The following is a 144,179-nucleotide window of genomic DNA, read 5'->3' on the forward strand; positions in this document are numbered from 1 at the left end:
TATACACCGCCAGCCAATATACCAAGCTTATTTTTGCACACAATTTTATTCCCCACTTGGGTAGTCCCACTTTGGTAGTTCCTGTGTAGAGCTTTGTTCATTAAAGAAAAAAGCATGCTGATTTAGATTCCTGCAGTGCAATGCATCAGCCTCAAATCTCTAAAGTTCCAGACCATCAACCCAGGCAGGGGAGTTATTATTATGAAGAAGAAAGTCTGCTCCAGTTGTTTTATTGAATTGGAAACATAAGAAGAGGATTCCCTTTCTGAATCTGATAACTCTGCTCTATTGCATAGTATTATTGGTGAACAATGACCATTGTGGGCTGGCAGAGAAACAAAAGCCTTCCTTCATGTCTGGCTTGCTGCAGGGAGCCAATTCTTCGTCTGCCTTTTATCAGGACAACATTTTGACTTGAAAGGAAGTTCTGTTTGTGAAGAATTGCATCTCTGCCCACCACAACCCCCCAAGAATATTCAAGCTATTAAAAGAGCAGGAATGATTGAGAGGCAGGGACATGGCTTTGTGCTCTGCCATCCCAGGGTGGCAAAAGTTTTTAAAATATGTTTTGACATGAGGACAACTTGACCTTGCTATAGTGGATTAAGAGCAGGTTTATCAGAAATACAGCCGTACTTTGGAAGTCAAACAGAATTCGTTCCGGAAGTCTGTTCGACTTCCGAAACATTCAGAAACTGAAGTAAGCTCCTGCAGCCAACTGGAAGCCAAGGAAGCCCCATCAGACGTTTGGCTTCCAAAAATAGTTTGCATACTGGAGCAGTCACTTCCAGGTTTGCAGCGTTCGGGAGCCAAAATGTTCAAGAACTACGCTGTTCAAAAACCAAGGTATGACTGTATCAGAAATGTCTCTTGCCTGTGTTTCTAACCAACCTGGTCCCTCCAGATGTTTTGAACTAGAACCCCCAGTTTCCTGGCTTTTCTTCGTTTTTTAAACCACAGTTTCCTGTGACATCCACACTGGGAGATTGTGGTTTAAGTGCTCCATATGAACCAGGGTTGCAGACCAGAATCTTGGCAGCTACTTCAAGCATTGCCCTCATCAGACTCAATCTTCTCTCTCCAGAAAAAAGAGGCATTAGGGGCTAATGTTAAAGAAAGACCACTTTCCTAGTGTGATGCTACCAGTGGTGTAGCCCACCTTTGCTTGGTGCAAAACCCAGATGTGAGTCACATACCAAAAATACTAACTTTGGGACAGGGAACCTGTGGCCCTCCATAAGTTGGTGGACTGCATCTCCCATCATCCCTCATCCTTGGCTATGCTGGCTGGGGCTGATGGGAGTTGGCATACTCCAGTACACTTCTAGAATGTGTGTGTTGGTTCTACTGTCATCTTTTCACTGTAGAGTCTTCTATAGAATGTTTTTGTTTTTCTCCCCAATTGCTTATGGTGCTGCTGCCATTCTGGGAACCAGAGATAAAAATGAGGCAAGGATAAGGCAGACAACATAGATAGGTTGCCTTAGAAACCCTTCTTTAAAACAATATCCCTTCATGGGAGCTAGACACCAAGGTTACAGGCTCCTTGCGAATATTCCTCTGCTCTGTGACCAATGGATTTTCACCCTATCTCATAGCTCTTTCATTTATCAAAAAACCACTGTAGGCTTCCCAAAGGACTTTTTTACTAGGGCTTGGAATTGTGATCTGATGAGCCTTCTTGTGTGCTTTGATCAGAAATCTCTGTGCCAAGAACTTGGGATGAGCTCTCATCAATGTGTATGTTGCAGTGCATATGTCCTATCTAAATATTTGTTAGCTTTGCAGATGTGAATGCTGAAGCCGTTTAAAATCTACGGATAAAGCATTGTCGTCACCCTGTCCAAGCAGAGGATACCAGTGCACAAGTTGGAAATCATGAGCCTAGAGGCAGTGGGGGAGAAATTTGGATTTTATACGGACCTCCCTCATGCACATTTCTGGTATCAATACATTGAAACGAAATGCAGATAAGCTTGACAATTTGCACTTCTCTGAATTTCAGGATGCAGTTCTCCTACCAAAGAAATACATTGGAAAATGTGTACATTAGAGGGCGAAATGTGTACAAGAAGGTAGGGTGAAAATAACATATAAAGTATATATTAGAGAAAATTGTGTGCAAAAATGCATGCATTAGGGAAAATGGCATATAAAAATGTGTATATTCAGAGAAATGTTCACACACACAAGAAGTGTACAATTTTTTTTTGCAGACCTTTTAGGATAAATCCGAAACTGAGGCAGAAATGGGGTGAACTTCACTTAAGGGGTGGCATCACCACTGAATGTGAAGGATCTGTGGTGGATTCGTTCATTTATTTTTCATTTGTTTATCTGTATCATTAATAGAGAAGCTTTTTGCCAAGGCTGACTGAAGTGCAGGAGGAACTTTTACTGTAAGAAGGTATGGTTATTATTACAATTCTTTATATTCCCCTTTCAAGATACAGATCCTTCCAAGGCAACATGCAGTTCGCATCATGTGTAGTTAGGCCCTAACCTGGGTGGTGTTGCTGTAACATGGAAGCACCTAAAGAAAATCTTTCAGAAGAGAAATAGGATTGTTTCATATGGTACTGGGATGCAAGGTGTTGTTGTCGTTTAGTCGTGTTTGACTCTTCGTGACCCCAAGGACCAGAGCACGCCAGGCACTCCTGTCTTCCACTGCCTCCCGCAGTTTGGTCAAACTCATGTTAGTAGCTTCGAGAACACTGTCCAACCATCTCATCCTCTGTCGTTCCCTTCTCCTTGTGTCCTCAAATCTTTCCCAACATCAGGGTCTTTTCCAGGGAGTCTTCTCTTCTCATGAGGTGGGATGCAAGGTAAATTTATATAATACAATATCTGTTTCCATCTAATATAGATGACATCCCCTTTTCTATTTTGCCTTCCTGTTCTGTTGACTTTCCTTTACATCCTAGTAATTTCTTAATTCATATTACATTACATTGTGCATTGACAAAATGTGACCTTTTGTTATTAAAAAATTAAAATAAAAAATATTTGGTGATATGGAGATATGATAACGGGATATGATGGGAGACAGGTTGTTTCAAGACCAGGGAATGTGACTCAAACCCTCTGATGGAAGCTGAAGGTTAAATTTTGCCTGTCAGAGTGTACAAAGAGTTGAATAACTGAGGTATGGATTTAGCCCCGAAGCATAAGAATAGTTGGAGGTAAGGCACAACTGCTTGAAATATCATTTTCTGTGAGTGTCTTCTGGGGGAAGCCATGACTGTTAAAGCAGTCAGTATTCTGCAGGAGGGACGCAGGTGGCGCTGTGGGTTAAAGCCTCAGCGCCTAGGACTTGCCGATCGAAAGGTTGGCGGTTCGAATCCCTGCGGCGGGGTGCGCTCCCGCTGCTCGGTCCCAGCGCCTGCCAACCTAGCAGTTCGAAAGCACCTCCGGGTGCAAGTAGATAAATAGGGACCGCTTACCAGCGGGAAGGTAAACGGCGTTTCCGTGTGCGGCTCTGGCTCGCCAGAGCAGCGATGTCACGCTGGCCACGTGACCTGGAAGTGTTTCTGGACAGCGCTGGCCCCTGGCCTCTTAAGTGAGATGGGCGCACAACCCCAGAGTCTGTCAAGACTGGCCCGTACGGGCAGGGGTACCTTTACCTTTAATTCTGCAGGAGGGATTAAAATACATACTGGAACTCTGGACTTGTGCAATCAAAGTGGATGAAAATGCTCCATTGTACTAAGTACAAGAAAACCACTTTAAGGGGGAAATGACACTTTTGCTGTTAGGAAAGTGACAGGGAAATGCATTGAAAAGTGTGGAACGCAGTATGTCGTATAACCACACCGTAAACAAATCAGAATGCTAAATAAAGACTAAACAATCCAAAACATCATGTAAGCTTTGGTCACATCCACACCATATATGTTAAAGCACTCCTACACTTTGGTCTAACATCCATGGCTTTCCCCTAAAGAATATTAGGAACTGTAGTTTGTTAAGGGTGCTGCCGTCACATGATGGTTAAAATGGCAGAAGTGCTTTAAATGGTCTGGATGTAACCTGAGTGCAAGCAAATCTGTGATGGCCTGGGAATCGGATTCAGAGGCTGAACCTGAGGAATCCCAGCCTGCACAGGAGTCCCCGCCTCCAGGCTGAGCCGGGGCTGGGGCCTGAGCCTGAAGAGCCCTCACCTGTGCCGGATCCTCAGGAGCTGAATCTGCTCTGGCTCCGGAGATGATCGAGGACCCATTGCCTGCAGGTCCTCCACTCTCAGCCCCGTCAGGGGAAGGTGAGGTTGCCTCTGGGTCCAGTAACCTCCAGCCTCTCCTGAGCTGCAGAGGCTCAGGACAGAGGCAGAGGGAACTAAGTTCTCACAGGAGTGCTCGCCTCCAGGCCAGGAGAGGCGAGTCACCTGTGGACCGGGGATACCCTATGCCTCAGAGGAGATAAAAGCCAGCCAGCCCAGTCTCAGGTTGCAGGAGCAACATTGTTGGTAACCTGTTCCTGCCGGCACCCTGTCCTGCTCTTCTGCCAGAGTTCCTGACCTCACCCAACTCCTTGCCTTGGACCCCGCTTCAGCCTTGATGGACAGCCCCCATACCACACCCTCAACCTCAGACTAGACTCGGACCACACCGCATGGTAACCCCCCAGGACCAACACAAAATCAGGGTGAATGATGAATCAGCAGACCATCTGGAGGAGCCACATAATGGCCTCTCATTTCCAGTAGGGGCTCCCGCAGCACAAATTATGAGGCTACTTAGGAATAGCAGCTGTCTTGGGCAAGATCTACCTTCTACCAAGGAGGCGTTATTTTATAGCTTCTCTATACTCTGTTGCAGCTGGTATTTCTGGCCTGGAATCTCTTCAAGGCATTAACCATGGAATCTTATCCTTGTCATATCATCTCACAGCAATCAGATGTGTCAGTGGGTTGGAGAGTCTCCCATGTTCCTTCACCAGCCACTGCGGTTCATATCTCTTCCTTGTTTTCCACCTGAAGTCTTCTCTCCAGTCATGGAAGGCTGCAAGTACATGAACCCGCTTTTTATGCTCTTGAATGAGGCGGTTGGGTGTCTCTGCCGCCCCTTCATTGCCTACACAGCACTTACTCAAAAGCCCTTGACTGAAATTGTTACTTTGCATTCCATTCAAGTCCTCCTCTTGCTTGAAGTTACCCTATAGCCAACCTTGAGCTGGCCTGACAAGATTTATTGATCATTCCTGTTGGTTTAAAATCTGCTCAAGTTACTCCAGCTACAAATTGGCGTACACAGAAATGCATTTACTTATTTCATCTATATTCCCTCCCCCCCCCCAAGTTCCTCCAAGATTTTGTGGTTGCTTGGACAGAGTTGTTCCACCTGGCCTTTGGCTTGGAGTCAATTTGATTCCCTCCGCCTCTTTCTTTTTCCTTTCTCCTCCTGTGATGAGGCTGCATTTTAATGTTTTAATGTTGTATTTTAATCTTGCTTTTTAAGTTGCATTTCAATCAACTTGTTTTTTTATTGGTTGTTAGCCGCCCTGAGCCTGGTCTCGGCTGGGGAGGGCTGGGTATAAATATATTATTATTATTATTATTATTATTATTATTATTATTATTATTATTATTATTAATCAGATAATCATTCCCTCTATTTCCTATGTTCAATTTGCAGGTTCTGTTGGTTATGTAGCCAAAACGGCCAAACACACTATAGGGAGGCCTGAGGAAAACCCCAAGCTAGAAGAAATACAAAATAACTTTAGCGATTCCAGCCCCCCACCAAAAAAACCCAATCCCCTGAGGACTGATCATGTTCACTTGCTGTTGAACCCCCCCCCCCGAAAACTGAAGAGGAGACTAGAATAGAGTGGTGGAATTCTGAACCAGGGAGCATACCACACTGCAACACTTTGTTGCAGGTCTCCCTTGTTGTGAGATTTGACGACCCGGATGGTTAAGCCCTCCTGCTGATGGAGGCTGGATTGACTTTGTACCACAGAGGGCCTCTGCAGAGAGTAAAGAATACGGCTGTGGCGTTTGCCCGTTCGTTTAAAAATGTCTGTACAGGGGGAGAGAAAGGGTTAATATGTAGACCAATAGGAAAGCCGGAGGCGGAGCCTACCTGTTTATAAAAGGGCTTAGCCCGAGGTTTGGGTTGTGGGTAGTTGGTTGGTTTTAGTGGGTTGCTTGGTTGGGAAAGGCAGTTGGAAAAGCAGTTGGCAGGCAGTTGGAAATAGAGAGACAGTTAGTGTAGTTGGTTCTTGTGTGAGGGGAGGTAGAAGAGATAGAGACAGGATAAAATAAGACTAATAAGGTAAAGAGTAACAATGTTTGGAATGCAGTTAAAGTTTGTTTGTGTCTGCAATAAACTACACTCTTTTTTGTTAACTTGAGAACCTGACTGAGACTAAGTGATTTAACGGGGAGGACCTGTTGGTGGCAGCGGATTAGTGGTGTACGGGTTAGTAGTCAATGAGATGACCGGGGGCTTAATATGAACGCCACAACAGCCAATTTGGATTTTGGCTCTGCGCCCTAGGAATCCCTAGATCTCAGCCTTCCTTCAATGAGCTGCTGGCATTCTACCTGCACAATTGTTTCTGTAGGTGCTTTATTGATCGTTTGAGTTTTCTTTAGGTGAAGGAAAGGAGGGGCAGGGTAGGATAACCTGACCCTCCTTGCCCTGCTGCCAAACTTGCCTTGATGCTTGGTCCGCTGGGGCTCCTTGTAGCGAATGGAGTGGGCTCCACTCTCTAGGATGCTCCACGTTTTTATGTCTGGCTAGTTACTGCAACGAGGACAGGAGGTTGGTTCAAATCCAGCCATCCCCTGGGAAGAGGAGTGGACAATGAGTGTTGATTAAATGGGGAGTGGAAAATAGCAGCTGACTCAAGTGGCGGTTGGTTCCTTAGGGCAGGGTTTCCCAAACTCAGGTCTCCAGCTGTTTTTAGGTTACAACTCCCACCATCCCTAGCTAGCAAGACCCAGTAGTCAGGGACGATGGGAATTGTGGTCCAAGAACAGCTGGAAGAGACCCAAGTTTGCAAAACCCTGTCTTAGCGGATAGACCTTCCAACCTTCCTTTTTTGTGGTCCTGTTCGCACACTATTAGTAATATTACTGAAATGGACTGACTAGATCTTACTTTATTTTTGTTTTATGTACTGGCAACTACACAATTTTTAGCGTTCCAGTTACCCTGCAGGTACTTTGCACTCTACCTTTCATACTAGGCTAGATTTTAGCTGGTTTTAATCTGTACTGGCAGCTGGAACATTTAGCTGAATCTTTTTTCCGGCAACGACAGCCTAACCTTTATAACTGAGGGGGAAAGAGCTTGTGGGGTGGGTGTGCTTTTAAAGAAGGCTAAACTTGCCCTCCCCTGCTAGGGTAGCACTGAACAGTAGCTTTCCTACAGACTTCCAACATCTAAAATATAGTTCCCGAGTTTTACGTTTTTACATAATTTTGCTTCAAGCACACAGTAACCTTACTATGCCCTTATTTGCCTGACCTTTTGAAATAAATAAATAAATAAATAAATAAATAAATGTGCCTTTCTTACCCTCTCCTCGCACATTTGTTTTAACTCACATTTACACTTTCTCAGCTGGGGCCAAGCACTTTGTCACCATGAAACAGATCTCACACATTCTGACTTAAGTTCTCACTAGTATGTTATTATTTTGCAGTTTATATAACAACCTGACACACAAATCAGTTGAACCCCAGATCTCTTGGGACGTGATTCCACCTTATTGATTTCAATGGGAGAGATTTTATTATGCATTCAAACGGTCCTATTCAAAGCTACGGTACTGAAAACGACTTAACTTTGACGGGGCTGCACCTAGATTTGTGGCTTGCTGTTTCTGTGGAACAAGACTAGTTAACATTTAACTTAAAATGCATAATATCAGAGATATACCATTTCTAACAGCCACCGATCTAAAAATTTACAGTGGGTAACGTGAGCAAAAGAAAACATTTTATTATTGCACATAATCCAGCAGAACAACTGATGAAAACTCCTGGACGATATTATACAAATTGCCATACACTTTTTTTATTTTTTTAAAAAACTTGTGATTAAGGTGTGTTGTTGGTGGTGACAACATTTTCCGTTTTTGTAAGACCTGAAAAATCAAACAACAGACACCTACTTTTGAAGGCATGCAAACTTGAGGTAAACCTGTTCTTGCTTGGACTGGGAAACAAAAAACCCAGCAGGCTTGTGCATACATTTGTTCTGATCCATCGGTGCTTTGAGGATGCCAGCACTACGCTGCACACATGCAGCTCCCCTACCAACAAGACCCTTCAACTCGCTTTAAAAGAGAGGGCAGATTACGAATGCATGTGCACAGAGCCCCTTCCATTGAAGCAAATGAAAAGTCTCCATCATTTGTGCACCTGGGCTCACACGGGGCTCTGGATTTGAGGATGATGTTTGTGCATTTTAAAAGTTTGTCACGTTCAAGCTCATCTTTGGAACAACGAGGACTAGGAAATTGCCATTTTAAAAACACAGAAGGCTGGGGTTCACAGAACTCTAGAAAGATATGGCAGGGAATATGAAACTGCTTGGGAGCTGCATTATCAAACGTAACCCGTTTGTGCTCTACTGAATTACTTATCATTACTTCTTGGAGGTAGACCTGTGGCTACCTGTATGTAAACACAGCAGTTACTACAGGTTGTAGGGACCAAGGGATAACCATGTTTGCACAAGCCCTCCGGATCTACATACAACACATATGGTTAGGATTCAAAGAACTGCCCAAACAGTTCTGTACACTAAACTGCAGTCATGACGTGCTGAATGGCAAACTGCACGTGAAAGTGATGAGTTTCAAACGCAGCTTGGGATTTGGCATGGAGTTTCAGGTGTTCAAATGAATTAACGAACAAACCCCACAGTGGATGCACACAAGCTTTTGGGCACGTCTAAAGAAGCCCTCTCGATCCCAGTTCATATATTTATATATGCCACATAAAGCAAATCTACCTACTTTCCCCATCACATTGTAAGGAACAAAGCACAAGAATGAGACAGCAGAACATCATATTTGTATGAAGCGGGGTTTATGAGGTGGGGGGTAGGGTTGGCAACAATCTCCGCCTTTTTCAAAAGGACCAGATTTTGTGCTTCATGATAAATAAAGGCCACTGAGGTCTCTCAAAGAAAATAACATACATAGTTATAAAGCAGTTTGCATACTGAAATTGGACATCTGGCGGCTAGGGAGCCAGGAAACAGGCTGTCACATTTCAAAAGCAAATAACAGCCTATTTGTTACAAACACCTTTAGAAGAGAAAAAGTAATCATAAAACCCAAGGCTGGCTAAATTGTTATCACCCCATGTTCTGCGGATGTTCCTCAAACATGGCTAAGCATTTTGCTGAAGCCTCTTCCAACACATGGGCTGCTGGGCAAAGATAATGTATCCCTCTTCCTCCAAATTACAATATAATTTGATTAAAGTAGAAAAAGCAAGTGGGAAAGGCACAAAATGTCATCACTCCTGCTTCCCAATTTCATTTTCAGCGACTTATGAATTCTAAGTAATCTGATCTGAAAAAAATACTACCCTGGTGTCTACCTGCTGCCTGTCTATGGCACCATATTTATAAGGCTTTCACTGCTTGGCAATTGCAACTGGAGCCTTCCTTTTTAAACCCAACATTTTTCAAGTTCCTTTTTTCCACTTTCTCATTTTAACCAGCTTCTGCTGCACCAAGGAGTGTCAGCAAACATACAAGTTCACAGTCAGTTTTAAATAAGGCACATTTTAAAGCTTTTGAAATTGAATCAAAGTCTATGCTTTGGGAGGGGAGGAAAAACATCCAAACACATTTAGGGCTGATTCATGCATTACATTTTTTAGGGTTCTGCCTATGCCAGGTCATATGTGCATCTGAATACCCAGAGAAAAACATAATGTACAAAGTGAATCTCATGGCTGGTCTAACTTCTGGGGAATAGGCAACTTCCAACGACAAGAATATGCTGACAAGGCACTGCTTAACTGAGCACTGACTTCATCTACCAGTACTTTGCGAACCACATTCAAAATGCAGCCCTTAGTGAGAAGGTTTCTTAAACTCTAAAAAAGATTCACTCTATCTAATTCCTACTTGGCAGAACTGCAGAGGATCCACTTCTAGGGACTGCTTATAAGACTACACTGAAGCATCCTTACACTGAAATCCATGGGTGTTTTCATTTTTTCCACTGTGGATTCACTTGGATCCTAATGTGGATCCACTACTCAAGGAAATGGCTTTTGCCTGCTCTAAAATCTGGACTTCTACGCAGAATTTTTTCAGAGTTATGCAGCAGCGGGGGGGCATAGCCTAACCTTTCCTAACACTGGATTCACAACAATCTTGGTTTGGGTGGGAGAAGTTAAATCAACAGCTATAACAATTATTCCTGGCTGCTACATAGCTTAGAAACATGGTGTTCTTCAGGAGATTTATAACGACGAGTCTTCCAGTGAAGCCTGGAATTTTCAAGGTGGAATTTGAAGGAGAGACTGCCTTGTTTGTGTTTCCACAATTACAGATGAATCCTTGTTTCTTCAAACTGCAGTACAACAGTATCAACAAGGTTATGAAACTTTAAGGCAATTCTCATTCACAACAAAAGGAAGAATGAGGGGGATGCAGCAGTCAAGGTTTCTTCCTGCTGGGCAGAAGAGATCGTCTATAGTTGGGGGCCTAGGCTAACAAGCTCTTCAGAAGCCTTCTATGGAAGTTCATGACCACAATGCCAACACTGGGTTCTAAGCTCCTCCCTCTTTAGATGGTTCTGAATGGATGGTGTTATACCTCTGGCAAGGCATAGATGTCAGCAGAAACTTCTGTAAGAATAGAAATCAGCGAGAAAGAAAACAGGGAGTAGCAATGGTAATAGAAAATATAATTATTGGTTTAAGTTAATGTTTAAGATGTCACACTCCAAAAAGCTTTCAACAAGAGGTGTCAGAATAAAGGAATTATTTAATGAGGAATTAGAGGCCTTAACCCAGCAAAAGTCATGGCTGAATTATTGCAACTCATTTTATGTAGGGTTGCACTTGAAAATGAAGCTACAGCTAGAATGCAGCCACTGGCTATTGAGCAGAACAGCAAAATGGGATCATGTAACACCAATCCTGAAAGTGCTTCACTGACTGCCTGTAATCTACCTGGCCCAATTCACAATCCTAATGCTAGTATTTAAAGTGCGAGATGGTTTGGGTCTCATGTATTTACAGGAGTTTGTGTATATGAGTGTGGTTCTGTAAGGAAGCTTTTGCAGCTTCTTGTTACAGTATTTTTTTATTCAAGATCTGAGACGTGTGTGTGTGTGTGTGTGACAGGGAGGGGGGGACATGGAGAGAGGGTAGATAGATATCCTGTTGTGACCCTGTATGCAAATTTTCTTGGGACCAACCCCTCACTGAACTGCTTCTAAATAAACATGCACAGAACTGGAAGCTCTCCTCTTCTTCACAAAACAGGGAACAATAGTTGTGCACTGATGTGTAGCCAGATAACCAAGTTGTCCTTTTACAAAAAGGTTCCAAAGCAAAGTCTTCATTTCCCAAAATGTCAAAACAATAGGGCCCTATTTCATTTGTCTCCCTTACCTTGTCTTAGCATCTCATCATGTCAGAAAATGGACAAATAAGATGGAGAGGCCAACGTTCAATAGGATGACCATGCAAATGATGATTGTGTTAGGTCCCTAAGGAAAAAACAACAACAAGAGTATAATGTTATCTACTGTGATTTAGAAGACACAGATGAAAAACTTCCTCACTTGTGAAAGCAAAAATAGTTCTGTCAATGGCTTTTATGCATTATAGCCACCACTGTCAGAAGCAATTCGTAGAGCGGTGGTGGGAACCTGTGTCTCACCAGATGTTGTTGGACTACAACTCCCATAATCCTTGTCCACTGACCATGATGGCTGAAGCTGATGGGAACTGCAGTCCAACAACATTCACAGGTTGGCCACCCTTGTCCTGCAGTATGTACTAATGAAATCAATAGGGTTAGGGTTATTTGCTTTCATTCCATCATCACCGCACCTAAACATTTGTGCAGGTCAGTCTCATGCCACCATATCTGGGGTAATGTTCATTTCGATGCCTGGAGCAAGCTGCGCTAAATCTTCATTTTGGGAGAAGCTACACATGTTGCATACCTGCCTTTCCTGCAGCTGTTAAAGGCACTGGAGCCCTGTGCACAGAAAAGATGGTAACCAAATTTGTCTTCTGCAAATATACCACCTGCGGCATTTTTCTAGATTGTAGAGTGACAGCAGGAATGTCAGCCCCTGTTTTGTTGGCTCTGCTCCTGTGAGTTCAGCATTAGCCTGTTTTTTAAAAAAGCTGGTGAATGCTACACTCATATGAACTTCGGGGGGAAATCACTTCTACGTATACAGGCAGAAACTCAGGCTGGAAGATGTTTTCCCCACCATGGATATAGCCATACCTGTTCAATTTCTGCATGTCAGACACAGAAGCACGGCTAAGAGAAAAAGAGGGGAGTTCTAACTCGGCACCCCAATACACCAGCTGCTCTCAACCTGATGCCTTCCAGATATTTTTGGACTCCAACTCTAAACAGCTGCAGCCAGCAAGCCCAATAGTTAGGGATGGTTGGAACTGTAACGTCTGAAGGGCACCAGGCTGGGAAGTTTGCAATATAACTTTATTGGGAGCACCCAGCAGGGCTTACTTCCAAGTAACCATGCATTGGATTGGGCTGTTTGGGATTAATAGCTCTGTTCTTGAAGGTAATATTTGCTGGCTTCTCTATCAGAATGATGTATTATCACTATATGAAATGAGTAATTATACTGATGAGGTATGATTATGAATAGAATCATGTGCATTTTTTATTCAGAAGCAAGATCCAAGATGCTCACTTACTCTTCTGTGGGGGTGAATAGGTTTGCTGCCTTGGAGCGCTCTGTCTACCATTCACTCTGCCTATGCTACCCCTGAGTTCACCAATCATCAGTTACCCTCTGTACTACCAGCCCCAATGAGCACCAGCTACCATTGATGCCAACCCTGTTCTACAATCCAGGAACACTCACCCTAGCAGTAAGTCAACAAGGTTAACATTTTCAACAAACCACGACATGTATTTTAACATGGCTGTGGTACTGGAAATATAGATAGCAGATAATATATTGTGTGATTTTCTCTCTCTCTCTCTCTCTCTCTCTCTCTCTCTCTCTCTCTCTCTGTGTGTGTGTGTGTGTGGAGAGAGAGAGAGAGAGAAATCTTCTGAACCACAGAGCAAACTTTACAGCTAGAAGATTGCTCTAGCTATTTTTTTTTTATTGTTTGGCAGGAGGTGGAAAAGGGATAGGTGATATACACACAGAAAAACATCCCAAACTGTTACACCTGAGTAAATCCTATCTGCATCTGGTTGTATTTATTGACCTGACTTAAAAATGTCAATTCACAGTACCTTACAGCCCCATCTGATGGAATGGAACACATAACAATTCACACAGTACTGTAGTTTTTAAAATAAGTTTTCACATGTAGACAGTAGTCCAGATCAGGTGCACGCATGTCGTGCATTTATGTACCCACCTCGGTTTTTGTACATGAAAGCAATGTGGCACAAATGACAGCAGTGAAGCAAACGAGAAATTGAAAAGGAGATTCAGATTATTATTTGCTTCTTTCCCTCCCCTATCCAGCCCCCAATGGAAAAAAAACCACTCCCCTCTCCTTTATAAAGACCATGTAGCAGCACCTCTTCATGCTCTTCCACTTCTTTCGTTGCTGCCTCTGGTGAAGCAACTTTCTTCACCACAGCCTTGGGGTCAGTTTTGGCCACCACCTTCGTTTCAGTTTTCCGTTCAGGCTTGCTTTCAGCTGCAGCTTCGGCTTTCTCTTCTGCTTTGGGTTCTGGTGGCGGATGTTGCTTGAGATCCTGCTTAGGTTCTGCTCTGAGTGCTTTTTTTTCTTCGTGAGCTGCTTCATGCTGAGAGACAGGTGTACCTCCCCTCTTTTGCGGCTCCAGTTTGTGCTCAATGGCCTTCACATCTGCTTTGGGCTCTGGGGAACTTGGCTTGGCAGGCAACTTGGAGTCAGGGAATGATTCCTCCTCAAAGTCCACTGGGGGAGTAACCGGGGAGGTCCTCACAGCATAACTGTGATAGCCCTGAAATAATGCAACGTCACCTTCCTGATGTATCCTCTGAAGGGGTTTGATCTCCATCTGGTCAGCAGCAACCCTCACATGGCTAGGGTGGCTGGGGCTCCGGGAAGCAGGCCTACTACCACCTGCTGCCTTCTCTGCAGGTGCTAGCAAAGCTTTAGAAGGTGTGTTGGGCCTACTTCCTGTGCCGCTGCCATCCTTGCCATGATCTCCATTCCAGCTCCCAGGGCTTTTCTGAGAACCTTGCTTAGCTCGTTTGGCCTCAGGTGGTGTTCCAGCTGGTGAAGGCGTTCGAGCGGGACTTTCTTTGGGCTTGGTGGAATCTTGCTCATCAACCTGAGGGCTCTCTGGAGGTGGTGGTGGAGGTGGCTGTTCCACAGGTGGTGGCTCTTCAGTATTCTCTATATTATCTTCGTTCTCCATGAGCTCCTGGAGCAGTCGCCTCTTCAAGTATTCAGGACCTAGAAAAGGCAAGAAGAGGTTTTTGAACATTGCCAGGAGACAGTCAACCAGCATGAAATTCCAGTGGAATTAGGAAGCATAAGGCAGAAACAAAACCACAGGGGAAGGACCAAGGTTGCTTCATCACAGTCTCATCACCTCATAGAGGGAAGAGAAGATAATCAGTTAAGGAAAAAGAAAGGGCCAGTTCATCAGTAACCCCATAGCTCTGCTGAATAGGGGGTGGGAAGGAGGCAGACCTTGCGAGCAGGAAGCTTTTAATTAAAAGTGAAGTAGTACTTAAAAGCCTTAGTAATGCTTTGTTACTGGGCAGGCAGGTACTACATTCACATTTTATCAAAAACTAGGTCTAATAAACAATGGAGAACAACACAGAAAGCACTAGAATGCAACAATTTGGCAATGACATTGACTGAAGGGGCAACTCCAGAACAAAGTATTAGCGTGGAAGCAACCTACAATACAAGATCACATTACGAACACCAAGGCAATCCTGGGCATAGATTTTGGAACTTGCACATAAAAGATATAAATTCAATCCTAACTCAGGACTAGTGGAGCTATCACAAGTGATGCTAAGAGCACTTTGTATGCCTTAGTATATACCTTCTGACTGTTATCTATCTGGTAATAAAAGCAGATCAACCCATTTTCAGAATGTAAGTGCATTGTGATTAATATGGATTTATCATTTGATTTGACGCCTTGATTTCAAGTTGCATTCTTTTTCTTCAGAGATGACCAAGGGTCTCTCTAAAACTTTAATTATTATTTGGTTTGAGGCCAAACTATTAATTACTGATGGGAGATCTGTGATCTCCCAATGTTATATTTTTGTTAATGAAATGTAGCTGAGGGAAGGCTGCCAGTTTCCCCACAGCCATGGCGGAGAAGGGTGTGAGTTAGCCCTTCCTCTCATAACAGTTCTCTGGTTTAAATAGCCCCCCTTTCATAGTCTGCTACTAGACTAGACTAGAAACTGTCACAGAGACAGGAATGGGTGAATCTGTCAATTTCTATTTTCCCCAGTTTCTCAACTTTTCTGATCTTCAGTTCTCCACAGTTCCACATTAGTTTGCACGTTTATTTTATTGAAAGTCTTCATGAAAATTCATCAGCAAATATCTCCTAATAAACACATCTTTGTACGCAATTCTGCAGCATGTACACATTTTCCAAAACAATATGAGAACAGAAACAGACATCCTTCTAAATTCAAATTTATCTGAATTTTTCAATGCAAGTAATATGTACAAAAATTGCATATACTAGGGTAAAGTATGCATATAAATGCATGTATTAATGAAGGTTAACACACACAAATGCATTGTATTATAAGAAACTGCTTGCTGAAATGTGTCCATTAGTCAAAACATGCATACAAACATGTTTATTGGGAAAAGTTTGCACTTAAATGCTTGAGAACTTTTATGACCATTTTTTTTAAAAAAAGTTGCTGCATAAAATTGCAGCTGGAAAAATGAACAACTGTGAGAACCAACACTGACAGATCCCTTTGCCTCTACTCCCAACAGCATACTAAGAAAAGCAACGGTCCTGAAGCCCATAAAACATTTTGATTGGCCAAATCTTTGTACATCTACCTGTACAATGATATATTTCACTGAAGAGGGCTGGTTGAGAGAAGGTGCAGCTGTTTGTCTTTGGTGTGAAGAGAGCTGTCAGATGTGTTCATTGCTCACTAATAAGGTCACTCACCCGTGACACTAAGATCCTACTGAACACACTTGAGCAGTTGACCCGCCTCCATTAAACAAGGTGACTTCTGGATTCACATTTCATTCTGTCCTCATCTGACTGGGTTGTGTCATCGTCTCCTAGCAGCACTGCCATCGGCTGCATTATTGTTTACATATTGGTAAGCCTTAGCTCAGTGCAGAAACTAAACAGCAAATCTCCCCCCACGCCCCCGTCTCTCAAACGAACGTGCTTATGAACCGAAACAGAGCAACCAGCCTTAATTAGGTCCCAAATATTTGTGGGCAAAACTGAGCCAGGAAGCTCCTAGTCTACATTAAGGTCAGAGCACTGTCACACACAACACTTAAATCAGTCGACAATGCCAATGTAAAATATGCAACGGCTGCAGTGCTAATTTGATTTCTTTCACACAATCTGGCCTGTGTTGACAGCATTTACACATGGCACATCACCTCAGAGAGGGTCAAAGGCACATTTTAGTATGTTGTGCAAAAGCTGAGGTCTATGGGATTGTAGTGGAACATAATCTCCAGCTATATAGTTTCCAGCTATATCCAGGACTGAGGAGTACCTCACATAGTATAGAATGGAATGGAACGGAACGGAATTCTGCATCCAGGCAATTTAAATTATGCTTCAAGAAAATAAGTATTCTGTATCCCTGAAGTGGGGAACCTTTATTTTTATTTTATTTTTTGAGAGCCACATTCCAGTAAGGGGAATAAGCAAAGAAAATGGGCCAGGCAGCCCTTTTTATCTCTCTCTTTATGCTCCCCCTATCCTCGTTTTTCTGTCCTTGCCACCTGCATGAAATTAGTTCATTGGCTACATAAATTTATGCTGACTGCTACATGAATGAATATGGGGAAGCATAATTAGCAGGAGGAATACTTTTCCCTCTAGAATTTCACTTCCATTGCAGTAGTGAAATTAACACAGGGAAAAGTTTCAAAATCAGTCAGGAAGAATTCATCACTAGTTACCTGCAAAACTTCAGTCCATATGGCAAGTTCTTCTTGACCCATCTTGAAAATGTCTTCCCCTATCTTATTTTGCTAGTTTGTTAAGAAGAGAGCTATACTCATGCAATGTATGAACGGATTGCTTTTAGACACAGACTGTGCATGGACAAATATAATGATACTTGGAATACATTTAGAGAAATTGTAATGACTTGTATACTCGTTGGAATAATAGTGGTACTTGTTTATCTATATATCGTATTGTATTACAGTCTCAAAGCACTTTTCCCTTTCTTCCACCCCCCACCCAATTCTTTCTCTTTATTTGTTCACTGAAAAAAAATCAATAAAAAAGGACAGCTATATGTACATATCTGAGAGAGAAACAGTGCCATTGTACATAAGGGACTGACATTTGATTTGCATAGATTAAACACTGGTAGTTTCTGTGCATATTAAGTCAGAAGTAAGCCGGCTGTGTTCAGAGGGTTTTCTGCCTCTCTAGTTAGTGGGTTTAACATTGGGGGTAACTTCCTGCATGGAGTTACCCCCAATGAATGCAGCAGGACTTACTTTCTAGCTAACATATATAAGACTGAATTGTAATTGTATTTGATATAGTACTCTGGTGGGAAAACTTATCAATTATTTGACTGGAAGCTGTGCACCCCACTGCTCCAGCACGGAAGATCATGTGCCACACCATTGACGGTTTTTTTACAGGAAGAACAGTGACCAAGGCAACTTCCAGACCAGTTGTTGGCTGAGGATTCATGTTGATATGTTTGCACAAAGGCCTAAGAGCCGCTCTTGGAGCACAGATGGCCACAATGTTGAGCAGGTCTCTTGTTTCAAATACCTGGGGGTAGTTTTTCACTCTACCAGCAGTAGGAAAGCCCATGGGGAACATGTTGCTGAAAACAAGAGGTGGCCACTATATACCTGCAGCACTCAAATTATTTGAGGCCAAAACAATAGCACAACTTCTCTATGGTGCCCAGGTGGGCCCCTTCTCTAATTTTGGCCCCCTAGAACTTGTACAATCGAAATTCCTAAGATCAGTTCTTCAAGTCCCAAAATGTGTCTCTAATGCCACCCTGAGGCTAGAGACAGGTTTCATAAAAGTGGAGGCTAGACTGTGGGTGACCATACTCAACTACTGGCTCAACTATCTTTATTTCCCCTTGGTCTTGCCCCACTAACTATCAACGATGATTTTCAATACACATGGAAACAGACTGTGGGCTCAACCTTGGGCTCCTCTCCAAGTTTTCTACTCAGCATGGGATACGAACAGGCCAAAGCTCTCATAAAACGGTGTGTTACAGATACTGAGCTCTAGTTGGATCTAGCTAGGACCCCAACTTTTATTGCCAATGAATCTTCCAGGTACTCTGCCTCTCCTATGTCATATCTAGAATCATAGAATCATAGAGTTGGAAGAGACCACAAGGGCCATCGAGTCCAACCCCCTGCCAAGCAGGAAACACCATCAGAGCACTCCTGACATATGGTTGTCAAGCCTCTGCTTAAAGACCTCCAAAGAAGGAGACTCCACCACACTCCCTGGCAGCAAATTCCACTGTCAAACAGCTCTTACTGTCAGGAAGTTCTTCCTAATGTTTAGGTGGAATCTTTTTTCTTGTAGTTTGGATCCATTGCTCCGTGTCCGCTTCTCTGGAGCAGCAGAAAACAACCTTTCTCCCTCCTCTATGTGACATCCTTTTATATATTTGAACATGGCTATCATATCATATCACCCCTTAACCTCCTCTTCTCCAGGCTAAACATGCCCAGTTCCCTTAGCCGTTCCTCATAAGGCATCGTTTCCAGGCCTTTGACCATTTTGGTTGCCCTCCTCTGGACACGTTCCAGTTTGTCAGTGACCTTCTTGAACTGTGGTGCCCAGAACTGGACACAGTACTCCAGGTGATGTCTGACCAGAGCAGAATACAGTGGCACTTTTACTTCCCTTGATCTAGATGCTATACTCCTATCGATGCAGCCCAGAATTGCATTGCCTTTTTTAGCTACCGCATCACACTGTTGGCTCATGTCAAGTTTGTGGTCAACCAAGACTCCTAGATCCTTTTCACATGTACTGCTCTCAAGCCAGGTCTCACCCATCTTGTGCCTCTCATTTTTTTTGCCCAAGTGCAATACTTTACATTTCTCCCTGTTAAAATTCATCTTGTTTGTTTTGGCCCAGTTCTCTAATCTGTCAAGGTCAGTTCTCTAATCTGTCAAACTTGAAGTCCCTAAGCACCAGAGGGCCTTTACCTTGGCTTGATGTCATGCCCTCCCCTTGGCTGTCCTTGAAGGCCAATTGATTATCTGGAGAGGCAATACTCCTGTGACTCTGGACAAGTAGAAACAACAGAGCATGTGCTTCTCCAGTGTCTTTACTATAGAGAGATTTGTACTAGCCTCATCTAACCATCACTGCATAAGTACCCAGGGTGCACAGGACAATTCTATACCTCCCTGCTGCTTTCAGATACCGATCCTGCTACAACATACAACACTGCCAGATTCTGTACAGCAGCATTCTCAAAATTTGACGGATTATGACCTGTGCCACAAACTAAATATAATGAACACTCATATTAGAGTGCCCTGTAGACCAATTGCTATAGTCTTATATATACAGTGGTACCTCCGGTTGTGCACAGGATCTGTTCTGGAGCTCTAGTCAGATCCCGAGGTATGTGTATCCCGAGGTGCCGCTTCTGCGCATGCGGCGAACCCCGGAAAAATACTTCTGGGTTTGCTGCGCATGTATCTCGAAGGATACGTAACAAGAGGTGAACATAAGTAGAGGTACAACTGTACTAACCTTTTACATTCTTTCATTCTTGTCTAATGTTCCTAATGCTTCTTTTGGACTTTCTTAGCTTCTTTTGGATTCTTATATACTTTTATGTATATATTCTGTTTTTACTCCTTTTAGTTCATTTGTTTTTTATAAAAAAAGTGGGTGTTGTTTTTCCCCCCTAGATTTTAAATGATTGTACCCCTCCCTCCTTATGCTGGTCTATGACCATAAAAAAGATTTGGGGGGAGGGGAAATGTTTGCCCAAAGTTTGCCAAAAGGTTATATGATGTCATCATGAACACTAAACCTGGCATGCTTGTGTGGAGGTTATACATTGCCAGCTAGTGGTTTTCATCCAACAGTTTTCTGTGCAATTTTCTGCTATTTTTCTTATCAGACTTTCTTAGGTTAGAAAATTGACAGGGCGATTGCGCTAGAAAGTGCAGGATAATGGTCAGTTTTTGTCTGGAATTCCCTGCGGACTGATGTCTGTGGCTACTACTTCTCAGGAAGGCTACATGTATCCCTATAGATTATATACAATATAATGCAGATAAATCATCCAAACAAACCATGAGCAGTAAGTAAGCAAAGAACAAACTTTGGCTGCAGCTCATGGCTTGTTTGGAGCAAGAGAAACCATGAGCTTAGAAATGTAACTCTAAGCCAAACCATGGCTCAGCTCCCAGTACAGTAGCTGCAATTTCCTCCCTGTGCATCAGCACACTTTCTCGTTCACAGTAAGCCGTAGATTGGCTTAGCGTTACATGTCGACCAAACCCAAGTACCATTTTATAATGAGGTGGTCAAGAAAATGGACCTATTTCACTAATTATTCAAACTGTTTACAAATCTGCGCGATTCTACTGTAGAGCAAGGTGGGGAAACCTTGCTATTTAAAACATAGCTGAATGCATACATTTAATCTCCTGTAATGATGTCAGCTGAATGATTAATGAGAATTCCGCCCAAACTCATGTCATATTTGCATTTGCTTTTTATGATGGCAGCAGGAAACAGAATGACTTTCCGCCTCCAGAAGTCAATTTTGAAACAGCGTCTGAGAATCTTGTTCCAGTAATGAGTTCAAATATCTGAAATTCAAGGGAGCAAATCCTGCCCAACATGTTCGGTCAGGGATTAGATAAAGGTACATCTCCTATGCCTGTGTGAGATTGGTTTGCGTTTCCAATAATGACTACGGCAAGCTGCTTTCACTGACTGATCAGCAAGGATAATTTTAACTGGTGAATGAATATGAGAAAACCCAAACTGTCCCCCAGATGTCCCAGGAATAAAAAAGAGCAGTGTCCATCAAGTACATTAGTGGCTGTGAATCTAGGCCATGTGACACCTACCCACTGCTTGTAATCCTGAAGGATTGTGCTGAAGCTGAAAGGAATATTTTCTGGCAGACAGATATATCTGGCACAGCCTGTGCTATGTGAGGAGAGGCCACTGAAGGCCAACTGGTGCAAGCAAAATCTATTAGTAAAACTTGCCCTGTGCTTTGCTGCTGTCTGTCCACAGGTAGGGATTGACACATCAGTCTGCATCCAGTCTATATCACTTTTGTATGTGCCCATTCATAAATCAGTTTTGTCCTGTTTCCACGTCAATCTTCCTTTTTAAAAAAATCAAAATTAATATTTATAGAAAACTTACGCTTGGGATCCCAGATATGGGATGAGGCATTTCTACCCTAGATGTGGGGGTGAAGGAATACTGTTTTAAAATCAAAATATAACTATCTCCCTGACACCTCTCCTCTAGTTCCACAACTTTCAGCTGGGCTCCTATAACAGAAGAGAACTCATATACCTGTGGGGTCAGACTGCAGGTAGAATAACTCAGCACCTCTCACTTCTTTGCCCCACTTCCTCTTCAAACAGACACCCACATAGCTCCTGCTTTATACAGGATTGGAGCAGACCGACATTTAGACAGATCTACTGCTGTCAAGTTTAGTTTATGGGGCTGGTCTAGACATTTCCTCTCCTCCTTTTGCACACCACCAGAATCTGTTCTGGAGGGTCCTTCAACCCCCCAGAAAATATTTTCTTCTCTTTTTTAAAAAAATATTTTTTTTCTCCTTAAACAATATTTTTGACAATACAATAACAAACATAAAAACTTTCTGCTCTGCCAAGCATATGACTTCTCTCCCTCTCTTCAGTAGGTTTTCCGCTTTCAAGTCCTATCACGCACTTTAGCTCTTTAACTACTATTGTACACATTGTAGGATTTATTTCAATCCTGCTAGGGTCTTCAAGTTTTTGCAATTATTATTCAAATATCCAATAAATTTACTCCAATCCCTTTGAAATTTTTGATCGCCCTGGTCCCGAATCCTGCAGATCAGTGTGGCCAATTCTGCAAAGTCCATCATCTTCCCCTGCCACTCCACAATCGTTGGTAACTCCTGTAACTTCCACTTTTGGGCCATTAAAAGTTCTCGCTGCCACTGTGGTATACATAAATAGCCTTTGGTCTAACTTCGCAATTTCCTCTCCCATCAAATCTAGCAAGAATGCTTCAGGTTTTTTGGGAAAGGTATATCTAAACATCTTTTTTAATTCATTGTAGATCAATTCCCAGAATGTTTATACTTTGTCACATGTCCACCAAATATGGTTAAAATCTCCATCTGATTTTTTACATTTCCAGCATGTTTTATCTCTCATCCTATACATTTTCGCTAACTTTACTGGTGTCAAATACCATCTATACATCATCTTCATTATATTTTCTTTTAATGCCATACAAGCTGTAAATTTCAAATTTTCATTCCACAGTTTTGTCCAAGAATCAAACTCAATATTATGCCCAAAATCTGTCGCTCATTTTATCATCACTTAGAATCATAGAATCATAGATGTGATGGGACGATGAGCTGCTTGTGCGTAAAATGCAAGTCCCTCAGAGTTTGATCAGGTTTTCAAACCTCTGCCTGTGACGGAGCCCCTCCAGCATGGCTGCGTCAATCACTAGTAGAATCCGAAAGTGGCTGCTTTCGGAAACGTTTTCAACATAAAAGCTCCTTAACGGAAACACGTCGTCTGGCCTCTCGGCGTGACAGTTTCCGTCGAGGTGTGGGTGTCCCTATAGGAGGTCCTGAGACCTCCCCACTGGTTTCGCTTGAAGCGTCTCTGAGCCATCCCTCCGACTCACTTTCCCTTGGAGTTCTTGCTCGCCCTCTACTGGTTCCCTCTTCCGCTGCTACTGCTCTCTCAACCTCAGGGAGCCTTTGCACCTGCGGCGCTTTAGATGTCAGTTCCCTGACATCCACCTCCCCTCCAGGGCCCCCTTTACCCCCTCCCGTCTCCTCTCCTACTGGCGGTGAGGAGGTAAAACCCCTGAAAGAACCTCCCTCATCTTCCGACGTCGCGAACACTTCCTTCCACTTGTTGCTGTTCCTACTCTCTAGGTACTCTTCGTCATCAGAGTCCACTCCATCTTCCAACTCCGACTCCGCGAACCCTTCCATTTCCTCTTCCTCATCGGTGGTGCCGAAATACTCCCTCCTAAACCTTGCTATAGGCTGAGGTTTCCTCGGGAACCTTTGGTGGAACGTTTCTGTTAAAACCTCGTCATTGACTTCCTCTGCACTTACCCAGGTGTTTTCTGACTCCGGTTCCCCTTCCCACGCCACCAAATACTCCACCTGATTACCCTTCCACCTGGAATCGAGGATTTCCGCTACATGGTTGCGGCGTTCCCTCTCTTCCAAGGCTGGTCCCCTGACGTGCTCCCCTTCACGTCCCCCCCTGTATGGTGACAGTAACGACCTGTGGAACACTGGGTGCAATTTCATGTGGTTGGGTAATCGGAGTTTGAAAGCTACCGGGTTGACCTGCTGAATCACCTCAAAGGGTCCCAATCTTCTGGGCCTCAGTTTCTTACAACCCCCTTTGAACGGCAACCCTTGGGTTGACAACCACACTTGATCCCCCACCCTTATGGTTTCACCTTCCCTTCTGTTCTTGTCTGCCTGCTTCTTATATTGTGCCTTGGCCCTTTCTAAGTTGAGCTGGAGCTGCTGATGGATGGCTTCCATCTCTTCTACAAAATGTTCAGCCGCTGGAACGCTCCATCTCTCCCCTCCTTCCCCTGGAAATGCCCTGGGGTGACACCCGTAATTAGCCAAAAAGGGACTCATCCCTGTGGACACATTCTCCGCATTATTGTAGGCAAATTCTGCCAACGCCAACTTTTCGACCCAATCGTTCTCTCTGTCATTGACATAACACCTAAGATATTGTTGAAGAATGCCATTTGCCCTTTCCGCCTGCCCGTTGGTTTCAGGGTGCCGGGCAGTTGAAAAATTAACTTCCACGTGTAGCAAGCTCATGAGCTTCCTCCAGAACCTGGAAGTAAATTGTTTGCCTCGATCTGAGATCACCCTCGAGGGAGCCCCGTGCAACCTAAAGATATGTTCCACAAACAACTTCGCCGTTTCTTCCGCTGTGACTGCATGTGAGCATGCTACAAAATGGCACATCTTAGTTAACAGGTCTACTACTACCATGATGGCTGTTTTCCCCTTGGACCTTGGCAGATCCGTCATAAAATCTATTGATATCGCTTCCCAAGGCCGTTCTGGTGTGGGTAAAGGTTCTAATAACCCTGCCGGCGCCCTTCTTTCCCCTTTGGCTCGCTGACATTGGTCACACCCTCTTACATACTCCCTTACATCTTCCCTCACCTTAGGCCACCAAAATTCCCTGGTAACCAACCACATGGTTTTGTGTTGCCCAAAATGTCCCGCCGTGGGGCTATCATGCAACTGCTTGAGTACTCTCCCCCTCAATTCACCTTCGGGTATATACAGTGCCCCTTTGTAATACAATGCCCCATTTCTTTCCTCAAAACCTCCGGGGCTCTCGCCCTCCCCCCTGAGACCTCTGAGCTTATCCTGGGCATATTCATCATTTTCCGTTTCCTCCACCAGTTCCCGTTGCCCCACCAGCGCCGCCCCACACACCCAGCGGTCCTCCGGGATGACATGTCTCTCTTCGATCACCTCCTCCCCTTCCCAATATTCTGGTTTGCGTGAGAGCGCATCCGCCCTGACGTTTTCTGGGCCTGGCACATAACAAATCTCAAAGTTAAATTTGGAGAATTCCTGTGCCCATCTCACTTGTCGTTGGTTGAGCACTCGAGCTGTTCTCCAATACTCTAAATTTTTGTGGTCGGTGCACACTTGCACCTTGTGTTGTGCCCCAATTAATAAATGTCTCCACCTCCGGAATGCTTCGTGAATGGCAAGTAGTTCCCTGTCATACACCGTGTAATTCCTCTCGGACTTATTCAGTTTCCGCGAGAAGAATGCACACGGTCTCCACTCCGACGCACTCCTCCCCGGTTGAAGAAGGACCGCCCCTATAGCCCGGTCGGATGCATCTGTTTCCACTCTCATGGGTTTTTGTAAATCCACATGCAGAAGTTGTTCTTCCGAGGCGAAAGCCCTTTTCAGTTCTTCAAAGGCTCGATCCGCCTCCACCGTCCAAACAAATTTCTTCTTGCTGCTGAGGCAGTCGGTGATGGGCGCCGTCAAGTGGGCAAAGTTCTTGATGAACTTCCGATAAAAGTTCCCAAACCCCAATAATCTTTGCACGTCCTTCTTGGTCTTCGGTGTCTTCCATTCCAGTACCGCTTGAACCTTGCCTGGATCCATGGCCAATCCCTTGTCTGACAAGCGGTACCCCAGGAATTCCACCTCCTTGGTATGAAACTGGCACTTCTCCAGTTTCACCCACAGCTGGTTGGCTTGCAGCCTGCCCAACACTTCTCGAACGTCCCTCACATGCTGTTCCTCATCTTCCGAATACACCAACACGTCGTCTAAAAAGGCCACACAGTTCTTGTAGAGCAAAGGTCCCAGAACGTGGTTTATAAAAGCTTGAAAACAGGCGGAGCCCCCTTGTAGACCGAAGGGCATAACGAGGTATTCAAAGGCTCCCAAAGGGGTAAACATGGTGGTCTTCCATTCATCTCCCTTCCTTATGCGTATCAGATTGTACGCCCCCCGCAGGTCCAGTTTTGTAAAAATCTTTCCCTTCCTTACTCTGGTCAAAATGTCGTCAATTCGGGGCATAGGGAAAGCCAGGGGCTCCGACACTGCATTGAGGGCCCTGAAGTCACACACCAGTCTCGGTTTGTCTGTGTTCTTTTTGTCCACAAAAAACACTGGGCTGCCCCCCACCGCTCGGGACTCTCTGATGAAACCTCGCTTCAAGTTTTTGTCAATGAACTCCCTCAGCTCCTGCATCTCCCTGTCTGACATGGCGTACAGCTTGCCTACTGGGAGTTGGGCCCCTGGGAGTAGGTTGATTTGACAGTCAAAGGGTCTATGCGGTGGCAGTTTGTCTGCTTCCCTTTCGCTGAATACGTTGCTCAGATCTGCGTATTGCGGGGGCACCTTCCCTTTGCCCATCACTTCCATCCCCGCTAGGGTGACTCTGTCTCCTCCCGAGACCTTCCCCTCCTTGCAGTGTTCTAGGCAATGCGCTGACCCAAAGGAGACCACCCTCTGATGCCAGCCCACTAGCGGATCGTGTAGCGCCAGCCAGCTCATCCCCAAAATGATGGGCGCTCCTCCCAGGATGGCCACATTAAACGCTATCTGTTCGGTGTGCCTTGCCACTCTCATTATCATCGGGACAGTCTGTTGGCTAACTTCTCCCCCCAACAGCTCTCTGCCGTCAATCGTAGTCACCTGCAAGGGGTTACTTAAAGGGATGGTCTGTATCTGGTGCTCAGCTGCAAACTCCTTACTCATGAAATTACAGGAGCTGCCTGAATCCAAAAGCGCCTTGACCTTTAGTGGGTGTCCGTTTGGCAGTTCTAGTAACACCTCTATCACTAAAGCAGGTCTGGGAGGTTCTGGCATGGGCACTTTCATTGCTCTTTGGCCTGGCTGCTGTGCCCCGACGGTGGCAGCCAGGCGTTGGCTTTTACTTGCTCCTTGCTTTCCTCTTCCTTTCCCCCAACAGTTCCTGCCATCCCTTGCCATTCCTTTCTTTGTGGGCAGACTCTGGCAAAGTGCCCTGGCTGTTGGCAGAGATAACATCTCTTGGCGCTCTTTCCCTCCTTCTTCCGCCCTTCACTGGGATTTGAAACTGCGCGCGCCCGCGCTGTTCCAACTTCCATCGGCTCTGCCGGCGGGAAAGATGGCTCTGGAATGTCTGGAATGCGGAACTCCCTCCAACGGTCTCCTTTCCCTTCCCGCCTTTCCAAAGCCCTCGCCTCCTGGCGCGCTCCTATGGCCAGCGCAGATTTGGTTAATTGGTCCATAGACTCCGCCCTGGGCCCCCGGGAAAGCTCATCTTTGACGGTTGAAGAAAGCCCCTCTTCGAAAAGCATTTGGATGGGCTCCGCCGATAGGTCCCACCCCAATTTATGAATCAGCATAGTAAATTCAGTCCAGTACTCACGGACAGATCTGCTTCCTTGCTGGCAAGCCATTAACTGCCTTCGCACCACCCCCTGCTCAATATCGCTGGAAAACATCAGGTCCATGGCACGAAAAAACTTCCTCGTGTCCTTTAAGATCTCATTATTCGCTGCCATCAGGGGTCTAACCCAATCTTTCGCCCCGGATTCGAGATGGCCAATCACATACGCCACTCGCGATTCCTCGTCGGGGAAGTCATCAAACTGCAAGTTTAGAGCGTATTGCATCTCTGTTCTAAAGGCATGATAGTTCCTGGGATCCCCCCCGAATTTCTGCACCAATCCTGGTACCTTTCTGGCGAGCGGGGTGGTTTTCTCCTTTCCCTTTTCTGCATCCTGAGCCCTCCTCTCCTCAAGCCTCGCCGTTTGCAGCGCCAACTGGATCTCCAACGCTCTGTACCTTTCTTCCAGGCTTGGACCCCCTCCAGCTGCTCCTGCACCCCCGGTTCCGGCTGGGTTGCTCATGATGCTTCTCTCTGCACAAGCTGGCTTTCGGTGACTTTCGGATTGCTGTGATGGGACGATGAGCTGCTTGTGCGTAAAATGCAAGTCCCTCAGAGTTTGATCAGGTTTTCAAACCTCTGCCTGTGACGGAGCCCCTCCAGCATGGCTGCGTCAATCACTAGTAGAATCCGAAAGTGGCTGCTTTCGGAAACGTTTCCAACATAAAAGCTCCTTAACGGAAACACGTCGTCTGGCCTCTCGGCGTGACAGTTTCCGTCGAGGTGTGGGTGTCCCTATAGGAGGTCCTGAGACCTCCCCACTGGTTTCGCTTGAAGCGTCTCTGAGCCATCCCTCCGACTCACTTTCCCTTGGAGTTCTTGCTCGCCCTCTACTGGTTCCCTCTTCCGCTGCTACTGCTCTCTCAACCTCAGGGAGCCTTTGCACCTGCGGCGCTTTAGATGTCAGTTCCCTGACAATAGAGTTGGAAGAGACCACAAGGGCCATCGAGTCCAACCCCCTGCCAAGCAGGAAACACCATCAGAGCACTCCTGACATATGGTTGTCAAACCTCTGCTTAAAGACCTCCAAAGAAGGAGACTCCACCACACTCCTTGGCAGCAAATTCCACTGTCGAACAGCTCTTACTGTCAGGAAGTTCTTCCTAATTTCCTAACGTTTGACTTCCTCATCTTTAGTATTCCATTCTAACAACAAACTGTACATCTTAGATAATAATTTATCTCTGCTTGCCAACAGATCGATTTGAAATATTGATTTTTTATTTTCAAAGCCACCCAGAAAATATTTTCAGGGTGCAAAGTGGGCTAGAGGGAAGAGGAGAAAAAAAAGGAAGTTCCATTGTGTGCACAGAAAGAGGTCACGCGAGTGGAGCAGAAGTGGATACAGCACTAGGGTTTAAAAGGGAATTGGACAAATTCATGGCAGAAAGGTCTATCAATTGCTATTAGCCATGACAGTTCAATAGAACCACTATAGAGGAAGTACACTTTGCATTAGGGCAAAGAATGAGGGATATTTTTTGTCTTAATCCCCTGCTTGTGAGCTTCCTAGGAGGATCTCTCTACTTGGGGAGCAGAATACTGAACTAATGGACCTCTGGACTAATCCATCAAACGTCTTCTTGTGTGCTTATGGTCTTAAACCTTTGATAAAGGGACAAAAGCAGACCAAATCTCACTGGGTTGTTGTTGTCTTTTTAAAAAAACAAACAAACTTAAGGTATACAGTACCATACACTAATGGAGAAATGGGGAACCTGTGACCTAACAGATGATGTAGGACTATAAATCCCATCACCCCAGATCATTACCCACACTGACTGGGGCTGATGGGAACTGGAGTCTAAGAATATCTGGAGGCCCATATGTTCTCCACTAATGCAAACCATGGGCACCTGTGCCTCACTATAGCGTGTACAAATACAGCATTCATGTGGTTAAAACAAAGGGTTACAGAAAATACGAGGGGTATTAGCATATAGTTGCTATTTCAGAAATGTGAGAATCATCTTTAAGGCTGGATTCCTACGCAACTGAATTCAGTGGAACTCACACCTGATAAATTATACATAGGACTGAGCTGCAAATCTGTTCGATTATTCTGGCAAAGCAATGGTATAAATTGGATGCTAATATCTGTTCTATACAATTCTATACCAAAGGGGCTTAAGAGGAGGAGAACTGTAAAACATTTATTTTAGCCATCCTGCCCTGCCTGCAGGCTCCCGTCAATCATAAAAAGACCCATTCAGGGCCATTTATTTCTGGCTGCAAGGAGGCTATTTGGAAGCTATTTCACCAGTTGCTCAAGCTCCTCAAAATAGCACTCAGCAGCAGACTGACCATTCGTAGTCTCTTGACTCTCTGTTTGTGACATCTTCGTCTAAATAAATCACACAAATACCACCACACTGATACAAATACAAACCAGTGGACTTTGGTATATTATTATACTACTAAGGCTACTTTTTATGGCCTCCACTGATTTCTATGAAATCCTCCTATTGCCTCAGAATACATATTTTTAATGAGTATTTTCCCTTAGATTAATCAACTGAAGTCTTGTTAGGTTGCAATCCTGTGCACACTTCCCTGTGAGAAAGGCCTATACATGCTTATCTGAAAGTAAGCCCCACTGATCTCAGTGGGACTTAGTTCTGAGTAGAGATGTATAGAACTGCATGCTAAATCAAGTAAAGATTGCAATTATATATATCTGTATGTGTGTCTGTATACACATACATGCGTACACATGCCAATGTGACATTCAGGACTAGGGGTTAACCCTAAAGTGCTAAGGGGTTAACCTTAAATTCATCTGCTAAAAATGTAAGTTGAAACTTACATGCGCTTAGCTTGCACACATTCAGCGCTATGCACTTGGTAAAAAAAAAAAATTACCGTATTTTTCACCCTATAGGACGCACATTTCCCCCTCCCAAAATGAAGGGGAAATCTGTGAGCGTCCTATGGGGCAAATACAGGCTTTCGCTGAAACTTGGAGAGCGAGAGGGGTCGGTGCGCACCAACCACTCTCGCTCTCCAGGCTTCAGGAAGCTATCAGCAAGCCTGGGGAGCCTGCGGGAGTTCCCGCAGGGCTCCCTAGGCTGCGGATAGCAGCCTGCTGCCCAGAGCGCAGGGCGCGCTGAAGCTGCGGCTGGGGGGGGGGGATAATTTTTTTTCTTTATCCCCCCCCAAAAAAACTAGGTGCATCCTATGGGCGTCCTATAGGGCAAAAAATACGGTAAACAAAAACGGAGGCAGACACCTGGGGAAAAAGTGTTTTGACTGTACAGTGATACCTTGGTTTACAACCATAATCCGTTCCAGAGGTCCGGCTGTAAACCAAAACAGGTTGTAACACAGGGTGCACTTTCGCCAATGGGGCCTGCCCCCCTCCAAAAAAAGGGGTTGTAATCCAAAAAAAGGGACACAGGTGGCGCTGTGGTCTAAACCACAGAGCCTAGGGCTTGCTGATCAGAAGGTTGGCGGTTCGAATCCCCACAACGGGGTGAGCTCCCAGCTCTTGGGGAGCTCCCAGCTCTTGGGTTGCTCGGTCCCAGCTCTTGCCAACCTAGCAGTTCGAAAGCACATCAAAGTGCGAGTAGATAAATAGGTACCGCTCTGGCGGGAAGGTAAACAGCGTTTCAGTGCGCTGCTCTGGCCACATGACCCAGAAGCTGTACGCTGGCTCCCTCGGCCAATAAAGCGAGATGAGCGTTGCAACCCCAGAGTCGTCCGTGACTGAACCTAATGGTCAGGGGTCCCTAATGGTCAGGGGTCCCTTTACCTGCTCAAAAAAAAAAAAAAAAGGGACATGCACTTCCAGGTTTGATGTGGTTGTAATCCAAAATGGTTACAAACCAAGGTACCACTGTACACAATTTTGGCTTTACACACTATCCCTGGAACGTAACCACCATGTAAGAGAAGAGTTGCTGGTATGTAGTTCTCTGATTAAATACTATTTTTGACTGTGAAATCATGAGAAGTATAGTATTATGACATACAACATGGGCCAATTGCATGGTTTTCCTCACTCAATGCCTATGCCTATGCCATGTTTCAAGTCATTTGACAGCAAAGCCACTTGGTTCAGCAACCCCACTTCAACTCATGCATGCTGCGTTTTAAATGCCCTCCACTCAAACACTTCATAGGACTTCAGCTTATGGGCTGTGCTATAGTAATGTCAACTTTGGCTTTACTCTGCTTAGTACCTCACCACTGCTGAAAGTCAGCAAATCAAAGCTGGGCTGATTTCATTTCCTACCTGGCTGATAGAAATCCGGAGATAGTTCCCTGGCCATCGACCTGGCTAAAGTGGATTCATTGTTAGCTGCCACTGCTGCTTGCTCAGCCCCTTCTGACTTGGCTTTGGCATGGGCAGTCCTGTGGAGAGAACATCCATCATGGCAATTAGTATTTCCATTTGTTGCCAAGGCTGTCTTAGGCTGAGTTCCTCAGCCATTTATTCCAAGGTGGCTCTTCTGATGCGAATAGGACTCTTCTTTAATAAATGGTTTCATAATGACAGCCTTGCATGATGCTCAGTTCCTTAATAGAGATGACCTTGCTTTGTAATTAATTGTTTTAAACATAAAATAAAAGGAGTAAGGAGGAATGAAAAATCCATATTATCATGATATACATTTTACTAGCTTGTTGATTAGTAGATCCAGCTTTTGTATTTATATTTATGTTGCAGTGTTCTTAGCAAAGTATAGAGTTCAACATTTTCTTCTGTTTTATTACACCAGTACATCATAAAATAAACTCCACTTCTCCATAAGCTAGTTATTAATTTGTCTCCTGTACTCTACGATATTGGGGAGCTTGACTTCCCATATCTTCATTATCCAGTCCTGCAATGTTGGAGCATTTACTTTTCTCCAACAGTGAATAATGACCACATGGGCAGCAGTCAATAAATGTGCAATCATTGATCTACCTTGTGGGAAAACAAAAACTTTTACATATCTCAAAAGCACAGATTTCCTGGTAAGTTATATACTGTTATACTCTCAATTTCCACTAATATAGTTACCTTGCTTATTGTCCATAAAGCAAAAATAAGCTCCAAGTTCCTACAATTTCTTATTTGTCTTATTTTGAAAATTTGATGCCTAAAAGATTTATGACACCTATATATAGCCTGCTTGCAGTAGCAGGTTGCTTGAAAAACCAACAAAGTCCAAAGAACATAAGAAGAACCCAGCTAGATCAGGCCCATGTAGTGCAACATCCTGTTCTCACAGTGGCCAACTAGATGCCTGCAGTTTCCAGTATTCAGAAGCTGTGGAGGCAAAACATAGCCATAATGCCTAGTAGTCACTGATAGCTAGTCTTATCCACGAATTTGCCTAATCCTCTTTTAAATCAAAAAGTTTAGGGATGCAGGTGGCGCTGTGGATTAAACCACAGAGTCTAGGACTTGCCGATCAGAAGGTCAGCGGTTCGAATCCCCGTGACGAGGTGAGCTCCTGTTGCTCAGTCCCTGCTCCTGCCAACCTAGCAGTTCGAAAGCACGCCATGCAAGTAGATAAATAGGTACCGTTCCGGCGGGAAGGTAAACGGCGTTTCCGTGCGCTGCTCTGGTTTGCCAGAAGCGGCTTAGTCATGCTGGCCACATGACCCGGAAGCTGTACGCCGGCTCCCTTGGCCAATAAAGCGAGATGAGCGCCACAACCTCAGAGTCGGTCACGACTGGACCTAATGGTCAGGGGTCCCTTTACCTTTATCTTTTAAATCAAAACTCCCAGACTCTTTTTATTATGAAGATTACAGATTTATTCTGTTCACATTAAGCAATCATCATTGAGATAACCAATTTTACCAGGACCAAGAAAATTGTTGTCACTGACAAAATTCAATTCAGTCCTGCCCCTGCCCCTGCCCCTGCCCCTGCCCCGTTACTTTGGTGATGTATGTTATCTGCTATTGCTATTGTGGATAAAGTGTGACGTTTTTGCAACAGTCATGGGCATCTACTGAAGATACCTTTCTGCACAACCAGATTTTTTTGCTCAGTAATTGCAGTGTTGCAGCTTTCCAGATCTAGCACATTTCCTCTGCTCTCAAAATACACCAGCTGGTGGAAGAAGCACCTATGATAACATATGGCAGTCAGAGTTGTGAGAAAACACAGTAGCTCCACAACAAAAGTGCTACCTTGAAAGGAGGCATTTGGGTGCAGCATACGAGTAACAACTGTGCGACTGTTGTGCTGTAAAGTGATAGTCTGAGAAGGCTTTTTAGCAAGGAAGCAGAGATGATCATGCACAGTTCTTCTCCATAAAATAAAAAAATCCTTCCAGTAGCACCTTAGAGACCAACTAAGTTTGTTATTAGTATGAGCTTTCGTGTGCAAGGAATTCTTTATTTTGTTTCAACTACAGCTCCCTGCCTACATCTAGTTCTTCTCCATGCAAGGTATGCCAAGGAAAACTAATAAAACATATTTCTTTATATTTTTTGATACTTTTTATTTTAGTTTTCACAACATAAACAATAACAAAGATGCAGCAAGAAACAAAGCACAAAGTCAAGAAATGCAGCACAGAGCATAAAGACTGTTTCAATCTGCAGAATGAAGAGTGTCCAGCTGTTGGACCAGCCAGAAGATCCTATATGCTGTAGGAAGGCTCTTGTTGTCCATCTTAGCCACGCAAGCAATAAAACAATACCATTCGGCTGTAAATGTGTCTGTGTTCTTTCCCCCCTCTTGCCATCCTCAGTTTATGGGTAAGTTTCTCATTCGAGGCAATCTGCCATATCAATTGATACAAAGTTCTGGAAGAAGCCCCCTCCATGTCCTTCCAATAACAGTATCCAACATCAAGTCCCACAGTGGCCAAGCAAATAAACCTGGGAAATTGAGAAACAGGGCATGACCCTTCTCTCTGCTGCTCCCTAGCATCTGGTGCTTAGAGGCATGCTGCCCCTGAACCTTGAAAGAGCATATATATGTTATACATACATATATATGTGTGTGTGTGTGTGTGTGTGTGTGTGTGTGTAAAGGGACCCCTGACCATTAGGTCCAGTCGTGGCCGACTCTGGGGTTGCGGCACTCATCTCACTTTACTGGCCAAGGGAGCCAGCGTACAGCTTCCAGGTCATGTGGCCAGCATGACTAAGCTGCTTCTGGCGAACCAGAGCAGCACACGGAAATGCCGTTTACCTTCCCGCCGGAACGGTACCTATTTATCTACTTGCACTTTTGATGTGCTTTCGAACTGCTAGGTTGGCAGGAGGAGGAACCGAGCAATGGGAGCTCACCCCGTCGCGAGGATTCAAACCGCCGACCTTCTGATCGGCAAATCCTAGGCTCTGTGGTTTAACCCACAGCACCACCCGTGTCTCCTTCACATATATATATATATATATACACACACACACACACACACACACACACACACACACACCATGGCTATTAGCAATTGATAACCTTCTCCTCAATTTGTCTAATCCCCTTCTAAAGCCATCTAACCAAGTGCCCTTCACCATATCTTGTGGCAACAAATAATCCTTAAGTCCGGGTAGCCAACAAGTTGCCTTTCAGACATTGTTGCCACTCCCATCATCCCTGACCACTAGTTATGCTGGCCAGGGCTGACCGAACTGGAGGCCAACAGTATCTGAACGGCACCACGTTGGCTACGTCTGCCATAGGTTAACTATGTGCTGTATGAAGAAGTGAATCTTTCAAAGGCACTTAAGTATCTACATCCCAATGAAACATTTCAAGAATCTCACATGAGTCACTTAGTGTGTACACAGCACTCTCTGCCCTCCCTCCAGTAATGCTGTTTAGATAACCCACAGGACATTCTGTTTCTTGATGCACAAATCCCACCACGCTTCAACCTCCTTTGTATTGAAAGTACGATTCTTCCTATTAACTCATCCAGAGAGATCCCTATCCTTTGAGGGCTGTTCTGTGGGGGAATGCTTTTGGCACCCTGCATCCTGTTAAGCAGATCTCCGGCTCCACGACCATTTGGAGACATTTGGCCGAGGAGGTAGAAAGCTGCAGTTTTAAGCCCTGACAGCTCACAGAAGGCCCCCAAGAAGCTGTAAACAGGCACAGCATCTCCTTTTTTGGTAGCATATAATCAGTGTGATTAATTCCACTGTAATCTGTGGGAGGCCCAATGGCATATTTATGTCTTATTGTGCCTAAAGAACTGATGTTGGAAGCAAAGTGTCCAGAATATGCAGCACACGGTAAAATCAATCTTTAACCAGATCTTTAACCACAAAAGCTTTAACTCTCCAGAAGAACTCACTGAGAAGAGGAACGCATGAAAAACCCAATCAAAGCAGCTAATGGGAAAGGAGTGACTGGGAAGAGATGTAGGATTCATGTTCCTCCACTAACGCACTTGATGTGTGCCTATTTATGGAGAATTAGGAACATAAGGAAGTTGCCTTATATCAAGTCCAAATATTGGTATGCCTAATTCAGTATTATCTAATCCAACTGCCGGAGGCTCTCTGGGATTTCAAGACAGGAGTTTTTCACTGGGCCAATCTAAAAATGTTGAGGATTGAACCTAGGACCTTTCGTACACAAGCATGCGCTCTACCTTTCGTACACAAGCATGAGCTATGACCTTTCCCTCATTTCAAAGGAACGGTGCTGAAATCTGTATCCTTCAACACGAAAATGTGAGCATAGAAAATTGTGGAAGTTGCCAGTATATAAGCTGCTGGCTCACCCATTAATTTGTGCCTGTATATAGCCCTGGGGACAATTATTTATGTTTGCAATACAAGACACTATCCTCAGTGTAATGTAGAAAATGACTTATTGTGATTAATGGTAGCAATATAGGGATATAGCAAACAATTCAATATTCTTTCTCCAGTAGTCTTCACAAGCAGCAACATTCCAGTAGCACCTACTATCATCAACTCTATTCTTTAACAAAAAGATGAGGCTGTGCTATGGTAGAAAAACTTATTTTCCTTTTATTCGAAACCTCTCCTGCCACAGCTATGTAACATGGCTACCTCAATGGAAGTTCAAATATCAGCTAACATCTTTCTCCACTGACAGCTATAAGCTCAGCCCTCCTCAGTCATTCGTGACTCCAGAAAAATGAGATCAAAGGAACAACTTGGCAATAACATCAGACAACCCCTCATCATGCTAATCTTCAGGCGTCTCCTTGCACAAGGGTCTTCCCTCAAAGGCTGCTGTCTAGAACTTTAGCATGATTGCATCAGCCCATCTTAAGAAGTACCTTCCTTTTAAGCACAAAAAACACCAACAAAGCCAGGGATGGATGAAGAAGTTAACCAGAGTTGGTCCTCCTAAGATAAACACACCTGAAACACTTGTTTGTGTTCATACAAGGAATGAGTAGTGATGGGAGCAAACAGCTTTGTAATAAATTGGGTGGGGTAAATTGAAACTTGAATTGGTATGAGATCAAAATGCTGTTTATCTCTTATGTGATGGAGCCACTTATGTGATGGACCCACACTTGTCCTGTGCTTTCGAAGGCAAGGGTCTGAGCAGTTTTCTGTTTGCCCCACTGCTTTCCCTGGGAAACTTGCCCCTTATCACTGAATCAGAACAAACGTCAGTCCACGGAAAACCTGATGGATGTTTGCTCCAATTCAGCTGTAAAGAATGGGTTTTCCCAAGTGAAAACAGTGGGACAAGAGAAGTGTGAATGAGACCTCTATGAATGGTTTGGGGGCAGCTAGTAGGATAGCCACATAGGCAAAATTTAGGAATAATCATTATACTTTCAACAGAAATATATTACATTTCACCGTAGTGACTACGGCACCTCCAAACTGTCACTATTTTGCAGGAGGGATTAAAGAGCATGGCAAACATTTAGGTTTGCACAGTTAAAAGTGGATTAAAGTGCTCTGCTGCCCCAGCACAACAAGTTGACATAAGAAACAACAGCAGACTTCTGTGGTTAGGAAAGTGACAGGGAAATCCACTGAAAAGTCTGAAAAATCCACTGTGGTTAGGAAAGTGACAGGGAAATCCACTGAACAAGTGATCAATGGGAAGATATATAGACACCTCGTGCAAGCAAGTCATGATAAACGCAAGATGAACAGTCATTGTTGTATAATTTCCCTGTAAACCAAATCATAACAAAAGCTCAACAAAGGCAGTACAATAGTCTAGCCACTATGAAAGCTTTCTGGAAGCAAATCAGGATAAATGCTGAATAACCATGTCGCCTGGAGAAACCCTAGGTAGACTGGCATGCCTGCTCAGTCTCCAGTCCCAATACTAACTGTTGATGGGCAAACTTCTAAGCGCCTGATCTCTATTCTTACGGCTCTTAAAAGAACTTGTTTGGACTTGACCTGGACAACCTTTCAAATATAGGACTGTCTTCTGTAAAATAAGACTCATGGCCACCCTTGCAGGAAGTGAAGGACACTACATTCAGTATGACTGCAATGGGAATTCAAGCCAACAAGGCATTGGCATCTTGCAGGAATGTGAGCCATGCATTTCAAACTCCATTGCTGGTGACCGCTTACACATTGCCAAAAAAGAAAAAGAAAATGCATCACCAAGGGAGAGACAAATGAGGATGGGCAACGTCATGGCCCCTCCTGCTCTCCCTTCTTAGGGATATTTATTTTTAAACCAGACTTGGATTGGGCAGCCTTTCAGTGTCGTGCCATGAAATTTACAACAGTAGGCACCATCACAGATCAAACCAGTAACAGAGAAAGGGGCAGGCAGCCTAGGAGGCAGGGGTGAGGTGAAGGGTCAGGGTCGCAACCATGTGCCAGATGCACTAAGAGGAGGGAGGTGTGGGGAAAGGCATGAGGCTATGATGAGTCTCTAGATATAGGAATGACAGCCTTCACATTCCCTCACAGTCCTGCCTATTCCAGATAACTGGGTCAGGCTTCACAGGCAGAGCTCACCTTTCCCTGAATGAAAATGGAGGGCCACACTTCACAGTAAGCCAGGGGATGAACTGCATTTCTATTAAGAGAGACTTGGACAAATGGGCCCCAGGCCAGTACTGAGAAAAAGTAACACTCAGTGTTCTGAGATCTGATACCTAAACACATACTTAACAAGAGCATCTATTTACCTGTTGAGTGATTCTGTCTATCCTTCCTTCATGGACCCTGGAAGTCTTTCACAGGTCACACAGATCATTTTAAATCCCCCCCCATGATTTTCTTATCATTTAATAAAGAGGCAGGTTCTGAACAGTGGATCTGTTTAAAGAATGACTGCCCAAGGATCAACACCTAGGATCGCTCAGATAATTAACACATGATCAAATGCTCCAGTTTAGCTGAGGCACTGCACTTTAACATAATTAAACTAAACATAAATCAAGCCCTACAAGGACCTCAATATCTTCTTGGCATGAAACCCCACAGCTACTTAGATCATTAATTGTGGAAGAGATTGAATGATTGATGTCCCTTTGGAGCGTCCTGATCTGAGATGCAGTAGGCAACATACTCCTGCACGCGGCTGAGTTGGCAAGGAAGATTACAAACTTAACTAGGTTTCCTAAGAGGCATCTGAACTCTAACCAGATGCTTAAAACAATAGTGAATTATCAAAAAGAAGACAAATGAGAATGGGGGAAAGTTGAATTATGGCTTTCTATGTGAATAGAAAGAAGAAAAAGAAAGTCACAGGCTACACATATACCTAATGAAAAAAACAATATTCTTTCACATATGGAGGTTATATCCACAGTGCAGCAGAACCCAAGTTGCAGGCTGCATTGGGAAAATGTTGCAGGATGCAGGGGGCGGGGAGTGAAGGAGGAAGAGGTGGTGAGGCCAATGAAGATAACCTTTTCCCCAAGCCACTATTTTGCCTTTGGTTCTGCCCTCAAGCCACTCTTTATACCTGGCTTCAGTTGGTGGGCCTTGTCTCCTACATCTCATTTCTGCCCACTGCTAGCTAGGGATAGGCAAATCCATCATTTTTGTTTTCTCTCTGTTTCTCATTTCCCCACTCTTAAATTAAGATCTCTACATCTCCATATTGTTTTGCTGAAAAAAATGTCTTCATGAAAATTCAGCAGCATTTAGTACAAATTTCTCCTAATGTCTGTATGTAACTTTGTCTAATATACAAAGCCATTTCCTCTTATATACCGGTAATTGGTTTCTGTATGCTATTTTTACTAATGGTAGGGCCAGATTCAACTAACAAGTCTTGCTAATAGAAGCACCACATAATGGAGCTTTCCCCTCCCCCACCTTCAAATTGGCTAGGGGTTGCGAGGAGAACATACAGAACAATGTGTGGGACCAGTTGAGGGAGATTCTTCCATCCAGCAAAATGAAATGCTTGTTCTGATAGAATGATTGCCATACCACAAACTGAATTCCTCCCCACCCCATCCATTTCGCGCATGCTTTCCACATTACTTTTCAGGAAAACTGCAGTGCAAAAAGTGTGAATTTCCAAGGATCACTGTGTTTTGGTTTGCACACATTGTTTCAGAAAGTGTGGATTAGGTAGATTCACCTATAAATGCAAATTGAATCAATTTTCTCCCACATTCCTACTGCTGGCCTAGAGATAATCATGAAAAAACTGACTGCTGGTGGCTGGCTAGTATCAGTGCTCTCTGCATCACTGTTGTGTGGAAAAGAGAGAGCCTGAATGAAAGGGGAAAAAATATTTTATCTCCATTTCCAATCTCTGCAACTGGTCCTATTACACATGGAAGTATCAGAGCAAACACCCTGCACAGGAACCATATCTAACATGGCAGGGGGTGGTGACTGTCTGACACCCTGCTCCATCTCCTACATAACAGATTGAACTTTAGTTACAAAACTCAGTTGTAGTATGTATAGCAGACATGTCCAAAGTCCGTTTCGGGGGCCTAATCCGGCCGCTGTGGCAGTTTATTTCCTGGGGTAAAATCCTAAAAAAAACCCTCAACAGCTTCAATCCTAAAAAAGAATCAACAACTTTGGTCGGCCCTTTGGTTGGCCCTCACGGCCCTTCACTTCATCAAATCTGGCCCTCTTTGAAAAAGGTTTGGACACCCCTGATGTCTATATGTATGGAGGAAGATGTGTATCAGAAGCATACCCCTCAAATGTCCTGATTTAATCAGGACATCCCAAATTGACAGAAGCTGCCCCAGCTTCTGATCCCAATCCGGGATGCCCTGGTTTTTCAGATGCAGCATGGAGGGGCAACCTTTCCAGAGGCCACGCCACATCTTGTGAGGCTGCAGAACAGGAGGCAGAAGACAGCAAAGATAAGAGAGGGGGGGAAAGGAGGAGACAAGCGAGAAGGTTACGGCAGTGGCCAGGCAGGCGAGGAAGGGGTCAACGACGGGGATGGTGGGGGGTGCCCTGAATTTTTGTCACAAAATGTTGGAGGATATGCAGAAGAACATTACTAATATGCATGTAGGCTTGTCAAGGGGTGAAGTTCTATCATTTGTGGCTTGAATTCAGATAATGGGTCACAATTTGTTTTAATTAGCTATCCAATGCCAGGATGTTTCTCTCATCACCTACACATCCTTTGTGAATAGGTGCTGTTAAATGTAATTGTCACTGTCTGTACTGTCTGCATTTCATTGCCCTCTGACCTTTCTATTTACAAATTCTCTCCACAACACCAGCAACTCAAAGAAACACATCTGATGAATCTTATACCATACAGCATTTGTTAGAATTTAAGGTAGCACAAGCATCATTATAGGTTTTCCTACAATAGATGAACAGGGCTTCCCTTCTGGGAAAGTCATGGATGGGGGCTCCCTATTTGCAATGGATACTGAGACAGGCTCTGTCTTCTCTTCCTCCCTTGACAAGAGTGGAAGCCAGTGTAGCTGTGACAACTGGCCAGCAAACGTGTCCCCCTTGGATTGTTTATGGGATTTTCTGCATCCAGGTTTCATTAGACTGTAAATGAGATTTGGATTAGCAGAGTCCTGCAAATGTTACTTGGAAAACATCTAAGAGCTCTGCACAGTGAACAGATGCCAGGCTGAATCTGCAGCCCAGCCCAGCAGAATACTGAAACTCTTATCAATGTAAGATTAAAAGCTGGAATCCACAAATGTTGGTCCTGTGCAATGTTCAATGTTCCTGTGCTTTCTGTATGGCAGAAGGGCAATGACTCAGCCCTGAGATAATGTTTGCCTTCAGAGGCACTTGGAAGCAGTATGACTACTTACGGCTAACAAAATCCAATACAAAGTTAGAACCTAGCTGTCTCTCACTTTGTGTGTGTGTGTTTGTGTGTGTGCATGTCACAAATGCAGTTTAAGATTGCCACGGGTAGTAGGCTGGTGAACACATTTGTAGACCTTTGATTAAAAGATCACGAATGACCCTTGAAAATTAGCATTCTGGGATCCCACACCTACCAGACCCATCTGTTATCTACCTTCCTTTGCTTAAAATCAGAAACACAAGTTCGGTTTAGGAGTTTGCCTTAACATGCAAAGAGTAAAACAGGTAAAGGGGCATACATGCAATCCCTGGTCCCAGTGTTCCTGGGCATGACAGTTGCTGTCTAAACCTCTGCATGAGTAGCACAAAGGTCTGAAGAAGTTTCTCAAAAGCATCTGGCTGCCACTGTGAGAAACAACCCTGGAGGTGATGTGAAAAACCTCTGCCTGAGACACCTCAAGGGTCCATCTTTTTGTAACCAAGGGCACATTTGCAAACCAAAGAAATGTCCATGGGGATGACAAGCACTCTGCAACCAAGCACATACCATAATGTACTCTCTGCTGGCTACAACAGAATGCCTCTTTCAAGCCTAATTTCAGTAGGGGACAAACAGGCATCTTTGCAGCCACCTGACAAGGCATGGAAAAAATTCAGCGAGCTGGACAAATAATCTGACCTGATGTTACATTTGTTCACAGAATCATGAGCGTGCATGTATGAAGCTGTCATGCAGCAGATTGGGATTGTTTTCTTGCAAGCATGCAGTTTTATGCGAAAAAACTCTAACAAGTTTAAGATTGACAATTAAAAGTACTTTTATCAAAACTAAAATGCTGACTTTGCTAATTGCTAATCCACCCTTCACTACATTTTGCATTAACATATGTAGATTTTATTAAGTCAATATTAGTTTCTGCTTCACTGCCTGCCGGGGAATGTTTTGAGCATGGGTAGGCAAACTAAGGCCAAGGGGCCAGATCCGACCCAATTGCCTTCTAAATCCGGCCCGCGGACGGTCCAGAAATCATGTTTTTACATGAGTAGAATGTGAGCTTTTATTTAAAATGCATCTGTGGGTTATTTGTGGGGCATAGGAATTACCGTATTTTTTGCTCTATAAGACTCACTTTTTCCCTCCTAAAAAGTAAGGAGAAATGTGTGTGCGTCTTATGGGGCGAATGCAGGCTGCGCAGCTATCACAGAAGCCAGAACAGCAAGAGGGATTGCTGTTTTCACTGCGCAGCAATCCCTCTTGCTGTTCTGGCTTCTGAGATTCAGATTTTTTTTTTCTTGTTTTCTTCCTCCAAAAACTAGGTTCGTTTTGTGGTCTGGTGCGTCTTATAGAGTGAAAAATACGGTAGTTCATTTCCCCCCAAAAAATATAGTCGCCCCCCCCCACAAGGTCTGAGGGACAGTGGACTGGCCCCCTGCTGAAAATGTTTGCTGACCCCTGGTTTTGAGCATTAAATTAATTTCCAGAATGCTGGAAGCGCATCAGCTGAGACATCATTTTTAATTCCAATTCTAACACAGTATAAACCAATCAACAATGACCATGCATGACTCTGTTTTGTCAGCATAGTTTGGGCCTCATCCAATCTAGACTGTAAATTCCTCACATCAGGGTCATTGTTTATGATGCCCTGGAACCAGACACACCTAACCAAGGATGTTATGACTGAGGGCACTTTCAGACCTCACTTTTACCCCAGTGATATGGCAAAGGAAAACAGCTCATAGTGTTCCTATGATGTCATCTGTTTATTCCTGGCACTTGTTTGGGCATTCTTTTGATCTGGTGCTAACATGGTCACAGCTTTAGTCCAAGGACATTTCTGCACACACTTAAATTCCTGAATGCTATCCCAGAATGCATCCAGGACAGCCACAATTTATGCATTTTCTCTTTGGGGCTATTTCATGTCATACTTGGGAGGGTACGGAGAGGAGAATTCGGGACAGTCAAAAGCGTCCTACATATATATCATCTAGTCTAAAAAACAGGGATCTGCAAAGTATCTTCCTGGGAATCCAGGAATTCCTACGAAGCTTATTGGAGGGTCCTCAGTAAGAAGATTAGCAATGGCAGGCAAGCTTTCGTGACAGGCAGCTTATCGCCTTCACTTATCTTCTGCTGCAACTACATGAGGGAACATTAGGCACATTCTAGGGCAAGCTCTAGGTTTGAGTGGGCAGCAAGGCCCAACTGACCTGGCTGGCACTGGGCATGACCTGAGAGAATATCATAGCATGGTCAGCAACATGCAGGGGCTCAATGGCAGGTCCAGAGGGGTTCCTCTGTGTATAGCGACTGATATGGGAAAATTCATTGGAAGGGAGGAAGTTTGAAATCCACAGAGCTGGGAGAAACTGTCTCCCACCCTACTGCCTCTTTCTGGCCAACCGTTTTCTCTCAGTTAGGAATGGTCGTCGGGGTTCACTGAGCTCCAACGAGGTCAGCACTGCCTTAGCCTTCATGATTACTTGGTGAATTTTTTAAATGCTGAAACATTATCCTCAGCCCTAAATAGCTCAAGGCCATTTGCATCCTTCCTTGAAGGATATCGCCCCATGGAACAATCATAGGACTGAGACAGTCTGCCACTGTCTCCATTATAATGTATCTTTACCTAAAAGTCCCACTCTAGCACACAGACAAAAATTATAATAAAAAAACACTTTAAGGCTGCAATCTTAAACATGCATACTACGGAATTAGCTCCATTGCACATCATGAAACTTATGTGACGACATTAGAACACTCCTCATTCCCATGACAGATGTTCACAGGTGGCGCGTTTTTGAGATGGCAAAGTACTGGTTTTCAACTTCATGGTCCTCTACCTGCATTCTGAAGCTGTACATTTTCAAGAGGACCATACCCCATGCTTCTCCCAATCATATATAGCTGCTCTTTGACTTGCAAACTGCATTTATAGTTCTGCAGTCTCCAAAAGTCATGCACAACAAAGATACAAGCAGGCTGCTACATACAACCTCTTGAGATATAAAGATATGTGAATTATTGAACATCAGTAATTTAAGAAATTTGGCTGATTCAGTTCCAAAAGCAGATCTGGACCTGACTGCAGTAGATCTAGATAATCAGCCCCAGCCAAGAACATCTGTAGTTGCTCCACTGTTGCTGTTATTTTCTTGTTTAAGAGACACAATAAAGGTTTATTGCAGGCATAGGCAAACTCTGGCCCTCCAGATTTTTGGGACTACAATTCCCATCATCCCTAGCTAACAGGACCAGTGGTCAGGGATGATGGAAATTGTAGTCCCAAACATCTGGAGGGCCAGAGATTGCCTATGCCTGCTTTATTGTCTAGCTTTTAAGTCTCTAATGACAGTCACAGCACTAGATCACCAGAGTGCATAGATACCAGTGACTAAGATATTTTAAAAGATCACAAATTGACACTATGTAATTTTAAAATTATCTATTACACGTGCATACTCAGAAGTATGTCCCTTTGAGTTCAATGGAATTTATAGAATCACAGAATTGTAGAGTGGGAAGGGACCTAGAGGGTTATCAAGTCCAACACCTTGCAATGCAGGAATCTCAGCTAAAGCATCCGTGACAGATGGCCACCCAACCTCTGCTTATGCACAGGTAAATTGCACAGATTTACAGCAGGTAGAGGTGTTTCAGCCCAGTATGTTGTATAATGATATACTAATTCTACCTCACCTTTCAATCCAAAAATATTCCCAATGCAGTAATAAAATAATGAAGTATTCAAATCATAAAACATGCAATTAAAATGACCCAACTTATGCAATTTAAAGCATAAATGAAGCACAAAACCTTTGCAGGAAGTTCCACCGAGAAGGCGCAACTACTGAAAAGGTCTTCCTGACTTTCAAAAATCTTCCAAGCATCATGGCACTTAAAGGGCCCCATCTAATTATATACAAACAGAGGGAGCATCATATAAGTGTTGCTCTGTTCCTAGTCAGTGGGTTCTTCCTATCTATTTCTTCCAATTATAAAGGAAAAGTCCTCCTGTTAGTAAGAAAAAGCAAGCATCAGTAGGCAAGATTAATTCACAAAGCCAATGTAATTCTATTGAAACTATCCTGTTTTTGTTTCAACACTGTCACATTTCTTAGCCTTTAAAAAGTCACACTTTAAAAAGTCAAATATATACCGTATTTTTCGCTCTATAACACGCACCCGACCATAACACGCACATAGTTTTTAGAGGAGGAAAATCCGTAGGCATGCCACCCGTAGGCATTTCCTCCATAACACGCACAGACATTTCCCCTTACTTTCTAGGAGGAAAAAAGTGAGTGTTATGGTGTAAAAAATACGGGACTTTTCTTCTTCTTTATTTTGTCCTTTTAAAAAAGTGCCCTTTTTTTCTTCGAGTTCCTATTTACTTCTACTAAAATAAGCTGCTGTTTAACTTCCAGGAAGACACAACTTTTCAGTAGTTCAGCCAGTGCATTTCTCATCCACAGGAGATTCTTTCTTTCCTGTCTTGCAGCTCTGAGCTTCTAAATGATCCCTACCATAAATAACCAGGTATGTATGTATCTGACAGGTGCTGAGGTTTGTGGAGCAAAAGAACTCACCGGCAGTGAACACACACCATAAAGGTAGATAGGAAGCTGGAGAGATTTCCTCTTTTAATGACATAGAATAAAAAGGCCCTGCTGAGTACAAGCAGAAGCATCACAAGATGCAAACCTTGCTATATCTTCTGTGCAAAACAAAAGATTTTGACATCCTCCTGCACCAGCATAATTTTCAACCAAGCCAACTTTTCAACCTTCATAGTGGCTGTGAAAAATGAAAATCTGGCTCAGTTGAGAATTGAACTGGTCAAGAAACATGTCAACATCTTTGCCTTAGCAAGTTTTGTCTTTTTAGATGATGACAGGTCTTGTTTAACTGACATGGGATTTTGAGGCAGGCAAATTGTTGTACCCTGCCATGGGACCTGCTGGTGAAGGGCAGGTAATAAATTTAAGGATAAGAATAAGAACGAGCCTTTTGCCTTTTAATGCTTTCAATCCAAAGGCATTAGTGAATAAAGCCTAGAGAAAATAGACGCAAGCCCTGCTGTTACCACTTGCTAGATAATATATTTTCAAATAAGTGGATATATTATTGACCTGCTCCTGTTATGTACAATGCACACTTAATGACTTTCTGCTTGCAGTGCCATCAGCAGCAAACCACTCGTTCCAGTTTTCATAGTGTCTGGGGAAGCACCTGGCAAAATAAAAAAAATCTATTGTAGGATGCATCCTGACTGTTATGGGTACATATTGGATAACACCTGTGACATCACTGATGAGCTATTGATATAAGCAGTAAAATGCTTAATTAAAAACTGAAATGGAGCTTCCTGTAAATAAACTGCAAATATGGGATGAGGAGATGAGGAGGAAAACAGCTGGTTTTTCCTTATGTGGGCTGCACCACCTATACTCAAGTTTGCAATTCCCCACCCCATCCCTTCTTTTATGGAAATAAAATGCACAGAGTTTCAGCACAGGTTAGCATTACACATGCCTTGAATTAGCAAATATCGATCCCTTTGTAGGTGGGCCTTCCAGCTCATATCAGATTGGTGAATTTTTCTTAAGGAAAGAAAACTATCCCTTGACATTTTCTCTTGCATACTCTGGACCAGGCAGGATCTCATACCATATAGTAGAAACAATAAAGGGCTATGTTACACTATAAAAACAAACAGGCTTATTGTGCCATAAAGTATTGTAGGCTACAACCTGATGTGGCCTGGAAATCTGGTGGGTGGTATGGTGAGTTTACTATCTAATTGCTGTGAATGAGTCTGTGGTTTGGACAAAGGAGAGTTAACAGTCAAACAATGAATTACTGTTCCTTAATTATTAATGGGTGTCCTTATATAAGAGCTAATGGGTAGAGTGCTCATGTATTCTACTTCTAGAGGGCAGTCCTCAATTTGAAGGTGGGCTATCCAGTTTGGTTTAAAAGTAAAGAACTATCAGAAGGGATAACTTTGAGGGAGGTGTAGCTGCTGGAATCCCCTTTTCTACCCAACTACTAAAGGTGAAAGAGGTCCTTGTCCTCTTTTTCAGCTGCTACAGAGAGTGTTCCCAACTCACAGCCAGAAGTGAAAATCTTACGTAGCTGCAGACAGTATTATTCCTGGTTGCATGGGCCAACAATTACACTATTTGTAATCCCCTCTTCAGCTCAAGGGAAACATTATCAGATTTGCTAATGAATTCTAACTCAGCCTGTTCATGCTCTAACCTCACTCTATGAACTCTTTTTGTTTAAGTTCAGTGACTCTAAGGTCAGCTGTAGAATCCATAATAAAATAAGTTATTTATTCCCTTCCACTTTCTTCCCTACTGCTGCCTTCATAGAAGCAGTTGGCTGCCAACCTGTGGCTCTCAGCAACACACAAACAAGCCACTATTCCCTGTCCTCAGACAGCCACACCCACCGCTAGACGGGAAAGGAAAGGGCTTGGATGATTTGGCAAACCATGGTGTTGTTGGCACAAGCCATCATAAGCGAGTTGCTGCTGCTTAACAGGTTGCCATAGCAAAGGAATAGACACAGTGGTCAAAGCTGAGATTCTGGCTGGGAGCCACCAATTAGTAGGTTCATGCTATGGGAAGTGAGAAAATGTCATGAATCCAAGAAGCACAACTGTCCAGACTCCCTAGCAGCACCATTCCGATCACACTTTAAGAACTGGGTAGGATAGCCATCTGTCCTTTACTTGAAGAAAGGCTCTTTTTGAAAGGTTATCCTACCCAAATCCAGATAAAGGACCCTAAGAAAGGTGAACAGGTGCTTTGAAGTTGCCCATCAGCAGTTAGCACCTGAATAGCGGACTGAGCAGGCGCAAAGGTCACCTGATCACAGGCTTCTCCACTCTGGTGGGATGGATGTACTGTGGCTGTGCACAGACATTTTATTCTAGAATCAATGGAGACTGAGTATTTGGGGGTTTTTTCTACATAGTCCACACAAAATCTAGATTCATTCATTCATTCATTCATTCATTCATTCATTCATTCATTCATTTTTGCCCCTGAAAAGCACTTCTGAGAAACTGGTTTCATCTTAAAGATCTTAAAGATTTGTTCTGCTTTACCACTCAGTGTGTCCCTTTCAAAACAGATGAAACAGATGTATGCAGAGGCAGCAATGGGAGGGGGCGTGTAGCCACACCTACTCAATGAGGTTGTGGGTGGGCATATAACAAGACTGCATTCACCACTTCCTTCTTCATTCACCTGGGGCATGTGCAGGGAGGAGAAGGCATGGGTAACCAGTTTTCAAAACTCCCATTGTTCTAGGCACATTTTGCAACAGGGAATTTCATTAGCGCAGTTTGTGAGTTCTAGACAGAGTACTGCGCCTAAGATTTCATATTAAGAAGAAGAGTAGAAGAGTTTGGATTTGATATCCCGCTTTATCACTACCCGAAGGAGTCTCAAAGCGGCTAACCATCTCCTTTCCCTGCCTCCCCCACAACAAGCACTCTGTGAGGTGAGTGGGGCTGAGAGACTTCAGAGAAGTGTGCCTGGCCCAAGGTCACCCAGCAGTTGCATGTGGAGGAGCGGGGACATGAACCCAGTTCACCAGATTACGGGTCTACCGCTCTTAACCACTACACCACACAGCAGTGGAAGGAAAGGAGGATATTTTTCTGCCTCCCCACTTCCAGCTACTCTCTGAAGACTGGAAAAGAGACTCTCTTAATAATAATTACGGGGGTGGGCAGGGGAAGGACTTGTATTCTTGTTATAAAAAATAGTGTGCCTAGACAGTCCATTGTTGCACCCATAAACCTAGGTTTAAGGTGCCATTTAGCTCCTAGCCTTCATATCTCAATTCCTAACACTGTAGGTAACCTAATCAAGGGGAGGGTTTTCAAATAACCACACCCATCCTTGTGAACACCAGGATCAAGAGTCAATCTAGGCTGAAAGCAGCATGTTGACTATGTGCAGGAATAATTGGAGATTGAAAAACACAAGCTTTTTGGCTATAAATAGGTTGGTGTGTGTACAGCCTGTATTTTTGTTTGAATTACTGTTTATTTATTTTTTTCAAATCACAACCCGAGATGGAAATATAATGAAGCAAACTTAAGGACTGAAAAAATGAGATACTGAGAGAAACCGAAATTGATAGGTCTGCCCACCCGATTTCCATATACAGTGGTACCTCGGGTTAAGTACTTAATTCGTTCTAGAGGTCTGTTCTTAACCTGAAACTGTTTTTAACCTGAAGCACCACTTTAGCTAATGGGGCCTCCTGCTGCCGCCGCGCCACTGGAGCATGATTTCTGTTCTCATCCTGAAGCAAAGTTCTTAACCTGAGGTACTATTTCTGGGTTAGCGGAGTCTGTAACCTGAAGCGTATGTAACCTGAAGCGTATGTAACCCGAGGTACTACTGTATGACTTACCCCTCTTCATATAAAATGAGAGATTGACATAGTAGGTTCTGCAGACCTGTATTTAGAGAAGCACAACAAGGACCATTTGTAATGCTTGCCTCAAACACTGCAAACATGATGTCTTCAGTGCCGTAACACTTTTCTGGTAGTTTGATGCATATTAAGGTCTGTAGTAGCAATTGTGAGCATTAGCACAACAAACTCCATGCTCTCTTGCAATGGTATAACTCTGCTGCACTTAAAAACCAGTTTCAAGCTCGTTTAACTGCCATATGTTCAAACTAAGAAACATTGGCACCCTCCCCAAAGCTTACTTCCCATGAACTTTGGGGGAGGAAGTCAACTGTTGTCAAGCCAGTTTGAAACTGGTTTACATGTGTATTGAGGATGCACCCATACAGTTGCCTAAAGCTGCAGGAGTCCGGAAGGAGCCAAGGGAATAAGTGGCTCAGAGACAGAGTTTTAGTTGCACAGGTGGTGAAACATCATCTAGCAGGCAGCTGGAAGGAAACAAAATCCGCTCCATCTAAATCCCTGCATATGATGTTCACCCACCATGGCCAAAAGGCAACTTCTCATCTTAACAGTCTGGTATAACAAGCTACAGAAACATCCCTGTAACACGTACACATCTAACTCAAAGAATACAAGTTCAGGGTTATTGCTGCTTTACCAGATGGGGTAACTTTATTAAATAACAAAGGAGCTTCCAAGGAGCTCAAAGCAGCATACATTATTCTTCCTGCACTCCATTTATCCTCAGGACAACCCTGTGAGGTACAGTCGGTTGCATATAAAGGTAAAAGGACCCCTGACCATTAGGTTCAGTCATGGCCGACTCTGGGGTTGCAGCACTCATCTTGCTTTATTGGCTGAGGGAGCCGGTGTACAGCTTCTGGGTCATGTGGCCAGCATGACTAAGGTGCTTCTGGCGAACCAAAGCAGCGCACGGAAACGCCGTTTACCTTCCCGTTGGAGCGGTACCTATTTATCTACTTACACTTTGACGTGCTTTCGAACTGCTAGGTTGGCAGGAGCAGGGACAGAGCAATGGGAGCTCACCCCGTCATGGGGATTCGAACCGTCGACCTTCTGATCGGCAAGTTCTAGGCTCTGTGGTTTAACCCACAGCGCCACCCATGTGAACATCTTAAGTGTGTATAGTATACTCACCAAAGAGTAAGTCCAGTGCTTTTTTTCTGGGGGTATGCAGGGGTATGCATACCCCTAAACATTTTGAGAATCTTGTACTTTTGTCCATTTACTGTATTTATTTTTCCTGATTTGAACTATAAAATGGTGATTTTCTTGAGTCAAAATGAGAGTACCCCTAAACGTTTTTTTTTAGGAAAAAAAGCCCTGAGAAAGTCCCATTGAACTTGCTTCTGATTGGACATAGGACTGCATCCTTACAGCACATTCAATGCCCCATGAATCACCACGTTCCAGGCAAGTTAACATGACCAAACAAGACCAATAAGCAAACCTCAGATGTCATGCTGTTTCATTTAAATTTGCAAATACAGCTTGATTTCTAGCGATGTGGCTTTGGAATTTTGCAATATCTAATGTCACATCTAGTCTGCTCTTAACTTCTCCTGAAACATGAGCATTGATCCCAAGGTGCAATGTAAGAACTATTTCCAGTTTTAATGATTAATTATTACTGTATATGCACATTTTTCTTTTTCCCTGTTTAAAGTAACAAGAGCTAAGGCGGGCAGGATAACTTGTATTTTTAAACAGTTGTCTAGAAAAAGGCTCTTGTTACTGAGAAAGGGGGTGAAAACCTACACACACAAAAATAGCTGTACGAAGAGTTCCTGATGCACTAAAATTCAACTTGTTCTTATTATTGCTTGTAAGCCGCTCTGAGCCCGGACTTGACTGGGGAGGGCGGGGTATAAATAAAAAATTATTATTATTATTATTATTATTATTATTATTATTAAAATCATGGGGAAATGGTTGTAAACTCCTTTGTAAAAATTGCTTGGGAAAACTTTCATTCTGCAGCTCATCAAAGCTGAGTGAAATGTAGTTAGCCCAACAGGATATGTATTTGATTATTTTAAGATTTCTTGGGTGCTTTGTGAAAAAGGCATATCTGCCATAATATCTTTTCCTACTCAACAATTAAAGATAAAAAGAACTCCCTCCCTGCATGTGTGTGTGTGTCTCCTTCCCACCCTTTCTGTTTAAAATGAAACTCCAAAAAGGAGACATTTGTGGAGCCATCTTAGATCTGGGTATGGCCATATTCGGTGGGTCCTGGGGCTCACCAAATTAAGAACAATGGCTTACAGCACACACACCCCTTCTTATTGATGGTCACAGTCCCTCAGAGGTAAACTGTCAGGAGCAACATGCCAGCAGTGGATTGGGTCAGCCAATAGGGGACAGAGTTTTCTGTTGGGTGACCCTTTCTCTGTGCCACCCCATCTCCCTCTCTGTCTCTTACTTACACACACACACACACACGACACAAAAGAGGAAGCCATTCCTAAGGCAGTGATCTGGAGAGCAAGAGTGGACTCACAGTGTCCAGACCTTGTCTACCACTGACTTACAGAGTGTCATCCAATAAATTACTGGTTCAAATCTCAGCTCAGCTATGAACTCTCTACGGCCCTCCAGATGTCGATGGACTACAACTTCCTGGCCATTAGCCCTACTGGCTGGGGCTGACGGGAGTTGGAGTCCAACAACATCTGGAAGGCCAACGGTTCCTCTCCCCTGCTCTATGGCCATAAGTAAGCCACCATCTCTCAACCTTAGTATCTTCCCCCATATGTAAAGATACCAAACTTTCCTCCCTTGCAAGGCTTATTGTGATAGTGTACGTGAGGCAATGGGAACAATGAAGAACTGTAAAAAAGAAAAAATATTAAGCATTATGTAAATGCTCAGATTTGTGTTGTGTTCTTATTTGACAAGAAACGATTGTTGTCAAGGATGGGTAAACAAGGGACAAACAAGAGACTCCGTAGGTTAATGACCAGGAGACAAAGAAGAGAAAAGCTGTCCCACAACCAGCAAGGCTGACCTTAACTGAGAAAGTGACATTTACATCCATTCAGAAATACAACAGGCTGGAAAAATGGGATCAAGAGGCGAGCATCTGCAAACTTCCTGCCAGGACATGTCACATGGGAAAAATAAAGGCTGTTCTTATCTCATTAAGAAATCCAGTGGTCCCTGGGGAAACTATTTTTCTTACTGAGCTACTGACCACTAGTATTTCCAGGCAGAGTTGGAAAAGACTCCTGTCCAAAACCCTCAAGTAGATAATACCGAGCTATGTGGACCAGTGGTCTTAAGGTACATAACTTTCTATGTTCACACACAGTCATATAATTTTGTCAACCCTTGACCTTTGTTCATTTCAGTGATTAAATTACATGGGGCTAGAAGTCCATACCAGTTCCATGAAGATGCTTTATCCCTGACTTTTCAGAAAAGGAAGGGCTTCCAAAACACACTCTTGTAGAGATCCACAGAAACTAGTGGATGTGTTTCAGGGTAGTGTGTATGTGAAAGAACTTATTTGTGTCCCCCATTCACTTTTGCTCACATGCACCCATTCACACTACTCACATGGGATACTCATACATACTCTAGTCACATACGCCATTCACACAAGCTGGGCTAGGACTTGAGCTGGGCACCATCTCAGAACCTGTCCCCTTTCACTGGCAGGGAGAAAGATTCAGACAGGAGCATATTCTGGCTGGCTATCAAGCCCAGCTATGATTTTTTGACCTTTGTCTATTGCACACCACTTTAGCAAGTACAGTGTGCCTCACAATCCTTCCTCACACCTCCTGCTCTAATGTGGGTAGTGACAACAGAGAGTTTGAGAGGCTGGCATTCATACAGAAGCTTCCATTAGAAAGAGACTTAAGGATATATGCAGAGTATGCCGCTAGCCTCAGGCACAGAAACTGAAGCACAAATGAATGAATGGCACAGGGTTGGCCCAGTTCTTGTACAGCTAGGGTATTTTTTTCCTGTCTGCTGGACTTGCAGAGAGGGAATGAGGTGAGCAACCAGCTGCTAGGAGTAAGGGAATCATCAATACGGAGGAAAGGCGAATAAAGGAACAGGGAAGGCAGCATATATCTATAGGTATAATCCTGCCACTCTATGGTTTGTTGCCCTGCTCTAGAAAGTTAGGAAGGAGCTAAGCAGGGGCTGCTCATGTCACATGCAGCAGCAGACAGCTCTCACACTGGCTAATTTGCCTTATTGTGCTTTGCGGACAGCATGATGTGTGAGAATGACCAGTGTACACCTTTAAAAACTGCAGAGTAAAAAAGGGGAGGGAGACCCCGCTATGTACAGACATATTGACAATGCTGAGAGGGAAATGTGTGCAGAATGAGCATAAAGCTACAGCAAAGTGTCCAATTCCAGAATTAATTTTGGAAATACTCCAAGTCAAACTGGAATTTAGGAGTGGAATGCTACATGGAATGGAATTCCAGCAGAATAAATGAATGGAATGATGGCGGTCTGCTTCTCCCTAGAACTCCATGGTGCACTGAGGAACAAGTCACGCAGACTCTTTCTGCTCAGACTTGTGCCGTGCAGATTGCACCTGTCCCTGCCAGCCACACGTACTAGTGGGGATCAGTGTAGGCTGAAGCATTCTGCACACGCCTGCCTACACAGAGAGCCCTATGGATGAGCCCCATGAAGACATCAAAAGTGGAGTGCACATTCCATGGGTCTCATATCACCACTGGCCCAGAATAAGAAAGCTGGTGCAGACAAAGCCTAAAAGGCATTCCTCTGGCTGCTGTATTTCTCCCCTTGCTAAAATAGTCCCTTTGAAAGCTCCATGACAAGGGTAGAACTGTTGGATATGGGCGTGGTTTGTAAGAACGTGAATTGTCAGAAACCCTGGCCCTGAATCAGTTCGAGTTGAGCCCAGCTGCTCATGGCCTATAGTGGCAACAGGCACCCTTGTCTACATGAAAATCCACTCAACTGGACCTGATTGAGCATCATGACATTGATGTCAATGGACACTTGGGTCAGTAGTATGTTTAGAAGAAAGCTTCCAAACACACATCTTCAAAAAGAGTTTGGAGTGGCTATTTAAAGCAGCAGTGGGAAAAGTTAGGCCCAGAAGCCAAATGTAGTCCCCCAGACTTTTCTACTTGTCCCTTGGGAGGAACTCCCTATGCCACACACCCTCATCAGGCCACACTGCCCCTCAACAGCCCTGCATCTACCTTGAGTGTTTTTGCCTTGCTAGAATTTGTCCTGGAATTCTGATAGTGCTTTTTGTTTGCTTGGGCAGAGGATAGAAAGGAGTTTGCAAGTCTATGTGGAAACTAACCTACTGTACAAAGATTTAAAAAATCACATCCATTGCTCTAGTCACTTTTGCCTAGTTACTTTTGCCTCTGGCTCCATCCCACTGGTACTTGGCACCCCAGAAGGGAATGTGGCACTCAGATGAAGGGGGGGGGGAGAGATTCCCCACGGCTGATTTAAGGGATGCTTTAATCTATACCAAAAAACAAACATATTTCTGCTTCAGGAAAATCCAAACTGTGCAATCACAAGAAGGCCTATAAATGTGTATAGATAACATGGATTTGCATAATTTATTCTGAGTGCAATATTCAGCTTTTCTTATGAATTAGCATTTATTGGAAAGGAACAGGAGGGGAAAGGGCAGGTAAGGAAAAGCAAGAGAAGGGAAAGACAGCAGAGGCAGAACCTTTATTAAGAACTTCCATTTTAAATTTCCCAACCATTAGCCCCCAGAATTAATAAAATTCCAAATTCCTGTTTGCAACAAGCAGTAGAAACGTCCTTTTCCAGGAGAAAAAGACAAAGCAAAGACAAGCACAAATTTCTTAGGAAGCTGAATGTTTTGTCATGCTATTCTATGAGTACAACACAGAATCTACACAAAGCCATTACTTTAGTGCTTTGGAAACATAGGGTTAAAATCCACCTGAACAGGTTTCTACTTAGTGGATAAAGCATGGAGGCTCTTGGTTGTTGCATTCTCCTGTCGGTTAGGTAAACTACTGCAATGCATACCCTTATTTAGTCAGGGCCTTCTCTGCTGACTCCAGCACTTTCAACACGTCATTTACACCATGCTCCACCAGTGTCCCCCAAGGAGACTCTCATTCCTGCCTATGTAATGTAGATTTGAAATGCTGAGCACACTGGAGATATAAGTTAACATTGCTTAAGAGCATGATTGGCCAGGAGAGTAAAGGAAAGTGATACGAGGGAGGGCTACAGTTCAAGTCTCAGCAGATGAGCGGCTCTGTTATTTTAAGGGCGGGTGCAACGTGTCCCATGGAGACAAGCAACACCAACGGACGGAAAAGCTGGCTAGGATTTAAAACTCAATCCTTTTAAACAACTTGCTTCAAACAGACAAAAAACAAGCATACAAACTGGGCAGCAGAGTTCTGGTGTCCGTAGACATGTTTTTATATTATACCTGATTTTTTCCCTGAAGGGCAGAAAATGGTAGAGAGAAAGGCTGCAAGATGATTGATAACGGGCAGTGAAAGAGAGTCCGCTTTGCAAGCAGAAGGTCATAGGTTCAATCCCCAGCATCTTCAAGTAAGGCTGAGAAAACCTTGGTTTGAAAACTTGGAGAGCTGCTGCCAGTCCCAGGTAGATGATAATAAGCTAGATGGCAGTAGAAGCTGGCCCAACAGGGCAAATTGCACACTGCGGGTGGCGCTGTGGGTTAAACCACAGAGCCTAGGGCTTGCCGATCAGAAGGTCGGCAGTTTGAATCCCCGCGACGGGGTGAGCTCCCGTTGCTCGGTCTCTGCTCCTGCCAACCTAGTAGTTCGAAAGCACATCAAAGCGCAAGTAGAGAAATAGGTACCGCTCTGGTGGGAAGGTAAATGGTGTTTCCATGCGCTGCTCTGGTTCGCCAGAAGTGGCTTAGTCATGCTGGCCACATGACCTGGAAACTGTCTGCGGACAAACGCCAGCTCCCTCGGCCTATATTGCAAGATGAGTGCCGCAACCCCAGACTTGTCCGCGACTGGACCTAATGGTCAGGGGTACCTTTACTTTTACCACCAACCAGATGTGCCCTCAGTCAGCCCCCACCTGCCTGCTTTCTTACTTACAACCAGTAAGTTGGAGTGGCGTTGACTGTCAGGTGGCACTGTGGTCTAAACCACTGAGGCTCTTGGTTTTGCCGATTGGAAGGTCAGCAATTAGAATCCCCACGACGGAGTGAGCTCCCGTTGCTCTGTCCCAGATCCTGCCAACCTAGCAGTTCAAAAGCACACCAGTACAAATAGATAAATAGGTACCACTGTGGTGGGAAGGTAAACAGCTTTTCTGTGCGCTCTGGTTTCCGTCACAGTATTCCGTCACGCCAGAAGAGGTTCAGTCATGCTGGCCACATGACCCAGAAAGCTGTTTGTGGACAAACGCTGGCTCCCTCGGCCTGGAAGCGAGTTGAACGCCGCAACCCCATAGTCACCTTTGACTGGACTTAACCATCCAGGGGTCCTTTACCTTTACCTATTAATAATAATATCCAGAGCAGACCATTTGGCTACATAACACACAAACACATGTTAAAACTGGTTAGGGAACCCTGGCTCTCCAGATGTTGCTGCACTATGAGTCCCATCATCCCCAGCCATTGACCATGCTTGATAGGGTTGATGGGAGTTGCAGTTCAGCAACATATGGAAGGCCAGATATTCCTCTCACCTGAGTTTAAATCATCAGGGAAAGCCTGGCTTTCTGTCCCATCCTTTCCTGATGCCAGGTTGTTGAGGATGCCAGTTAAAACCTTATCTATCCTGCAGAGCTTTTTTCCAAATGAGGCCTGTCTGAGCTGGTCTCTATTTTTTAGGAATGATGATGATTTTATTTAAATCTAGTTAGCTGCTAATAATTTATACCAGTCTTGTAAATAAGCCCACAAAATATACTAGCCTGCATAAATGTTGCTAGCCTGCTGGAGGCTGGCAGAGAGAATCAAACTGCTCTGACTGTCCTGCAGCAGCCTACTATCCTGCAGCAGTCCTACAGACTTTTCTATGCTGGACACAGAGGAAGAGAACTTCCATTCTCTAGCTGCTCACTTTGTTTCTGCTCTGGAAGCATTCACCTGATTCTGCATAGAATTCCACGCACTCACCTTGTCCCTATGGCTTGTCACCTGTAGCTACTATTGAATTCAAGGCTGATTTACACTGCTTTTCGTTTGCTCTTCTTGACTTTGTGGTATCTCTTTTTTTGATTGACTCCAACTAATTTATTGCACAATGCCTTGGGGCAAGTTGTTTTGTTTGTTGTGATAATCTAAAATAAAAGCAAATAAACAGAACATTTGGCTACATTTCTCAAGGGAAACATGCCTGGTCTCGAAACTCAAGGGCTAATTCACAAGAGAGTGAGATGAGCAGGATCTGCTAGCATGGGAATTGCAAGCCTCCTTTCCAAGTGTCTCAAGCAGCTGCATTTGTGCAACACACAAGGAGGAGGAAAATGGCTCTACGTGTCTATTTCCCCTTGCTCAAAAGTTTCCTTAATAGGAAATTATGTCCAAGCAGCGCTAAGGGAGGGATGGAGTGCCCCTGCTCCACCAGGAGTACATTCCAATCTCTGATGTAAACCACCAGAGTTCCCCCTTTGATTTGAAGTGTAAATAGTGTATAATAAAAAGATCCTTTTATAAACTGCCGAGCATTTGTGCAGCAGTTCAACAGCTCCAACACCATTATTAATAGCCTTGCAACACTTTATATGCATGACTTTTCCAGCATGCTGTGGAAGAGACCACAAGCTAAGAATCAGCAAAATCAGACAGCATCTCCTGTGCTAATATGGATGTAGATCATCATATTCCACGGCTACAGATTCCTCAAAAATTACCTAAACCATTCTTGCCCATGTTAATCAGAGCCCAGGCCTATTCCAAACATAGATGAAGCAGACGTGAGGGCTCAATTTTAAGAGTTAAAGGGTCAAAAGGATAAGGAAGCTGAATGCACACTTAGGGGTGAGGAGGGTACATCTGTGTGCCAACTCAACAGTGCTTAGTTAGGTTTTGGTTGCTAATGTCAATATTATTTTGTGGACTAGGAGTCCTGTAGTCCTTTGTGAATCTTATGACTTTTGTTGTGTTTTTGCTGTTTAGCTTATTTTTTAGTTATTTAGTTAATTGTGTTTTAAAGAATATGACTATTTTACTGATGATATGTAATTGTTTCACTGATGATTTGTTAATTAATTATTATATAGGATTTATGTTGTCATTGTGATGTTCCATTACATTATTGTTTATTTATTATTTGTGAGCTGCTTTGTGATTTGTGGAATCACGGCATAGAAAAATAATAAATAAAAACAGCAATTCTGTCAGTTTTGGTTTCTATCAGTTTCTTATTCTTCCAGTCTCCAGTTCTCCACATTTCCCTATCAGTTTGCAATTAGAAAAAAAAATACGGAAAACTTTCATGAGAATTCACCAGAGAATTTCTCCTACAATATACATTTTAATGCAATGTTCCTTAAGATACACATTTTGGCAAAGCAATTTCCCAAAAGTAATATATTTTAATGTTATTTTCACTAACCTATGCATTTCAGTACACAGTTTACCCGAGTATATGCTTTTTTGTACACAATACTTTGCCAGAGAATTGCCCTGCAAACTGAGATGTGCAAATTTTGAAAGATGGCTGTGTTTCCGTTTGCGTATTATTTTGGAAATTGTGAATTAGATAGATTTCCCTTGAAGAGAATGTGAATTCAGTTTCTCTACCACCCCTAAAAATAAATGTAAAGGGACCCCTGACCGTTAGATCCAGTCGCAGACGACTCTGGGTTTGCAGCGCTCATCTCGCTTTACTGGCTGAGGGAGCCGGTGTACAGCTTCTGGGTCATGGGGCCACCATGACTAAGCCGCTTCTGATGAACCAGAGCAGTGCACAGAAACACCGTTTACCTTCCCGCCAGAGCGATACCTATTTATCTACTTGCACTTTGATGTGCTTTCGAACTGCTAGGTGGGCAGGAGCTGGGACTGAACAACGGGAGCTCACCCCATCGTGGGGATTTGAACCGCCAACCTTCTGATTGGCAAGCCCTAGGCCCTGTGGTTTAGACCACAGCGCCACCCACGTCCCTTCAACCACCCCTACCCACATTTTAACTCTCCTGTAGACCAGATATAGGCAACTCCACTCTTACATGGGGTTTAAGTTCTGAGCCCCCATGCGCATAAGTGAAATTGCGTAAAGTGGGGAGCACCCTCTAAACATTCTTTAAACACCCTCTCTTTCACTTCTGTTCAGTCCAAATCAAAAATACCATATCCAAAAATATCCACAAATAGAATTGAACCTCTGAGGCTGAAGGACATGCAGGAAAGTGGCAACTGCAGCTGCGCTACCCTACACATCAGCTTCTAGATAGGGAGGCTGAGCAGGCTAAACAAAGCCCTGCTGTGCCTTCAGTCTCTTCGGGGCTTCCTTCACCCTCACTAAAGTCCTCTTCGGGCTCCACACAAGCCACAAGAACTTTCCAGCTCTGTTCCGCCACTTCTGAATATGAATTGAATTACAGTGGTACCTCGGGTTAAGTACTTAATTCGTTCTGGAGGTCCGTTCTTAACCTGAAACTGTTCTTAACCTGAAGCATCACTTTAGCTAATGGGACCTCCTCCTGCTGCTGCTGCCACGCCGCCAGAGCCCAATTTCTGTTCTCATCCTGAAGCAAAGTTCTTAACCCGAGGTAATATTTCTGGGTTAGTGGAGTCTGTAACCTGAAGTGTATGTAACCTGAAGTGTATGTAACCCGAGGTACCACTGTATTTACATATTTTCCAGCACCTCACGTATGCACAGTCGCGTACAAGTCAAATGCATTGGGGGGGGGGGGGAGACCTGTACATGTTTTCTTCCTCCTGGTTGGAAGGGAAAAGAGTTCAGCTTACAAAAGAGGCAAACCATAGAAAGTGTGAGGGTGTCCTGAAATTCCTGCATTGCGCAGGGTTTGACTAGGTCAGTGATACTCAAACCGGTGGACCAGAGACCATGGCTACTTAACACAGCCTAGGTTGGGTAGGATGCTTCAGAGTCCAAACATTGCACCAATCACTAGCACATGGAGGAGGGGGAGATTTTTTGGTCCACTACATCAGATAGTTTAGGAAGAACAGGACTAGATAACCTACAAGACCTTCTCCAACTCCATGTTTCTATGAGTAGTATTGGTTGTGAGTGGTGCACTCCTATTTTTTAGCACATAGAAAAAACAGTATTTTCTTTTCCATGTATTTTCCTAAGAAAAGTGCCATTTAATGCAAACATGTCATTCACAACCATGTAAGGCATGTTTGCTTTGTACTTGCATGGGTAAAGGTAAAGGGGCCCCTGACCATTAGGTCCAGTCGTGGCCGATTCTAGGGTTGCAGCGTCATCTCGCTTTATTGGCTGAGGGAGCTGGCGTACAGCTTCCGGGCCATGTGGCCAGCATGACTAAGCCGCTTCTGGTGAACCAGAGCAGCGCATGGAAATGCCGTTTACCTACCCACCAGAGCGGTACCTATTTATCTACTTGCACTTTGATGTGTTTTCGAACTGCTAGGTTGGCAGGAGCAGGGACTGAACAACGGGAGCTCACACCGTCGCGGGGATTCGAACCGCCGACCTTCTGATCGGCAAGTCCTAGGCTCTGTGGTTTAACCCACAGCGCCACCCGCGTCCACTTGCATGGGTAACTAGAGCCAAAAACAAACATCAAAGTAAGATAAATCTTACCCCAGACTATAATTCCTCCTTTATGCTTCATGGGAATATTAGTGCCTTTGGCAGAAAAGAACCTGCAATGACCTTTTCGTGGCAAGATCTATTACCTTGGAGATGTGCTACCCTTCATTTAACACCATGCCAAGACGCATAAATTTCTACTAGGCAAATCTGGTGGGTGGCCGTGATTTATTTCTATACCACCAGCAGTGTGCATAGTATTTTACATACCAAATAACACCATAAACCTATGTATCTCAGTGTTCACAGCACTTTATAGGTAACATTACCGTGTGATTCTATACATGTCTACACAAAATTAAGTGCTATTGAGTTCAGTGAGTTCTTACTCTAAAATAAGTGGGTAAAGGATTTCATCCTAAAGAGCACAATCAACCGGAAAATTATCTTGCCCAACCCCCACTGAAATCAAAGGGAGCATTGCAATAGTGTGGCAGTGCTCTCATGTAGCTCCTTAATTTTAATGGGGATTCTTTCTCATTGGCCAGAAATGAGCAGTGTGTCAATGCATGCTTCCACTTTGCTCTTTTCCCAGCTATGAGCTAGAGCAACAAACCATGAACCTTGGCTTACCATGTTGCCCGGATCCAGGATTGTGGGATGTTTCTCCCTAAACAAACCATCATCAGATGCCAAGAATAAACAGACTCTTGGGCTGGGGTGTTTGTGGTGTTTTGTTAGGGGGTTGCTATTGTTGTTTTTAGATCTTGTGGTTTATGTGGAAATTATCCAATTTGATTGAGCATTTTTAATGTTGTATTTATTGTTTACGACTACTTTTGTTATGGATGATGGATGGAAGCCCACCAATATAAAAGAAAAGTTAAATACCTTGATTTCATTACTGCACATTAAAACATCAATTGTGTGTATGTGGTGGGTGGGTGCTCTAAATCTAATACCAAGGGAATGAACATATATGAATCTGTTTTAGCCCACTGGTCCACTTAGGTTGTACGGCCTCATGACACCTTTAGATCCAGTGTCACGTTCCTCCTCAGTCACGTTGAATAGGAACTTTTTTCCTAAACCTAATTTGTTGTCTGTAAGTGTATTCCCACCACCCGCCCCTGGAGAGGTGGTGACACTTTCCCTGCCTTAAGACTGGAGATAAAGCAGGCATGATGTACCTTTTGCCCACAGGCCAAACTAAGCCCAGCAGGGGTCCTAATTAATCTTGCAAGGTTTTCCCAAGTCACAATAACTTGCCCCCTATGACATCAGATGTAGGGCAGGTTAAAGACACAGCTGCAAAGGAATGATCCAAGGTAGATAACCCGGCTAGATATAATGCTGGTGCTGCCTGTCCCAAGAGGATGGTGCTGACACAGGAACCAAGGTCTGCCTAAAATGCACAACTTCTATTACCACATTTTGGCAGATCTTACCAAATGCATCATTCCCAAAACGATTGCTCCTCGATGATACACAATTCTTGATCTATATGTAATCAGCCATATCAGTCATGAGACATATCTAAAATCAATCACACCAAACAGATGGTTCTTTGTTATCCTTCTTAAGTTCCTCACCCATCAATGTGTAGTGGACATGTCAGAATATAGTAGGTTTTATCTCATGGATGTAATTGACTATGTTGCTCCATTTATCAGAATTTTAAACCTGCCCAGAAATAGAATTTGCCAGAAATTGAGGTTTGTTTTAATATACATCTTATTTGTACACAAGTATATTTAATAGATACAAAATGGATTTATCTTTCCTCATCCATCATTGTGCAGCGGATATGTCAAAAGACAGTAACTTTCATGTCCTAGCAGTAATTAACTATGTTATTTAGTTTCTCGGAACTTTAGATTTCCTCATCTGCCCAAAACTAGAATTTGCCAGAAATGGAGATTTATTTTAATGTACAACTTATCTACAAATATTTCTTAAACAAAAGATGGGGAACCTGTGGCCTTCTAAATGTTCCCAGACTACATCTCCCACCACCCCTGATTATGATGCTAGGGGTGATGGGGAGTTGGAATCCAACAACATCTGGAGGGCCAAAGGTTGCCCATCCCTGTCTTAATCATCAATTGCGAACACTTATTCAATTAAAAATGAAACTCTGGATGATTCCTTCTACTTTCACATAGTAAATGTCAAGCCTCAGGCTCTTACCTAGAAGCTGCAATCTCAGATTTCTGTCTGGCGATGGCTGCTGCTCTCTGAGCCCCTTCCAGGCTCCTGTCCACCTTCTGCCTTATCTTGGCACTTTTCAGAGGGATCACCCTCTTCTTCATGCCTTTGATCAGGACGTTCATTCGGTATTTCCCTTCTTCCTTCTTACCATCAGGCAAAGTGGTGCAACCGTATCCATGCCGTACATTATCCAGCCATTCACCCTCATACTTCAGGCCACTTGATCTCTCACTCACGCCAAACCCAGAGCGCTTGTCATTCTTCCACTCACCCATATAGGACTCTGTCGTGGTGGCATCGATATCAGCGTCAAAAGGCGGGAAGTCCTCTCCCTCGGCTCCTTCTCCTAGGCTAGCTGTGGAGGTGGCATCGCTACCAGTGGAGCTCATCCCGCTCTCGCTCTTGAGAAAGCTGAGTCGGCTCCTTTGGCTGGCCAAGGAAGTCTTAGAGTCGGATTTCTTCAACTTCCCAAACAAGGAACTCCGCCTGAAGAGCCCTCCCTTCTTCAGCTTGCCTGCATCAGCATCCGCGTACAGGCTGAGAGCAAAGCCACCACGGGTGATCGTAGGTGTCATGGGAAAGTTCTCCAGGTTTGCTGACGGGGAGTCATGTTGCAACAGGGTGCCATTGCTGTGCTCACTACGGAGGGAAGTAAGGGAGGTCCTTAGAGGGTTGCGGACTACAGCTGCTATGCCATATGGGACGCTCTGCCGGACGCCATAACCATGGCGCATTCCATTGGTGAACTGGCCTTGGTATGTACCTACAATCAAGAGCAATAGTGAAGTTAGTTACACATTTCCTGAAGAACACGGATGAAATCATGGTTATTCAGGCAGCAATAGCCTTCCCAAAATCACCCACAAAATGGTCCCTTATGTTGGCTGAGCAGGAAATGAACTGTGTGCTCATTTCCCATTCAGCAAATACAATTTTCCCTCCACCATGAGTCCAAAGGTAGCATCTGTACACTGCCTCTGTGGCTGGAGATGTTCTCTGGTGGCATAAGGGAACTACCCAGAGATGTTACTCACCATGAGCAGTTTTGCAAGTTTCAGGAGAGGCTGGGTATGGATGCTGCAAACCCCTGCTATTTTTTTGCCAGAATAGGGCATCTGAATATTTGCTCTCCAATCCTGGGCTCCTCTCTTTTTAGACATCCAGAAGGATGTTGTCAGCATACGATGGAAATGAAGGCGCCAGGCGCGCTTATGTAAGGAGGGAATTTCACAACTTAGGAGCTGCCACAGAGAATGCCCTCTCCCAGACTGCCAACCCCCAAACTTCTGTGGGTGGTGGAACAACTAAGAGGGGCACCATTGCTAAGCTGAATACTCAAGAGCAGGGTTCGGCAAGGTTTACCTCACCTGGGCTCGTTCACCCCCACGGAGATTGCTCCGTGGGCCAGATTAGGTCTGCGCAGATGTGATTTTTGGCTTCTGCATCTCCACAGAAGCACTTTTTGGCACTGCGCAAGTGAGTTCCCGCTCTGTGCTGGTTTAGATCAGCGCGCGGGGACTCACCAAGCGGGCGGCTCAGTTCGGGGGCGGCTCGGGGGCCGTTTAAATGACCCCTGTGGGCCACTTGTTATCAACCCCTGCTCAAGAGTCTGAAGGGGAAGAGGCAGTCTTTCAGATATTTGGGGGCAAAGTCATTCAGATACTTTGGGGCTAACATTTCTCTGGAAGGAATCAATAGTGTTTTACCAGATAAATAGGGACAATCAGAGCATACATTATTGTACAAATGAAATTAGAACTAAACTGGAAAGCAATATGCAATTGCGAAGAATAAAGACTAACAGAAAGACGTGTGTCATTCATGAGTGCATTTGTTGTTCATGTCCAACACTTCAAGGAGGGATACCAACAAGCCAAAGGGAAAGAGGGGATGTGAATGGGGGGGAAAGGAACCCTGAACAACTTTTTGTTGCAAGTTTGTGTATTCCTAATACCAAACTAATTGAAATACAGCAACAGCTCCCTCGCTGGAGCCAAGTTGAACGCTTCCCCAGAAGGAAGCTAGTTCCTTCCCACCAATTGCCTCAGAACATTAATTTCCCTCACAGCAGAGTTTCTCTCTCCCTTGATTGTCGTCCTTTTGTTGATGTGGTTACCTCAGTAACTAGCAACCTACCCAAAGAAACCCACTTTGGCTCAATCCATCACTCGCTATTAGGAGCCTCACCCCCCAAATTTGTAAACCACCAGCTCTGCAACCAACCACCCAAATCCCCATTCAGCTAGAGTATCCTGGGACAAAACATGCTGGAGAAATACAAATATTTATTACCAGTATAAAAGAATTAGCTCCCCCAAGGATTTGCTTTCTCACAGGCAAATGGCCATGGGGTATTTTTATAGCCACAGACTGCCAGCAATTTCTGTCATGTTAGCAAAGCACAATAATCCTTGGGGAAGCTATGAAGCCAAAGGACAAGAAAGAGCCCAGAAAGAAAGGCACGAAAACATAAAATGGTCACCTAAGGTTAAATAGCTCTGGATGGGAAAAGACACTTGCTCAGTGCCAGAGCACACACTTTGAGAGTCCCGGCCTTAAACCTTGTTATCTGCATTTAAAAGCATCTCTGAGGAAATCCTTTCCTTGTGAAAGCCTTTTGGTAGACAAGGCCGAGCCAAGGGGAACACGGGCCTAAGTCAGCTTCTTCGAACCTTAATTCCTGCTGGCCATTGAATTGTGTTTCAGCTCTAAATCAATCCCTGCAAAGAATGGAGATGTGAAAGAAACCTTCCTTGTCTGTTTGTGTGCTGACAATTTTAATGGCAGTGTGGTGTAGTGGTTAAGGTGAAGGACCTAGGAGACCCAGTTTCTAATCCTCACTCCTCACTGCTCACTGGGGAGGTGACCTTGGGCCAGTCGCAGTCTCTCAGCCTGACCTACTTGGCAACACAGCCAGATGGGCAGGGTATAAATAATAAACTTATTGTTATCAGTACTATCAGAATCAGTGTTTAGGTGAAACTATTGACAAAGGAAAGGGTAGGACACTGATTCAAATGAGGAAAGTATATTCATTTTTAAATAACAATTTGTAATGATTTGTGAACAAATTCACAAGTCAACCCCTGAAGAAAGCCCAACAAGCAACTTCCAGAAGCTTCATTCCTCCAGCCTTAGGACTTAAGGAATATTGAAGAGGGTTGAATCGCAGAATGCCAAGAGCGTTTTCTTCTCTTAAAAAAGGAAAATCGAGGGGGACGTTTCAGTAGCTTCTCAAACACTCCAGTGTCCCACATATCGCTAAAAGGCTCAGATTATGAGCTAGCTATTGTGACTACACAAATTTACCTTGGATTAAGCACCACTGAATTCAATGCAGCTAACTTCTGCATAGGCATGTATAGGATGGTGCTGTTAATCTGAGCCCTATATGTCTGTGTTTTTTTAAAAAATGAAACCAGTGTGGTGTAGAGGTTTCAATGCCTGACAAGAACCTGGGAGACCAGGGTTCAAATCCCCATTCGGCCATGAAGCTGACTGGGCCAGTCACTCACTCTCAGCCTAGCCTACCCCACAGGGTTGTTGTGCGGATAAAATGGGGAGGAGGAGACCTATGTAGACTACCTTGAGGAGAAAAGCTGGGGTATAAATGTAACAAATAAATAAACAAATCATAAAGTTATGAAAACGTTCCCACAGGAATTCCTACACTCCCTCAGTTGTGATATGTTATAGTATCTCCTCCTGTCACAAATGTAAAATTTCTCCCCGATACAGGTGTCTTTGGGGAGACTAATTTCTTTAGTATAAGCACTAGAATTTCTTTCTTTTTCATTCCCATGAGAACCGCTTCAAAATAGCAGCAGCGATCTCCAAGGGTGAAATATTTAACTGTCAACTTAATGAATCACTTTACCATTAGAAAATTCCCAAGTGTCCTAGAGAAGCATCCCAGAGATCACTTGAAGAAAGCTTGTGGGGAGCGTGGGGACAAGAAAAGCGAGTAAACAAGGAGTTGGAAAAACTTCCTAATTAGAAGAACAACCAAACCCTCGCACCATTATAAACTTAAGCACTGTACATCTGATGTCAGGAAATATCCCATGGAAGAGAATGAAAGGGGAAAATTGGGAATCAGAAATGTAAGAAGCTCCCTTATATCATCAGATTATTGGTGTATCCAGGGTTGGATTTAGGTTTGATGAGGCCCTAAGCTACTGAAGGTAATGGGGCCCATTATGTGTCCAACTGTCCTTTGTCAACAACTAACTGTCGCTGTTCTTTGTGTTGAATATATGCGATATGGTCATTTATGGAACTAATAGGTATCTAAAGCCATTTGCACATGTGGCCATGCAACCAGGCCATGCAGACTGTAGGCACCCTATATATAGAAATGAGCAAACCAGTGATATTTTAGGGAGCAGACTAGCAGGCGGGGCCCATTACTTACATCATAGGAGCCTACACAACACAAAACACTGTTGCTGTATATAGGTTTTGTTTTATTTTTATCATATTCTGGAAATGTACATTATTGTTGTTTTTCCTTTAATTTTTTGGGGGCCCCCCAAGAGAGTGGGGCCCTAGGCTATAGCTTGATTAGCTTATACGTAAATCAGGCACTGGGTGTATCTGAGGTATGGAGAAGCTTTGGCTCTCCAGGCATTACTGAACTGCAACACCCATCATCCCTAGCCATTGGTCATGCTTGGTGAAGTGGATGGGAGTTGTAGTTTGGGAACATCCGGAGGGCAAAAGGCACCCCTACACTGGTAAATGCTGGTTGTGTTTGCATGTAGCACTAAGCTAGCCAGAAAGCACATGAGCTAAATGCTGGCAACTGAAGCCCTCCTACTTTGCAAGCAGGGAAACCACCAAGTGGCTAGCTTGGCATGACATGCAAACCTGGGGTTGTGGTTTCCTCTACCCTAACAAAACCACCATCACTAATGCAACCACAAATCATGGCTTCAAGGTAGCTTAACAATCATTGCTTGTTAGGGCAAAAGAAACCACGATTCCTGCTTGTGCAGAGTATAATTTAATAATTTTATGGTGTTATGTGCCAGCCAATACAGTCAGCGGGTGATAGCATCTCTCCTGGGTTTCAGACTGGGATCTCTGCCCCCCCCCCTCAACCTGGGCAACCTGGGCATGCCTGGATTGAACCTGGGGGAGAATAGGGGTATTCTAACAACTCAAGATGCGGGTGGAGCTGTGGTCTAAACCACGGAGCCTAGGACTTGCTGATCAGGTGGTCAGCGGTTCGAATCCCCGTGGTGGGGTGAGCTCCCATTGCTCAGTCCCTGCTCCTGCCAACCTAGCAGTTCAAAAGCATGTCAAAGTGCAAGTAGATAAATAGGCACCGCTCCTGTGGGAAGGTAAATGGCGTTTCCATGCGCTGCTCTGGTTCACCAAGTGACTTAGTCATGCTGGCCACATGACCTGGAAGCTGTACGCCAGCTCCCTCGGCCAATAAAGCGAGATGAGCGCTGCAACCCCAGAATCGGCCACGACTGGACCTAACTGTCGGGGTCCCTTAACCTTTTAACTCTCCTCACAATACAAGTTTAGAAGGAGCTGTGTCTAAGAGATTGGTTTATGGCAGCTCTGCAGGGTGATTCACACTGAACACTGAGTGGTTTTCAGAAGTATTAGCCCCTATCGCAGCTTGGTCTGAAACCGAGAGAATGTCTTACAACAAAGTTTTTATCCTCACTTTGCAGGTTGGGCTGAGTATAATATACAAGAACTCTAAGGTGTTGTTCACTGCCATAATCCTACTGCAGGTTTCAAAGCTGTGTTGAGAAAGAGCAGCTTATGATAGCCCTACTATGTAGTACATTGTTAATACTGAGCTCAGAGGAGGAGCTAATTCAGACTCAAAGTAAAACATTATTGGGACATCTCAGGCTGCAACTAAGATAAATCTACTTAAAACTGTCCCCTCAGACCTCCCCCAGACCAAACCAAGCACTCATTCTGCATGCAGAATCCTCACGCTCCATTGACTTGCATGCAGACATGACGACTAGTTGCCATTTTAAATGTTCAAAAACTGAAAATAAAACAAAACAAATTTTGCAGATGATGTAAGACTCCAAGTAGAAGCAGGGTCTTCTCTCTTAGGTGCCAACCACTCACACTTCCTGTTCAGGTAACACACACACACCAGGGATAAGCTACAACATTTTGTCGCAGCATTCTACTCGTTATTTTCAGGTTCTGCACAGGGATGCTGAGGCTGAGAGATAGTGGCTTCCTTAAGGCCATGTAGTGGGTTTGCAGCCGAGATGAGATGTGAAGCAAAGATGTCCTTGTTCAGTCCCTTAGCCACTATGCAATACTTATTAATAGCACTCATTGGACGGTATACCTCTCATAATACTGCTTGTTACCAAAGACACCCATTAAAGATCTTATTAGTATTTTGAGGGGGGAAATAGCCATGCAATTACATTCCACCGCTTCTTCTCTGGCTTCTCCTATTGAAGGAGCTGGCAGGAGCCATATGAGCACCTGCAAAATCTCAATGCCAAATCTACCCCCACTGGTTTTAGTGCTGGTTGAAGCCATCAATCACCATGGAAGCTAGTTTACAAAGCAGTTCAAAAGACATCTGGAAGAAATGGTCTCCTATAAAAGAAAGATAACTCACAGAACAAAATTACAAGTGTGTGAAGACAGAAAACATTCAAAAGCCTGTAACCCACAGAAAGTATGCAGAAAAAAATTATTACTATTATTCTGCAAGCTCAGTTTTATTTGATTATTTTATGCAAGTTAAGTAATTAAACAGAAAAAATAGCCACCTCCACCTACTGGACAAGAGCACAAAAATGAAGTACAGCAATCATTATGGTAGACTAGAAAAGGAAATATTCAACCACTGTAAGAAATATGCAGCCGCTGCAGTTTCACCATTCAATCTCCTTGGAGTTCTGCAGATTCCAAACAGCTTTGTGCATGGACTCGCTTTCTGAATTCCCAGTAATGCAGCACATTATTATCTCAAAAACAAACATATGCACATATTGACGGTGTTTGAGCAAAGAGAACTTGCCAGACCTCAACTCCAGAACTGATTTTGAATGGCTGGAACATGAGAGTAAGGCAGCACCTCTGGGCACGTACAAAGTGCATTTTCCCCTGCCACTAAGTAACCCTTGCTAACACACATCTCTAGGAAGGGGGACAAAAGTTATCATTCCGAAACCTACAGCTTCAGACCGATTTGTGCCGCTCCCAACAATTGACATGGTTTGCTTGACACCCTGATGAACTGCTTATATTGCCATATAAAACTCCTCACTCCTCACTAAATTAAAGCAAGTTCAGTTTTGGTTTGCATTTAAACTTTGAAACGGGTGGTGCTGGATATGCAAAGCATGTTTGCACCATGACAAAAGACCCAGGTAGCCTCTCTATATTTTGTTTTAATCTGTTGCATCTGCACATTTTTATTGTATTGCTCTTATTTTTGTAAACTACGCATTCTGGCAAAAGGGGGCATATAACAGATTTGTTAATAGATAACAGCCAGTTTATAACATAATTGTGTGTACAGAGTCAAACAATGTTTATCTGGGAATGGTACAAACATTATCCTCCTTCTCCCTCCAACAGAAGGCTTTGCCAAACAATCTTCAGTCCCTTTGTTGTAATTCCTTACGTTTCTGCCTGATGTAAAATATCTGTATTCATTGCATACAGCCCTAAGATGCAAGTACAGTGGTACCTCGGGTTAAGTACTTAATTCGTTCCGGATGTCTGTTCTTAACCTGAAACTGTTCTTAACCTGAAGCACCACTTTAGCTAATGGGACCTTCTGCTGCCGCCGCGCCGCCAGAGCACGATTTCTGTTCTTATCCTGAAGCAAAGTTCTTAACCTGAAGCACTATTTCTGGGTTTGCAGAGTCTGTAACTTGAAGCGTATGTAACCCAAGGTACCACTGTACTTCTATTCCAGGAGGGGGAAGGCTGGAAGAAAATGCATACCTGTTGCTCCACCCAATTTGCCTCTGGCCCCACCCACCACTGGAATGTGGCCCCTAGAAAGTTCACCAGGAGACAAAGTGGCCCTTGAGGGGGAAAAGTTTTGCCACCCCAGTCTAGAGACCAGGTGTTTGGGGGCCTGTAAATCCTAAACAACCGCACTAGCTCCAGCTGCCCCTGGATTTTTGATGTCTTGCCATTCAGATGCCGCACCCTGTTAGCTCCTCCTGCCTATCTATAGAGGATATGCCATCAGGAGCTAAGAAACTCTGGGACTTGTAGTTCTTCAGAGATCATATTGCATAGGGTAGGGCGGCCTACTTCTGTCGGTGAGTCCTAGAACTTTCTGTTCTGGAGGAGGGCATGGGCTTGCAGCACATTAATATTGCTTGCTATTCTAACATTGCTTCTGATCGGCTCCAGACAATCTCACAAGATATAGGCATCTTGTATAGGTACAGAGAAATAAAACTGCATCCTCAAACATGATTTGCAATTCAGTTGCCAGTTTTTGCTGCATGGTTATGGGCTTGGGGTCTGCAACCATAGACTGGTGAGCCCACATAAAATGTTCCTCCAGCCCCATCTGCTTGGGCCCTGCTAGCGTAACCAAGAAACAAAACCAAGAGCAGGATAGGAACACAGCTAGGCCTTGGCTTGATTCCCAGGACAGAAACATCAGCAACTGGGAACAGTCTTAGCCCTTCCCCCAATGGTACCCCTAAATGCATTCTTTCGGTAAAAGTGAATGTCTTCCATTCAGTCCCATAGGAAAGTTAAGCTCTCCGTTTGGGGAGAGCAAGGCAAGGAGAGCAAAACCCAACCTCCACTCCTGGCATGGCATGACCCAGTCTTTGCAAAGGACACTCATGCAGGAAGTGCAATGTTATCTCCAACCCACAGCAGCACATAAGCCGTCCATTCACATCACAATCCATCACTACGGCAGGCATTTTGCTTGTCCACAATATAGGAGAGCTACACAGGCCCACCACAGCATATGGAATATCTAATACAATGCATACCACATAGATTCACATACATGAAATCAAACAGGACCTAAGATTTCAGATGAACTTGCAGGGAGGGGGGGGACACATTAGCAATAACAGCATCTTATCACCTGCTGCTGAACATTTTCTCCCTTTTTGTCACCAATTGCTGAGCATTTGTTCAACAAGGGCTCTCCCCCCACAGCTGCTCCCTCCCTCCCTCCCTCCATGCTTGCCCTGAAAAAACAAGCTTGCTAAACAGAAAGGACAAATTGGGCTGAACGAAGATCTTGAGTCATTACAACAGTCGATAAATCCCCATTGGATTATGTATTAAAAGTACTCATAGTTGTCTAATTAGGCCACAGTCTGCTTTAGAATGGCCAAACATATCTCCATTAGTCTCAGATTTATCTATTTCTTTTCAGGAACCACCATGTTAAGGAAGGTATTTAAGCTCTTAAATTTGCACCAGCTTTTCCTAAAGGGAAAACTGAACTGCTGTTCTAAAAAGTGATTTCTGAGCCACCTATACAAGGTCTGAAAGAGGAATGTCCCTAGACCAGGGTAAACTCTGTGTCTGGTTATAAGTGCACACACATGAACTTTTGCTGCCGGTCTTTCCATAAGCATCTGGTTGGCTGCTATGAGAAAAGGTTACTGGACTAGGTGGGCCACTGGCCTGGTCCAGCAGAATTTTCTTACAAATACAGTAACATATAGTCAACAATCAGGTTTGGAATCCAGTAAGTTGCCTTTTTGCAAGCAGTACTATCTCAACAGCACCTTCTACCTCCTCTGCCATGTGCAGAAGCTGCTGGCCACTTCTGGATGCATTCGGTGTTGCACACTAGATGGTCAACCAAGCGGCAAGATCTGGCGCATGCTGTGGAATGACCACACATCCAGTGAACAACTGGCTGGCACACAACTCGCACTGCAGAAGAATCCAAGCAATGGTCCCATTGTGACGTCAACCTCTGAGCACTAAGGAGCGCCACTGGGAATGGGCTATTTTTGACCCTGAAGCCTTTTTTCTTTTAAGCACGTAGACAGTATGGTTCATTCAGCAGCTATATTAGCAGAATGGCAAGTGTGCCCACTAATGTCTATGCACCTAGGAGCCCTTGTGCAGAAACAGGCATGCTGGGCTGAGATTTTGTTTAAAGTGTGCATGGCTGCAAAGATGAGGACAGGGCCTTAATCTCACCTGTCCAGCATCAGCTGAGGGATCAGAACTGAATTCTTTGCCCGCTGAAGGAGCCACAGCCATTAGCTCACATATCACATTCCCTGGTTCCCAGGACCCTGCCCTGCCCTGCTTTCCACCCTGCAGCCCAGAGAGAAAACAGCCCACTGGCCAGCAACTTCCTTCCGCCCAGGCTTACCTCCATCAGCATAGGTCTCCGTGCCATAACCGTCCTGCAGTCCGTTATTCCAGGTGCCTTCGTATTTGGCCCCGCTGCTGACGTTCTGCCTGACCCCATACCTTCCTTTGAAGCCGTGTGTCCATTCGCCCTTGTAAAGCCACCGCCCTTTGGTCTCGATCCCTAAGCCATGCCTCTTGCCTTGAGACCAGTAGCCCTCGTAGGTGTTGCCGCTGGGCCAGGTGTAGACTCCCACCACTTCGAAGCCGTAGTTCCAGGAGCCCGAGTATTCGCCCTGGCCCTTGGGCCCGGTGCAGATGCCGTGCCCGTGGGCTTTGCCCCCTTCCCATCCCCCACAGTAGGCCCCTCCATCATCAAAGTCAAACCTGCCACCGCTCATGCTGTCTGTGCTCTTCTCTGGCTCGTTCCCTCCTTGCTACGTGGCCAGATCACTTCTCCATTAGTGGAAGCGGCAGGTGGGGGTGCATAGCCAAGCTATGCTGGAGGGCCACCTTTGGGGTCAGGCGTGGCGTCCTCGCCCAGGAAGGGGCAACTAGGGAAGAGGCTGCGAGGAGGTGGAAAGCAAGCTGTTCCTAGGCTCAGAAAACTCAGGGACCACCAACTCTCCGGCTTGGCAACGCTAGCCTGTCAGGTGTGGAGGCATGGAAGGAAAACTCTACCAACCGGCCTTGGAGGTAGCAGAGAAGGCTAAACTCCTGCTCAGCTGCAAGGCGCGGGCCTCCCCATCCCGTGCGCTCTCTCCAAGCGCCCTGATGGGCAAGAGGCAAGCCTTTGCAAGACCTTAGTTGCAAGGTAACCTTTCTCTGCTACACCATCCTCGCAGCCTCTTCTAAACGCCGGCAGCATCCGGCCCCTTTATGAGCCAAGAAGGGTAAAGATCCTTGCTGAACCTTCCCCGGCCGCCGCCGCCGCGACCCCCTCCCCTATGGCGCGCTTTGCGCCCTCGCCTCTTCCGCCCTCCCGGGGCTCCTGCGGCCCCCGCGGCTAGTTGCGCGGGCGGTGCCAGGCTCTTCTTCAAAGCCCCATTGGACAGGCGAGCCTCTCCGGCTCTCCTCCCGCAGCCTCCTTCCTTCTACCCTCCTCCGAGAAGAAAGGTCACAGCTGCCCTAACAAGGCCATCGGATCCCTGGAGCTGCTCCGAAAATAAACCCACGTAGCCCTGCCCACTTTGCAGGACCCTTTTATGGAGGACAGAGACACCCACCGCCGCCACCCCCTTTCGGGCTGGGATGAAAACGAGAGAGAGACGGAGCAAGTGTCCTATTTAAAAATAGCACCCTGGGAAAAGGAGGGAGGCGCGGGCGAGAGCTCTGCCAGGTCGTTTGCACCGAACTTTACAACGGGCACGGGAGGAACTTCTGCTAGTTACGGAGCAAGGAAAAGGAAAGGGAGTGAGCGGGCGAGAATGAATGGGAGAAACCATGAATGAAGGTGCTAAAGGCACGAGGCGAGGCGAATTGGGAGGGGACAGGATCGGAGTTCAGGTGGGATTCTGCCTACAGATGCAGTGCATGTTAGGCCCCACCCTTTTCTGCAGCTAATTAGGGGGCGCTATTAGTGTGGTATCTATATCAGCCACCCAATAACGCAGGTTTCTCAATTTAAATTGGTAAAATATAACATTTAGACTATAACACTTTTTTTTAAAAAACACACCCTCCTGTTTGGTAGGCTGCACAAATATTCGCGGCCCTTGCCAGCCACAAATTGGCTTGCTATATCAAGGAAGCCAGACCTTGTCACAGCTTGTGACAGCTTTCAAAATTCTCATAGTTTATTATTATTAATATTAATATTAACTTGCTTCTGAAGACTAATTAGTGGACTAGCATATTTACTTGCCGGACAGACATAGGTTTCTTTAGAATCCCAGTGTTTGAGATTATTATATACAGGGTTGAGGCTTGCATGTGAAATGTGTAAACCAATAGCCTTTGTCAGGTTTTGTCGCTGGAGGAAGTCCCTCCTCCCAGTGAGGCTGGCCTTCCTTCCTTGCTTGTTGACCTTCTTTGTATTATAGAGAGCATGGCAAGGTATAGTTTTAAAGTGTTTATTATTAAACAGATGGTCTTGGGGTGTGTGCATATGTTACACTTGTGACAACATGCCCTTGTAGTTTTCTACTCCAACGTTGTGGCAGTTTTTACATTGGAGACACAAGTTTGGGAAACACTGATCTACCACAATGTAAAGGGGTCCCCAATGTGTTCACGGGCAGCATAGCCACCGCATATATAGCCTTTGGCACCTGTCCCTCCCATTTTGTATTTTCATTGTTGTTGTGCAGGCTGCCTGCTTTTTGTCTGTTTTGGGGTGTGGGGTTTTGATCCATTTTGGGGGCTCTGATAGCATTTCCTGTTTTTTCTAGTGAAATGGTTATTTTGTGATGCCCACAGGTTTAATTTCCAGAAGTGCCTCTAGGGCTAAAAATGTTGGGGAGCTCTTCTCTGCTGTGTTTTAGGATGGGAGTCTTTGCCAGCCTTACCTGAAGATTCCCCATTTTGAAGACTGAGGTCTTTTGTGTGTAAAATAGGGGCTTACATCTGAGCTACAAATTTACCTTATTTCAATGAAAATGAAGTGCATAGTGAAATGCCAAACTCTTTTATTTTAACAGAACTAAACTACTGCAAACTATTTAGGCAAAGTCTTGAGTTTTATTATTCAGGAGCAAACATTAATTTGGTGCTCCCCAATTACTGGTACCTGCACATACACTGAGGCTACAATCCTAATCCCATTTACCCTGGAGCAAGTCTCACTGAATTCAATAGGACTTACCTTGGAGTATTTGTGGTTCGAGTTGCACAACTAACCAGCAAGTGCTTGTGATAAAAATCCAAGAACACAGCAGATGCTGAAAAGATCATTCCTCACTTTCCTGGAGAGGACAGGCAGTGATTTCTTGACAGCAGCCCATTCTTACATCACATGAAACCATGGTTTATTCAAAGAATGCTTCATTGAACAAACCATGCTCAAAGCCAAAGGGCATTCTACATGCAATGTAATTATGGTTTTGTCATACTCTGCCCTCCTTATTTCCTACCCTCTGCTCTTTTGTGGTGCCCAATTGCTATCATTGTTTCACCTGCAAGAGAGGATGTGAAAGATTCTCAGTGATCTTCATCAGCACCTGTCATGGAACAGCAGGTATCTTCATCCCTTCACCCGAGAAAGAAGCACCCATACCATTTTGCAGCTTGTAGGTGTTTAACCTTTTTATTCTATGCCCCTAGACTGCAACCACACCCACCCACCAACTGGCATTGGGCTGTTAATGTGAATGTTATGCTTTACATTTAGTGAACATTACCTATGCTGGTGTCACCTGTGTCTCTGCTGGCAGGGAGTTTGAAAGGCCGTTTCAGTAATGAATGTTTTAGTAGTTTAAGCATGTTAATTGTAATGACTGTCAGGAATGGAACTTAATTTTGGAACCCTCCCACCCATTACTCAACACCTGCTCAAATTTAAGGGAGGAATGCTCTTAAAAATCAATCATTTTTCCAGGATCCTGTTACCAGGCAGTTAGCAGCAACATCAGCTTTGGGGAAAAGATTAGAAAGAGGAGCTGAGTGCCGAGAGGCGCTTCATTTTTCATCATTCTTGTCTAATGTCACTGTTGCTTGGCTAGTAGTTTGAGAGCAAAAACTTTAACCACAGTAAATGAGGTACCCACACCAAGCCATTGTTCAGGTTAGTAAACCAATAACATGAATGAGCCATAGTTAAACAAACCATAGTTAAGGCACTGTACTGGCTCCATGCAATGCTAAGCCATGGCTTGTTAACTAAGTTTTATTTAAACCATGGTTAACAGGGATGTATGAACTTCCAATTTTCACGAATTACAAAGATCTGGATTAAGAAATTTAAGTTCTTTGCCTGTGTTTATATTGGTAGTAACTTCAGTATAATGTATGTAGCTTTGGGGGTTGTTTTTTGCTTTACAATCACAGGTTGAACTTCCTTAAGTTGCCAGTGAGTGAGCTAAAATGGCTGGAGAAATAAAATATTTTTTTAAAAAATATGGTCCATTTGCTACAGAAAGCCAACAAGTTATAACTCCACGTCTTTCTGGATGCATTCAGTATTTCATGGACCACATCACCATCAGGGCTTTTTTTCAGCTGGAACAAAGTTCTGGCACCTCTTTTGTGTGTTCCAGCACCTCTGTTGTGTTGCAGTGTCATTTCTTTGTGTTGGAGGTGGCGTGCAGCACAGCTTTGGCTAGTTGCTCCCCCCCCCCACACACAAAAAAAGCTCAGGTTTGAGGGGGGGCTCTCCTGGTCCCAATAAATACATCGGGTTGGGATCTGGGGAAACGCCTTTTTCGGTGGCTGCACCCACAGGCTCTGGAACAACCTCAAAAGGAAAACTTGTGTTGCCCCTCATTAATGGCTTTTCACTACACACAATAATACCTTTGCTTTTTAAGAGAACTTTTGAGTCTTAAATGATTTTAAAATTCTGCTGAAAATGTTATGGTTCTAAGGGGTGCTTCAGTGTTGTTTTTTTGCTTTGTATCCTTAACTTTTCTAGTTATTATATATTTTACTTATTACCCACTTTGAGGCTTTGAGGATAGATGCAATAGAAACAGTTTATTTAATTCTTTTAAAAGCCAGAAAATGGCACTCACCATCAACACGCCAACTATTCATGAATATGTGCTTTGCTAATAAGCGGGAAGCTCCAAGTCTCATTTCAATTATGTGCTATTCTATTCGACACAGGCAATTTAAGGCCGCTGCAGGAGAAAGGAAAGGACACTCTAGTGCTGCTGCCTGCCCCATCTCCAGAGTCTCTCATCAACTCCGTCTACATCCTACTCCCTTGTGCTTGTTTTCTTCCCATGTAAGAGATATTAGTACTGTGAAAACACTGCTTAATTATTACTGCTAAATAAATCCACTGGCTATAAGTAGCACTTCCATATGCACTTGAGACTAAAGAGGTAAGCACTGTGGTCCCTCTTTCAAAACAGTCTATATTCCAAGAAAGAACTGAAGTGAATGAGAAGGGGGGGGAGAGATAAAGGGCAAGCACAGCAAACTCAGTTAAGCTTTCAGCTCCTTCAGCCACACCTGTCTCTTATTATGCAGAAGATCAACACTGGAAGGCAAAATGTGTGCTATTTCCTGAGCACATTACAGGGAACAGGTGCTCATTATACAGAAACAAAGACAAATACAGAGCTAATCTGTGTAACTTCTGACACATTATGCAGCCATTACAATTGTTAAGTGTCAGAAATTTCCAAATTAACTCAGTGCCCAGGTTTTGTGCCTTAATATTCACACAAGCACACGCATCTTAATTAAAAAAAACTTTAGCACTGTGCAATAAAAATGCATACTAATTTACACACATACAAAATAGAGCATGCCCTAAACATTTTATAAATCGCCATGCTTGGAAATATAAGTTGCAATAATCCACAACTCTCACAGCCTCAGTAAGGTGAACAACATTCATCTGGCAGGGTTATTTTAAAGACATCTCTTTTTAAGCACAAAATCTCTGGATTTTGTGTCTAGTGAATGGTCTTGATTGGTATTTCTGCAAGTTCTCAGTACAAGCTGGAGAAGGACCAAACACCATTCACAAAGCAGGAAAAGCTACAAGCTTCCACTGACTGTAAAGGCAATGCAAAACTGGCTAAATTTAAGGTATACAAGCAGAAGCACATCTCAGAGCAGCTTATTTCCTGGAGGTTTTTCGGTCTCTGCTTCCCTGGCAGAGTAGGCTGCCTCCATAGAGCAGGGAGGTTAGTTGGCAAGGGACAAGATGTCTCAGAGCATATGCTATGAGAATATATCATGAAATCTTTGTTCATTGCCACCCAAGATGCAAGAAACTGGGTATATTGCCAACATGGCTTTTAGCTTTGCATACTTGTTTGGTTGAAAACTGCTTTCACACATTGCAAATGGCAAGAAAGCCAAACCAAGGGAACTTGCAAATAAAAATAAAATGGCAAAAGCCTTCAGTCCTAGTTCATACTGCCTGAAGGCAGTTTCCTTAGTCCAAGTCTGCCATTATTGCTTTTTAAGAGAATCCAACTTGCATCTTATTTACATAATTGCATCATTGGTCCCCTGCACCAACTCATAAGAACTCCACATTTTAAACAGAGTTCTGTGGGTTTTTATTTAAAAAAAATATGAACGCCCAGGGGCTGACCACCTTGATGCCAAGTGGGATGGTTTATGAAGTGGAGTTCCTCAACAGAACTTAGTTGATGTGCAAGTACAGCACAGGCTGCATCAAATCAAAGTTATGAAACAAGGCTGACATCTAGCGGCCAAATATAAATTACTTCATATTTTAATCTTTATCCACAGATTAATAGGTAAACTACATTTTGATTGTTCACCCTGCTGAATTCAGTTTCCTATAAAACAAGCTAGCTAAAAGCCTACATGCTGTAATTAAAGCAATGCTCAGTAAGAAAATGAAATGCAATTCGCTTCTCTCACTGAAACGGGAAATGTTTACCTCAAGACACCGCCAGAGTTAGCTGGTAAGTACTATGTTTCACAAATAGTAAGGTTTCTGGGGATGACCCAAATACTAGGAATATAGGCAGAAGAAAATAAGTTATGGTTTTCAAGTACTGTGCCCTCCCACAGCTTACAGTATCTGTGGGATGTACATAAATATTTCACCAGAAAGTACAGCAAGATGTTTTATTTCACCCCAAATGTAGATTATACAGTGGTGCCCCGCAAGACGAACGCCTTGCAAGACAGAAAACCCGCTAGACGAAAGGGTTTTCCGTTTTGGAGGCGCTTCGCAAAACGAATTTCCCTATGGGCTTCCTTCGCAAGACGAAAGCCCATAGGGAAATCTCCGAGACAGCGGGGAAGCACAGCGCATCTTCCCCACTGTCCTCGGACCTCCTCCAAAGGCTGGCGGTGGGGCGGAGAGACCTCCTCCCCCCGCCAGCCTTCGGAAGGCTGCTCCGAAGGCTGGCGGCGGGAGGAGGTCTCTCCGCCCCACCGGCAGCCTTCAGAAGGCTGCTCCGAAGGCTGGCGGCGGGAGGAGGTCTCTCCGCCCCACCGGCAGCCTTCGGAAGGCTGCTCCGAAGGCTGGCAGTGGGGCAGAGAGACCTTCTCCCCGCGCCAGCCTTCGGAAGGCTGTCCTGAAGACCTGCGGTGGGAGGAGGGTTTTCCTTCCCACCGCCAACATTCAGAATGCTGTTCTGAATGTTGGCGGTGGGGAGGAAAAACCCTCCTCCCACCGCAAGCCCCGGGAACAGAGGAGAAGCGCTGTGCGCCTTCCCCTCTGTTCCCGTACCTGTGCTGAAGGCTTGCGGTGGGGAGAAAAGCCCTTCTCCGCACCGCCAGCCTGGCAAGCGGTCTCCATAGGAACGCATTGATTTTTAATGCATTCCTATGGGAAACCGTGCTTCGCAAGACGAAAAACTCGCAAGAAAAAACTTGCGGAATGAATTAATTTCGTCTTGCGAGGCACCACTGTACTGGTTTCCCCATGGAGTGATTTTGCTACTCTTGATTCTGAATGTTCTTTGCCAGTTAATCCAAACTACCCCATTAACTGATCTTGCGCCCTGTACAAGACAGTATAATTTCCTGGTCTTACCATTCACCTTTGTAGTCTTGATTTGGAATTATGGTTACCATTAAATTAGCTGAGGTCAGCACCTCCCCCTTCCCCAGTGCTTAGTGAAGACCTTTTTATTTCAGCTGACATTTTAAGTTTTCTTATTTTATTTTATTAGTTTTAACTTATCTTTATTGTATCTTTTTATTCTTACTATACAGTGCTGAGATATGAAGGTGTTTAGCAGTATATCAATTGCTGAAATAAATAAACAGTAGTAATAAATTAATGAGTATGAAAAATAAAAGATTGGCTGTGATGCAAAGTGTCTTTATTACAAGCACAGAGAGCAACTGCTTCTGAGATGGAGTGTGACCAAGGGCAGATACCAAAAACCCTTTGTTCATTTGAGCCCACTGTTGTCAGGTGTACATCATTTCTGCCATGTGGGACATTTTCTTAGGGATATACAGGAAATACTCCATGTACCCTGAAAGATCTTCAATTGTCACATCATCCACATGAGCCCTGGCTTGCTCAGAGCAAGACCTGAGAGAGCTGGAGGGAGTTCTTGATGGCAAAGGTTGGGAACTGTCCTGCACATGTGGTGGTCTTTTAGGTGCAGACTGGGGAGAATTTTGTGGGCCAGAAAACATGTACACTTTCATGTCCTGCCACCGCTTACACTGGCAGGCCCTGTCTACACACGCACAGAGTTTCCCTTTATTTTGCTCAGACACAGATTGGAAATCAGAAAGATCTGTGGCCTTTAGAACGGCTGAAGTAGGAAAAACACCACTCTCAAGTTTGTTCTTAGGCATTTCAACCATGGATGCCACAGAATGCTGAGCACCCTTTTGTTTCTCGCCAACATCATTGAGGGGGTGACTGGCCTGTTCATTCTTAGAGAACTCCTTTGGTGTTGACACATCCGGGTCACTGCTGCTTTCAGAAGTGTCAGCTGGGTTCTTGTGCACTGGCTGGTTACAATGCAGCATTTTCGTGGTATAATGGATAAACTTAGGAGGATGGAGTACTGGAGACTTTGACCGCCGCCGACGCTGTGTTCTCACTGTTCCTCTCAAAGGTTTCCTCAAACACCTAGAAGGTGAAAATTCAAAAGTTAATACAGCATAAATGGTCATCCAGCTCTCTCTAGTCACCCTATGCTGCAATTTACGAAGAAGTGAGTGTTTAACAACTTTTCAACTTTCCTATATGGATCACATGGAATGTGCCTACATTATACATCCAGACCCATGTGCAAATAATGTCATCAAACACCTAAACGGCAGAATAAGGGGGTCATCATGCCACAGCATACATATAGTTTTAATACCTACCTAGAACTATTCTAAGGCAGGTAAGAAAACTCAGCTGCATGTTAGTCCTAGTACAGTATAGTTTACACAGCTCAGAGCTGTGGGCCTAAGAAGAGCCCCTATCATCACACTTAATGCCTTCAAGAGTGGGATCCAATGTAGTGCCAAGGCATTCGTTCATCAGTGCAAGGATTTCTCCTTGCGCAATGGAGAGTTGCTCTTTTGGTGGAAGGCATACATTTTACACATAAATATATATCCTTCTAGAATCTGAATGCAACACGGGATGTTTCTGCAGCTCCCCTTCCAATCCCGTTGAGGCAATAATGTGTTGTGTAAGTAGCAGTCCCCTGATTTGGAAGAAGACACCACCCTGATAACAGCAACTTTTCTGCCAATAGACATGTAAAAACCAGTTATCTGTTTTACAATTATGTGAAGGGCTAGAGATTATCTGAACAATAAGACACGTGGCAGTTTCCCCTGCCCTCCTCCTGGGGAACAGGAACATGCCTCAGCTGCAGTGGTCAAGTGTGCTACTACTTGATGAAACCTCTTTCACATCTCTTCTTTGCTCCCAAGTCATCATCTTCAAGCTCCAGCCTCTTGGTATTTATAAGCAGCTCCAGGAGGCCATGTTCAGGCAGAAATCCTTAGCATTTCCACATTTGACGTAGTTCCATTAATCAGAACCAATTCATCTTACCAATGCCAGCTCTCTTTAGATGCACACACAGACTTCACCTTGGTTTCATCTGTAGTTTTTACAAGTGCTCTTGGAGACACCCCCTCATTTACAGGAAGAGAAGCAGTGGATCTAAAACAAGGAAAAATACAGGCTGTCGTAAATTTGTAAGATTGTTCTATTTCCCTCAATAGAGCTTAATTTCTGTTAAAGTTCTGACCTTGTCTTCCATTGTTCCTTGGCTAACTTATGAGGGCATTCCAATACCCACACTAAATCATCAATATATTACCCACACTCGGCTCCTTTTTGTATTTTGGCCAGCATGCTAGTTTGGACAAGAACAACCTGACCAACAGTGTAAAGCCAGGATGCAAGGGGAAGAAGTCCCGTAATAAAAGGTGCCCTACAGGTGTTCAATCACAATTCCCATCATCCCTGACCACCAGCCTTGCTGGCTGGGGCTGATGGAATTCCAACAGCATCTGGAGGACATCACATTGCCTACCCCTGCCATAACATATGAGTTAAATTCCCCCAATCATGTGTGGTCCAGAAGGGGTCATTCCCTGAATACGCAGAAGGAGCAGTCAAGTGTGACTAGATAGCCATACCCCGAGAAAGCATGGTGCCAACCTGCATACCCCATTACACTTTCCTGCAGCTGCACTTAAAAGGCAAAAACTGCTGGCCTAACCAAGTAAACCTTTCTAAGCTTTCCAGGGATTTACCCAATCACTGTACTCAAAAGAAGCAAAAGAGATCATGGAGCAGATGAGTAATTACTTAACCAACGAAAAGTTTTTGGTGGTATTAAAAAACTGTAGTTCTAAGCTCTATCATAAAATCCATCAAGACTCTATGTCTCATTCACAAAAACTCTTTAGTACTCCCTATTTCACTATGTTTTGTCATGCTTCTTCAGTAATTTCATGGTTCACCCCAACTGGCCTCATCATATTCCATTTCTACAAAGCATCCAAACACCATGGAAAAGCTAGGGATGGATATACTTTTATCACATAGTTGTAAAACCTAAACCAGGTCAATTAAGATGAAACTGTCTCATGAAGGCCACTAATCTCCTCCAATGAGGAGTGTATTACAAACTAAAAATTGGTGATCTGCCGGATCTGAAGCTATACTACGAAGCATCGTGCCTTTGCTGGTTAAAAGAATGGATTAAACTTAAAAATACAAAACTCTTGGATTTGGAAGGATTTGACAACAGATTTGGATGGCACGCATACCTTTGGAAAGAAAAGAAGAAGGGATACAAAACTTTTGAAAATCACATCTTCCGGAAATCGCTATGGGAAGTTTGGGACAGATATAAAAACATATTGGAAGGGGGGGTGCCACATTGGCTATCACCACTAGAGGTTATGGGGGTCAAAAAAGTTAATATGAGAAGCGATTGGATTACCTATGGAGACTTAGTAGAGAAAGAAGGAGGAAAGTGGAGATTAAAACCATATGAACAAGTCAAAGAGCATGTTTTTGATTGGCTGCACTACCATCAAATAAATGAAATGTTCAAAAGGGATGTGAAAGAAAAGGGGTATAAAGAAAAAGATTCGAGATACCAAACAGAGATAGTGAACAGCGACTCCAAAACAATTTCCAAAATGTACAAAATCTTGCTGGAATGGCACACAATAGATGAGGAAGTGAAAGTAGTAATGATTCAGTGGGCCAAAGATTTAGGATACAATATAGACTTCGACGACTGGCAGAAAATATGGAATGAGAATTTGAAATTTACGGCATGTACCACACTAAAAGAAAATGTAATGAAGATGGTTTACAGGTGGTACATGACACCAGCAAAATTGGCAAAAATGTATAAAACCTGTAACAAATGCTGGAGGTGTAAGGAGAAGGAGGGTACGTTCATACATATGTGGTGGGACTGTAAAAAAGTAAGGGGGTTCTGGGAAGCTATATACAACGAACTAAAGAAAATACTAAAATACAGTTTTGCTAAAAAACCAGAAACCTTCCTTCTAGGTATAACAAGAACGGATATAAGTAGGAGAGATCTTAAACTGTTTCAATATGCTACTGTCGCAGCAAGGACACTGCTAGCACAAAGGTGGAAACAAGAAACGGTTCCGACTTTAGAGGAATGGAGGTCAAAACTAATAGATTACGCAGAGTTAGACAAATTAACGGGGAAAATTAGATACAAAAAGGACCAGAATTTTATTGAGGACTGGGGGAAATTTACAGAGTATTTGGAAAGTATATGTGAGGATAGTACAACGCTAGCGTGTTTTAAAGAGGCTTTGTGAAAGTAGAAGGAGTATTGTCAAAAGGCAAGCAAAGATAGAAACATAATACTTAATGGCAATATAAAATTAAGGAATGTGAAGAGAGGATTGGAAATACGAAAGATTGTCAGAAAGGTTGGGGGAGGTCCAAGTAAGGCTAAATATGTGATATATAAATGGATTTGTTTATTGCTTTTTATGGAAAACTTTAATAAAAATTTATACATAGATAAAAATTGGTGATATTACTGCCAGAGAGTACTGCTTACAGTTGATGTGTATCCAGTAAATAGCCCTGTATGCTCCCTATGTCACTTGTGTTTGTAAGTCGCTTTGAGTCATTTTTAGGAGTAAAGCAGCTAATGATAATAATCAGCTACATTCACATAATGCTAAGCCATGGTTTGTTTTAACCATTGTTTGTTCAACAAACCACAAATCAACTCTCAGAAGAACAGGCTACAGTTTGTTACTTGAGACCTTGGCTCGTTGTCCAGCAGCTCTTTGTCCTATGCACTGTAGTTTGATGAGAGTCTGGGGCAGGATGGGCAAACCATGGTTAAACAAGGCTATTGGGCTTGGAAATAAGCTAACTACAGTTAAAAACAAGATTACGCTTTGGCTCAACAAACCATGGCTTGGTGTTATGTGCTAACTAGACCAATATCAAACTTCACTCAAAAACCATGGCAGCAAGAATTTTTTCAAAGCAAACTGCAATCACAAAGCCATTTCATTTCCCACATTGTGCAGCCAAGTTTTGCTCTTAATACTAAAAATTACATTAACTTACCCTTCTGAGTCTACTCTTAGCTTTTTGAAAGCTGCCTGGAGATTCTCTTCTATCTCCAACATTGTTAGAGAACGACCCACTGCTTCCTCTCTGCAAGCTAAAGAAAAGAAGAAAAATAAGCATGTGAGAATAAAATGGAGGCAACTAATGTTATACAGAAATTCATACTAGATTTGACTAGTGACAGCGATCCCGGCTCCATGGTATTATCAGGAAATGCAACAAGACTTATAAATAGCAATTTAATAGTGTTTTCACACAAGGCACTCAAATCCTGTTGGAGAAGCCAAAGTTGTCAGAAGGCTTATACACCAATCTACTACACTGACCAACAGTTTTAAGTTCTGGTTGCTGTGCAAGAGCTGACCAAACTTCTCCAGGGGGAAAAATGACACCTCAAAGGATCACTTCATACATTACTTGTAGGGCTGCTTCACCATTCCTACAGGAAAGGCAATTATGTGTAGGAATTAACATGTTATGCATATATAGGCCATACGATACAATAATCCTACAAATGTTTAACTTCCTGATTCCTATCTAGGTATTGTCCCATTCTGGAATTTTGCAGTGTAAGAAGTTAATGCATAGAATGTTCAGTTGTGTGGACACTTCTGGGGGGGGGCAAGAATAATACAGAAAAGAGCCTTGAGACTCCAGTCCAGGTATAGTCAAACTTGGCCCTCCAGATGTTTTGGGACTACAACTCCCATCGTCCCTAGCTAACAGGACCAGTGGTCAGGGATGATGTGAGTTGTAGCCCCAAAACATCTGGAGGGCCCTAGTCCTACGTACATTTATTAAGGAGTCCCACCGAATTCAGAGCTTTCCTGGCAAGCCTGTGGAGGTGGAGCTGCTGTGCAGTCAGTTTGGCTTGTGATCTCCATCTAACTGAAGCCCAGAGCAAGAGGCTGTTCTCCATTTTGTGGAAATCTTGAGCACACATATGACTACACTGTTGGTATTCTTTGAACACCTCCTGACAGAAAAGACCATCATTGTCCTTAACAGTTTTCCCAAATACCATTTTGAGGAGCAGGGTTTTTTAAAGGATAAGGTAGTTCAGAAAAGCAAAGCTATACAAATACCATATTATGAAGCAAAAATATTCATTTGGTGATCCTTTATCGAGATCTGAACATCTGTCACAGGTCCTGTGTGGTAACGTTCATCCCCTTCTTTAAACAAAAAATATAAACTAGAAGTATGTTTCTTTCTTGCAGTGTTGATTACCATAAATATTCCAATCTTTTACTGAGCTTAGTGCTTATTTCTGAAGTTTTGCAGACTACATATGGTCAGATCTCCTAGTGGCCCAATTCAAATTTCTCCTAGTGGTCCAATTCAAACCTAACAGTATAAGCCCATTTAAAAACTACACAAATCTCAAGCTTAAATGTTTACCTCTCTTTGTTCAACACATGCCAGGAAAAGGCAGGAAGCACACACTTCCTGGTTTAAAACTAACTGCAGTTTGCAATTTTATTAAAACAAGGAACTTCCATCAATCAAACTATTGATTTATTGGAACAAAGTAGAATAAGCAACTAGAATGATCATGGCTTACTTCAATAAGCCATATTTTAAACCAGCCACAGATTGTCCTTATCAGAGATTATGACAAACCACAGCTGGTTTTTTAAACTCAGAAATGGAAGCTTCAAATCTGTTCCTCACAGCTGCACCAGAGGGATCAGGTGTCAGGTCACAAGGCAGGGAAGCAGCCAAACCTGAGACCTGCCTCACTCCTTCACAGTGCTGAACTATATTATGTTGCTATATCTAAATCAAACCTTTTCTTAGGTTAGAAGCAGCCATAGAGAGGGATTTGGATTGGGCTTCAATGCTAGGGATGGGATTTAAAAAAAACACAAACCAACATTTCTTCCTCTATCATTTCTCCCCAACTTAAATCACCCATCCAATTCAACCCAACCCAACAAGTTGCTATTAGCACCAAAAGGGAATAGACAATCCAAGGCTCTCCTCAAAGCTGTTTAAGCACCACAGACAAGACACTGGGATGCATGCAGGACATCATATCTTGTATCGATCTGGCGTTATTGCTTCTTGCAACAATCCAGCTCTGTGTATGTTTACTGTGAATCAAATCTCGCTAAATTTGACAAGGCTTACTTCAAAATAAGCATGCATAAATCTGCAGCCAGCATTGCTGGAAATGGTTGCAATTCCATTACCTTGTAGTGATTGCACTGCTACATTCATATTCCCTTCTAGTTTGTCAATATTTTCCAAACAACTGGTGCATATTGATACTACTTTAGAAATACTATATTACTATACAGGTAGTAAAAACAATCCTGTTTACAGGAGAGATTAAGACCTTCTTAAGCCAGTGACTTTGATTATTACCGTAACTCTAAATCTCACTGATGTGGTAAAACTTCTTAGACAGTAGGCTGAGACACACATGATGAAATGCTAACTCATACAGTCCGGTTGGTATGGAAAACTAGATCTCAGAGAGTAGTTCCTTAAGCCTACCAGTGGCAAACATTAGTCATTTGAGCCCTCATTTGCAGTGTACAGATCCAGAATATGGTTAGTCTCGCAGTGAAAACAAAACTTTAATTTCAAGTAAAAAAATTAACCACAATATGACTAACTTAGAAAGAAGGAAGCAAGTGTCACTGATTCTCAGTGTCTTATATTGAGACCCTATGCATGATACCTTTTATATTAATAGCCATGCATAGGGCATGATCCAATGCAGCATGTGCAACAGGGCTTCTCTTCTCCTTGCTCTCCTCTTCCCTGCAGCCCTCCAAACCTGCTCCAGAGTTGGGGAACCTCTGGAGATTTTGGCAGCACACAGGGAAAGAAGAAAGCTAGCTTGTTGTGCAAGTAGATTTCCATTGCATTAGGTAGACAACATTGGATGTCTCCCAGAGAAACTAAAAACAAGGTGGTATAAATATAATCTACGGAACTAACCATAGATATCAGCTCTAATTTTTCCATGCAGAAGGCACACAAAAACTATTTTAAAAATTACTAAAATGAATATTAGGTTGACACATCTAAGCTACCTACATATGCTCTAAAAAGAAAATGCTGGGGTGTTCAAATTTTGCAGCCCTCACATTTGTTGAAAAACTAAGATAAAGGCAATAAGATGAAAGTGGCAGAAAAATGCTCACTTGGACAGAACTCCCTCCCTGCTCCACTCAGCTGATGTTTGTTTGCTCTGAAATGATTTCATTCAGACATGTGCCTTAGCTACTTGCTTGACAAATGTCATTGTGACACATCTAGAAGGATGGAAGTGTGTCATAATGTATTTGATGTACGTATTAAGTGTTGACTCAGGCAACAAGGAAGACACAAAAGGAAGTGATGAACTACAAGACTGCTTTCTGAATTCCTATCTGCCATACAGATGGATTACAAAGTTACATAAAACTGCTTGTCTTTCGCAGAAAACTTAATTGAATACTGGACCCTCTGAAAGCCTGAGGCAAGCTCTCACTTTTTATTATTCACAATGAAGATATAAAAACAGAAGTGTATATACTTTCTGCAAATCATGGTTAGTAGCAGTAATAATACTTTATGAAGCATCTCAAAAATTAGGTACTGTACTGTTAAAATGAGAACAAATCCTGTGTGTGGGGTTACTATAAATATAATTATAGATGAAGGAAAAGGAGAGACAGAAATTAAAAGTTAAAAGTTAATAATATATCAACTTCCAGATAATTTAAACTAAACCTTCACACAATGGGCTGATGGCACCATGAGCAAGCTCTGGACTTTCACCCTAAGCTGAACTGTGATTTAGTGACAACTATGGTTTGTTCCACCAGCAGTGTTAGAAGGTAAAGGTAAAGGGACCCCTAATCATTAGGTCCAGTCGTGGCCGACTCTGGGGTTGGGGCGCTCATCTTGCTTTTTTGGCCGAGGGAGTACAGCTTCCAGGTCATGTGGCCAGCATGACTAAGCCGCTTCTGGTGAACCAGAGCAGCACACGGAAACGCCGTTTACCTTCCCGCCAGAGCGGTACCTATTTATCTACTTGCACTTTTGACATGCTTTTGAACTGCTAGGTGGGCAGGAGCAGGGACCGAACAACGGGAGCTCACCCCGTCACGGGGATTCAAACCGCCGACCTTCTGATTGGCAAGTCCTAGGCTCTGTGGTTTAAACACTAGGAGACAAATGGCTCCTGAAACCTGGGTTACAGAAACAAAAACAGAATGGCTAGTCACCATTTTTACCCAACGCAGCAGCACTTTCCATTTATTTTTTCAAAACAGTTCTTAATTGGACATCACAAACTAAACGGTGCTCAGCCTCAGCAATAGTGGCCAACCATAAGTATTTATAAATTCTGTTATGTTTGTATGTATGCATGTGTATCTCTTAGCCCAAAATGTTATACTGCAGCTTCAGCAAGTACTACAGTCAGTTAAATGTCTGTTATATAAAAATTCTTGGAAAAACAGGCCTAACAGCACAACCATAACCATTTCTACACAGAAATAGATACTACTGAATTCAAAAGGGCTTATACCCAGGCCAATAGGATTGGGATTGAAACCTATTTCATTATTTTTAAGCAGTAACTGTTCTTTTACAATATGACATTTATCATTCCATCTGTGAGGACAGATGTGATCTGAATCTGATAGTTGTTTGAGGGATATTGTCTGCAAAAATATGTGAAAACAAAATTATTTATTTTGTATTTGATAGATCTGACTTTTATCCAGACCCATAAAGTGTGGAAAATGTATATGGCTATAGTTGGACACACAGATTTAAAAAACTGTGGGGGGGGGGGGAGAGATGCAGTTTCTAGCAAGTTAGCATGTGGTCTGATACTTAAGAGAACCATGATACAACTGCATATGATTTTTGCTGCAGAAAGGTTGATTTCCTAATCCAAGAAATGTTTGGTATTTTTTTAAAAAATAGACACTTTCCACATTGTAACAAAAACTTTGCTTATTTTAATTCCTTTTCTCTGCATTACCACTACTTGATACATTCAGCTATCTTTTTCCTAATGTTTTCAAAAACAGAAAGCCAAACAATCACACTCAGACCCAACTGACCCAAGTTATCATGTTCTGGCTCACAGGCCAAACTGGGCCTGACAGGACCAAGCAACTGGCCAGGGTCATTTCAGCGTAGCCATGCCCACCTGACCTAACAGGCAAGGGCAAGTAAAACCTGGCTCAGCCTAAAAAGGTTTGCAGGCACCACCAGCCAGCTGACTGATGGCGCCCAAAAAGCCCTATGCAAAGCATTCCAAAGATAGCCCTTTTGAAGGGTGTCAACAATACTCCAAGAAGCCCTTATCAAGTTAGTGCTTTAAAGTAACAGGTAGGGAGCCGTGTTGGTCTGCCGTAGTCGAAACAAAATAAAAAAAAATTCCATCCAGTAGCACCTTAGAGACCAACTAAGTTTGTTATTGGTATGAGCTTTTGTGTGCATGCACACTTCTTCAGATACGAAAGCTCATACCAATAACAAACTTAGTTGGTCTCTGCTACTGGACGGAATTTTTTTTATTTTGCTTTAAAGTAGGCTTTTAAAAGTCGCCTGCTATTAACTGACTGATAGGTGGGGGGCTCCACCTACCTGTCAAACTTGGCCCACAGCAGGTGGAGATAACCATCTGGCAAGTTGGGCCAATTTCTGTAATAACAGAATGACGACCAAGTGAAGCCCGACCTTTATTTGAGACAAACCGCAGGATGAATGTTAGTCGATTGCAGGGCTGTTTTGACACCCTGTGTGTCCAGTCGGGAAAGCAGTGGGCAAGCTTCTCTCACAAGAGGAAATGTTTAGCCGCTGCACGCGCCTGCCCTGTTGGGGAACCAGGCATCAGAAAAGCAGCCGGCAAGCCCCTCTCACAAGAGGGGACATTTTGCCACTGTGCACACCTGCCCCTTCAGGGGAAGCAGCCAGCGCCCGCCTGCTAACCCTACACCCATCCCTGCCACCATCCCTGGGTGGTAGATCACTGCCAGTTTTTATATTGGAACGTAGATCAAAGCCGACTTTAAGTCGGACATGCCTGCCCTAGACAAAGCAGGTTAACACCTCCTAATCTTAGTTTCACAATTACTCTAAATGCTTATACTGCACCAAGAACAAGGAGTAACTGTGCTAGCCTGTTGCAGCCCCCAAACATTGAAGGCCCTTGTGGCTCCTTAAGGAGGCATGAGTTTTGGCCATAAAAGGCTATTTGTCAGTTTAGATCTGTGGCAAACATTTTAAAAATGCCACAATGAAAATGTCTGCCATTAATAGCTAACAAAATTTCAAATGAGAAGCTAGTCCCACAGAAGATCTCAGTTCACTCAATCTGCCTGTCCCCATTCGCTGGTAGACCAACACTACTAACCGAAGTACTCATAGAACCTCAAAGCAGTTTAGAAAAAAGATAAAACATTAAAAAGACAAGCATAATTTTGAAACGTAAAATTCTTCTTACAGATCTGGGTGCGGGTATCATGTGGCACCTGTGAACGTGTAAACGTACCAATACTTCCGTGTCTTTGGAGCCCCTCAGTGTGCGCTGCAAGCTCAACAGCCTTTTAAGGTTCTGCGTTTTAAGGTTTCTGCGATGACGGTTCTTGCTCTTAACGCACTACAGTGGTACCTCGGGTTACATACGCTTCAGGTTACATACGCTTCATCTTACAGACTCCGCTCACCCAGAAATAGTGCTTCAGGTTAAGAACTTTGCTTCAGAATGAGAACAGAAATTGTGCTCCGGCGGCGCAGCAGCAGCAGGAGGCCCCATTAGCTAAAGTGGGCTTCAGGTTAAGAACAGTTTCAGGTTAAGAACAGACCTCCGGAACGAATTAAGTACTTAACCCGAGGTACCACTGTACTGATGAGCGCTAAACGGCACATTAACATTCCCGAAACCGCCAGGGAAAGCTTTGCCAGTGGAGCTTCTGCCTGCTCTTATCTGTAGGGAGCGGCGGCGGCGAAGCTGGACTAGCGAGGCAAGGCGGTCGAGGAGCCCCGTCGAGGCCTCCGGGGCCACGGAAAAGTCGTCGCCGAGCACCTGGCGCAGTGACTCAGCAGAAAAGAGCCGCCCTCGACAGACAGGACCCGGCGCCGCGGAGCTTCGCTTCCCCTGAGGAGAGAAGGGAGGGAGGCGAAGGCGGCCGGAAAGGACCATACTTACTCGGCGGACGAGGAAACGCGGAGGCCCCACCACCACCGCCCCCCGAAACAGAACTTCGGACGTTTCGTTTCCCGCGCGGCGAGCGCTGCCGCTTTTCCTGAGGGAGCGACGCGCGAGTGACCCGGATGCAGACGAGCCTTCCTTTAGGAATCAGTGAGGGCGCTAGAAAGCAAACTCGGACCTAGCGGCAGCGTTGCGCATGCGCCGCGTCGCCGAGCGCGTCCTCGGTTACACAAGCGAAGACGCCGCCGGAATGCACACCAGGACAGCTGCAAACGCGCGGGAAAGCCCCGCGTGTGCTAGGCGCATGCGCCCGTAGTGTCATCACTTCCTGTTGATTTTTTGTTCACTTCCGGCAGTGGCTCCCTTGGCTGATCGGGTGAGTGGGTACCTGAAAGCGGGGAGGGGGCGCGATGAGGGAAAGAGGTTCGCGTCGCTTCAGGCGTTTCTTGGAGCCTGAGGGGGGAAGACGCTGTTGGGCGGGAGGGCTTCTTCCTCGACGGGATCTACTCCGGCGGGTCTCAACCGTCCCTTGTCGGTCTCCTGCGCCTTTCGCCTCAGCGGAGCCGCCTTCAGGGGAGCCGAACGGGGGACGGGCGGAGGACAGGACCCCGACCGAACGCCACTGCCGTCCACTGTGCCTGTTCTCTTATTCCCCTCAGTAGCCCTTCATATCCACAGAATTCCTACTTAAAGCCTAGATTTGCTCTTTCAACTGCTCATCTAGCTTAAAACAAGTACAGTGGTACCTCAGGTTAAGTACTTAATTCGTTCCGGAGGTCCGTACTTAACCTGAAACTGTTCTTAACCTGAAGCACCACTTCAGCTCATGGGGCCTCCTGCTGCTGCCACGCCGCCGGAGCACAATTTCTGTTCTCATCCTGAAGCAAAGTTCTTAACCTGAAGCACTATTTCTGGGTTAGCGGAGTCTTTAACTTAAACCGTGTGTAACCTGAGGTACCACTGTAAAGGGGCGTTGTGGGGATGGAGGGGCGGGGAAACATATTGACGCTTGCCTGCCTCATCTGTTCGCTAGCTCTAAAGTACTTGCCGATTTATCCTGACGCTCTCATATTTTAAGCACCTGTATATCCCCCCTCCTTTTTTTTAGGTATACCCGAATTGGTTTACAAAGTTCTATAAAATAATAATCCTCTCAGTAAAGAAGAATGCAGTGCAGCAGAAGTGGTTTAAGAGGGTTCTAGGCAAATTTCCCTGGAAATTTCCCTGTAAAAGCAGGGCGCCCAAAGAGAAAAAGGTCCTGTCCTGGGTTACCACCACCCTTCACTTCAGAAGTCGTGTAGGGTTTGACCTATAGCTTAATTTCATTTTTATGCTGCTCTTTAGTTGAGGGTCATTATAAGTTGTTGGTTCCCCCCCCCCAACCCACGCCCAACCAATTTAGTTCACTGTTGAGTTAAGTTGGACTGAGAAAGAGTAACTGGCTCATGGCAGAGTGTGGATTTGAACCTGGATCTTCCATATCTTAGTCTGGTACTCCTAACTACTGCCCTGTGCTGGTAAGAATTCGGTGGTACTTATTTCTGAGTACGCGTGCAAAGATCACGCTGCTAGGCTTCCAGTTAATCCTAAGTCTGAATTCCTAAGTTGTGATGACTTCAGGGGAAAACCATGTTTTTATAGCATGTGTATCCGCAGTACTTAGTTAATTGGGAACCACTGCTCTAGCAAACATTGCAAGGCACCAGGTTAAAAACAGCCTTTAAGGTGGCTCACATTGTCACAAAGACCCTGAAACCTTTGTTACGGCATGTTACATGCTAGCTTTCCATACCCTGATGCCCTCTTGGTTGTTTTTACCATATCCCTCAGCAACCCTGACAAGTGGCCAAACTGGTGGGTTGAAGAGGGTTGTAGTTCAAAGTACCTGGAGGGCATCAGGTTATGAGGAGTTGGCACATAACATGCCGTAACAAAGGTATAAGACTGTTGTTTTTAATGAAACAGATTTACCCTGTTCCACTCAAGAATAAAGTTTAAAAATTAAAAGTTTATAATCTAAGTTTATTCTTTACTTAAAGAGTTTTGTCTTCCCCTTCTTCTTTATAAGAGATTGATAAATGAAATCCATGAAGATCAAAATAACAGTTTTATGAAAAAGGATTTGGAAGTAGGGGAGCAGAAACGATGGCTGCATCCCTGCAGGCGAGGAGCAGTGCTTTTTCTGGTGGTACATGCCAGTACACCATATGGCACCTCTTTCCAAGAAGTCTGCAATGTTTGGCATACTAAGCACTTGAAAGTTAAGGTAGTTTGACCCATGCATCAAATGGTCCACTTTGTCCATCAGCACGAAGCAGAGTGGAGTCTGGCATACACTACCACTGCAGGTTGATAGTGAGAAGCAGCAGAACTCATCCCCACAAGTTCATAAACAACTACTATAAACTTATAAAGAAGTAATAAACCACCAATAAAAGTAGTGCATTAAATTAGTCTTTCCCAACCTGGGGTCCCCAGATGTTGTTGGGACTACAAATCCTGTCATCCCTAGCCTTCAGTACCAGTGGTCAGAGATGATGGGAGTTGTTCCTGTTTGCATCCGTCTGTCTTGGGAGGCACTGGAGGATGCCCCTTTGGGGATGAAGTCAAACTTTTGGAAGGTTGCAGCACTTGCTGTGGTAGTTGAGAACAATACGGGAGAGACATGTTTTGTTGCAGCTGGGGCAGATGAAGGTGCCCGGTTGTGCTGCTGTAGATGTACCATAGTGTTTCTTCTCTCTGCTCTCCTCCCAGCGGTCATTTCTCCTCTGGTCCCTGCTATGAATGCACAACCTGACTGCCTGTCTCCAGGCACTGCAATTGCAGGCAAGGGATTCCCCCACAGCAGCATTGATGTTGCCAGTCTTCATATCACGTTTGTAGACGTCTTTGTTTGCAGACATCTTTGTAATGCATAATCGGTCTGCTAAAGTGCCTAGTGCCTAAAGCCAGTGGTCCATAGAGCACATCTTTGGGGATTCTGCTATCTTTCATTCTGTGGACGTGACCAAGCCAGCATAGACATTGCTCTCCAACAATATATGGGAACCCAATAAATTCTCCGCTAAACTAAAAATATTCACAGGAGGAAACATTTAATGGAAACTAATAGGAGTTCTTCATGCATGGGTTGCTAGAAATTTCTCAAGACTCTTACACTATTGGTTCCTTTATGGGTTTTGGGAACTCTTCTAATATAAATGAATCACTATATTTTCATTCTGAAAGATAATCACTAAAGTTTGCAAAACTTCTTAGTTGACAGCCTTACTGGTCCTTTAAGATTTACACAAGTATTAAATGTTATTTCTGTACTTGTTTGCTTACAGAAATATAATTTCAGCTTGGGTGTCCTCAGCTGCAAAATTCAAATAACTTCCTTCTACGGCAAATCATTGTTTCTTTGAGCTGCTATATATACTCTATGACCATAAAATAAACCCATTAAGTACATTTCAAACCCTGTGTGTTGGCTCAAAGTTCATTATGTGCCCCATGTGTTAGCTGTAAAGAGTCAGTATTCGTATGGTTTGCAGTTTCTTGAAAAATAGAGGGTGCTTGCTTCAAGAAGTGTGGTGTCCATTTTCTCTGTGTGTGAATTTTACACGCCTGACTTCATAACAGACTTGTTAATCATGTACGACTATGTTTAGTAGGACTAGCTATTTGCTTAGAATACAGCATGCAGATGGGGCATAATCTTTGCCCAAAGGGCTTAGAACCCAAAGAAGGCAGATAGGACAAAGGTCAAATAAGATGACAGGGCTTGATACTTTGTCATTAATTAATCTTCAGCAATTTCTTTTAGCGTATAAAATGCAGCATGCTTTTGTAGGTTAAAGTGCTCCTTAAGTTAGCAGTGGTGTTGTATATAATAATCAGTCCTTCAGAAAGCACCAGCACCCTGATCCTGATGTAATTGTGTGTTCATCGCTGTGAGAAGCGGCTGCAAAAGCACTGTGTGGATGTCATTTTGCATGGGTATAAATCACTGTACTTTTTCAGAGCCTCCAATCAAGTAAGCTTTGTTCATTCCCACTTCTATGCCTCTGAATCCCATGATGCCTTCCGTTCTGCCCTACATGACAGTCACATGGAGCCATTCCAAAGTACAATAACATGAATAATACATCCTGTGTGTTTATTTCATACTTAGCTTGGATGGCATCTAAACAGTCAGAATGGGGAAATGCTCATGGAAACACATTTAGTTTTGCTGGTGAATTAGACTTAAAGGATTAACTACACAATGGGGGTGGGACTCCTTCCTAAACTTAGTGTAGACTTGGTCTCTTTCACATTCAAATTGGGGTACAGTACTGCAATGCCCTCTATGTGGGGTTTTGCTTAAATACAACTTGGAGCTTCATTAATTGGTTTGCTAGAATCCTCAGCATTTTTCAAGTGGTCTGTTCTGGGGAACATTTGGGAACAACTGGACTCTACCCATATGAACCTACCAGGTCTTCATCTCAGGCCCTGGCTTTTTAGTCACCCTCTGTGTACCACAGCTTCAGATCTGGGCCATGGTGTCCTCAAAAGCAATATCAACAAAATTCACGTAAGGATATTTGTGTTTTGGTTAGGGCATTTTGTTGAGTATTTTCAATTGTCTCCTTGTACTGAGCAATATAGGGTCCCCTGTCGTCGTTTTCCCGTCCCCCCCCCCATATATGTGAATAGTGCCCATCTGACCTGTGAAAAATCTTTCTGCTTAGTAGCTTCAATCTTTCCAGTTTTTGAAGCATCTATTTTTTCAGCCCCGGTTCTAATCATAAATAGATTGCCTTGAATGTTGGCTTGTATGATAAATATTTTATTAATCTATTAAATAGATCCTCTCTCCAGTGCAATTAATTTGTGGCTAAAGATTGGTTTGGGAAAAGGGGGGAAATATTGTCTGTTGATTCTAGCCTATCCTTAGTGCTGTGTAGAAAAACTGAGTTGCAGCTAATGCTGGTCCTACTCAAGGTAGATTCATTTAAATTAATGGACATGGGTCTACTCTGAGTAGGATTTGGTTTGCTACAATCTAGCTTTACACGAAGGGAGAAATCCTTTAGGCTGCAATCCTAATTCAAATCCCACTTATTTGGGAGCAGGCCCTATTGTTGTTAATTCACTTTAATTGTCCCTTTACATCAGGCAACTTTTCACTTAATATTCGCGTAGTTCATTCCACTATTCTCTGCTGGAAATCAGCCCATGTGGCAAAAGGTTTCAAAGTAAAGCAGAAAATGTGTGCCTCGGTTGTCTTGAGTTTCCAGTAGAAATTGCCCATGGAATCCTTTTATCAAATAACGATTGATGTGAGTCAAAATGTGGTCTGAGTGCTGGATGATGGCGAATGAAGCAATATATTTAATTTCAGTTGTGTAGAGTTTTACTATATGCTTACTACACTTGGTGTTCTCCACATCAACACAAATTTAATTGATTTATTTTTTGTTAGTATTCATTATATGGCAGGCCCAATAACATTCTAACATTCTGCAAATGGACTCAGAAACTAAAGAAGGAGAGGAAGAGAGCCTGCAAACAGCTTTCAAAAAGCTGAGAGTGGATCCAACTGGGTAGGTAACAGCAGTCCTGTTTACTCTTCCTGTGTATTTGACTATTTTAGCATTGTATTAGTGTCTTTCCATTTTTATAGAATTGACTCTGAAGAAAGGCATCAGCATTACATTACTTCTATGCATCTATGAAAATATGGGTCTGATATTCTTATTGGTGTTTGGGCTGTTGTACCTGTAGAATAGCTAGTATTGTGGCTACTTTTTTGTTTGCAAGGAGAATGGCATGCCAAGCAGTGTTAGAAATTCCCTAGGCACATTTTGTGACTGGCTCAGATGCACTTGCAGCTATGTGGAGATTTATTGTATTTATATCCCACCTTTTTCTCCAAGGAGTACATGGTTCACTCCCCTCCTCAATTAATCCCTACAATGACCCTGTGAGGTAGGTTAAGAGGCTGTGACTGGCCCAAGGTCACCCAATGAGCTTTATGACTGAATGGGGATTTGAACCCTAACAGTGAAGCCACCCACTTGTCAGTCACATAACATCACAGTGATGTCACGTGCAAGGTGCTGCCAAAAGGGAATCTCTCTTCCTTCACTTTAGCAGCAGTTCCCTGCTACAACATGGTAAAAAAACACTCATCAGTTTTAGCAGAAGAGTCTGATCCTGACTTAGGGAGGTCTGTGTGTACAGTATTGGGATTCTCCACTTGAAAGAGATGGATTTTCCCTCATCATCTTAGCAGCGGATCCAGGTTTGCATGGAATCCCCTGCCAAAATGATGGTCTAGCAGGAGATTTTAGCAGGGAACAGATGCACACAGCCAAACTGAGCAGGATTTAACCCCTGCTTATCAGCTGTTGAGTGGGGGTTAAATCCTGCTGGGATCAGGTACCCACAGCAATGCAGAACCGAACCCCAGCCTCCTGTCAGCTGATTGACAGGTGGGTGTGGCTTGGAGAAAATGGCCTTGTGAACCAAATTTGTGGACCAGTATTGGCCTGCAGGCCAGATTCCCCACTCAGGGTCTACACTGACTCACAGCAGCTATCCTGACTTTAGGGCAGGGATCTTTTCCAGCCCCACTTAGAGATGTCAGGGGTTTAACCCGGGATCTTTTGCATAGAATACCACTGAGCGGCAGCCTTTTCCTTTATCTGTTTGTCTGTAGATAAGCAAGAAAATGGTGGGGAGATATTCCATTTTGTTTGCTAATATAGGTGGATAATCCTAAGGGGGACACCGTATGGGAATCAGCCTGTAGATACTTTGTGTTAGAATCATACTTTAATATGTCATTTGCCTCTTAAATCAGAACTTCTACATCTGTGAGTGACAGCATGGGATTGAGAGCTCCAGTCAGAGCTGCTGTTGATGGAGGCAGGCATCAAACCGTCTGTTCGAGAGAGAACTGGCATGGGTAAGACACTTCACTAGTAATTATGTTCAACACCTTTGAGTTAAACCCTTCTTTTATTTCCCAGTATTTGGCTATAATGAATGTTTAGCCAATAGGGTATAGCCTACTGTACTCCATTTCTCTTATCTTCTGTGGCTGCCTTTGTCTAATGTTTAGTTTGATGATAAGTTTAGCTTATACATGACAGGAAGAAAAGCCAAGGTTTGCAGTTAAGGCTGAAAAAGATAATGCAGTTTCTGATTAGTTTACAGTTGCATCATATTCTTCTTCTGGATTTGATATATATCGGGGGAAATTATCAGGAGAAAGCATGAGATGCAGCTGTTTCTTCCACAGAACTGCAGCAAATAATTTTAACAGACAACACTACCTTATTTTGGAGTGCATTTTGTTCCAGAGTCAGTTTCTGCTAACATTGCTGCTCTCTACTCCAGGTGTGCAAGGAAACCCTTGAGAGGGGCGACAAGACCGCAGCGCCGCAGGCGTTCTAAATCTCCTGTCCTTCATCCTCCCAAGTTTACATATTGCAGCATGAAGGCATCTTCCGCAAGTAACCAACTGAAGCACAAAAGCCAGATGGATTCTTCAAAGCACAAAATCGCTCCAGACCCCAGTGTTACAGAAGAGCCATATTTGGGAGGAAAGAGATGCCCCCTTTTCGATAGCAGCAACTGCAGGAGGGCCAGAGCAGAACAGCGGAGCACTTTCTCAAGGGAGCAGCCTTCAGAGAATTTGCGAAAGAGTTGTCCTGCTTTCTCTTTGACCTTTGAAACCAGCCTGGATCCTAGCCAACCCTCAGATTTCCAGTCACTCTCCAAGCTGAGTTACGAGAAGCAATGCCCTTGCGTGGACAAAGAATGTCAGTGCAAACCATGGCAAGCAATAGAAGCATACTCCTTTTCTGGTTTGCGGAGTGTCCTTTCGGAATGTGAAAAGGCAGTCCTGGAAGCACATTCGCAATCTTTGCCAAACCGATCGCATTCTGGGATGGGTTCATCAAGCTCTGCCCGGTCTTGTTCTGAGCAAGCTCGAGTCTTTGTGGATGATGTGACTATTGAAGATCTTTCAGGGTACATGGAGTATTACTTATATATTCCCAAGAAAATGTCCCACATGGCAGAGATGATGTACACTTGACATAAGAATCATGAGTTGGAAATTCAGTGGTGGTAGTGAGATGCTCCCTCAGTGCCATAGTTGGAAATGTGTCCGTTGTCATTGCTGTGTGTTTGATCAAATGTTTATTTGCGCCATACAGTGTAGTTTTTTAAATAAAGTGAAAAAGAGATAATATCCTCTGGCTGAGAGGTGCATAAGATTATCTTCAAGAATGTTCTTGGACAGAGTTTTACCCTTTATCAATTCTTTTGTTTTCAAAGTAGCCATCTTTTAAATATTGCTCTCTTTAAAATAACATTTACTGTGACTTGGATTATGTTTTAGCCAACCCATTTCAAAGGATTGAAATACTGAACTTCGTCCTTGCAGGGGGTTTTTTTTATAAAAAAAAAATAGGTAGAGCATACTGCTATACCATCTTGAACAGGAATGCCTAAGAAATGGTTTAGCGTAAGTCAGGGATGTGTAACACTCCTCTAAGCAACTTTTGCTAGTTTGAAACTCTTCTAGATTTCCTTAAATCCTTAGATGTTTGTCCTGTGGAAGATTCCCCAAATCAGTTTTTTGTTTTGCTTTGCATAAGATTTTTCTCACACTCCCCCAATCTGCCACCCATTTCTGTTTACCAGTCCACACCTGAAGTTTCTTGCAAATAATTTTGAAGTGATACAAATTTTCCTTGCACAGGTCTGGAAAGTGTTTATGCACTAATCCTTCAAGCCATTGTCCCACTGTAACTTTACTTGTCAGAGCATTTGTACTCCTTTGAAATTATTCATATACTTAATTTGTGAGGGCCAAAAGTGAAAATACAAGTTACTAATAGGGAACTCTAAGAAGACATTTTGCGTAAGCAAGCACGGGCTTTCTCCCAGTAGCCTTCTAATGGTCTTGCATGAAGATAGATGCTTTTAAAATGACTGAGAACAGATGAAAAAATCAATTGCACATAACACATATGCATAATCAGTTGGCTCTTGAAAGCTATTTACAATTTGAGAGATCTGCTATGCTTTTCTATTAGCACCTTTAAAAAGAAATAGAAATTATAAGTTGCAAATTATTAAGTCGGGATAGCTGACTAAAGTCAAGATCCCTTGATTTCCCCCCCCCCAGTTACCTCCCCCCCCACACTTTAGTGAATACATATTGCTTTTTGCATGCTTGCCATGAATTTTTACTATTGGTTTCTCAACTAGTGCCATTTTGTTCAGCGGTAGGGAACCATGGGGCCTCCATATGCTAATGTATGTGAGAGAAAAAGGATTGAATTGACTTCTTTGATTTCTTTCTGATTAGCAAATTTCCGCTGTATTTGAGCATCTCCTACACTATAGGGGAAATATACACTAGGATGGAAAGCAGAACCATTGGTTTGAGAGAAAACTTGACTTTGTAGCCATGGAAATCAAGCCTGTTTTACACCTAGCCAAAGTGGAAATCAAATCAAACCACTGCCAAAAGCACTGACCAGATAGCCCTTCCATTCCCATTTTTCTCGAGTCTGCCTTGCTATTGTATGATTAAAAGATAACCAGTGCTACTTGAAAGGAGTGTCTCAAGCACATAATCTGCTTTAGATTTATTGTCTCTTTCCCATTTTAGGACAGAAGGAGGGCAAGAAAAAACAGTTCTGGAACCAAGGATACAATGCAGTACAGCTAACTTCCCCTGGTTTGGTTAAGCAAGTGCTTCTCCTTAGCCCTAACTAAATATCAGAAAGTGTGGAGACAACAATACCTACAGCATTCTAGAGGACCAATGAAGCAGTCATTCAGAATTCAGCTTCCTACACTACTGTGTCTAATAAATAGCCACTAGATGGAGCTTTCAGAACACTGCTTAAGAATTTTTTTTTCTGGTCCCAACAACAGAACTTACTCAGAATTGTAGCTCTTTGGGTTTTTTCCAGATGACCTAAATCTAAAGCTGCACCATTTAATTAGTAGTGTTTGCATAAGGAGCTTCAAAAGAACATTGTCCGGACACACTGTTGCAGGCAATGAAAACCTATCCTAACGTTATTGCGTGGGGGAAGAGAATGTCAAATATTAGGCAAAAAGGAGAATTGTCTGTCCCTTATTTGCAGGCATTGTTGGTCAAAGGAGAAGGATGAAGTCTCCTTGAGTTTTGGAAATAGCTAGTAAAAACAATAAAAAATGTCAGTGCTACAGTATCCATTTCCTAGTTAAATGCAAAAATTGGGTTTTGAAAACACAAAGCCTGGAGCAAGATCTGAGAAAGTGGTGTCAATAGTTAAAAATTTGGCATTGAAATCCCAAGTTTTCAAAACTGATTTGTCAAACCTATATTTCAAGGAAATTCTAAAAAAGATTTCTGTGTTGATGGAGTCAAACCACAAGCCTGAATTCAAATAGAATGCTAAGCCAAACCATGGCTTGGCCTTTGGTAGCGCTGCAGGAGCAGAGGAAGCAATAGGAGCAGAGCAACAGCCACAATCTTCATTCCAGGAACCTGCATGTTTGCACTAAACTATGGTTGGGCTTAATGTTATGTACAAACCGGGCCAAAGATTGGTTCAAGGTCACCCGATGAGCATCCTCACTAACAAAAATGTGAACCTAGATCTTTCTGAATCCAGCGTATCTACCATGCCAGTGCATATGTATCTGTAAATTCTTTATTGGTTCATGTTGTCTGGAGCACCTCACCTTTCAGGTTACAAATTCTTCCATTTGGCTTGCACGCACATATATCAAGTCATTGGGATCCTTCCCGCAGGGCACAGCTGATGGTAGATGGTCCTGTGGGTGGAGGGGGCAGCCCACCTGGAGCAGGATCTAGTTTCTGATGTTCTCTTTGCCAGTCTGGTTCTCTCTTTTTGCCATCCTTTCCACAGAGTTGTTGGCCCAGGGGAGGGAGGGAGCACAGTCGTCCCACAGCAAACTGCTCTGCCCTTCTCACCACCTTTCCCAGTAGTTGAGCAGGCCATATGAAAATTTTGGTCTTAGGAAAACATCCTCTCCCCCTACCCCCATTGGAATAATACGCTGTTGCATGCCTGTGTGTTATTGGTAAAATCCGGGGTGTATGGGGTATTAGGGGAGGGGTGGCGCTGTGGGTTAAACCACAGAGCCTAGGACTTGCCAGTCAGAAGGTCGGCGGTTCGAATCCCCGCGATGGGGTGAGCTCCCGTTGCTCGGTCCCTGCTCCTGCCAACCTAGCAGTTCGGAAGCACATCAAAGTGCAAGTAGATAAATAGGGACCGCTCCAGTGGGAAGGTAAACAGCGTTTCCATGCGCTGCTCTGGTTCACCAGAAGGGGCTTAGTCATGCTGACCACATGACCCGGAAGCTGTATGTCGGCTCCCTCGGCCAATAAAGCAAGATGAGCGCCCCAACCCCAGAGTCGGCCACGACTGGACAGGGGTCCCTTTGCTTTTTACTGTTGTGATGTACAAGAGCCCCACAGGAATCATTCAGGAGGCAAGCTGTATTTTCAGCAAGGCTTTATTCAGTTGCAGTCTTGCAGCATTGTAAAGCAGTCTTTCTACATTCAGGATACACGGCATACAGGTGGAATTACATTCAAAGGAGAAGTCGTCACCTCTTCCCACCCCTACCAACTGAAGTGGGAAGCCAACCATGCCTCTTTATACTAGCTGGCAATGGAACAATTAGGCAATGCCCCATGTCTCCTGATGCTTAGTCATCACATGCTGCTGAGTCAGCATTCCCAATTAGTTTGATTCCTTGGTACCCACAACACCAACAGGTACTACCTTTGGTGGGGGGGGGGCATGTCATGCTGCTGGGGTAGTTTGTCTGTCTTTGATCCCTACCCTGCACTCAGCTCTCACCTGTGGCTCCTAGAAGCTGTCAGCATGCAACAGTGGCCACACCCTAGGATACGGCTTCGACTGGCTGGCTAAACCAGGTGAGGGCAGACAGTGGGTCTCAAACTCTCAGTTGAGTTTGGGACATCCCCTGTATGTGAAGACAGGCTCTGGCAGATCGAGCAGACAAGACCAATAGGGGGTCCAATGATCAAGAAGGCCATTTCTGCTGTAGAGGGAAATGAGGGGCACATGAGGCTCATCAACCTGGGAAGGTAGGCCATCTGGAAGAAGGAAAACTTTGACCCTAAACCTGCCTTGTGGGGTATCTTCGGGAGAAGAAAAGGCCAAGGAGTAAACAAATCTGGATCAGAGTCCCTAAGACGATGTTTCCTTATACACCTCTTTCTGGCAACTCTTGCAACCAAACATCTCCTTTCCTTTGGACCACGTCAGTGAGGCTGAAAGGGGGTCTCATCATCTGGGCAGCCCAGGACCTCCATACACACTGCCCAGGCTTGCACCCCGGGGAGGTCACTTTGGTGCTCCGGACTTCACCCCCGGAGACGCACGCCATTGTCGCCCAAGACAGACAGATGCCAACAATCCAGGACCACTTTGCAAATAATGCTTAAAGGCAAAACGGAAGAAAACAAAGTTTCCCACAAAAACTACAGCTCTGTTGGTTAAGAGTAAAGATCAGCTAGCAAAGAATTAGAAGTTTGTGGTTTTAAGTGGCATGAGAACGTTAGCCACAGCATTTTGTTGGTGCCAACTGCTCCATGGATGTAGGACACTATAAAGAGGTGTTAGGAACCTAGGAAACTGCCATATAATGAGTCAAACAATTGGTCCATTTAGCTCAGTATTGTCTACACAGACTGGCTGTGGCTCTCCAGGTTTTCAGGCCTGGTTCTCTCCAGGTCCTGCCTGGGAATTCTAGGTTCAAACCTGGGATCTTCTGCATGCCAAGCAAACGCTCTTCCACTGACACTTGGGCCTTTCATGCAAGCATTGGGGGCTGACCTGCTACAAAGGGCAATGCAGAACGAGATGTATGAGGTTAGACTGTGGAGACACAGCCATAAATAAAGCTTGGGATGAAAGTACTCCAGATTCTATCATGTTCTTTAAAAAAACAACCTGGAAAATATTGCATAAAAACTAGCAGAATTTTTTTTTTAATGTTCAAGAAGGCTGCCTGAACAATGCAGTTTTAAAAAGAAAGACATTTAAAATACTTCTGTTGGCAAGGAGAAGGGAGTAAACATCCACAAATATCAAAGATTTCTCCAAAGCAAAGGCAATGCAGTTGTACCTTGGATCCCCAGTGCCCTGGAACTTGGATGTTTTGGCTCCCAAATGCCGCAAACCCAGAAGTGATTGTTCCGGTTTGTGAACGTTCTTTTGGAACCCGAACGTCCGATGGGGCTTCCACGGAGCTTCCTGCTGCCAATCAGAAGCCACGATTTGGTTTTCGAACGTTTTGGAAGTCGAATGGACTTCCAGAATGGATTTTGTTCAACTTCCAAGGTACAACTGTACTTTCTGATCAGAAACAAGACACTACAGGATACGCCTACAACATACGCTTCAAATGCATTACATCACCATATTATTAATATTCTGTTGGGAGCCACCAAGAGTGGCTGGGGAAACCTGGCCAGATGGGCAGGGTATAAATAAAATTATTATTATTATTATTATTATCATCATCATCACCACCACCACCATTCGCTATCTGAACTAGCCAATTCCTTCCTATAAAGATAGTGTGGAGTCCAATATATCCAGAACATCAGTTTCTGTTCAATCTCTATTTTAAATCTAAAGAAACACTAAATATAGATGCTAAAGCAACTTTCCATTGACTTAGTTGAATGGAACTCTCCAACTCTATTCCACTTAAGATTCTGAACCTCCCATTTTCAACTTTCCAATTCTCTACTCATTTCTAAACAACTATTTCGGATTTCACTTTCTGTGAAGATCCATATACTTCCTCCAGCAATGTAGGAGGCAAAAAGTTGAAGCTTGGTCCTCTCTGGGTTTTGGTTTCTATGCATTTTATAAGAGCAACCTAGGACTTGCCGATCAGAAGGTTGGCAGTTCAAATCCCTGCGATGGGGTGAGCTCCCGTTGCTCAGTCCCTGCTCCTGCCAACCTAGCAGTTTGAAAGCACCTCAAAGTGCAAGTAGATAAATAGGTACCACTCCGGCGGGAAGGTAAACGGCGTTTCCGTGCGCTGCTCTGGTTCGCCAGAAGTGACTTAGTCATGTTGGCCACATGACCCGGAAGCTGTACGCCGGCTTCCTTGGCCAATAAAGCGAGATGAGCGCCGCAACCCCAGAGTTGGCCATGACTGGACCTAATGGTCAGGGGTCCCTTTACCTTACCTATAGGATTATATGTGCTCAGGACTGAGAGACCTCTTCAGGATCAGAAAAGAGAGATCCCAAATCAGGCCATTTGTTAAGAGTGCGAGGTCCAGAATTTGATAGACCCTTGAGCAAAATGTTTTCAATGAGGTTTTCTCCCTCCTTCAGCTTTGCCCCAGTCCTCCTTAGTGCTGCTGGGGGCTTGCTTTGCAGGGAGAATAATGATGCCTCTGCCTAGCCACATTTGGAAGTTGCCTTCTCCTTTCACCAGATATTGAAGCTGGAAGCCGAAACGTTTTAAGTTCCAAAGTTAGCAAGCCTTCATCAATGCATTCATCTTCAGCACAAAGTCTCGGCAGTTTGCCTAACCTGCCTGTGGGGTTGAGGGAGAGGGGAAACGAGATCAGATTTGTAGGACCTGACTCTTCCTATAAGCAAAACCATGCTTCCCTAAGAGTTCACTGTCAGTCCTATTTATCTGGATTATCCGGGCACCCTCCGCAAACCATCCCGATAAAGGAGGCTACATGCACTCTGTTACTAATAAGATGCAGGATCTCCCGTTGCATGTGGAGTCTCAGGTTCGCCGTCAGGTGGCATCGACGCTCTGTTGTGTCTGTGATTTAGAACAATGCATGAGCAGTGCAGCAATGTGCCTCACTCGCAAGCTTGCCATGGATGTAAAGGGGCTGTGATTTAGCGCGCGCGCGCACGCACACACACACAGAGAGAAAGAGCTATACTCCTTCTCTTCCTCAAGCTAGATGCGGCTTCTGATCCAGCTGCCCTGGGCTCGCCATGCAAATCTGGGGTGAGTAATGAAATCGAACCCCCTTGGCTCCGGGAGTGATGCTGTTTCCATGAGCCCATGTGATGCTCCGATAGTACAGCGGCTGCAGCTCTCTCCTTCTCCTGCTCTTCCATAAGCACAGGCTGTCATGGCGACTCCCAACAATGTTACTCCCACCAACTGCAGCTGGTGGCCCATTTCAGCCCTGGAGAACGATGCAGGCAAATCCATGGAGGACGAGGCGAACCAGGACCCGGCACACCCTGCCTTCAGATCCAAGGACAGGCTGGTTTTGTACCATTGGACCCAGTCATTCAGCTCACAGAAGGTAAACGCTACGCTGGGCTCGGGAGGGAGGGCTTGTGTGACAGCCAATATTATGGCAAGGCAAATTCCTGGATGTTGCCCTCCTGACAATCATGCAGGCAGCGGGGATGGGGGAGACCAGGTCGCTTTTCCCCGAGGATGCACGAGGGAGCGGTGTGCTCCAGCGGAGGTGTGCTTTGTGTCTGCATTTCTGCATTTTCCAACAGCATTTGCCTAAAGCAGGGGGAGGGGAGCCCTGGCTGCCTCTGTCTGGTTTGGGGGTCAGATTTGCATGTTGTGTTTGGAGAGGCTCCTTGGTTTCTGTGGGCCAAGGATGGGATGAATGGAGGGAGACAGAAGCATAGGGAGGGGGAAAACGAATCCTGGTTATCTGTCTCCTATAACGATGGAGAGAAGGCATGGAGACATAAATGGATCTGGGTCCTTGTATATGCTCTGTAGGGCTGGACTGGGCATATCGTCTTTGAAGAACCTGTACCAAACAATCCATTGACTTCTGACACTGCAGCACTAGGATTGAAATCCTGCTTCCTGGACTCTTGGAGTCGGTGCACAGATGGAGTCAGCTTTTGTCTTTCAAACTGAGAGCAAGTGGCAGCTTCCCCCACCCCAACCCCAGAGTCTGCAGGTTCCCTGGGCAGCTCAGGGTAGTTGTGAACAAAGGATGAAACGCATCTGACCTTTATCTTTCTTAGGTACACATCCACACACAGCCATTTCTTTCAGCATTCATTATACATGGGGGTTGAATTATGCATGGGGAAGATGATGAATGGGCAGGTTTCCTCAAGGCGTGAGGGCCTCTCGTTTCTCCAGGAGCAGAAAGCTAGGTGGAGCAAGGGCCCAGTGCACATGTAATCTCAAAGCAACCCCACACCAATCAACAGGGAATCTGGAACATTTCGGAAAGGAAGAAGTCTATTTCAGCCATCTAAAAAAAACAACAACACCAGGGAAGAATGGAGGCAAATGCTCTCTTTCTTTTTGGATAGGTGAGTCATACATAAGGTTAGTTGCTCTGCCTGAGAAACAAGCTAACACAGCTCTTCCCCTTTTATTTTATCTCCTGGTAACACCCCCATTCAGGGACTTACTTTGTGCCTTTGTCTCTCTGCTTGGGCAAGGAAACAGTTAAATAGCTACACATACATGCTTTTCTACAACTAATCCAGTGCTAGCCCCACCTCTGCCATAATTGATGGGACTCCACCGGGGCAGCAGAATGAACCCTTAAAGTGACAGCACATAAATGTGCCATTCCTATCAAGTCCCCCCACTTGGTGTTGTTGTTGTTTAGTTGATTGCAGAGAAGGAAGGGTTCCCACCACTCCCAGGTACATGCCTGCTTCCTGGTGAAATCTGGAGTTGCAAGTGCATCAACAGAGCATATGAGGAATGCTCAGTGTGGCAAAGGGTAGAAGAAAAATAATTCAAGATGTGTTTCAGAACAGAACACCCTCATTCTAATAGTTTTATTCTTCCAGCACAAGGTTGGGGAACTCATGATGATATTGCACTCCAACTCCCATCAGCCCCAGCCAGCACAGTCAATGGTCAAGGATGATGGGAGTTGTAGTCCAGCAGCATCTGGAGGACCACAGGTTCCTCACCCCTGCTGTAGAAGCAATTAGAATTCAGTTTCCATGCATGTACAAAAAAGCTCCACTCCCTATATTACTGTATATCAGAACAGGGATCAAAACTCAAATCCTCATGCATTCAGAACATTTAAGATTTAATTCCTCTTTCACTTTGTTACCCAAAGGAGCTGGTGCCTGCAAAAGCAGAGCATGTACAGGGCTGAGATGCCACAGTGGATCAGAGTGTCACTAAGGGAGTGACTTGTAGCTTTTCTTCCTTTTCTTTCAGTACCATGGCCAGAGCATACAATGAATATGCCAATATTCTCCGAAAGCCAATTTTCTCTCAACAAATAGAGAAGAGAAAAACCACTGCAAACTAAGGAGTCAATTCCACTTCTTGTATAAACCAAAAACGCCAGAGATAAATAGTCTTACAGGCTCTAAAACAAAGCTCTGGACCTTTTTTCTTATACTCCATAAATTATATACAGGGCAACTGGAATTCTGCCCTAAATTCTGCAACTATAAAGTACAACTTCTGCGAGAGGAATAAAATATTCAAATGAAAATTTGCTTCCATAACATTAATCATAGTCTTTTATGCTATTTCTGTAAATGCAATATCCATTTTTTAAAAAATATTATTTTCCTACCTGGCATAAAACGTCTAGGAAAGATAGAATACTACAAATTATAAACCATATCTGAAAAAAGAGCTAGAAGACAAAAGAAACAACTGAAAGCTGTGACAGCTAGAGAAGGCTAAGACTGCCATCTGTTTTCTAACTGAGCAGAAACTAGCAACACAGTTTTGGGTTTCTCAAGAGAATTAGATCCTTTATTTTTAAAAAGGAAATGTGTGATACTCAGGGTTATAAATTTCACATTAATGAGGCGTTTCACATTCCCTAGTCAATGCATTAACTGTGATGTGAATTTTTTTAAATCTGAAATTAGGCTTTTTGCAAAATCTTGCCCATTCCTGATTTTCATTTCCTATTTTTCTTTAAGAAATTCCAGCTAGGTTGAACAAATAAGTATGAAGATGTACTCCCAGGGGAAGTTGTTTTGGCTGAAAATGTTTGACATTCTGATTCACAGAAAAATGCACATGGGCCAAAAATCGAGGCCACATTCAACAAACAAAACTTCCTCCTCCATTTATTTCCCACCTTCAAACAAAACTTCCTCCATTCAGTAATTACAACACCAAAGTATACGTAGAAATCTATTTACTCCTGAAAGGATTGTGAGGAGAATGCTCCATTGTGTGTGTGCACGCGCGCCTTAATTTGGGCAGGTTAGTGCTAGACCCTCAGCTTCTGGGGATGTTAGCCCTACTTTCAAGTCACAACCGCTTCTCTCTCTCGAGTTTCAGACCAGGAGAGTTCTGGTCCTCCTTAGGTGTCTTCTCTGGTGATACCTTCCCTTTCATTGGAAGCTAATAGGTAATAAAGAGAGGTTGGCTGTTACCAGTCATTCAGCGAGTCTGTGGCAGTGTTACTGTGATGTTACCTGAGCATAAAGGACAGTTGCAGAGTCCTGGGAAGAAGGAGGATTGAAACTGGGAGTGGGGAAAAGATGGAATCAGGGCCTACATGTCATGATAGTTGTGAGGACAAATGTAGCCCTGTATCTATGGAAGGAAGCCAGAGGGGAGGAGACTTGCTCATTTGGCCCATGGGCTGGAGGGTCCCCACTCCTGATGTAGGCTGGTCGTTGTTTTTGAACCATTTCCAGGCAGATGCTTCCGAGAAGTCTGCAAGCAGGAAATGAAGGCCATAGCCATAGTCTTCCTCCATTGTACAGCACCCAGCAATTGGTATTCAGAGAGGTCCATTTCAGACAGGCTTCACTCATTTAGTGTAGGGTCGCCATATTTCAAAAAGTGAAAATCTGGTTTTGTCCAATGTTGTCGCTGCAAAACTTATACTAATAATAAATGAAGTTTTTAAGGAAATTCGCCAAAATCTACACTTCCGATATGGGCTGCCTAACATCCGGATCTTCCCAGACATTTAATAATAATAATAATAATAATAATAATAATAATAATAATAATATTTATTTATATCCCGCCCTCCCCAGCTGAAGCCAGGCTCAGAGCGGCTAACAACAGTAAAATGATAAAACATTCTAAAATCATTTCATTATAAAATTAATTCCAATCAAATTAATGGCAATCATTGAACTAGAGTTCTATCAGGATTACAGAAGGAGAGAGGGGGTCAGACTGTGCTTTGGCCAAAGGCCTGGTGGAACAGCTCTGTCTTACAGGCCCTGCGGAAAGATATCGAGTCCCGCAGGGCCCTAGTCTCTTGTGACAGAGCATTCCACCAGATCGGAGCCACATCTGAAAAAGCCCTGGCTATGGCAATTTCTGTCCAGATACTGTTTCCAGTGGCTGAATCCTGGCTATGTCCAGGAAATTCCGGACATATGGCAGCCCTACCTAGTGCCCTCCAGCTGCTTTGCACTACAAGTCCCACCAACCCTGGCCAGCAAAGCCATGTAGTCCAAAATAACTGAAGAGCATCAAGCTGGCAACAGCTAATTTAAGCTGGTGTGGCTAATAACCTTCTTTGTGAATTTGTCTACTCCCCTTTCAAAATCTTCTAAAGCCAGCAGCTATCACCACAGTTTGCATCATCCCACAGAAGGTTTTTTATGGGGGGGGGGGTCCTGGAGAGGTCCTTCTCTGTGGCAACCCCTAAATTGTGGAATTCCCTCATTACAGAGGTGTGTCTGATTTGTTCACTATACAGCTTTCAGTGAATACTGAATATACCCCTCTTTACCCTGGCCTCTGACAACTGAGATGTGTGTTTTCAGGGCCCATCCTATTCCTGATTTAACTTAATTCTAAATTTTAAATTGTTGTAACCCACCCTGGGACCTGTTGGTGAAGGGCTGGTTGTTGTTGTTCCATAATTTAATGTTATACTATGTGAAGAAGCCCTTTCTTTTGACTGTCCCAAATCTACTGCCAGTATTGTTAAAAGGAATGACCAGGCCTTTGATTGGGAAGCACCTCAGCTGATTTTGGGATTAGCATAAACCATTTCATGAGTTCTGTTGACTTCCATCTGTGGCTGTGAAGTTCACAGCTCATTGACTGGATGTGGATAAAACTAGCATGCCTATTGGATATAAGTCACTTTTTCGAGGCAATTGCCACTTCTTTGTTTAATTAGTTTGTTTGCCTTGTTTACATTTCATTATAATCTAAATTGACAGCCCCATGTATAAATTAAATGCTAATCTCATATGGCTAATTTTGTTTTAGGGGTTCTCTTGTAAACATATTTATTATTTCGTTTTAGCAGGCTGGAATTTTAAGAACATAATGTGACATTAAGAGTTGCTTGTTAGCCACCTGCTGCATAATGGGTGCTGTTTTTAACACTTTAGATGGAGCTCCTGAATCTATGTTCAGAAGCTTAGAAACAATGCCTCTTGCAGAGTTGAAGTCACTGGAATTTCATTCCGTCTCAGGAGACTGTTTCACATGTTTGAAGTGTAATTTCTATTTTGGCATGTGTTTATTACAACTATTTCTATCCTGCTTTCTAGGATAGACCGCGGCGGCACGTCCCGTTTCACCGCTTGAGGCGAAACGAGAAGTGTTGTCCTGTTTGCCACTGCCACAGCTACCTGCCCTACCACCTCTGCCATACCAGCGTCAGTGCCAATTTTGGGCAAGATCGCACCCATTTCAGGAGAAATCTCATACACTCTGCAAGTTCTTGTGCATGTTCAGCAAGATCTTGTTGGAAATCAGCGCTGAGGTGGTCAGAGGTGGTGGGTGGTGCAGGTGACAGCAACAATGACAGGGCAAGCACTTCCCATTTCACCTCAAGTGGTGCCACCTCAGGGTCTTCTGACACCTGAGGCGGTGGCCTCACCTTGCCTATTGACTGCATAGGCCTTGAGGATAGGACTAGTTCTAAGGTGGAGAAGTAACATTGACTTACATATTTTTAAAATATGCATGGGTCCTTCTCATAGGGGTGCAGTGGATCCTGGTCAATAAGGGCAATTGGGGCAGAGACTTCAGTCAGTCCCCACCTGCCTGCTTTCTTTATTTCCAGGGGGTGGCACTGCCTTTCATTGGCTCTACCTCCACCTACTGTTGGTCTCCTTGCCTTCTACCTTACCAGTCCCAATGGACACCAAGGGCCATTGCAGGAGTGGGAGAGAAGTCTGGCCTGAGTAGGCCTTGAAGTGGTTTTGGCTTGCCTGCCTCCTTTTCCAAGAACGCTTCCCACAGGACAGTTGAATGGAAGATTATGAGTCATGGCAGTAGGGAGAGTGTGTGCATGAATTCAACAGTGCTTAGCCTTTTTAATTTATTTTTTATTTGGTTGCTATTTTGTTAATGTTAAGATTGTTTTCTACAGCATTACTGTTGTAGTACTTAGTGAATCCTATGACTTTTGTTGCAATTGTGCTGTGTAGCTTATTTTTGCAGTTGCTTTCTTAACAGTGTTTTATAGATTGTAATGATTTTACTGATGGCTTGGTAATTATTCAACCTGGTTTAGGCTGTATTTGCGATGCTCTGTTCTGTTATTGTTATTTATTGTTTGTAAGCCACTTTGCGGTTCATGTGGATGAAATGTGGCATAGAAATATTAGCAATCAATCATTCGCATGAGGAGGAGCAGGAAATGGAAAATCCAACTGGAGCTGGCCCTGATGTGGTCATCATCGCCTGTCTCCTACTCTCTCCTCTTAGGCCTCCTCACGCAGTACTGTTGTGGTGTTTTCATAGCAGCTGTGAAAAAGGAAAATTTCATGCTGGGGATCATTAGGAAAGGAACTGAAAATAAAACTGCTGATGACATGAGGTCTTCCACAGCCTAGCATATGTCCTGGGACGGACTCAGCTGCGACTAACCCAGGGCACCGTGAAGTGCTGGCTTGAATCAAAGAATATGTCTGTCACATGCATTGCAACGTTCTTTTCATTTCCTCCATCATGAAAGTTTAGGGGGTAGTGGCATGAGCAGGAGAGGCCTTCCTGCCTCATTATGTTCTCCGGTGGGGGGCAGCTTATAAGAATATTAGGGAGGTGAGGCATCCAGACCTCTTCATGTCTCCTGTTACTTCAGGGACATGGCAAGGCCTGGATTATGATATGAGCCTGATCTTAAAGTAATTTAATTCAAGACCAATCCAAATCAAGGCCAGATTAGCCTATATTAGGTGGGCCTGTTCTAGATAGAGCCAAGGGAGCCTTGCTTAACACTGGAGTAGAGTCAGTTGCCTCCCCACCTACATTCAGTTATTGTCTTTTATTTTGATTCTCGCTTTGGTCACATCCCCACCGTACATTTAAAGCACATGAGAATCCTGGGAAACTTTGTTCATTAAGGGTGCTGGGAATTGCAGCTCTATGAGGGATAAACTACAGCTCCCAGGATTAGAGAGAAGCCATGTGCTTTAAATGTTGTTGTGTTTATGTGACCTTTATTTGTTCTCATCCGGTCCATCACTAGGCATTGGTTTAGCATTTCACCTAATTCAGATGAAAAGGAGAAGCAGAGCTGGGTGTCATAATATGCCGCTCGAAATCCTGTGACTACACCGAAGTAGGTGTTTTGAACAGCACAGAGGGCAAGATAGAACCCATCATGAAGTGGAGCAGAGGGCCTCAAGCTTCTAGCACCTTCTGTGCCCTGCCCACCTGGTAGGAACAGAATCACCACAAATGCAGTGCCTCCAGCTGACAGACAGATTTATGTTGCAGCTGTTGACAGTTGGAGTGCATTGGGATTTATGTACCATTCTTGTGTTCAGTAATATCCAAGTTGTAACTTAATACAGTACCATGGTAGATCCCTGGGACTGTAGAAGCCTGAGGGGAGGTCATGCTCTGATCTCTGCTGCCAGCCAAGAGGCCTAGGGCTGCACCCTTCGCCTCTCAGCAACAACATCCTGGCAAGAGGGAGATCAACATCACTCTTCCTGTTTCAGTAAAGGAGCAGCTGCTGCAATACTTGCTTTCTGCTTTCCTTTTGTATTAGATTGTAAGCTTTTGGGCAGATACAAAGTTAACCTTTTAATATATACACAGAACTTAGAAAGATTGTGGTGTTCAACAACAACAACAATAACAGTAGTAGTAGTAGTAGTGAGGGCCGGCCCACCAATGAGGAAAGGTGAGGTAATCGCCTCAGGTGGCAGGATTCACAGGGGTGGCAAACCCAGCCTCAAAGGGATGCATCACCCACTGCTGCCACCACAGTGTCAGCAGCAGCTACAGCACAGTCCTTGGAGGCCGGATCTGCAGCCTCCTCGACAGCCCACCTCCTAAACCTGCCACCACGGCAGTCTCTCAATGAATCGAGGCATTGCTGCTGTCCTCCCCCCCTCACACACAGTTCCTGATGTTGATATTTATTTCCTCACTCCATTCCTGATGCAGAACTTCACTGTCCTCTTCTTCCCTGGCAGAAGTCACATTTAGTGGTTCTCCTCAGGTGCCAAAATGCCTTGGGCCAGCCCTGGTAATAGCAGTACTGATGCTATTTGTATTTGTGCTGTAGGGTTTTTATTTTATTTTTTTAATGTTAGTAGTGTGTCTCTTGATTTTCTGTGTCTTAAAAGGCACCTGATATAGACAAATGAGAACTATTTATACTAAATGGGGGAAGTTATACAGAATAAATGCCCCTACCCAATAGAAGGTCTCATTGGAGCCCGATGGTGTAAGGGGTGTGTGTTCACACTCCCCAATTGACCGCTTTATGAAGTCCAGTTCCAATGTATGCCTTTTCCATATCTGTAGGGCTTTTGATCCTTCATATTCAGAAGAAGTAGATCTCTTTCTCTCCCCATCGATTTGACTGGCTCCCCGCCCCCCAGGGCTATCAATAACATATTAACCGGCCAATTGTGTCGTGAAGCTGTGAGGTGACTCCACAGTTAGTTTCAGCCTTATAATATATGAGTGATAGCTTTTGTGACTCACGCATCCTCCAGCTGTGCTTCTGCAGCACAGTTGAAGTGCCAGAGCGTGAGACACGTGTGTTTTCCCCAGGGAGATACAAATTGCCCACAAGAGGAGGAAAATCTCTCCATGATAATTACCTGCTTTTTTCAGCGTATCAAATGAGATGCGGACATGAAATGGGAATCACATTCCTGCTTCCTATCTGAACTGGCCCTTCCTTACATACCTTGGAAGGTTTAAGTCCTCTCTCAGGCCTGAAAGGGGCTTCCTCTTGACTGGCGTTAACACATCAGCATTTTCAAAGTGTAGAGTGTGCAAGAGGAAACATGATAGAGGTATATAAAATTTTGCACAGTGTGGAGAAAGTGGATAGAAGGAAATTTTTCTCCATTTCTTGTAGCACTAGAACTTATGCGCATCCAGTGAAGCTAAATGTTTGAACAGCCTGTGAAGATTCAAATAGCCAGCCTGTGTTTTGATGAGCTTTCCCCCCAGAATAAATGGGAAAGCCAATATTACACTGTTAGGTTTCCAAACATGCCTGTGGCCAATGCAGGTCTGAAACCAGTGGTGTCACCGGGTTGTGTGCAAAGAGCTCTGCCCAAACGGTGCTTGCAGGCTCGTCTCTTTCAGTTCATTACCTTTCGTTCAACTCCCCATAATTGGCTTTTTGTTCTGTGTGCCTCGAGAGCTGTGAGAAACCAACAGCACCAAAATAATGCAGCTTTTGCTGCAGCGCTTGATGTGAGGGGGTGGGAAGGAATGAGCCGTAGTGCATTTTAAACAGCAAACACCACTTATTCCATTGGTTGGCAATCAGTTGTGTTGAGGGATTGTGGGGTCTGCACCCCAGCAGAGATTTTAAATCCGGACGCACATATCTTTCCATGGGTGTAGCCAAGTTGGGGATGGACAAAAATTACTAAATCAGATCCACAAAAATTATAAAAAGCATTGAAAATACTCAGTTAACTCCCCCCAGAGAAACCTGCCCTGGCAACCAAAGCCTGCTGTAATGTCCTCTTTTGAAAGGATTTACTGAAAAAAAAAGCTCAATAACTTTGAGCTTCTTCCTGAGTCACTGGCCACTCCCTTCTGATGGAGATCACTGCACAGGCTATCATTGCATACCCTTAACTAGCCTGCTGCCCTCAGGTGTGGTGTAAGATGTCCAGGTACAATTGCCAGGTACAATTGCCAATCTAATGAACTTTTGTGTGAATAATGGGGAGGACCACTATGTCCTTTTGCCTTGGGCACCGAAATATTTTGGGCCAAAACTGTGAGATTGGACAGCACCTGCAAGTCAGAAAGCCTGAGTTGTGCTTGCTCTTGCTAGTGCAGGGGTCAGCAAACTTTCTCCACTGTCCCTCAGACCTTGGGGGGCGGACTATATTTTGAAGGGGGGAAAAGAACGAATTCCTATGCCCCACAAATAATCTAGAGATGCAATTTAAATTAAAGCACACATTCGATTCATGTAAAAACACACTGATTCCCAGACCGTCCACAGGCTGGATTTAGAAGGCAATTGGGCCTTAGTTTGCCTACCCATGTGCTAGTGACTCTCTGTCTCTTATATACGCAAGCGGAGGGAGGGGGAGGAGGGGTCTTGCTGAGGCAGCCAAGTTGTGCTTCCTATCCCTCCCTCTGAGCAGCGTGGGCGATGAAGGACTGCATGCTATATCTTCCTTCGCTCAGCAGATCCCGGCACCTGCTGGAGGGATTCACCATCCGGCTAAGCCAAAGTAACTGCCTCTCTCACTGTCCTGCAGCTAGATAATCTGGCATTGAGGCCCTCAATCCAATCAGATGGAAGCTTAAGGCAGTGTTTCCCAACCGGTGTTCCGCGGCACACTAGTGTGCCGCGAGACGTTGCCTGGTGTGCCGTGGGAGGGAGGCGGGCGAGTCGGGCGGCGAGAGGTGGGGCGGCGGCGGCGAGCACACGCGGGGCGGTGAGTGAGCTCCCTCCTACATCCCATCGCCGCTCGCTTCGGCCGGCCTACTGGGCTGTCGCAGGCGGAAGGCCTGCGCATGCGCGAGGTTTTCGGGCCTTCGGGATTCCCTTCACGTCTTCTTCCTCCCAGGTCCTTGAGAGCGCGGGAAGCGGCAGCACGAGACCGCGTGAGACAAAAACGCAAAGTTCCATTCAGGGCTCCCCTTTTGCCACGTCGTCTCACAGTTTGGAAGATAGCAGCTCTCCAAATTAATAGTCCTCTTTGAATAGGCGGGGCCTGAGCGTTCCACCAATTTAGGCCTCCTGCCGGGATGTGATATGGCTCCTCCTTCCTCAAGGTGGTTCTGCTTTTAAATATTTTCCACCCTGTCACCATGAGGACTAGCGACTTCTTTTCGTAAAATATAAAATCGCTGCTCCTTGCTCTCGTGAGACTGTGTGTTTTAATTCGCAAAGGGTGTTCCGTGTACATTTGTGCGAGCTGTGCTGTAAAAAAAAGGGGTCTGTATCCGTTTGTCAGTGGCAATTGGATGGCCGGATACTGCAGTGATGGAAAAGTTTTTGAAAAGAAAAGAACTGGACTCTGAACAAAATTTGGAATTATAAAATTACAAAATTACAAAATTATAAAATACTATCTTTGTGTTTATTTGATTCCTATTAAAGAGAGTTACTTTATATATAGTCAATATAGGCACAGAGTTAATTTTTTAAACATTTTCTAATGGTGGTGTGCCTCGAGATTTTTTTCATGAAACAAGTGTGCCTTTGCCCAAAAAAGGTTGGGAAACACTGGCTTAAGGGTCTTAAGCACATTTCTGGCTTTTGTCAGCTAAAGGCAGCAAACCAGCCATGGTTGGAATGAAAACAGCTCAGGAAACGGAAAGAGCCAATCCCTTTGGTGTGATGAAGGCATTAAACAGAGTGAATTTGGCTCTTAGCAAGGTACTTGCTCTATATAATGCAATTCCTTGCACATCTCATCTACAAACCCTTCCCCTCCCCACACTTTTCTTATTGAGAGCCGTCTATGCATTTAGAATATCTCAGCCTGGTGCCAGGTATCATCAGCTCTATGAGCAGAAGGCTGAATTGGAAAAATCATGTGGTACAGTCCTTCAGGGTCTGTACCACTTCAGGATTCAGGGCAGAGACTGTTGCATATTTGAATGCTACCCCATTGCAAAGAAATAATATAAAACAATTCTTGCCTAGAAAAGCTGCTGTTAGGAAGAAGGATTCTAGCCTAAGCCTTCACCTCGGTGTACTAATTATCCACTGTGGGAATTTTGGTCTTGGGGGAGCCTTCTCTTTTAGAATCACCCATCCAGAGCCAGCCCAAGACATTTTGGCACCTGAGGTGATCCACAAAATGGCACCTCCCTCTCTGCCGGGTCTTGGTGCCAATATAGAAATAACAATGACAGTTTAAATAGAAATAAAATACCTCTTGCCACAGTGGGGAAGGCTGTGGCTGGGTGACCTGTGTGCTTCCTCAGTCTGCTAGCCAGGTCTAGCAGCTAATGGGTGATTCCAGTGCCCTTGCTATTATGGTTCTTTATCTCTAAACTGGATGTGGACCAACCAGACAGCCCACCAAAGGAAAGGACTGTCCTCTGATAGCCCTTATAAATAAAGGATTGTCCTCTGCATGGGGCCACCAATAGCAGCTCGTGGAGTGGAATGGCATTTTTGGCTTCCCAGCACAGAGGTCCCTGCTAGTAATGGAGAGGAAGAGTAGGAAAGTGATGGAGAGGTTGGGGCAGTGTGGGCACAGTGGCAGAGCTAATCTGACACTCCTTCCACTGCACTGCCATCCCTACTGACCCCCCACTCTCCTCTGTGATGCCATCATGCCCAGCTCTGCCCTGTTGGCTGCCACGGATGACCACCCTAGAAGAGAGCTTTCTCAAAGCATTTTCAAAACCTTTGATCCCCATTCACCTAAATCATTACAATAGTAGAAACCATTGCAAGGATTCCCACTAATGTAATTCTCTTCTCTCCTCCCCACATACATGACCTGTGCCATCTTCAGATCTGCTCTGAAGGGTTCGGAGAACCCCTGGAACAGATTTAGGGGGTGCATGGGGCGAGGAGAGTGAGAGAAGGTTCTGTCACACAAGGAAAATCCCTGCACTAATGGAACCTTAACGTTAGCGCTATGCTGAATATAACCCTTTGTCTCTAGGCTAGTTTATTGCTCCCCTATCTTCAGAAAAATCTGAATAATACTAGCTTATAAGAAGCTTGATTTTCTCTATAGCGGCTGAGTTGAAATGACTTTTTTCTCCTTTTGCTAAAAACTGCATCATTGTTTGTGTTGATTATGTATTTATTTTTTGGTGTGTTTCATTATAATTTTATGGCACATATATATTTTTACTCCATTTTTATTCCTTTGAAATGCTTTGTGGGGGTCTCATGACTTGCGACCAAACACAGCGGTGTTTGAGGGCACTCCATTCCATTCCCTCTTCAACCAGTTTTTCTGTTCAGTCTCCACTGACTGTTTTTGGGTCAACCTCCCCCCACACTCCTCAGGCTTTTTTCCTAATGATTTTTTGTACTTCTGCAAACTCCACTGATACGTCATTCTGAGTTTGGCACTCAGAGAACTGAGATCACGGTTAGTGCATGTTGTACAACTATGAACAATTTAAAGAATACTACTGTAGTTGCATCAACCACACACGAAATGACTGGGGGTACAAGGGACTTAAAGGTTTTTAAATCATTATTATAGTTATTGTTGTTATTTACTCACTCTTTACCCTAAAATCCCAACAAACAAAAATGCATAATGGGATCTTTATAAAGAACACATGGTCTAAATCAGTCTTCCCCAATGGATAAGGGAGCCTCCAGACTGTCTGTTGGAATTTTGTGGGAGAAATTCAAATGCATACCAGAACTTTCAGGCTTGTTTTCAATGCAGCGTTACATAAGCATCCAATCAGCACAAGGATTTCTGCTTCAGCCAGAGGACTTCCCACCGATGTCCCTACATGCCATACCCAAATCTGTTCCAGAGGGTGGGGGGGGGGGCAAAACAGATTTAGGGACTGCACTGGGAGAAGAGAGGGAGGAGTCCCATTGCAGAAGCAGGAATCCTTGTGCTGATGGGATGCTTATATAGTGCCGCATTGCATACAAGCCTAGGTTTGCACAGCTAAAAGTATTAAAGGGCTCTGTGGTCCTAGCACAATAAATTCACTTTGACGAAGGACTGGACCTTTTGCCTTTTGGAAAGTGATTTTAAAAAATGTGCAATGAACAAATGATTAATTAACAGGACAGGGTATAAGCACCCCATAAGCAAATCAGAATAAATGTAGGAAAAAGGTTAATCATTATTGTATAACCGCCATGCAAACAAATCAGAACAAATGCACAAGTAAGACAAGATACATTGCTGGAGAAAATAATTTCATAAAACTGTATTCTGATTATTCCGTTTTCTTTTGAGTCTGTGGCCTAGCTGAACTAAAAGGACCTGTACCTGCCTTTTATAGTATGGAACTAGCTGCTTTTAGGTACTGTACATAGTGAATGTCTGTTCCAGAATACTGAAAAGAATAAACCGTTCAGCTCTATGGTGGTCATTGTATGCATGAAAAGAGAATCAGCTGGGTACGGCAATTGTGATTGGTCTTGAATTGTTTTGTAGACAGATGAAAGAGGACATTGGAAGACTTTTAATGAACAGGAAAATTAGTCAAAGACTTAATAAAGGAAGATACTGAAAAAATGGTTATATGTAATCATATGATGTTATGATAAGGGCTGATGTAAAGAGCTAAATAATTTTGATTGGATCAAGATAATGACATTGGGTTGCAACTATGAAGATTGCTGTGATGCTGTGATTGGCGAAATGAACTGATGTATGTGTGATCTGGAAGTGTATCAATAACATTGCTTTGGATGTGGTTCTTTGCAGCCTCCTCCTTATTTTTGAGGTTGTCCCTATGTGCATTTATAATTCAATAAATGCCCATCTTTTCACTTGAAGCCTACATCCTTTTTATTTGGGTTTCTGCAAGGGTAACCTCCAGTCTAGGAATCCTTTTTAAAATTTATCCAACAATATAATCCAACCTCCATGTAAGTGTTGTGCAAGCAATGCTCAAGATGCAGGTCATGTGGAGCAGCCCTAAGTCTTTGTTGCGTATGCTTCAGGAGGTTGGGAGGCAGCCCTGAGTCATATCTCCACTTATTTCTTGCCCTAGGTCCGCCTGGTCATCGCAGAAAAGGGGTTACCCTGCGAAGAGCGGGATGTGAGCATGCCACTGACTGAGCACAAAGAGCCATGGTTTATGCGTCTCAATCTTGGGGAAGAGGTCCCTGTAATCATCCATGGAGACAACATCATCAGTGACTATAATCAGATCATCGATTACATGGAGAAGAACTTCACAGGAGGTAACATTCTAGAAATCTTTTCCAGCTAGAATTCCCTTTTGATAATTATAATACCAACAATTACTTTATAGACATTGCTTTGCTTTTCCTATCTCTTGCAAGCCCAGTACACTTCCTTAAGCACAGTTTCTTTGGCCACCTCACCTTAAATGCTCACTGATCTACAAAGGAATGAAGCAAGAGCAGCTGGGAAACCAACCAGCTTTGGAGAAACAAACCATAGTTTGTTTAATCGTCTGTGAGACAACTCGTGATTAGTTAAAACAACCCATGGCTTAAGCAACCCATGGATGCCTACAGACAGCCACCCAATCTTAAACAACTCCTCACCCACAATAATACAACAACCAGACTTAACATGGACACTGGTACCAGAGCCTGCAATAAACCCAGATGCCAACTTTGCTGCCACATACACCCGGACAACACCATTCTGGCCCCAACAACATCAAACATACCATCTCAGGACTACTTAACTGCTCATCTTCTAACATTGTGTATGCCATCAAATGCCAACAGTGCCCTTCAGCTCTCTATATTGGACAAACAGGACAAACCCTACGCCAAAGGATAGATGGACATAAATCTGACATTAGGAATCACAAGACAGAGAAACCAGTAGGAGAACACTTCAATCTCCTAGGACATTCTATACAAGAACTCAAAGTAGCTGTCTTATTACAAAAGAATTTCAGAAACAGACTGGAAAGAGAAGTTGCTGAATTGCAACTTATTACCAAACTTAAAACCATGGAGAGACCTGGTCTGAATAGAGTCATTGGATTCTTATCTCATTATACATGATTAAGCTGTTTTTAGCCATCTCACCCCTTGCTTTTTCCTATAAGACCAATTGCAGTCGTTAACAGTCATCAACAGGTTTACCACACCTATCAGCCAATCACCCATTCCCACTACCCTTCTGAGTAATACCCCCCCCCCACCTTCTCACTATCTATAAGGGTCTGGTGACTTCTGTTTCAGTGTATCTGAAGAAGTGTGCATGCACACGAAAGCTCATACCAATAACAAACTTAGTTGGTCTCTAAGGTGCTACTGGAAGGATTTTTTTAAAAAAAAATTGTTTCGACCATGGATTTCTGTTATCTGTGAATCAGGTCATTGTGTTGTTAGGTTTCTGTTTATTGCCACTGTGCAGTGCTTGCAGTCACAAGACTGTTTACATTCCAGAGACTCCAGGCTGTTGGAAGTAGCAAGGAATGTGACAACCACAGTCTCATTTTTAATTTTGGCGGAAGAACCAAGATCCTTCAAGTGCCCCTATTTTCCAGGGACAGTCTCTAATTTACAGAAGCCACCCTTGTTTCCAATTTGATCCTGGCACGTCCCACTTTTCCTTGTTGTTGTTGTTTAGTCGTGTCCGACTCTTCGTGACCCCATGGACCAGAGCACGCCAGGCACTTCTGTCTTCCACTGCCACTTTTCCTTAGGACATCCTTATTTCTATCAAAGAAATATTAGAGGGTATGGGGTTATGCAACCCCCGAGTCAAGGAGATAAGTAACTATACAACCTTTAGAAGGCATCTGAAGGTAGCCCAGCAAAAGGGACATTTTTTAATGTTTATTGTTTTATTATGGTTTTTATATATGTTGGAAGCCACCCAGAGTGGCTGGGGCAAGTCAAATGGATGGGGTATAAAATATTATTATTATTATTATTATTATTATTATTATTATTATTATTATTATTATTTATCACTGACATCATTATGGAATAGGACATCTATTTTCATCAGAGAAATGTTGGAGGGCATGAGAGCTGATTTTACAAGGGAGCTGTATCTACTTCTCTGTGTTAATGTCATCACTATGGCCTCCATTCCCAGTTTTTATTTCTGTTTCCAAAGAATTGTCAGGCTTCAAAGGCTTAAGAGGGACATTTCAATGGGGTCTTACAGCTGATATCACAGATCCTGTCAGCCATGCAAGCAGAAGCTTTAAGAATGGCCTTAAAATAGATCCGTGAAAAAGGAGCCTTGGCAGCTTCTGTGTTCAAGTACTTTGCATCCAAATGAACTTCCCTCGCCCTTTCTTGCATTCAGCAAATTTTAGCAGGGGTAGGAAACACTGCCAATGATATATGAGATCTTGGATTAGTAGAATGAGTTGCTTTTTGCCGAGTCCCCCTTAAAAATACAACTGAGGCTCCAATTCTACATATACTTACCTGGATGTAAACATGGAGACAGACACATTTTTTTAAAAACTGTGGGACCAGTTTGGAAATGGCTTTTGGGATTCAGTCAAAACATGCTTTTCCCTCCCATGAAACAAAACAGTTCTTCAGAGGCTGGGTGCTGCTTGTTATTACTGTGGCAACCTTAGGGTGAAGAGTGGGTGGTGGTAATATTTTTTTTTTAATTAATGATAATTTTATATACTGCTTAATGCTAAGTTAATTCTCAAGCGACTTACGAATCTGGAGTTGTCATATATCCAGAATTTCCTGGACACAGCCAGAATATGGTAGTCGTAAACAGTGTCCAGGCGGAATTTGCTGAAATGTCTGGGAAAACCTGGACGTATGGCAATCCTTGTCTATATTTTGGCAAATTTTATTTAAAACAGCTCCAAAACTTCAACTTTTGTGTCTGAATTTTCACTTTTTCAAATATGGCAACCCTAACAAAACATCAAACCTTGATAAAATTTCTCCCCCATCCCCACCTCTGAGTAAACATGTTTAGATTACTTATGCGCTTTCTCTGCAGCAAGGGTGCCAACATTGATCTACCTGGGGAGTGCAAAATGTCTACTGCAGAAAAAGCGTGAAAGCGTGAGGCGCAACTCACTTGTGCTTCCTCTTTCAGTTGTTTGTTGGGATGTGTAAAATGTATCTTAAGCCGAAAGAAGGTCCCTTGACAATGCAGAGGGTGGAACAGCACAGTTTCTCACCACCAGCATCATGCTCTGGTGGCTACACTGCCTAATCACACCACACTCCACAATTTAAGGACAGTGTTGTATTTTATGTCTTTATATAAATCAGTAAATCAGTACCGGTGATTGTTCCCCTTGCTTTTGTGAAGCAAGTGTTGCTGTCCAGAACCCAGCCTGATCCATTTGTCAAAGTTCCCTATGGGTCACCATGTCAAATGGTCACTGGATCAGAGCCCCATGTCCAAGAGGGCAAAGTCTATTGGCCTGCTGGGGGCCAGAGACATAGCCTAAACCTTAGGCTCTAAAGCAGTGATGACTGACCTGTGACCCTCCACTAAGTGTTCTTGGGTTCCAACTTCCATTGACTCCATCCAGTTTGCTCCAGGTCAGGAAGGATGGGAATGATAGTCTAGCAGTCCCCCACCAAACTCTAAAGCCTGCTCTGCACATTGTAGCAGAATGGCATGATATGACCCTAAGGTGTTAATAAGAATGGACTATTTCCTACCACTTCAAAGTCAATGTACACCTTATTGGCCTCACACACCTAGGTGGTTGTTATTGTTTTTCTCAATTTGGAACAAACCTAGTGGGGACACACACACACACACACACACACACACACACATCAAAATGCAATATTCACAAGAAATAACAAGATAGATATATGGATTGGGGTTAACATAATGTGTATGCCTCTTCCCAAATCTGTGGTGTAGAGCTCACTTGATGTAGAGTAAATGAGAGTGTGTACACAGCCATTTTTCGAATGCTTCCCTTCTATTAGCAGAGATGTCCTTATTTAACTCCTTATTTTGGTAAATTGAGCACTCTCTTTTAATGAGAAAAGGGGAAAGATTGGAAAGAAAAAGCTTCTGCTATATTGGTATTATTTACAACTGAGACACTTTATTTGCTATCAGCAGTCTTATAAACGATCCATTAAAGGGTTTTGGCGTTGAATAAACCTTATATGGGCCAATTCAATCAAGAGGCTTAGGGTGAGGAATTACAATATTCTATTAGGATTAGAGCCAGGAGATCTCTAAACTAGAAAGGTATAATAAGAGAAAATAAACAGGGGCTTTCCGCCCAATTAAATGCTCAGTAGTTGTTTATCTGTTAAGGTGTGCATTGATATTCTGCATGTGTTAACCTGAAAGAAATATTTAAGGGAGGAAATATCTCAAAGGAAAAAACCTTCCCACGCCTTGTGTGTGGAGCCAAACCCAGCAGGTCTGGGTCCATGAGAGAGCTCCCCAAAGCTGCTCTTCTCTATCTTCAGAAGATGCATTACAAGCAGAAATTCAGAAGGGAAGGCTTTCCCTTGCAGACTCACAGGAGCATCTTCAGCCAAATTTGTGCCTGGCACCCAGCTGCCCCTTGATCACATGACAGAGCTCTCTTCACATGTAGAACACCTTAAGGGGGCTGTTGGCTCCAGCAAAGCTCACAAAGTCTGGACACCCCCCAAAAAATGCAGGAAAACGTATCTGCATAAACATACCAAAAATCATGCTGTATGATTCTCTTGCTCGCAGTAATGAGCTTACAGCCCAGATCAGATGCCACTGACCTTCAGGTCTAGAATAAAACAACAACATCCCCTTTCTTCCCTGCACCTCCAACCTGCTCCCTCCACGTTTGGGCCCTGGCAAACAACAGCAAGACATAACCGCCCCCACCCAAAAAATACTGCACCACTGAACCATGCCAGTAAATTTACTCACTGTCCATTAAGTACTATCTCTTGAGCCGATAAAAATGAATGCCTCTATAAAACATGGCCCAGATATTCTGAAGAGAAATACCATCTTCCTTCTTCCAGCATTGTCCCCGCTGCGTTTTTAGAAGTAACTGTAATTGAAAGATGGATGCCTGCTGTCGTGGAATGACTTGGGAGAAATAAGGCCAGCAACTGTTGGGACACTTGACATCCAAACAAGGGCTGAATGGATGAGACACAGAGACAATGCATGTAAAAACCTGACAGAGAAGATCTTGCAAGTGGCGAGTTGATGTAGGAACTCTTGAGGTCTTGGATGTGAGGCAGCAAAAGATAAATTTGAGCAGTGGAGACCTGGGCTCAAATTCGTGTTGAATCGTTAGAAGTCTTTCATTGCCAAATCAAATGCGCAATCCCGAATCATGTAGTTAATACAGACACTTAAAAGTACTGAATTATGGGGCTTATGCTCAGGAAACTCTTAGTTAGTTACAATATTTGAATCCCTCCCCCCCCCAAAAAAAATGTTGGATTTCTTTTTCAAGCTTTGTAGTCTTAAAAATCAGACTCATTGCAGCCGAAACCCGGGCATAAAAAAAAAAATTCAGGACCATTCTGCAGTGAACATACACACAAATGCAGATAGTGTATTGCCTTTCTAACTTGTATTAATTTTTTTGCAGCCCTAGTTGAAATCCTTATAATGCTATAGCGTCCCTGGCTGGGCTCAAGCACATCATCATCATCATTATTATTTATTTATTAAATTTCAAATTTAGGTACCACCATTATTGAAGGTTATGATTTCAGGCTGTTGGTGCAGGATTTAGAGGTTTAGAATTGTAGAGCTGGAAGGGACCGCAAGGGTGAATGCAGGAATCATTTTGCCCATCATGGGACTCAAACCCACAACCCTGAGATTAAGAGTCTCCTGCTCTACCAACTGAGCTATCCCACATATAACTACTGTCTCTGTGCTGTCTGTTTCTTCTGTGTTACCTTCTTAGTCATTGCCAAAAGTCCCAGTTCAGGGAGAAAAGTCCCAGTTCAGGGTCTAATAGTAACGAAAAAAGTAAAATACCTAGGGGTGAACATGACTTTGAAGAATGCTAACTTATTTAAAGACAATTATGAAAAGTGTTGGTCTGAAGTGAAAAAAGATCTTGAAATATGGACAAACCTAAAGCTTTCCTTACTGGGTAGAATTGCAGTTATTAAAATGAATGTATTGCCAAAATTGTTGTTTTTGTTTCAAACCTTACAAATAATTGACAAGATGGACTGTTTCAAGAAGTGGCAAAAAGAAATTTCTAGATTTGTCTGGCAGGGCAAAAAGCCCAGAATTAAATATAAAATTCTTACTGATGCAAAGGATAGAGGGGGGTTTGCCCTGCCGGACTTTAAACAATACTACGAGGCGGCAGCCTTTTGTTGGTTAAAGGAATGGCTACTTCTTGAGAATACAGACATTCTTGATTTGGAAGGACATGATAATGTTTTTGGATGGCATGCATACTTATGGTATGGTAAGGAGAAAGCTCATAAGGCATTTAAAAACCATATTGTCAGAAAAGCATTGTTCAATGTCTGGGTCAGATATAAAGATTTTTTGGAGAATAAAACCCCAAGGTGGCTTTCACCAATGGAAGCTAAGGCCTTGAAAAAACTTAATATGAGATCGAACTGGCCAAAATATTGGGAAATTTTGGAACAGGATGGGGACAAACTGAAATTGCAGAGTTATGAGAAACTTAAAGATAAGGTGCAGGATTGGTTACACTATTTCCAAGTAAGAGAGGCCTATAATTCGGACAGGAAAATTGGCTTCCAGGTGGAAAAATCGAAGTTGGAAACAGAATTGTTAGAACCTAGTGCTAAGATACTGTCGAGAATGTATAACCTGCTGTTGAAATGGAATACTGAGGATGAAACGGTTAAATCTGCTATGATAAAATGGGCACAAGATATTGGTGATAACATTATGTTTGCTGACTGGGAACGGTTGTGGACCACCGGTATGAAATTTACGGCATGTAATGCCTTAAGAGAAAATATTATGAAAATGATTTACAGGTGGTACATGACCCCAGTCAAGCTAGCAAAAATTTACCACTTGCCCGATAATAAATGTTGGAAATGTAAAGAAATGGAAGGAACATTCTTTCACCTTTGGTGGGCCTGCCCAAGGATTAAGGCTTTCTGGGAAATGATTTATAATGAACTGAAAAAAGTATTTAGGTATACTTTCCTGAAGAAACCAGAGGCCTTTCTCCTGGGCATAGTCGGCCAATTGGTGCCAAAGAAGGATAGAACCTTTTTTATGTATGCCACAGCACCAGCAAGAATACTCATCGCAAAGCACTGGAAGACACAAGACCTACCCACCCTGGAAGAATGGCAGATGCAACTCATAGACTATATGGAATTGGCAGAAATGACCGGCAGAATCCGAGATCAAGGAGAAGAGCAGGTGGAAGAGGACTGGAAGAAGTTTAAAGTTTATCTACAAAAACATTGTAAAATTTATGAATGTTAAGGGCATTGTAAATGAAATGAAGGGGTTCCAGTGATTAAGATAAATAAGAGTATAAAGGTAAAGATAAAAAATAAATTTGAATAATATGATAATTGCTGAACTAATTTTAAATTGGAATACATGAAAGGAAAGCGGGTGGAAGCAAGGAAAATAAGATTTGGAAGGCTATTAATTCGAAACAGAGTTTGTTTTTAATTTTGAATTGTCTTTGTTATGTTTTTTATTGTCTTTTTTTGTCTTTTGTTGGTATTTTTTGTTGTGTGCGTTTGTTGGTTTTTTGTGATTTGGGTTGTTTTTATTGCTGTTAATTTTTGTGAAATTTAATAAAATATCATTTAAAAAAAAAAAGTCCCAGTTCCTTGACATTTTAAATATTGGATGCAAAACAGCCCGTAAGAACTAAGTAAATGCAACAAATGTACCTTGGATCCTGAACGCCTTGTGAGTTGTATGTTTTGGCTCCCGAACACCAAGTGAGTGTCCCGGTTTGCGAACGTTCTTTGGTAGCTGAACGTCCGATGCAGCTTCTGTGGCTTCCGATTGGCTGCAGGAGTTTCTTGCAGCCAATCGGAAGCTGCTCCTTGGTTTCCGAACATTTGGAAGTCAAACAGATTTCCGGAACGGATTCCATTTGCTTCTGAGGTACAGCTGTACTCAAATTGTGTCCTCTCTTTTTTAAGAATAGAAAATCTGAAGTAAAAGAGAAAACCCTCATATAAGCGCTGCGTGTAACTAAAGAATGCATTTATTTTAGTTTTTCTTGCTACATTTCAGAGCACGTTACCCAGCTAATTCCGGAGGCGGGGAGCCTCCTTCATTCCAGAGTGATGCAGTACAGAGAGATCCTGGATTCCCTGCCCATGGATGCCTATACACACGGATGCATTCTCCACCCAGAGCTCACCATGGACTCTATGATTCCAAAGTATGCTACAGCCGAGATCCGAAGTAAGTGGCCTTTGAACAAGATAAGTGTGCTGACTTGTTGCATCTGTTGATTCATTTGAAATTTTGCAAGATCCCCCTTAGCACCCAACAGCTTACGAAATTATAAGTGGGCATATTAAATGGAAGAGATGGAGTAGAGCAGTGTGGCATAATGGTTAGAGCATTGGACTAGGACCTGGGGGAGCAGGGTTCAAATCCCCACTCAGCCATGAAGCTCTCTGTGTGACCTTAGGCCCGTCACCACCTCTTAGCATAACCTACCTTGTTGTGAGGACGAAATGGGAAAGAGGAGAACCACATGCATCACCTTGAGATCCTTGGAAGATAAAGGTGGTATATAAATGTTATGTACTGAAGTTCTCACCCTGGGCCAGCAGGGGCATACTGTAGATAGTTCAGGTCCACATATGCAAATAAGGGATTGAAAGTGACGTTCAGTGATTGGATAGTTACAGAAAATGGTTACTGTTGCGTTCTAGTGGAGCTCTATACAGTGGTACCTCCGTTACAGAGCCACGTTCATATCTAGAAGTAAATGTAACTAGCGACAGCGCGTCTGCGCACGCACGTGTCGCTTTTCACCACTTCTGCGCATGATGTCATTTTGAGCGTCTGCACATGAGCAAGCGGCGAAACCCAGAAGTAACGCGCTCCGTCACTTCCGGGTTGCCGAGGAGCGCAACTCGAACGCGCTCAACTCAAAGCGTCTTCAGCCCGAGGTACGACTGTATAAGCAGGCTGGCTGAACCCTTCAGTTCAATTCTGTTCCAGCTTACAAATAAAGAGCTGCTTTGGAGAAATCGCTGTGTCGTCTGCTATGTCTACCCACTATTTAACAATAAATGTAATAAATAATGATAAATAGAGCAGGGGTGGGGAAATGTTTTCAGCCTAGGACCACATTTCTTATTGAGCAACTGTCCAGTGGCGGCATGTGAGCAGTGAACATTGCCAGCAGTGAGCATCACCGTCATGGAAAGCGCACATACACACAGGGAATGCAATTGTTGCATAAAGTAATCAGCATGTATACATTTGTCATTTCCAACAAAGCACATGTGCAGTTTTCTGCATGCAAACACTGTGGCTAGTAGGAAATATTAGGCTGTGTACACATTCCCATTTATTCTGGCTCCAGCATGCTTCCACCACTGGTGTTTGAAGTTTTAACATATACGTTGCATTAGCCACAACCCATATGTGTCCCGTAGTTTCTTAAGAAATACTGCTGTTTGAGGCGTTTCCCCTCAAACCAGCTTCCATCAAATTTGAAAATGTGAGCCAAGGTTAAGCTGAGGTATGCGCATTTGAGACAGCCATTGCACATGCATGTGGCAGAATATGTGCAGATGACAGCTTCACTGAATAAGAATTTGGCACAGGGAAACAAACCAGATAATGCACATTGGGTGAAGACATCCTTGCTCCCTCTCTGGCGTGCACAACAGCATAAAAATGTGACTTAAAACACAGCGGGTGCAAATGACCTCACTGCATTTTAAGCTACTAAGGTGTGCATAGCCATTGTTTTGTGAAAACTCAACTAAAAGCTTTGACTGGCTTGTAGTATTATTATTACATCATTTTACCTACATCCTAGGCATTCAGCCATTAAAGATGTTTGTTTATGCATGCTGGCAGCTCTTATAATTAATTAAAGACAATTACAGTTTGAAGAATCCAGATTGCGAATGGCCAAAACAGTAACAAGATAAAATAAATAAATAATTGGAAGGTAGACAAAAGAGCTGAACTGCAAGTCTGCAGGGAGAGTTAAGAATAATAGACCGTCACAGTATGACAGAGAGAACAAAAACCTCTATATACTCAGGAGCAGCACATTTGCGGGTTGCTTTGTGCTAATGGCTTGGAAGTTATTTGATAGTTATTCCGACCTGGAAGAGCTAGGAATCTCTGAAAAGTCTCCTCAGAACCCCTTAATTTCCACCAGCTTCTTTGGAGGCAGTAGGTAGTAAAGCTGGTCTGTGTTTGTTTGTGCAGAGATATGCCCTTTGCTTTCAGTTACAGGGCATATTTGTTTTATCCGTGGGGAAAGAGACTTTGAAAGACACCTCTTTGTCATCATATAAAAGGCATTATGATTTAATGCTGCTGGGGTTGTTATTGGTGAATTGTTGGCACTTCTAAAAAGTAATTTCTAACCCAGTGGATGTTACCGTAGAAAAAGCGTTCAGCTGAGCTTGCATGATATATGCATGTATGTATATTTGACCCCATCTGCACTATATATTTATAGCAGTATCATACCATTTTAAGCAGTCCTGGCTTCTCCAAAAGAAATACTGTATGGAAACTGTAGTTTGTTAAGGGTGCTGAGAGTTGTTAAAATGTAAAGGACCCCTGACAGTTAAGTCCACTTGTGAACGACTCTGGGGTTGCGGCGCTCATCTCGCTTTACTGGCCGAGGGAGCCGACGTATGTCCGCAGACAGCTTTTCCAGGTCACGTGGCCAGCATGACTAAGCCGCTTCTGGCGAAACCAGACCAGTGCACGGAAATGCCGTTTACCTTCCTGCCGGAGCGGTACCTATTTATCTACTTGCAGTTTGACGTTCTTTTGAACTGCTAGGTTGGCAGGAGCTGGGACTGAGCAATGGAGCTCATCCCATCGTGGGGATTCGAACCGCTGACCTCCTGATTGGCAAGCCCAAGGCTCAGTGGTTTAGACCACAGTGCCACCTGCGTCTCGAGTTGTTAAGATACCCCTACCCCCCCCATAGAGCAGCAATTCCAAGGGAAGACTCTGGGAACTATAGTTCTTTGAGGCAAATAGAAATCTACAAATATCTGTACAGTGCAGGTGGTTTGTGATGGGATGTTTGTATGTTGCTTTGGTTTTAATATGTCTCACAGGTCTTGTTTCCTGGGGAAAATGGGGGATTTAAGTAAAATGCGTCTAGTTGTGGTTGAGATAGTTCCCTCCAATCTTCGCAACTGTTGCCAAGGGAATAGGACTGTGTGGAACTGGTAATTGGGGCAGTTAGCTCAGTTGGGTCAGTTAGCCTGGTGGCAGAGGAAGAGGGGTAGTTGGTATGGTGGCAGCAGAAACATGGTCAGGTAGCACTCCCCATTTCACCAAGCAGTGAAAAAGGATGTGCTGCCCCTGGGTGGAAGGCCTCCATTTTATTATAAATGATGGAGGGAGTAACCTTTTCCCAGTATGCTATAGTTGTACAAGACTGTATTCTTTCTTGTACAATAAACCACTACAGTGGTACCTCGGGTTACATACGCTTCAGGTTACATACGCTTCAGGTTACAGACTCTTCTAACCCAGAAATAGTATACCTCGGGTTAAGAACTTTGCTTCAGGATGAGAACAGAAATCGTGCTCCAGCAGCGCAGCTGCAGCAGGAGGCCCCATTAGCTAAAGTGGTGCTTCAAGTTAAGAACAGTTTCAGGTTAAGACCGGACCTCCGGAACGAATTACATAAGTACTTAACCCGAGGTACCAATGTACTGCGGTTCTTCTCTGGAATTAAGTCTCTTATGATGCCATCAGTGTTCCTGTGAGGAAATGCTCTTGCACTGCTCCTTGGTATTACAGGGTGCCAGATCCACCCCCCCCACCTTACAGCTGTTCTGCCCCCCCCCCACATCCAATTATAGATAGTTCAGTTGGTAGAGCATGACATTCTTAATCTCAGGGCCGTGGGTCCAAGCCCCATGTTGAGCAAAAGATTCCCGTTTGGTCCCTTCCAACTCTACAACTCTATGATTTTATCTCTGTAAAATCAAATGGACTTGGAAGATACTTAAGTTTTTGATAGATCATGCCACATACAAGAGCTGGGCTGAGGGTCTTCGACTGGATTTTTGGCCTCTCTGGCACGAAAATTTATGCAGATTAGGTTTCAGAGGCAGGACGAATTGGCACCAGACTCTGTACTTGACCTACAAGCATTCATGAAACATTGACAATGCCTAATATAACTCCTCCACAAGGACGTCTCTTTAAATATGCTCTTCTGCTCTGGACAGTGACTTTGTCACAATGTCACCGCAGGGTCTTGCACTTTAGCGGCTCCAGATAACTCTGGATCCAACTGCTCAATTTACAGCTGCATTTTTTTTTAAATGTCCCTAAAGTTGGCTTGAGATTTGAAAATGAAACTAGGCTTGCCTTATACCTAAACCAGATTTCCACAGGAATGCCTTTCTTTACCACTTAGTCACCTGTTCTGGGCCTGGGTACAATTCCCTGTTTCCCACAAGAACAGATGGTGCCTCCTGAAGCCCACAAGAATGTGTGCACAAATGTACCACGATATATTTAAAAGCTGAGGATTCTCGAAACAGACTCCCTCAACCTAACCTACCTCCCAGGATTAAGTTCTGTTAGATGCTAAGTACAGTGGCACCTCGGGTTACATACACTTCAGGTTACATACACTTCAGGTTACAGACTCCGCTAACTCAGAAATATTACTGGTACCTCGGGTTAAGAGCTTTGCTTCAGGATGAGAACAGAAATCGTGCTCCGGCGGCGCGGCAGCAGCGGGAGGCCCCTTTAGCTAAAGTGGTGCTTCAGGTTAAGAACAGTTTCAGGTTAAGAACGGGCCTCCAGAACGAATTAAGTACTTAACCCAAGGTACCACTGTAATTGTGCCAGTACTTTATTGCTTACGTGTCCACAGAACCTTTGAAAGGGAGGAGAGCGGAGACAGAAAACCAGAAAAATATTGGCTCTACCTCAGGATTCCTTTAGTCCCACCTACGGAAACCCTCTTAGCCAAACCATCAAGTCCAGTGGTCATCACCTGCTACTGATAAACAGAGGTGTGTACCTAGTGTCCCTTGCACCCTTGGCAAGGAGCTGTATTGGTGACGCCACACCACCCCCTGAAAAAACGCACGTTGCTACAATAGCCACATTAGAAATTACTGCATTTTACATGACCTAGGTATTTGAAGCATCCAGAGTGAAGGCAAGGTGAGGAGGAAGCGCAAAATAAATAAATAAATAAATAAATAAATAAATAAATAAATAAATAAGGCACGCCTTTGTGCCATGGTGCAAGAAGCACAGGAGGCTTCTTCCACACTTAATCTTGCTGCAACAGTGGGGCTGCATGGCCCACACACATATACATTATACACAATATAGTCTGATTTTGTGCCAAAGAAGCAAAGAATACCAGTGTCAAAGCAATGATTCTTCAACATCACCTTCGTTGGACTGGTCATGTTGTGCGGATGCCTGATTATCGTCTTCCAAAGCAACTACTCTATTCTGAACTTAAAAATGGAAAGCGTAATGCTGGTGGTCAACAGAAGAGGTTGAAAGACTTTCTCAAGGCAAATCTAAAGAAATGTCAACTAGGAAACATTGGCCTGCGAGTACTCCAGTTGGAGAGCAGCCTTTACCAAAGGTGTCATGGGCTTTGAAGATGCTCAAACTCAGGACGAAAGGGAGAAATGTGCAAGGAAGAAGGTACGCTTGGCAAACCCTCACTGTGATCAACTCTTGCCCGGAAACCTATGTCCTCATTTGCTTTCATTTTCAGAGGAGCCTTCAAGGGTAGCCCCATGTACAGTACAATTGCAGTAGTCAACAAGTGTACAGCAATGTCTAGTTCTAGACAAAGGAAAATGATCAGTGAGCAGTGGGTGAATGAATTAGCAAGCGTCTTCTCTCCAGGCTAAAGAGCAGATTAATTAGGCCAGTAATGACCAGTGTTTATCCTTCTCCTGTCCTGACATTGCACCTCCCTTAAGTAATCAGTTTTAATTATCACAGCATCATTGGCTCAGCAAAACCAAGGAATGGGCTGTAAATCAGCCTCCTAGTTGCCCTTTATTTCTCAACATTGCCAAAGTAATTAAGGACTACAGCAGCCCTGTTACTCTTTCTTTTTCTCCACAGTGAACTTGATTGAATCAGGCCAGAGAACACAGCTTTTCCAATTTAGCCTTGCAGTTTTCACAGATGAGGTCAATGGGCTTTTATAAGAGAGAGAGAGAGAGAGAGAATGAATGAGCATGATAGTGGAATGTGTAGAAATCTGGTGTAGCTTTGGTGTCAGGAGAAGCTCGAGGCCATAGGGATAACATCTCAACTGAGTTGCTGTTGCATGATAGGAAACCTTGATGATCTGGTCAGTTTCTGAATCTGACTAGTGACGGCAGGACCTAAGGAGCTCCACACGGACGTGATGCTATGCCTGAAAACATCCATTGCCAGGGGGAAGTGAAGCAATCACCTTCACACTGTACAAAAGTATGGTATCTCTGGGCTCACAATAAACACGAAAGCAAATTTTAAACGCACCTTTTGTAACTCCTCTGATCTTAAAACATTATCAAGATATCATAAAAGCTGCTGTGCAAGTTAAAATCATTCAGGTGGATAGCAGTTGATCAATTTGGGGTGTTTATTTTGAGAATCTATAATAGCTGCTGGAGAAAGGAAGATAGCCCCAACAAGCCAAAAGTTGTTCGGATCTAACTCTCATTCATTATGGCAATAAAACTCCACTTTGGCACAGTAGTGTGAATACAGCTAAATACTGCCCAGGTGTTAATTTTATGCCTATTTGTGTTCCCTTAACCCATTCTGAAAGTATTGTGTATACCAGGAGTGGGGAACCATTTCCAGGGAGCAGGCCAGATGTTTAGGATACCCAAACCGCCAGGTATAGGGGGTGGAGGGGGCTTCAGCTCTCCCAATATTGAGGGAGCAGCCACCAGGCACCCTCCACACACCCCAGCCCTAGCCTCCACCTGACACAGGAGGCCTGGCACAGGAGATCTTTGCTTCGCTCATCCCAGCTGCAGGGCAGGGGCTGGGTCAAGCAAGTGTGGAGATCACCCTCTGCACACCAGGCAGCATGGCATGACGTGTTATAGGGGCAATGTAGGGGGGCAAGTGGGTGCCCCTGCCCAAACCTCCCAGGCCATTTTGACAGGGGGCACTTCACCCACAGCAAAGCAAGAATGCAAACTGGATTTTCTAGACTACCCTCTCATTTGCCTTGTCCATATCAAATATAAATTGCAGCACTTCTGCTCTGAGATTCTCCACATCTAGCCAAGCAAATGAATGCTCAGCCAGGACTGCAATGGGTGGTGTCAAATAACTATACCACATCCTTTCCCAGTTCAGAATTAGAGTGGAAGGTAATGAATTGTTTTAATCAGAGGTCCTTCAATCTATATCTTATTTTGTCATCTTTGATGATAGGTCTTTTGCAAAAAGATTTCCCTATAGCTTCAGGGCCAGCCTTATCATGCCGTCTCTTAAAGTTCTGCTGAATTTCTGCAGTGCCAGATTGGATCAGAACTGAGGTACATTTTGTGCTGTCTCCTCCTGGCAAAGCAGTGCACCCACTCTAGACAGATATGGACATAATCTCCTAACATGAAAGTTTAATCTTAACTCCTATCCATATTCCATAACATAACCAGTCTCCCCAGAGCTCCCCATCAGCATTTTAGCATACATTTAGCAGCCAAATATACATGTTTTTGGATGAAATTTTGACGAGTCTGTACAGTTTTGCAAGCAATTCACCTTTTGTAACATATTTTTGCATGTTATTTTCACTAATATTGCATGCATTTTCATGCACACTTTCCATTAATACATGCCTTTTGAACACATATGGTCAGCTATCTGCATCAAGAAATTTGGGGAAGTGTGAATTTTAAAAGGATAGCTGATTTTCAGTTGAAATATTGATTTGGATTAGGTAGCTTTGCATTAAAATGCACACCAAATGAACTTTCTCCTACATTGCTACTCCCAAGTAACATTTGGTGAGTTCCTAGTGATGTATGGAAGTGAGAGCTGGACCATAAAGAAGGCTGATCGCCGAAGAATTGATGCTTTTGAATTATGGTGCTGGAGGAGACTCTTGAGAGTCCCGTGGACTGCAAGAAGATCAAACGTATCCATTCTTAAGAAAATCAGCCCTGAGTGCTCACTGGAAGGACAGATCATGAAGCTGAGGCTCCAATACTTTGGCCACCTCATGAGAAGAGAAGACTCCCTGGAAAAGACCCTGATGTTGGGAAAGATGGAGGGCACAAGGAGAAGGGGACAACAGAGGGTGAGATGGTTGGATGGTGTTCTTGAAGCTACCAGCATGAGTTTGATCAAACTGCGGGAGGTAGTTGAGGACAGAAGTGCCTGGCGTGCTCTGGTCCATGGAGTCACGAAGAGTTGGACACAATTAAACAACAACACACTGCATCATGGGGTCCAGCTTCTTGCATAACCAACTACATGGGGAATTAGACAATAAGATTCCTTCATGTCCTTGTTCAAGTAGTCAAACAGAATGGAGAGGTGCTTCAGTGAGACACTTGGTAGCTGGAGTGGAGAAAGAAGATTAATAAGGAACATAGAGAAAGATAAAGAGAATGCCAGAGTAATGTGCTGGGAAATGAACATAAATTTCTGGATTCTTAGCTGAACCAACTGAGCATGAAGCATCTGTCTCTCCCTCCTGTTCTGACTGGGAATGGCATCCAGCCAGGGCGGGTATCATTAAGGCAAGGCCGCAAGGTGCCATAGTTTCATTTAGCTGCTGCAAATGACAGCTTAAAATAGTGCCCTATGTTGGCACAAACACATTGGCTAACCCGCGGCCCGCAAATGCTTCGCCGAGTCTGGGATAAGGTCACAGTAAGCAGAGACATCACCTTGCCGACAAAGGTCAGTATAGTTCAAGCTATGGTTTTCCCAGTAGTGATGTATGGAAGTGAGAGCTGGACCATAAAGAAGGCTGATCGGCGAAGAATTGATGCTTTTGAATTATGGTGCTGGAGGAGACTCTTGAGAATCCCATGGACTGCAAGAAGATCAAACCTCTCCATTCTGAAGGAAATCAGCCCTGAGTGCTCACTGGAAGGACAGATCGTGAAGCTGAGGCTCCAATACTTTGGCCACCTCATGAGAAGAGATGACTCCCTGGAAAAGACCCTGATGTTGGGAAAGATGGAGGGCACAAGGAGAAGGGAACGACAGAGAACGAGATGGTTGGACAGTGTTCTTGAAGCTACCAGCATGAGTTTCACTAAACTGCGGGAGGCAGTGGAGGACAGGAGGGCCTGGCGTGCTCTGGTCCATGGGGTCACGAAGAGTCGGACACGACTAAACGACAACAAAAAAGCAACGAGGGCTTCTGTAAAATGGTAGCAGCTATTAATATATTCATTCACAATGGAAAAATAAAGACTTTGGAAAGAAGAGGGTAGGTCTCAAGATTTTTTTTAAAAAAAATCATATGCAAAGAACTTCTCTAAGGTGATGAGTGAATCTTTCAACCATAGCCTAGTCATAGTGCAATAGCCCTCCCAGTCCTGAATGTGAGACCCAGACCCAAGGATTTAGGCTGAGGCAAGGCACTATACTGGTGTTTGCTGCTTATAAATATCAAACAAACCAAAATCAGGACATATCTGTGCTTTTGCATTTATTAGATGTAGAGCTACCAGGTCCCAACCTGGAGATTCTTTCTGTAACTTTTAAGTTTTTCATCTGAATGGTATTGTGGAAGAAATTGGATTCTCTCTGCATTTAAAGGCAAATCTACCAAATTTGCGCTTTCCAAAACAATACACAAACCCTGCTCTTCAAGGCTGGTCAAGTTACTTTGGGAACCTGCTGTGGCAGAAAATCCCACAAGCACTTCTCCCACCCCTTGACAGTGAAAATACTGCAAGAAATCAAATATATTTATATCCCATCTTGTTCCCATCAAGGAACCCACTGCCCAGACCCAGATCTGCTTAGCTTTAGAAAGGTGGTAGCCCCATGTGCCTTCAGACTGTATTGTGGTCTGAAGACCATAATTAAAGTCAGTAAGGCAGATTCTTAGAAGGGTGAGACATTTTTAGACACTTAACATTTTTGTTAAAGATAGCCATGTGTCTAGAGCAGAAGTTCCCAAACTGTGGTCTGCAGACTACATGAGTTTCATGCAGGTGGACCACAGCGTGTTTGTGAAGAATGCTTACAATTTGAATTCTGTAGAAATCAAATTGTAAGACAATAAAATGCATGCAATTCCATATAAGAAAGGACACAATTTGAAGATTATTTGGCACAGCACATTACAATTGCTGCAACAGGCAGAAACAAAATCATTAAGTGGTCTACCGAGACCCTCAGCAATTTTCATGTGGTCCGTGGGGAAGGGGAATTTTGGGAACCATGGGTCTAGGGAAGATTGGTCACTAATTAACCCCAATCCATTCTCTCCTACTTCCACAGGACATTTAGTTAATGCCAGCTCAGATCTGATGAAATTAGACCATGAAGAGGAGCCACAGCTATCAGAGCCATACCTTTCCAAACAGAAGAAGCTCATGGTGAGATGCTCATAGCAGCACACACACACACCATTTAATCTGTTTCAATCTGTTTTTAGTTTATCATTGTTTTTAATTCTTTTTTGAGTGTTTTAAATAACTCTTTTTAATGATGCTTTTATTGTTTTCATAAACTTATATGAGGTGTGTTGGGGTTTTTTAAACAGTAAAGTGGCATCCAGATTTGGATGCCTATTGGTACTGAAGATGACAGACGTTTAACAGAATCCAGTTGTGCTGGAGTTGAGTGTTTTCTAGCAAACTAAAGTTTCGCAAATGGGGTTGTCAGTTCAGATCTGTTACCAGTGCTGCTGCTTGCTATTTTGCCTGCCATCGCTGCCCTAACAGGGTGACCAGATTCAAAAGAGAACAAGGCTCCTGCACTTTAACAGCTGTACAGAAGGGGGGAATTTCTGATGTATGTAAGAAGGAATTTTAGAGTTGGAAGGAAGGGAACTTGGAGGTCTAGTTCAGCTACCTTCTCAATGCAGGATCTACAACACAGGATGCAACTAGAGCATCCCTGACAGGTGGTTGACCAGCTTTTGCTTAAATACTTCCAGTGAAGGAGAGCCCACCACCACCACCCAAGGCAGTTTGCTCCACTGTTGAACAGTTTTTACCATTAGGAAGTTTCTGTTAGAATTCCTGCTCCATGATTGCAGTCATGGGATTTTTGTCTATCACATGACGGTGTATGTTTTGACTCCGCAGAGTGGGAAGTGACGGAGACAGGATGTTTGTGTTACTGTGTTCCGTGAAGTGGGACTATTGTTCTTTGTTCTTTTTCTGTTTGCTGTCTGATGCTAGAGAGAGAGGGAGCCATGTTGCAGTGCCCCATGTGTGTTTATATGTAAATAAAGTAGATTAGCCAAAATGCTGAGTTGCTGAGGTCTGTTATGCAACTGCGCAAACTGTGCAGATCCCTAAGTGTGCCGATGTCTGTTGGCATCGGTCGCTGTGATGCTTCAGGCAGAAGAACATCTAAGGTTGGGCTAAAATCTGTTTCCCTGCAATTCCCACCCACTGGTTCTAGTTCTGCTTTCTGGAGCAGCAACAAACAAGTCTGCTCCATCTTTGGCAGCCCTTCAGAGATTTGAAGACAGCTCTCATGCCCTAATATTCTCTTTTCCAAGCTAAACACACCCAGCTCATACAACAATTCATCATAGGACTTCCATTTCCAGACCCCTCACCATCCCAGTTGTCTT

General features: G+C 43.8%; 4 protein-coding genes and 1 long non-coding RNA gene across 14 annotated transcripts in view; 2 read left to right on the forward strand and 3 right to left on the reverse strand.

Moving 5' to 3' along the window:
* Nucleotides 1–7,999: 7,999 nt before the first annotated feature.
* Nucleotides 8,000–75,646, reverse strand: JPH2 (junctophilin 2). 4 transcript variants are annotated; one of them, XM_081916803.1, is made up of 6 exons: nucleotides 74,427–75,639; nucleotides 64,067–64,850; nucleotides 31,797–31,915; nucleotides 13,705–14,605; nucleotides 11,597–11,692; nucleotides 8,000–10,825 (listed from the first exon to the last, which is right to left on the reverse strand). In XM_081916803.1, exons 1-5 carry the CDS (start codon nucleotides 74,803–74,805, stop codon nucleotides 11,614–11,616), a joined length of 2,262 nt encoding a protein of 753 aa, XP_081772929.1. In that variant the 5' UTR covers nucleotides 74,806–75,639; the 3' UTR covers nucleotides 8,000–10,825; nucleotides 11,597–11,613. The 4 variants fall into 4 exon arrangements, with proteins under 4 accessions (XP_081772929.1, XP_081772930.1, XP_081772931.1 ...); XM_081916804.1 differs by having other exon boundaries at nucleotides 11,597–11,694; nucleotides 13,737–14,605; nucleotides 74,427–75,636; XM_081916805.1 differs by lacking the exon at nucleotides 74,427–75,639 and adding an exon at nucleotides 66,570–66,976.
* Nucleotides 75,647–82,312: 6,666 nt separating this feature from the next.
* On the reverse strand, nucleotides 82,313–94,372 carry OSER1 (oxidative stress responsive serine rich 1). Of its 4 annotated transcripts, none has more exons than XM_081917272.1 (5): nucleotides 90,233–90,298; nucleotides 88,160–88,249; nucleotides 87,072–87,168; nucleotides 84,027–84,137; nucleotides 82,313–83,099 (listed from the first exon to the last, which is right to left on the reverse strand). In XM_081917272.1, the coding sequence occupies exons 3-5, from the start codon at nucleotides 87,131–87,133 to the stop codon at nucleotides 82,421–82,423; spliced, it is 852 nt and encodes a 283-aa protein (XP_081773398.1). In that variant the 5' UTR covers nucleotides 87,134–87,168; nucleotides 88,160–88,249; nucleotides 90,233–90,298; the 3' UTR covers nucleotides 82,313–82,420. The 4 variants fall into 4 exon arrangements, with proteins under 4 accessions (XP_081773398.1, XP_081773399.1, XP_081773400.1 ...); XM_081917273.1 differs by having other exon boundaries at nucleotides 88,160–88,246; nucleotides 90,233–90,271; XM_081917274.1 differs by lacking the exons at nucleotides 88,160–88,249; nucleotides 90,233–90,298 and adding an exon at nucleotides 94,243–94,372.
* LOC309373059 (oxidative stress-responsive serine-rich protein 1-like) lies at nucleotides 90,400–104,140 on the forward strand. Of its 4 annotated transcripts, none has more exons than XM_081917265.1 (5): nucleotides 90,400–90,482; nucleotides 99,696–99,818; nucleotides 101,081–101,185; nucleotides 101,620–102,255; nucleotides 103,910–104,140. In XM_081917265.1, the coding sequence occupies exons 2-5, from the start codon at nucleotides 99,742–99,744 to the stop codon at nucleotides 103,986–103,988; spliced, it is 897 nt and encodes a 298-aa protein (XP_081773391.1). In that variant the 5' UTR covers nucleotides 90,400–90,482; nucleotides 99,696–99,741; the 3' UTR covers nucleotides 103,989–104,140. The 4 variants fall into 4 exon arrangements, with proteins under 4 accessions (XP_081773391.1, XP_081773389.1, XP_081773388.1 ...); XM_081917263.1 differs by having other exon boundaries at nucleotides 90,409–90,549; nucleotides 99,698–99,818; XM_081917262.1 differs by lacking the exon at nucleotides 90,400–90,482 and adding an exon at nucleotides 94,417–94,621 and having other exon boundaries at nucleotides 99,698–99,818.
* A 4,959-nt stretch (nucleotides 104,141–109,099) lies between these two features.
* GDAP1L1 (ganglioside induced differentiation associated protein 1 like 1) overlaps nucleotides 109,100–144,179 on the forward strand; it is a 45,468-nt gene continuing 10,388 nt past the window's right edge. Inside the window, exons 1-4 of the mRNA XM_081917185.1 lie at nucleotides 109,100–109,596; nucleotides 124,326–124,518; nucleotides 132,458–132,631; nucleotides 142,871–142,968. Coding sequence (XP_081773311.1) covers nucleotides 109,417–109,596; nucleotides 124,326–124,518; nucleotides 132,458–132,631; nucleotides 142,871–142,968 — 645 coding nt within the window. The 5' untranslated portion in view covers nucleotides 109,100–109,416. The remainder of the gene's footprint in view (nucleotides 109,597–124,325; nucleotides 124,519–132,457; nucleotides 132,632–142,870; nucleotides 142,969–144,179) is intronic.
* LOC309373277 lies at nucleotides 115,655–118,410 on the reverse strand. The gene is made up of 3 exons (XR_014169932.1): nucleotides 118,274–118,410; nucleotides 116,966–117,118; nucleotides 115,655–115,955 (listed from the first exon to the last, which is right to left on the reverse strand). It is a non-coding gene; the product is annotated as an uncharacterized lncRNA (long non-coding RNA).

This window comes from Podarcis melisellensis, assembly GCF_964234715.1.
Source record: "Podarcis melisellensis genome assembly, chromosome: 6".
Lineage (NCBI taxonomy): Eukaryota > Metazoa > Chordata > Lepidosauria > Squamata > Lacertidae > Podarcis > Podarcis melisellensis.

Coding starts and splice junctions, on each gene's coding strand:
- JPH2 (XM_081916803.1), bottom strand. CDS start 74,805: ATGAGCGGTGGCAGGTTTGACTTTGATGATGGAGGGGCCTACTGTGGG. Junction 64,851..74,426: donor GGAGACCTATGCTGATGGAG/GTAAGCCTGGGC, acceptor TCTTGATTGTAG/GTACATACCAAGGCCAGTTC. Junction 11,693..13,704: donor GGTCTTTATAAAGGAGAGGG/GAGTGGTTTTTT, acceptor TTTTCCTTAGGG/ACCTAACACAATCATCATTT.
- LOC309373059 (XM_081917265.1), top strand. CDS start 99,742: ATGGACTCAGAAACTAAAGAAGGAGAGGAAGAGAGCCTGCAAACAGCT. Junction 101,186..101,619: donor TCGAGAGAGAACTGGCATGG/GTAAGACACTTC, acceptor TCTCTACTCCAG/GTGTGCAAGGAAACCCTTGA. Junction 102,256..103,909: donor ACTATTGAAGATCTTTCAGG/GTACATGGAGTA, acceptor TTCCCATTTTAG/GACAGAAGGAGGGCAAGAAA.
- OSER1 (XM_081917274.1), bottom strand. CDS start 87,133: ATGTTGGAGATAGAAGAGAATCTCCAGGCAGCTTTCAAAAAGCTAAGA. Junction 84,138..87,071: donor CTAAGAGTAGACTCAGAAGG/GTAAGTTAATGT, acceptor TCCTTGTTTTAG/ATCCACTGCTTCTCTTCCTG. Junction 83,100..84,026: donor TCTAAAGAGAGCTGGCATTG/GTAAGATGAATT, acceptor TTCACCTTCTAG/GTGTTTGAGGAAACCTTTGA.